General features: G+C 42.4%; 1 protein-coding gene and 2 non-coding genes across 4 annotated transcripts; 2 read left to right on the top strand and 1 right to left on the bottom strand.

Annotated features, from left to right (window-relative positions):
• Positions 1 to 38,909: 38,909 nt before the first annotated feature.
• On the top strand, positions 38,910 to 120,002 carry LOC126469812 (lysosomal-associated transmembrane protein 4B-like). Of its 2 annotated transcripts, XM_050097090.1 has the most exons (7): positions 38,910 to 39,037; positions 60,536 to 60,623; positions 69,416 to 69,455; positions 80,681 to 80,719; positions 111,751 to 111,836; positions 113,922 to 114,075; positions 118,962 to 120,002. In XM_050097090.1, exons 2-7 carry the CDS (start codon positions 60,546 to 60,548, stop codon positions 119,045 to 119,047), a joined length of 483 nt encoding a protein of 160 aa, XP_049953047.1. In that variant the 5' UTR covers positions 38,910 to 39,037; positions 60,536 to 60,545; the 3' UTR covers positions 119,048 to 120,002. The 2 variants fall into 2 exon arrangements, with proteins under 2 accessions (XP_049953047.1, XP_049953056.1); XM_050097099.1 differs by lacking the exon at positions 80,681 to 80,719.
• Trnat-ugu (transfer RNA threonine (anticodon UGU)) lies at positions 114,231 to 114,304 on the bottom strand. The gene has a single exon. It is a non-coding gene; the product is annotated as a tRNA-Thr (tRNA).
• Trnat-ugu (transfer RNA threonine (anticodon UGU)) lies at positions 114,893 to 114,966 on the top strand. Its single transcript has one exon. It is a non-coding gene; the product is annotated as a tRNA-Thr (tRNA).
• Positions 120,003 to 144,179: the final 24,177 nt, after the last annotated feature.

Genomic DNA, 144,179 nt, shown 5'->3' with positions numbered 1-144,179 from the left:
ACCTTGTGTTACAAATGTGAGACGAAATGACAGCCTGCAGGTGAGTGGGATACGCTGTCCCTTCCTGTTCCCTGTAGGCCTAATTCTCTTACGCAACGATTTCGCACTCTTATTATGTTTTCCTGAATGTTCGTGTGGAATGTTTGTGCTTGTTTTACTCGGCAACACCAAAATTGGTGATTATGGAGACAATAGCACTCATCAAATAAACGGTGGTATGACTACCACACACTGCTGATAAAAAGTTACTTGACACAGCCTACAAGCAAACAGAACTATAGTTTTTGCCCAAACGCTTCCAATTCACAAGTGTTCTAATTAGTCAATGACGCCTATGTGTCTCCTCGTGTACTTTATCGTCAGTCTGCAAATGCAGGTCAAATTAACTCACATAACGGAGCCTATTTCATGCTATCGACGGCTTCACTCGTTTCAAAGTACTTCTCGAAGGAAAAAAAGTAGACTAAGGGCCAGTTTCAGCGTACTTAGACGTAGGTTTACATGCGAATTTAAGATTTTTCCTAAGATATAAACGGAAGAATTTAACTTGTTTTCCTTATAGATATATTTGGTAGCGCCTTTTATACTTCGGGAATTAAAGGTTATAAGTCCTATCTTTTATTTATTTTCAAAACGAGTGAAGTCTATGTCGCACATACGCGATCCCAGGCCTAATTTTTCGGGTACCGGTATACAAGTAACTTGAGTGACTTGTGATCTGTTGTTATTACATAAATTTTGTAAAAATATTGTAAATAACCATGAGCGAGAATTGTTTAAGTTACTCCAGGAAAGTTAATTGTGGAATCCTGTGCAGCGGTTGTGGCATATGGTTGCTTTACGGGGAATGTTGTGGCGGGACACTGTGAAAGTGAGTTTTCCATAGTATTGCGGAGTACGTTCAGAGGATAGGAAAATAGCTGAACAAAAAAGGAAAATTAGAGCCCTTAAGGCTGTACTGGATAGTTGTAGGAAGGAACTGATGCAGTTGACGGGGGAGAAGCGTGGAGACGGGGGAAGTGCTAGCAAGGAACAAGGCCCACAGAACAGTACCTTCCAGTTTAATCACTGGCACAAACAACAGATTTACCTTGCTACATCAGTCAATCAAACAAGTCTTAGTAATAAACGTACAGACTTTTACCAGGAATCCAACTGTTACAAAAAAATTAGAAAGTAGGAAAGGTATGTTGGTAAAGGTAATGGCCAGATGTTGCAGGAAAAATTAGGCACCACATACCAAGTATTTTTTAAGCCCAGTGCCTGTCCTAGCCAAGTGAAAGAGGATGTAGGATCATTGTGCATGGGTTTTACAAAGCAGGATCACGTAGTAATGGGTGGAGCGGCTAACAGTATTGATTGCGATCAGGGCTACAATACTGAATGTGACCCGATAAAATATCATCTGGAACGAACCATATAAATGTTGCCTTGGTTCCTTCTTTCATAAAGGATGATCGGCCCCAACTGAACAGCTCTGTCGGGAGGGTCAATATGGAGATAGATCAGCTGTTTCGGACAGCTACTTCGTCAGGCGTACGTTTGTTTCTATTGGAGCTATTGGTAGGTGGGACTCCACAAGGTATGGCCTGTGTGCCAGTAGGAAAAGGGTAAATTGGCTGTGATGATAGCAAATTTAGTATAAGATCAGTGTCCAGCGATTTAATATTGCATAAAATTAAGCTTAATGAGAAGCTCAGAAATGCAGATACTAGAGATGTTAAACATCGCAAGGTTCTCAAAAAAAGTTAGTGAAAAATAATGTTAATAGATTGTATCGGAATATCAGGGGATTAAAAAACAAAGTAGATGAGCTTTTTTTGTTTATAAGATTTAGAAACTCCGGGTGGGGTGGATGTACTGTGCGTGTCTGAACAACAGTCAGAGATATTGAAATGAAATGTAGGTGCATTTAAGCTTTCAGCACATGTAGGTAGACACACTATGAGGAGAGGAGGAGTTGCTATGTATGTTTATATTTGTAGAAACATTTAGAAACGAAAAAAATTGTGTACATCAACATATAGAAGCATCTGTGTGTGAGCTTGAACTAAATAATGGTACGTTTATAATTGTAACTTTGTATAGGTCCAAACTGGGAAATTTTCAGCTATTTTTCAAAAACATGGTTTCTTTGTGCTATCAGAGGGAAGCAAATTGACTGTGGGGATTGCAATATAGATTTTCTGAAAGAGTCTAATACAGAGCTTGACCTTGAAATATTACTTGGCTCTTTCAGTTTCACACCAGTTTCCTACTCAGATGGTGCAGGGAAATAGCACACTGATAGGTAATGTTTTTACAGGCCAAGATAAACTTAATCAAATAAGAACTTTCAAACAATGGAAAATCCAGGATGGAAGGTGACAGTATTATGAGAAGTAAAGTTACTACTCACCATGTAGCAGAGGTGCTGAGTCGCGGATACGCACAACATAAAGACTCTCAGAATTAAAGCTTTCGGCCATGAACGATGTCAACGACACACACACACACACACACACACACACACACACATACACACACACACGTAAACGCAACTCACGTGTGTAAGTTTAAATCCAGTCTTACGTTCCTCATTGTTTTGTTGTCTAAGAAGTACGTGAGATTAAATCTTTTTATGACATCGTGAAATACAACGGAATTATAATGATTTCGTATCTTAATAAAAATATGATTTTCTTACGACTGACACGAATTAGCACTTTCCACAGACGTGCTATCTTTAAGATGTTAGTGACAAATTTCGTTCTCTAATTCATCAAGACATGAACCAGTTAATGGAACGACGTCAGAATATGAGCCCAACAGCCAAAAAAATCGGGAAACTAACAAAAGAAACATGATATCGCTTTCCGGACAAAGTTTTGGGAATTGTATAAAGTGAGCCGCTTCCGTACATTGATGACTCGTGGGACAGGAAAGAAGATCCCTCCTCATACGGTAGGCGGTTTATCGATGAAATTGGAAAACCGATGTGTTCATTAAAAGTCATTCCGCCGAAGAACACGCCGTTATGTAAACCCTGCGACGTATACTGTTACTGACAGATGAATAATTACATACAGCGATTACAGAACTTCCGTACTCTCATAGCGCAGATAAAAAAGGAAGTAAGTAGTAGCGATGCAGTAGATTACAGACCTTGGTTCATAATCATTTACAGGCTCCAGCGTTTCAGAAAACTCTTCGATATTCGTGGTTTACCGCGAAATTATGTCCAGATCGTAGGTGTGAAGTGGTATATATGCCTTCGCACATCACTCGTGGCGCCCCTAATTTTTATCCTTTGAATGTTTTGTGAATAGTCTAGTTCTTCTGAAGGTTGAAAGCCAAAGCAAAAATTGTTATATGAGTAGTAGAATTATATTTCTCAATTCCAGTTACTCTTAATTATGTGAGATTTGTCATGACACACAGTACTCCTAATAAGACTTGAAATGTTTATTTCTTTTGTCAATAATTCCATTGTACTTTACGGTATCACAAATACTGATGTGACGTATTTCCGCGGCAACAAAAGGAAAACAACACTTAAGATTGGATTTGAACAGTGAGCGCGTAATTTCGATATTGTGCTCTTAGCCGCTGCGCGAGTGTGCTGATGTAGCTTCAAAAGTTTGACCATCACTCTCTCAAAAATTGAGTGTTGGTATGTACGCTGAAACAGGTATCCCTTTATTTTCGCCCTTCTTTCACCATACCAACCTTCGACAGCACCAGAGAGCGATTCTGCGCCATCTCCGCGATCTATTTCTTCAGCCATAGTCTAGTTTCTCGCTATAGCATATCAATTTATACAATTTTCATAAACCTCATGAGCCATAACATTCGCGTCCTTCGCTGTTTCGTCAGTCGAAAACATTGACTCTCATCTTTATTAGTAATTCAGTCATCAGATCTGCCGGTCGTAGTTCCTGATTACCCGTTTCTTCGGATTCCGGCGTAGCATCACTATCACGTTCACGATCCGTGGTTCACTCTCTGGCAGTCTTCACCGTAACCTGCATTTATTCAAAAACGTAACATCACGATATTTAATGTAGCTCTTTATTGCCCAATTTTTACTGCTATAACAGCACTACATACGATTCAATCAGTTAAGAAGAAAGATCAATCTAGCTGCTCTTCTTCCTTTTGTGTTAGCGCCTGATTTCACTTGCAAGTAACTAAGTTCTTAATCGCCCCACGATAATTACTATGTTGCGAACGTGACAACTGCTGACTGCACTTTGATCTTTTCTAAGTTGTCAAAAGCTGGCACAAGAAGGGTGCCGAAATTACATGACATTTTTAACTTTTCTTTTTGTTGCTCCAGGAACGATCATTTCTCCACCTCTCTGTGTATCCATGGCAACTTGCTCCCTTTCGGACTACAGCAGCCTCTTACGCGAATTAGACCCAGATTTACACATCTTACAAAGCTCACGCTCATTAACCAAACGGCGACCATTCTTATACAATGTTGGCCATGTGAGATGCTGTCGAATTTTAGTCAAGGTCTTGTAGATACCAAGTGTCCACCCACTAAGGAATAGTGAAAATAGTGGAAGTTGGAGGGAACGAGTTCAACGGGTAAACAAATTTTAGGTCCATCAGTTCTACCGACTTTGTATCAATATACCCTTTCGTAATACATATCGAGGAATCAGTTCGCCTCCTAACTATCGCTTCCTAACATGGCCGAAATGGTGATCTTGATCCTGCTTAAGCCTGAGACTTGTTGATCTGGAGTATCTCAGTCGAAACACCACATATAGACAGACTGTCCAGTAAATCATTGACCACCAATTCCCGATTCCCCTCATCAAAAAAGGGACTAAGCGCATCGGCCACCTTACTGTCGGTGCCTCTAATTTAAACTGGAACAGCTCACTTGACTATCCTGCCGTTATCCTGTGGGATCCCAAGACCCAGTTCAGTGCCTGATTGTCGCTTTCATACTCGAGCTCTCTGTGCTCGAAATAAAATCTGAATTTATCGGCATCGAAGAAGACAGCCAAGGCCTCACACAAACGGGATACTTAAGCTCAAGAACAGCCAATCTCCTGAAGGCAAAAGCTAAAGGGCGCCTCTAATCAGAATGTTCCTGGAGAAGAACAGCTGCAATTCCAGCATTGGACGCATCGGTTTGTTTTGGAAATCCGGAATGGCAAGTAAAGGAGGAAAAGGAAGATCAACGAGAGCAGTCTTTATGGCTTCAAAAGCGGCTAGCCGACTGTGGCCCCAGCCAGACAAAACTTCCCTTTTCTCTCGGAGGTTGAGGGAAGCAGCAAGGTCAGCGAAGTGAGGAACGAATTTTCTAAAATAAGGGGGTCATGCCAACAATCCCGGCAGCGCGTAGTGTGAAGCAGTCGCCCTCCGTTTCTGCCGGTGGCGCCGCTGTGGAAATCGCAGCTTTGGTGTCTCCCTCTGGTGGGAAAGGGGAAAGATGGCCTGTTCACGTGCATTTAAGGGGCGCTATCAGCTCGGAAGGTGGTCAGTCGGAGTGAGGCTGGGTCAGTCTCGCGTCTCCAGTTGCTGGTCTGTCTCTCGTTCGCATTTGTGCGACAGTTAGTGTCTGTCGTCCGGAGTGCTAGTATGTCTGTCGTTTGGATCAAACTTTAAAGCCAGAAACTTACTTGCTACCCGCCAGTAGCAGGACTCAGCTAGTGGTCGCCCGGTCGGGGCTGTGTTCAAGCATCTCAGTCTGCGCGTTAGGCCGCCAGTCTGCTCGAGTTGCTTGGGCAACGGTTATTGGCGGTGGGATCGGTCGGTTGGTCGGTCGCACACTGAGTCACAAGAAGACTGGTCCGTCTTGAGCGTCGGCGCATGTGAGGTGCCCACTTGAGTCCAGTGGGCCGCGCCGTATAGCGAGGGGTAGTGGCTTCGCGGTCGACACGAGGGCAACACAAGTCAAACCACGACATCGGGCTGGCCGGGGCGAGCTGCGACGCCGTGAGACGGGAAATCGGCGCGCCTTCCTGCGTCCGATGAAGCGGCTGGCGGCGGACGGTTCGGGAGAGCGTTGGGGGTGCTGCGCCAGGTCTTCGCCAGAAATCGCAGTTTATTAGAAGTTATGTGATTGGCGATATGTTGTTTCATTTACCTGTTAAATTCTACTTGTTTTCTTGGTGAGGTCACCAGCCGCTTTGTTTTGGGGTCATCCCACCATTCTTCCCCTTTTGCCCACCCGCGGGAAGGTAGTTACTTATGAATTGGGTGGTCCGTTTTCCCTTGTGGAGTTGGGGCGGGTTAGAACAATCTGCGGTTCGGGTTGTTCAGTAATCCCCCTGTCAATCTGCCGTACGTTAATAGCTGCCTCAGTCATGTTTGTCGGATTCGGTGTTAACGAATTTATTGCTTAAGGAGTAAAGGCCGAATTCCTGAAATATGTTTTTATCTTGCCTATCATCTTGCGAGGTGGTATATGTGTAATGTAGAGCATGTTGGTACATTTTATGTAAAACTGCATTTCATGGATTTTATTTAAATGGTTATTTTAGTATATAAAGTTGCCACCCTTCCAACGTAAGATTTCTTTTAAAAACAAGTTGCACTTTCGGTGGCAAATAATTTTTAATGTGAGTGTGTTGTACCATTTTCATCCCTCTTACGGGGTGCATAGTTTATGTGTTTGTGTGAGTTGTTAAAAATTTTAGTTTAAAGTAATCTGGTGTGTTGTAGATTTGCACCAGTGTAGTCTTTCAGAGGTTGTTGTGAGCGATCGTGACTACAGCCGTGTTAAAAGGGAACGGCAAGGTTCTCAGCCCGAAAGCAAATACTGTCAAAAAAAAAAATGTTATTTCTGCCTCTGAATAAATTGTAACTTGATATTTACAGGATGCTTTATGATTATAATTTTAAACCTGTTTTTTTAATGGCTTTTAGGAATAAAATTTCTATTTATTAATTTTTCTTAAAATTTGTTTCATCAGTTACCATTGGCAACTACTTCCACGCTCACATAGTGTGATTAAATGTGTTAACGTTCTTGATGAATCGCGAGTAAGTAAAGTAAATTCTTAAGAAAAGATTTTGAAAGTAAATCCACGGTTCACTCCTTGTTTATTCCAAAGGACACAAATGTTTTCAAGCCAGAAGTGCGCTCTTGATCTATCAAAATAGCGTCCCTGGGAACAAGATGGAGATCAGGCAAGGGCACTGACACCATAACTACCTTTTCATTAAGAGCTCTATAATCAACAACGGGTCTGTCGTCACCTCCTGCCGTTTGTGCACTAAAAATATAAGTGGAGCGTCGGGGGAAGTGGATGGTCTGACAGCCTTGTTGCGCAACGTATCATCGATCTTCTTCCTCAGTATCTTCATTTTGGAAGACCAAAGACGGTAAGGGGCAGGACGCAACGGAATGATGTCTGAGACGAAACTTATTGGATTTTATCAGTCACCTCCAGACGCTCCGTAAGCACATCAAGAAATTAATCCAAGACACTTCTTAATTGGGTAGCTCGCTTATGATCAAAATGACTTATCTGAAAATATGATATTTCTGTACTTGAGGAATAGACGTTACTCTGAAATTTGCATGCAAGAACTGAGTGCTGGGTGACAAGACGGACGGAATTTAAAATGAAAGTTATTGCTGGCAAAATTTAAAACTAAATCGGTCAGTTGAATAAATTTACATTCCGATAGTAAGGTGACTGACATTCCTTACAACAAATAATCGAAACTGCCAAGAAAAATCACAACTTGACGAACTCCCCTGCAACTCTCCAACCGTAGGCATCGCTTGGCCGTTTGCCACATTGCATCTCTGGGGTGAATTTACACCAATTTTGGAACAAGATACCACTCGTAATCAAGCAATGAGACCGAACCACCCGAACCCAACAGTGCGCAAACGGGTTCGCTATTAAAACGCACAGAGACATAAGGGAGGTGGGAACTACGGACACCAAAAGTACGAGCACAGCGGGCAGGATGTTTACCAAGAGAAACTCCGGCCCATATCCGACGGCGTTAACTGTTAGGCCTGGGCCTCTGCCTAACAGGACACGCACTAGCGATTTTGGGCACCAAAGTGAAAATAACTCCTTTCAGTTGGTAACCCACGAGACAAACGACAACCACCACTTCGAGCAACCACGGAGGGACTGAGAACCCTTATTTTGCTCGCGATGGTCGTCAGCAAGCCTGAAGCCCTCACTAGAGGCCAGTACCTGATTTAACTCCGAAAATGTTTCTGGCTGGCCAGTGTGGCCGTGCGGTTTTAGGCGCTTCAGTCTGGAACCTCGTGACCGCTACGGTCGCAGGTTCGAATCCTACCTCGGGCATGGGTGTGTGTGATGTCCTTAGGTTAGTTAGGTTTAAGTAGTTCTAAGTTCTAGGGGACTGACGACCTCAGAGGTTAAGTCCCATAGTGCTCAGAGCCATTTGAACTAAAGGTTGCTGGTTTCTTATCGAATAGGAAATGCAACCTATCCTCCAGCCTCATGCCTTCCAAAATATTAGAGACGCTATCCTGTTCTCTAACATTCAGACCTAAGGCGGCAGCAGCCTGCGAACACACACACACCGTACTGAATCGCCGTCTTATTAGGACCATGACCTTGCCAATGATAAAGGCGCTGAAGTTCTTTGCGAATACTCGTCGGTAGCTCTGTTATTCAAGCCCTAAGTAGACACAAGGAGTTCCGATTTACAAGGACAGGAAGTTACTCAACAAAGCTCTAGAAAAAGGATACAGCAAGGAAAGAATAACAGTGTACGAAACTTGTAATGGGTTAGCATGACGCTCAAAACGCAGAAGTAACCACAGCGTGTTGCGAACCTGACTGATTTCATCGATCATCAACTAAGAAATACCACCAAGTAAACACATAACGGGATTCGGCAACTTAGAAAAGGAATCAGACAACGAACACACACAGCCTGAGCTTGGCTACACCTCACCCCCCTTACTTGACTAACACTTTGATTACCGTCTTTCATATTAACACTTTCACTGTGTAAAAGGTAAGAACTGGCACTTAATCCTAGCAATCAAGTGATCAACACTTTTCTCTTGTTGGACGGATAGCTCGCGGCAGTTTAAGTCCAAAAGACGATACGTCATTGAAATAAATGTGCTTGAACTCTAAGAATTTGCTTCTGAGTCTGTTGACTGCCACGGAAGAACTGAACACTGCCATACAACTCATCTACGGTTACAGAAGCGGCTGCAATGGCCAGACTACCTCGTCAGCAGTATTAAGCATTACGTGGAGAGGGCTGTCCAACACCACGCATAGCCTGGCTGCCAAATCCGGAACGACGCCTTCAGCAGGCATGTTTGTATCTCTCAACTCAAATTGGAGATCTGTCCTGAGGTAGGGTAATCCTAAACACAATCATGAATCCGTCGCTATATGGGTCGTAAACAATTTGAACAACCTTTTAGGACAATTTGCCTCGAAAATTTTTTGAACACTAACAGAAAAAGCTATGGCTTCTACAAGAGGGAAGACAATCACCATCCCCCACCCCCGCCCCCTTCACTAGAGAAAAAAGCAAACGTGCGCTCTGCTGCCATTGAATATAAAGACATAGGATGGACAGAGGATAGGAGACATGGAAGGGTGAACCCAGGCTGAGCACGTTTTCTTAAGAAATTATAAATATATTTCAAAATGTTCCAGTAATCAGAATGATAATTAAAAGCATGAGCTTCTCTTGCACCTAATTTATAATAAAGAACAGCAAGTTTCCCTTACATAAGCAGACAAGATAATCATCAATTTTAACAACAAACTTCACTTACACAAGCAAATTTAAAACTGAGAAACAATAACTGGAATAACTACTGCTTATCACAGCAAGTAGGCTGAAGCCACCCTTATCCCGCATGGGCCGCTCTTAATACTCATTAGTGAAGATAAAGTCACACAAAATTTTAAATGGCCATAAAGCCCGTAAATACAGCCCACTCAAGTTTGACAGTGCCAACGGTCTTGCCACTGTGGTCACACCGGTTCCCGCCAGATCACCGAAGTTAAGCGCTGTCTGGCTGGGCTAGCACTTGGATGGGTAACCATCCGGTCTGCCGAGCGCCGTTGGTAAGCGGGGTGCACTCAGCCCTTGTGAGGCAAACTGAGGAGCTACTTGATTGGGAAGTAGCGGCTCCGATCTCGGAAACTGACATACGGCCGGGAGAGCGGTGTGCTGACCACTTGCCCGTCCATATCCGCATCCAGTGACGCCTGTGGGCTGAGGATGACACGGCGGCCGTCGGTACCGTTGGGCATTCATGTCGTTTTCTGGAGGAGTTCAAGTTTAACAGTGGAATTAAGCAGAGGTTCCTAAATTAAACTGGACAACAACCAAGAACAAGAATAAATCCTCCGAGAAAGAATGAATTTTAAACTTCAAGTCTGGTAAACTTCCAATGAGCTACAAGAAGTGTGCACGCAACTCAGGTCAAGCTAACTATCAAGAGCAGTGAATTATAATGGAACTTTAACGTTCAAAAACTTATGTATAGTAAAATTTCGTAACCTCAAGTACAGAAAATAAATTCTTAGGTTCGATATGCTGGACCACGAGTGAGGGAAACCTCGAAAAGGCAGTTACTTACACCCACGCCTCAAACAGACTACCTGGAAAACTTAACTTGTTTAACAGCTGCAGCTGGAATCAAAACTCCAGCGAGAGGTAACGGCCACCGGAGATGCCGTCTGGGTACATGTCAAAGGTCGAAATACAGGAGTGCAACACGCGGGCAGGCGGCGCGTCAATTGCGTCAGGGCTCGGAAGCCAAGGCTGTCAACAAATAGCACATACGTTACGACACAAGTCCAGAGCTCCGGCATTAATGTGTCCAGGTATTTCAAGACTTAATGAAACCCTCAAGGTAACGTGACGGTCGCGAAACAGTTACTTAACTCTAAGTTAACCGAAATAGGCTTAAAACTTATAAGCAGAAAACTGATGATATAAAATGATAAGACACTTGTAATAACCGATAGCAGATTTACCTACAGACGTCGAATGCTCTTTCGAAACTACAGAATAACAAATATATGTTTGCCCGCCAGGCACGGAGTGTAGGCTTAACATTCGCAGATAACATTAAGGTTACAAACGCTCAAGATTTAAATTCATCTACAATAAATTTAAAATAACATTAGCTTAAAACACCAAAAGCTGATAAAAGATAGTTCAAAACTTACAACAGATAAGGAACGACTTACAGCTAAGGAACAATAAATGGCAACATCAGTGCATGTTATGTACTGCCGGCAGAATCGTGGCAGAACTGTTCACAGAAAAATTTACCCATTCAGCCAGTTGCTCACCTAAGTAAACATTCACGTAACTCTATTCTATCTTTGAAGTGCTAACAGTCCAACTGCTCGTCCGGCTGATCGTATAACACTTCTTACACACACATAATCGGAAATCACTAAGCAAATTAGCAAAGTTACACTCTCGGCTTCAAATAGGCTACAGTAATTGCAAGAAAACCTCACCTTTCCAAGTCCATAGGCGATGATCACTGAGGGAATAAACGCAATACGCCTCATAACTTCTTTAATACTTCATACACCATCATTCGAAGCACTATTCCGGTTGCCAGCGAGAACATTCCAGAAGAGAAATTGCCGGAGCACTCTCCCTCCAAAACCCAGAAATCAGCGACGATGGATGCTATCGTGCATACGACTCCGAATACAGCAAGAGACCCCAACTTCCTGTCGCCTCGAACCAACACCAACTCGCCAACCGCGGCACGGGCTCAGCCTATTCGTCACTCGGAAGCATCGATAAACTGAGCGGAATGAGTGCGGCACTAGCGCCTCCTACCGGGACGACAGACAGTCAAAGGATCCAAAGATAACCAACGCCGCCAAGGCCCAGCCCCCCCCCCCCCCCCCCACCCTTTCCTTCCACACCTCAGAACCTTGTGCTGACGTTTTCCTTCCACCCTGCTAAAACCCATTTCGATGATTGCCGAGTGTGGTTGTGTTCTACGTGGGTGGGACAGTGTTGGCATCATTCACAATTGTCTTGTAGTGCTAGTGTTAAATGTTTTTGTTTGTATGTTAAGTGCTTTGATTGAGTCTAGTCACTATGTTGCAAAGGTGCAGACACTGGAATTGGTCTCATGCAAGTGCGTAGATGCCGCAGGCTGAATTATTGAAAAAAAGAGCAGTTAACTTGTGAGCTGCAAGTAGGAGCACAGACGCCTGATGGCACGGTGGCAGAGCTCACCGGGTGGTTAGGATATGGTTTGGACAGACAGTTGCAGTTAGCTTTGGAGCGACCTGACTCAGTTGGTGCGCCGGTGGCGCCAGTCTCCATCGATCGTCGATTTTCGATGCCTGCTTGGCTTCGTATCTTTGGCGGATGGCTGTTTAACTGCGGTGCGTGCGCTCTCTGGGTCTTCAGTTCGGGTATCAGTTGTGTCAGCGACAGTCATGTATGGCGTTGTGCCTGTATGCTGCGTGCCGCGTAGCCGAGTCGGTTCGACGAAGGAGCGTGGGCCGCTGCTGCGGCGTGTTTAACCGCTGTAATGCAGATCCGCTGCCGACGGTGATTGGAGTTTCTTGGATATGTGAAGGAGTGATTTACTTCGTGTATCTTGCATGTCATTCAAAGTCAATGAAATGAAATCGTCCTAGTGTTAATTTGTGGGTTCTGTTCATGATAATTGAATACCCCTGTGCACTGAAAACTATCTTGGGTGTTTCAGTTACCTTTGATCTTGCTGCCTGATACGTTGACAGCATGTAAGGGAGTGCTAGTGACGCACAACCAATAGACATGAAACTGTGTTTAATGCATACCAAGTAGTGCGTAAGATTGTACCTGGCGTTCAGAAGTGGGCCGAAATATTTTCCCTAATTATTTTTCTATTTTATTATTTTATTTTTTGTTTTAGAGGTTGTCTAATCATTTCTTAAGAGCCACTGTCACGTATGTTTAAGTCTGCTTAAGGTTCATTTGTGTCACATAGAATTAAAGGTTTATTGATAACTGGTTGGGTTAATATCCTTGTGTTTCTGATGCGTCAGAATGTTGTCTGCCGCTGATGTGTTTATGTTTCAGATAACTGATAATTGGCGGTGGTCGACGCGAGCAAGTTCCGATCGGGATATCACGGTAGAAGAGAGAAAATTAAGGACCTGCATCGATGTCTATGGTTACGTTGTCAACGTGTGGCAATTCCGTCTTGCCGGTGGAGCGTTGTGATTTTCTGCAAGCTTACTTGTAGATCAAAGTTGAGTATATTTTTATTTCACCTACTGGTCTGTGCATTTCCTGTATCTGTGAGAACCTTTCGGTTTGCTAACGTCCATCACAAATTTATCGTAAACTTGAGGCTGTCCCGTGTTAAGGCGATTTCATATGTTTTTATTATATTGAATGTATTATAATCCTGTTAATTTGTCAGAAATTTTAAGACCAATTTTGGAAAGATCTGAGTTTATTTGACTTAAGTGTATTAATGTTCTTAAATGGGTCCTTACATGAAGACCAGTTTCTATGTTAGCTGAAGCATGTTTGAGATTTGATTAATTGTGGTTTTATGAATATTGTTTCAATTACTGAAAGTTGACTAAGCAAATTTTGAAAGATCTACATTTGTTGGACTTAATGCCCCACCTTATTTGCGGAAGTAGTTTTAGAGTTTTGGTGTGAATTATATGAAACACAGTTTCAATGTAAGTTATGAAACTTGTGAGGTTTAGTTATGGCAGTTATATTTTATTAATAATGGTTTTATGAATATTGTTTTATTTAATGAAAGTTGGTTAAGCAAATTTTGAAACTTTCTATAATCATTGCTACTGTTAGTTTGGTAAGAGTAATATGTTTGTAACATAAAGGTGTGGCAACTACAAACTGGCTATGTGTTTAATTTCGATGTGTCGAAAAATTCCCACATATCACTGACGAAGCAAATCCTGCCTGTCTTATTGTTTTGTGCTGCGTAATACGACTGAAATTTCACGAAATAGTCACCTGTTTTTAACTCAGATGAACAGGATCAAAAAGCTGATTAATCATTTGATAAATACTTTCCAGGATTTGAAACAGTTAGGAGGATGGTGTTCTTTTACAAAAACTCGTGAATCAGGCCATGGAGTTACAATTAGATCTTCATGCTGTGGCAGGAGGAAGGCATTGAGGTTGAACAATGTGAGCCCAGTCCACTATTAGGTTCTGCTAGTCCTTCCTTTAGACACGGTGGAGGGGACCTTGTATCTGAACCTTTTGTTAAATTTCCTAATCCCGTTATGTGCCTGTTACAGGGTTTTTAGATGCTACATGTTGAAGATTTAACGCGAACAGTAGAGGTGCTGTGACTGCTATTTCTGTTGAAAAACAGTGGAAGTGCTGTGGTTGCTACTTCGGTAAGAAAAACAGGTTGAAGCATTGGGAATGACCCACCTTGTGATTTTGCGATCACATATCCTCTGCCCATGGAGCAGTTAGCATCTGATATTGTGGAAATCTTGCGTAGACACGGAAACCTGCAAGATTTAAGAAAACGCATCATTAGGAATAAAGTTTATCCTCAAACTAAAAAAGAGTTGGTTAATAGATATTTTCTTCGTGTTCATGACCAAAATGAAATTCTCCACGAACATATTGATGCAACACTGACTGCTATTAGTGCCTTAGAGATAGGTGTGAGAACATCTTGGAAGGCATTAAACCAGACGATAAGTGTGGAAAGTGAGGAAAGACGCGACTACTTCAGTCACACGTAAGACCATAGAGCTTTTCTACAGCTCGGGACTAGACACTACCATCCCCATGGCACCGGCGCCTCCACGACTATATGGTCACCCGGAGATCCATACGACGAACGTTCCACTACGTCCGATACTGAACACCATAAACTCACCAACATACGGGATAGCCAAACATCTAGCACAACTACTAAAACCACTTGTGGATCACTGCACACACCACATCAGTAACTCGATATAATTTGTCAAGGTATTCAAAGAGCTGTGCTAGATGAGAAGGGCTTACAAGTCAGCTTTGATGTTGTGTCCGTTTTGACCCAAGTGCCGCTGGACGATTCCTTAGCGCTTCTCGAGGGACACTTCAATGAAGACACAATCAGACTCTTTCGTCATGTGCTACTTGTCTATTTCAAATGCGGTGGGAAATTCTATGAATAACTAGACAGGGTTGCCATGGGCTCCCCCTAAGACCCAGGTATTGCCAGGCTTTACATGGAGCACTTTGAAGCCCTGCATACCACACGCCTAAAACAAAAGGGGTTCTACGCTGACGACACTTTTGTGGAGTGACCACATGGCAAGGAAAACCTACAGGAGTATTCACATCATCTCAATGGCATACAGGAAAACATCAATTTCACCATGGAAGTAGAAGAAAACTGATGCCTACCCTTCCTAGATGTTCTAATAAAAGAAGTCGAGACGGTACGTTGGGACACTCAGTCTACAGGGAAAAAAGACGCACACGGACCTTTATCTTAGTGCTCAGAGTTGCCACCATCCAGCACAACGTAACTCGGTACTAATCACCTTGGTATATAGAGCCAGGTCCATCTGCGACGGGAGGAGTTTGCCACGGAAGTTGCAACATCTGTGGGAAACTTTCCGAAAAAACGGTTACAGCGAGACGCAGATAAGACACACGTGACGGACAGACAAGACGCGTGAGGACTAACCGGAAGTAGATGAAGCAATTCGTGTGAAATTCCTACCCTACGCTGGCCTGCAAGCCGCCAAAATCGCAAGAATACTGAAAGAGCACGATATAAAAGCCATCTTCCACACAAAGCGAAAAGTAAAGGACATACTTGGCTCTACCATAGACCCTTAAAGATTACAGACGCCCAGCATTTTCAGTATCGAGTGCGAATGTGGAACGCAGTACATCGGACAAATACCACGCTCTACATCACAGTGCTACATGGAGCACATCTAAAACGTGCGCTTAGGACAAGTAAGCAAGTCCGCGGTAGCAGAGCGTAGCGTTAACGAGCATCAAACCTTCAGCTTTTATGTAACGAAGAAGATCTGCAGTGCCAAGTGATTCTGGGACCGCGCATTCAAGGTTCAAAAATGGTTCAAATGGCTCTGAGCACTATGGGACTTAACTTCTGAGGTCATTAGTCCCCTAGAACTTAGAACTAGTTAAACCTAACTAACCTAAGGACATCACAAACATCCATGCCCGAGGCAGGATTCGAACCTGCGACCGTAGCGGTCTTGCGGTTCCAGACTGCAGCGCCTTTAACCGCACGGCCACTTCGGCCGGCTGCGTTTTCAAGGAAAAAGTGGAAATATATCTCCGCAATAATCTGATCAATCGGGATAGCGAATTTCAGCTTAGCACAGTGTGGGCTTCCGCAGTTGAGAAGATACTTCAGGAACGATCCGTTCTGAAGGTGGTGGCGTCCGCGGTCAAATGGACAGCAACCAGGACTCGACGCCCGCACCAGAGCCGCGCCATGATCCCCCACCACCGGCCATGCCGCTCGGCACCCGTTTCCGGCGGCGCGTCATTGGCCCGTCTGCAGAAAAGGATAGCGGTCAAGTAACTATATAGATATGTGCAGCACAGCATATCGATACTCGCTGAGTGGCAGTCAAGAGTGGAGCATCTATTCCACTTACTCGCTTACGCTCAGCCATAGGCCCCCGCTTGTATGGGCGACAAAACAGGAGTCTCTCCCAGCTTTGCTTTTATTAAAGTATTGGCGGGTACTCACATTGAGGTCTCGCAGCATAGCAAACCGGCACTTGGGGAAATTTCTGCATTGCGTCATCCGACAGCAGAATTGTCGTGTCTTCTCGTCGAGTTGGGATGTCGAGCTTGGATGGTGCATTGGGTCGCGGCGGTCTCATTCAGCCGACGACACGAGGCGCGTTCTCTTGTTGCCGTGGGCCGCGCCGGCTGCCTTTTCAAGCATCTCGGCTGCCGCAGAGCCAGGCTCTGCCCCCCCCCCCCTTCCCCAATAATAGGGAAAAAGTAGGCCAGGACCTGGAACAAGGCCGCAGAACCAAAGATAGGTTTTCTGCCACCATCGTGCTATTAGGGCGAGCAAAGCAACTGGGAAACCCATCGGTGCCATACAACTTAAGGTTGTAACTGACAGTCCCTTGGCAGCAACCCCCCTATCCGCCCGGGACATTGCGACGTCTACACAAAATGTAAATACACACAAAACATAGATAAATAAATACATTGTCAGTATTTGCGATCCTCTCCCTCCCTCTGCTCTCCTGAGTCCGCTCCAGCTTGCCAGTGCTCAAAACCGATTCGCCCAATACATCCTCGACCTAAATGATGGAAAGCAGAAGTCCCATCAACCAACTAAAATCCTCCCCAAACCCACAACTGCTACCCAACTCCCCACCCGATCCCAATTACTCAAATCCTCCCCATTGAAGTGCACGTCAACGAAGCAGCAGCGTGCAAAGAAGGACAGAAAGGACAGATATAAGAAGAACAGGAATCCCACCTCTCAAACCAAGTCGGCCCCCCTACCCCTGAAGAGCTGACGGTTTCTGAGCCACTGACAGCACCTGTCGTCGCCCTGGAAGGGAACCAGGAAACCGTTGCCCTGCAAGGGAACCATGAAACAGAGAGGATTTGGAGGGCTTTGTGCTGGCGAGGAAAACCTTTCGCCAGCCGAGAGTTCCACCTGCTCGGGGAGTGGAACCCACCCAAAACAGCTTTGAGGCTGTGGCCGATGCGTCAGACGAACAACATGAAACAACAGCACAGAATCACACATCACACCACCACCCACCAATCGTCGCAGAATTTCCCTGCAACTACAAGGAACTCCACGACATGATCAAAACACAACACAAGGGGGACAATTTCAAAGCAGAACCAACAGGAGGGGCAAAATAAAGATCACACTACACAACACAGAAGACTACAACACCGTAAAAAAGGCCTCACAGACAAAAGTATACCACACTACACATTCCCCACCACCAAGACAAGAAACAAAAACATCGTCATTAGGGACCTCCCCAGATGGCTCTCTGCTGAGGCAGTCAAGACAGACCTGACTGCTCAGGGATTTGTTGTGAAAACTGTCGAGTAGATGGGCAACAATGGGGCAAGGAGTAAGTGGCCATTATTTCACGTCACTCTACCAGACATACCCCAGAACAGGAGCGAGATGAAAGTTGTTCTATCAGTCCCTGTCACCATGGAGCTGTTCCACCACAGGAACAAGGTGGTGCAATGCTTCAGGTGTCAGGGACTGGATCTCACAGACAACCACTGCCAGATGCCCGTCCACTGCAGAAAATGCACGGAACCCAACGACACCAGGAGCTGCACAGTAAAACACATGGACCCACAGATAAGATGTGCACTGTGTGGGAAAAACCACACGGAAGGGTACCAAGACTGTGAGACCACAAAAAACACACACAAAAGGCAAAGGGTGCGAAGGCCGCCCCCCCCCCCCTGCCACACATACACGAAAACAAACACCACCACCCCATCAAACCACACAGAGGGACAAAACAGGACAACACACACAGACAAAACTTAAGTAAAACCAAGGCCTGACCCACCAAGGGAATCACGCAGAAGTGGCCTCTCCACCAAAGAGCCATGAAACGTCGAGAAATCGACGCAAGCCCAGTCACCACAACCCCAGACACACACACAAGAACAACAACAGGAGAAACACAAAAGCGACCAGATCCACCAAGACAGAGGAAGCTCTAGGGAACCCCACACTTAGTCCACCCTCTCAGATCAATTGTTAGGTATTATGGTCCAAACCATGAATCTTGCCAGGGAAATGATGAAGGAATTCAGGGAGGAGCAGAATCAGAACACTCAGATACTCTTTGCCTTTCAGGCAGCAGTCCTGCAGTCGCTCTCCTCTGTAACTTCCTCAGTTGTTTCAAAACCCCATCATGGATCGACGACCAAATATCCAAGGCCTGACAACGTGCATCTTTAAAGCAGACAGCGTTGTTAATCAAGAGGTCGAGTTCAGAGAACTCATGAAGGAGTTACCCATCGACATATATATGATGGGGAAACCCACCTAAAACCGGGAATAAAAGCGACAGTTCCCAACTACGTTAGCTACTGTAAAGACAGGCAACGCAAGGTGGAGGAGTGGCCATATACACAAAAAGAGGGATCCCCCACCACCAGGTATTCTTACCAACCACCATTAATATCGAAGCAGTGGCGGTGCAAGTAACCACTGCTACCGGACCCCTAACAATTGTTGCCATCTACCGACCCACATAAGACGAGATAGACGATGGAGACACACCTCCTCTAGGGCAAACTGAGACACACTCATAATAGGGGGTGACTTCAATGCCAAACACCCTGATTGGAACTCTAGAGTAACCTCCAGAGCAGGCGCCAAACTGCAACAACTATCGCGCATCCACCACTTCGAAATATGGGGTCCGGTTGAGCCCACACATTTTCCAAAAAATGGATGTAGGTCGGACGTGTTAGACATAGCCCTCACTAGAAGGATCGCGGGGTTTGTGGGCGCAAGGACAATCAACAGAATGTCCTCCGACCACAACCCAGTGATTCTAGAGGTCGATGTGGAAGAATGAGTAGCATTCCCGTGGTACCAGACGTCTTACAAACGTACAGACTGGGAGCGATACCGAGAAACTGCCGCCTCTGATATCGCTCGCGCTCCGCCACCTACTGCCGAAACAGTAGAACAAGCGCTACAAGACCTAACAGATACCATCTTGCAGGCAACGGAAGATGCCACTCCTCCACAAATGGACGGCCAGCCCCCCTCAAGTACAGCTCCAGGAACATTTTCTATCTCAAATTCGACAAAAGAACAGAGTGGCAAAAGAGTGGAAGGTCACTAGAAATGAGGCCACCAGGAGGCTGCTCAATGGTCTACAGAGAGAGCTGAAGGTAGCGCTCAGTAAGCCCAGAACCCAGCAATGGCAAAACCGCCTCATGGCCCTCAAAGCAGACGATCACACACTACGGCAAGCAAAAAGCAATCAGCAAAGCATGCGTTAGGATGCCGCCACTGCACAGTGAACGGGGTCTAGCCTACAGCCATGCTGGAAAGGCCAGCTCCCTCATCGACACCTTTGAGAAGCAGTTTCAAGCGGCAGAACCCCAGGACAACGAACACGAAGAGGTAGTCCATCGTCAACTGGCTGTCTTCCATTGAGGAGGAACCAGAGGACGAACCCACACTTTTCGCCCCCGAAGACGTGGAAAAAGTGATTAGGTCCCTCCCAACAAAAAAGGCCTCCCGCCCTCAGCTGTCCAACACCTCGCGTACGTCTTCAATTAGATTACTCGTACCCGCCAGTTCCCAGCTTTGCGGAAACACGCGGAAGTGGTCGTGATACAGAAACCAGAGTAAGAGCCTTTATTCCCGCTGCACTACAGGCCGATTAGCCTCTGTCCAGATCTCAGCAAGATCTATGAGTGCCTTCTGCTTATTCTCATACGAGACCACATCACCAGCGAGCGACTTTTGCCGGATTTCCAATTCGGATTCCGACAGAAGCACTCCGTCCCACAACGGATCATGAGAGTGGTGGAAGCAGTGACAGAGGGCTTCGACCACAGAGGCGACTGCGGGACAGTGCTACTTGATGTAGCGAAACCCTTCGACTCAGTTTGGCATAAAGGGCTATTATACAAGTTATACACACAGGGTTTCCCCGGGAGCATAGTCAGGTTAATCCAAAGCTATCTCACAAATAGTTCTCTGTCAAGGTAGAAACAGCCACCTCCACCAAAAGCCGTGTTCGTGCTGCGGTATCACAGGGATCCGTCCTTGGTTCTGTTTTTTACAGACTGTACACTGCAGACACTCCCACAGCCCTCCTGGTGCACACCCCACTGTATGCTGACGACACAGCCCTTTACACTCGTAATGTGAATAAGGACCTGGTAATTAGAAGGCCACAAAGGGTTTTAGATAACACAGAAACCTAGGTCTGTCGCTGGCACATCACCATCAACCCTGAAAAGACACAGGCTATGCTGATCACCCAGAGACTAGGGAGACATGGACCCCCTCAACGCCCCCTCCTTCACCTGCACCTAAATGGATTCCGACTCCACTGGCGCAGATCTGCCAAGTATTTCGGCGTAACCTTGGACTCGAGACTAACGTGGAAACCCCACATAGACGAAGTCCACAGGAAGGTCTGTGCCAGAATGTCCATCCTATACCCAGTCCTCAACACAATCAGCTCCCTTACCTGCTCTGTAGGAGTACATGTCTATTAGCCCCTTATATGGCCAGTAATTGATTATGCATGTCCTGTCTGGGGATATGTGGCGAAGCAGCATCTGGACAAACACCAGAGGCAGCAGAACCGCGTCCTTAGGAGGGCACTGCATCTACCCATGCGATTCCCCACCGACGATCTGCATGTCGCTGCCGAAATTCCCCTTGTCAAAGATTCGAAGATCTGGCAAGGGCCGTCTATGAGAGTTCCTCCAGATCTGAAAATAACCTCATCCACTCCTTAGATTGATATGAGATGTCCCGTAATAAGCACAAACGCCCTATAACGATCTTCGACGACTAAGTCGAAGAGAAAAATCCCAAACTCCCCAAGTCCTAATACCAGTTCTTAATCTTTAAAATGCCCAACATCTCGCCAACTTCAGGCAAGTACAAGACACCACCAGAACACCACCAAATTCACAGACAGCCAAAAAAATCAAAGATAATCACACATACACACAACACACATTGTAGAGTAAACGCCAACAGGCTATAAACTCCTCCTTACAGTTCCCCCAGGAGGAGAAAGTAAAAGGTGTGTATGTGTGGGTGCGTGCGGTGCGTGTGTGTGTGTGTGTGTGTGTGTGTGTGTGTGTGTGTGTGTGAGAGAGAGAGAGAGAGAGAGAGAGAGAGAGAGAGAGAAAGAGAGGGAGAGCTTGAGGATGATATGTACGGGACTCATAGAAACGTCCTGACAAGACGACGACACCACTCTTCTCTTCACCTGAGAAGAGGTCATCACAGGTCACGTCTAATGTCCTGTGACAAGCCAACCACCTTTTCCGAATTGGACAGACATTGGACTGGACATCGATTATGTGGATTTTGCTAAAGAACTACGGGAAGGCGTAATCGGTATTGAGGCCGCCGGCATACCCACCTCCAGAAGAAATAGGAGTGTTAAAATGAAAAGCTGTTTCCGTTGCGGAGGTCCAGATCATTTGGTGAAGCGATGCTAGTGGCACGTAAGTCAAGACCCAACACCTGACACCAGAGGGAGGTAGGTGTTTCGAGGATTAACCTGTCTATTATAGTTTTTAAGCCCATCAGGGCATCCGTTAAGTCGTCTGTGCCTTTTTCTTGTGCCGAACTCAACCATGACCAGGTGTGCACCATGATCGATTCCGGGAGCAGTCTTTCATTGATGGTTATAACTGGTACCTTCAGAATCGCAGTATTTGAAAACTTCCCGCCTTGCAACCAGTCCGGCAGGGATATCATACTGCCAATGGGCAACTTTTGCCTCTTGTTGGTGTTTGCAAGGCGAGCATTTCTATACAGTTTTTTTTTTTTTTTTTTTTTTTTTGACCTTTCAGCTTTGTGGTCACTAGGCAATAACGCACGACGCCTAATTCTGAATTATTTGAAGAGAGAGTTTTCATTTATGTTTTTCCAACAGCAGCAATTTCAATTGTGTCAATGCATGTCGCTAACGGAGGTTTACGCGGTCATGAGCCGAGATTTTTTAAATTTCAAGTGGACCATCTTGAGGATGCTCTGGCTTAGGTCTTGCAACGGAATCTTGGTAAATTCCCCTATGCCTCGCCCGACCTTTTTGGTACCAAAGATTATCGGATATGAAATGGAAAGGTTGTTCTTGAGTCAGTCCCTATACCTGACTTGCAACACTGGTATACATGGTTTTGTGGTACTCGCTTCTTTTTTGTGTTGGACCTTAATCACGTCTACTATCACATCCATTGACCCAGGAATCCAAACAGATTACGAAATTTTGTATGGACTGGAATTTAACCGCGTTTTTTCGGCCTATAAACTGGTCCAGTGGTCCTATGTACACTGCTGGATAATGTCTTTGGAGATTTAGAGTTGAAATCTGTCTATCATGGTCGTCTACAACGCCACTTTCGAACAACACTTACATCATCTTGGGGAGGTTTGCCACTTTGGCGATGCCAGGCTTACCGTTAAAACGTCAAAGATTAATTGAGCTAAAGAGCAACTTCCCTTCCTTGGACATCTCGCCTTGGCTGGGGGAATCCTTATAGATCTGGACAATACCACGGTTCTACAGAACTTTCCTCCACATAAGGTCAGGTAGGGAGTAGCCTGATTCATATGGATGGCGAATTTTTTTTAGGAAATTCGTTCTCAAATTTAACCAGTTTGCGGCTCCTTTGGATCAGCCACGTAGGAAGGGTCAGGCATTTGAATGTAGAGAATCGCAGCAATCGGCATTTGAGGCCGTTTGGGTAGCTTTGGCAAACTCTACGGTCCTTGGGTTACGTGACTTCGATCGACCTTTAGTTACCCAGGTCAATGCCTCAAATTCCGTAATTGCTGCTATTCTTCTTCAGGAAGACAAAGGAATTGCGCCGAACCACTGCTTATGCTTCGACATCTCTTTCAGCCGCAGAGCAGAAATACACTGTATATGAGCGCGAGGCCCTGTCGGTAATGTCTGCGCATGAAAAATTTAAATTTTATCTCGAGCACCGTGAGTTTTGTCCTGAAACACACAATGAGGCCTCGAACTGTGTGTTGGCAAGGACCAGGAAAACTGACCGAATTGCCTGATGGGCAGTCCACATTTCAGCACTCCAGTTTGCGATGAGGTATATCATGGAATCGGAAAACACAGTAGCAGACGCACTGAGTCGAATGTTTGAACAAGAAGGTACCAGTTATGACAAGCAACAGAGAGTTTATGAACCAGGTCTGGTCGCCGGAATTTAACAGACGTCGCCGATTTGTTTGGAGACTTGAAGCAGAGGGAAAATCAGGACTGTATTCTGAGTGAGATTAAGCAGGACATTTTCAGTGGGAGGGCTCCTCCCAGATCTATCTTACAAGAACGCGTATTGTGTTATCTGGGAATGAGCGATAGTGAAGCCAAAATTTGTGTTCCCGGAGACTTAGTGATGGATATTTATCATTACTTTCACAACAGGTGGAATCGAGTACACCCTAAGTAAAGTTAGAGAATTTCTCGGTTCGCCTACATTTTTTTTTCCTTTTTTTTGTCATCAGTCTTCAGACTGGTTTGACGCGACGCGCCACGAAATCCTCTCCTGTGCCAGCCTCTTCATATCAGATTACCACTTGAGGCCCACGTTCTCAGTTATATGCTGACTGTGTTCCAGTCTCTGTCTTCCTCTACAGTTTTTGCATTCTGCAGCTCCCTCTAGTAGCGTGGAAGTCATTCCCTGACGTCTAAGCAGATGTTTTATCATTCTGTACCTTCTCTTGTAATAGTTTCCCACATATTCCCTTACTCTCCAATTATACGCAGAACATCTTCACTCCTTAATTTATCGGCCCACCTAATTTTCAACATTCGTATGTAGCACACATCTCAAACGCTTCGATTCTCTTCTGTCCAGGTTTTCAGCCGGCCGCGGTGGTCTAGCGGTTCTAGGCGCTCAGTCCGGAACCGCGCGACTGCTTCGGTCGTAGGTTCGAATCCTGCCTCGGGCATGGATGTGTGTGATGTCCTTAGGTTATTTAGGTTTAAGTAGTTCTAAGTTCTAGGGGACTGATGACCACAGATGTTAAGTCCCATAGTGCTCAGAACCTGTCCAGGTTTTCCTACAGTCCATGTTTCACTAACATCCAATTCTGTGCTCCAAACGTACACTACTGGCCATTAAAATTGCTACTCCACGAAGATGACGTGCCACAGATGCGAAATTTAAGCGACAGGAAGAAGATGCTGTGATATGCAAATGATTAGCTTTTCAGAGCATTCACACGAGGTTGGCGCCGGTGGTGGCATGAGGAAAGTTTCCGACCGATTTCTCATACACAAACAGCAGTTGACCGGCATTGCCTGGTGAAACGTTGTTGTGATGCCTCGTCTAAGGAGGAGAAATGTGTACCATCACGTTTCAGACTTTGATAAAGGCCAGATTATAGCCTATCGCGATTGCGGTTTACCGTATGGCGACATTGCTGCTTGCGTTGGTCGAGATCCAATGACTGTTAACAGAATATGGAATCGGTGGGTTCAGGAGGGTAATACGGAAAGCCGTGCTCGATCCCAACGGCCTCGTATCACTAGCAGTCGAGATGACAGGCATCTTATCCGCATGGCTGTAACGGATCGTGCAGCCACGTCTCGATCCCTGAGTCAACAGATGGGGACGTTTGCAAGTCAACAACCATCTGCACGAACAGTTCGACGACGTTTGCAGCAGCATGGACTATCAGCTTGGAGACCATGGCTGCAATTACCCTTGGCGCTGCATCACAGATAGGAGCGCCTGCGATGGTGTACTCAACGACGAACCTGGTTGCACGAATGGCAAAACGTCATTTTTTTTTTCGGATGAATCCAGGTTCTGTTTACAGCATCATGATAATCGCATCCGTGTTTGGCGACATCGCAGTGAACGCACATTGGAAGCGTATTCGTCATCGCCATACTGGTGTATCACCCGGCGTGATGGTATGGGGTGCCATTGGTTGCACGTCTCGGTCACCTCTTGTTCGCATTGACGGCACTTTGAACAGTGGACGTTACATTTCAGATGTATTACGACCCGTGGCTGTACCCTTCATTCGATCCCTGCGAAACCCTACATTTCAGCAGGATAACGCACGACTGCATGTTGCAGGTCCTGTATGGACTTTTCTGGATACAGAAAATGTTCGACTGCTGCCCTGGCCAGCACATTCTCCATATCTGTCACCAATTGAAAACGTCTGGTCAATGGTGGCCGAGCAACTGGCTCGTCACAATACGCCAGTCACTATTGTTGATGAACTGTGGTATGGTGTTGAAGTTGCATGGGCAGCTGTACCTGTACACGCCATCCAAGCTCTGTTCGACTCAATACCCATGCGTGTGAAGGCCGTTAATACGGCCAGAGGTGGTTGTTCTGGATACTGATTTCTCAGGATCTATGCACCCAAATTGCGTGAAAATGTAATAACGTGTCAGTTCTAGTATAACATATTTGTCGAATGAATACACGTTTATCATCTACATTTCTTCTTGGTATAGCAAATTTAATGGCCAGTAGTGTACATTATCAGAAATTTCTTTCTCAAATTAAGACCTATGTTTGACACTAGTAGACTTCTCTTGGCCAGAACTGCCCTTTTTGGCTGTGTTAGCCTGCTTTTGATGTTCTCATTTCTCCGTCGTTCATGGGTTATTTTGCTGCCTAGGTAGTAGAACTCCTTAACTTCATCTACTTCGTGACCATCAATCCGGATGTTAAGTTTCTGTCCTCATTTATGCTACTACTCAATATTTTCGTCTTGTTCGAATTACTCTCAATTCATATTCCGTACTCATTACATTGTTCCTTTTACGCAGTAAATCACGTAATACTTCTTCATTTCCACTCAGGATAGCAATGACATCACCAAATCGTGTCACTGATATCCTTTCACATTGAATTTAAATTCAAAACCTGAACCTTTCTTTTATGTCCATCATTGCTTCTTCGATTTACAGATTGAACATTTGGGGCGAAGGAATACATTCTTGTCTCACACCTTTTTTTAATCCGAGCACATCTTGTCGTAGGCTCTTGTACATATTTCATATTACCCGTCTCTCTCTGTAGTTCACCCCTATTTTTCAGGAATTTCAGCATCTTGCACCATTTTACATTGTCAAATGCTTTTGCCAGGTTAAGTCATGCTATGGATGTGTCTTGATTTTTCTTCCATTATTAAGCGCAGCGTCACACTTGCCTCTCTCCTGCTTCTATCTTTTCTAAAGCCAAACTGATCGTCGTCTAACACGTCTTCAATTTGCTTCTCTATTCTTCCGTATATTATCCTTGTCAGCAACTTGGATGCATGAGCTATTAAGCTGATTGTGCAATAATTCTTGCACTTGTCAGCCCTTGCAGTCTCAGGAATCGTGTGGATGATATTTTTCCGAAAGTTATATGTTATGTTGCGCACTCACACATTCTACATGCCAATGTGAATAGTCATTTTGTTGCGACTTCCCACAATGATTTTAGAAATTCCGATGGAATGTTATCTGCCATTTTTGCGTTACTTGATCTTAAGTCCTTTTTTAAATTCCGATTCTAATACTGGATCCCTGATCTCTTCTAAGTCGACTCCTGTTACTTATACTGTCACATCAGACCAATCTTCCCCCTCATAGCAGCCTTCAGTGTACTCTTTTCAATATCCGCTCTCTCCTCTGCATTCAATAGTGGAATTCCCGCTGCAGTATTAATGTTACCGCCCTTCCTTTTAATTTTAGAGAAGGTTGTTTTGACTTTCCTATTGCCAAGTAAGTCCTTACGATAATCACTTATTTTTCAATTTCTTCCCATTTCTCTTGCAGCCATTTCCTCTTAGCTTCCCTGCATTTTCAATTTATTTAGCTCCTCAACGACTTATATTTCTGTTACCCGAATTTCTCTCAACATTTTTGTACTTCCTTCTTTCATCGATCAACTGAAGTATTTCTCCTGCCACCTATGGTTTCTTCGCAGTTACCTTCTTTTCTACCTATGTTTATCTTTCCCTACGTCTGTGATTGCCCTGTTTAGAGATGTCCATTGGTCTTCAACTGTACCGCCTACTGAGCTATATATTCTGTATTTATAGCCTTAGAGAACTTCACGCGTGTCTCGTCCTCCCTTAGTACTTCTTTATCCTACTTCTTTACGTATTAACACTTCCTGACTGATCTCGTGAATTTCAGTCCACTCTTCGTCACTTCTCCGTCATGATCTGTCCAGTATCTTAGTTCTGAATCTTTGTCTGACCATGATGCAACCTGATTTAAGACTTCCCGTATCACCTGGCCGTTTCCAAGTATACCTTATCCTCTTGTGAATCTTGAGCAGAGTATTCGCTATTACTAGCTCAGATTTATTACAGGGCTCAGTCTTACTCGCTCTCTTTCTTTGCCCTAAGTCCAATTCTCCTGTAACCTTTTCTTCTATAATCTTTTCTTCTACTGCCTCCCATACAACTGCTTTCCAGTCCCCCGTGACTATTAACTTTCGTCTCCCTTTACATGCTGTATTATCCTTTCAATATCCCCATATACTTCCTCTATCGCTTCATCTTCAGCTTGCAGCGTGGCCCTGTATATCTGAACTATCGTTGCCGGTATTGGTCTGCTGTTGATTCAGATAAGAACAAATCTATCACTGAACTGTCACAGTAACACATTCTCTGCCCTACCTTGCTATAGATACGTATTCTACTCCCGTTATACTATTTTCTGCTGCTGCTGATATTGCCCTATATTCATCGTACCAGATATCCTTGTCTTTTTTTTTTTTTTTTCTTTTCACTTCACTGACCACTACTATATCTAGATTGAGTCTTTGAAATTGCTTTTTTCAGACTGTCTAACTTCAGACATTCCAAACTTCAGACATCCATTCGTTGGTTATTGAGTCTTTTTCTCATGGTCACATCCCCCTCGGAACTCTCCCAGAGATCCTAATTGGTGTCTACTCCTGAATCTTTTGCCAATATAGAAATCATTATGACACTTTTTAAATTAGAGGCCACGTGTCCTGTGAATACAGGTTATGTGTCTTTAATGCAGTGGTTCCCCTTGGCTTCTGCATCCTCATGCTGATGAGCATTGCTGATTCATACGCCTTTAGGAGCATTTTGCCATCCAAGGATAAGAGAGTGCCCTGAACCCCTGTAGGATATTTTGACTGCTAATCAAAGACGCTACCCCATTTTTTGTCCCATTTGGTTCATTATTGTTTGTTGCATTTGTTTGGGGAGGGCGACCTAGGAAACGAATTGAAATTCAACGCTGATTCATTCACTCAGTTGTTGTTTTATTAGAGTGCAGCTAACCCTTTGACTGGATACCGCTAAGCTACCATGCTGGCGCACCCCTGGACCAAGGGTCTAACTTATACAAGGGTAGACACTTGTTGGGTGTGGGGGGGGGGGTGAGGGGGGAAGGATGTGTCATGGATAAAAAGTGGCTACACCCAATTTCAATACTCGGAGTGGGTTTTTGCAATCACCTAGGGCTGATTTCACAATAGGCATTTCATTGACTATGTTCGCCCCTTGACATCCACTCGTTTCGGGTACTGCTACACTTTGGTTGCCATTGATAGATTCCTCCAGTTCATCTGATTGATGCTGTGAGATAACGGACGAGTTGTGGCGCCCTGAAAATATTCTAAGTTCGTAGTTGGCGGCCAGCAGTGGGTCCGCTCGGCAAGCCACGGCTCGTGCCGCACGACAGCTGGACCACGTGGCCCATTGCCCACGTGGCTGAGAATTCCATGGTGACGCTGTGTCGATGAAGGAGACATGCAGGGAGTGCCAAAGATGGCGGACTTTATGAAACCTTAATGGCAGACATTTCACAGTTCGTACAGAAATTAATAGTAGCCAGATAGATCATGATACCTTAAAAGGAAACATGTACACACCATTATCTGCGTGACGATTCTAATGGTGTAATCAGATTTTCAATATATTTATTAGTTTAAAGTTAAGTATCTGACAATAAATTATACAAGTAACACCCAGCAACGAATTTCTAAAATCTAAACAGTTGATCAGATTTTGTAGATCGATGTATCTATAGAAATTTATTGGCGTAAACCTAAATTGGTATAAATTACAGGCATGTAACTTGAATAGTACATGAGTTGTTGGAGGTCAAAGTGGCCGATTACGATCGATCGCGTCAGGCCATAAGTACTCCACAGTTACATGAAAAAACGGTAGCAGCATGCTTATAATTTTGTTTATTCCTCTATGTCTTTGTTTATATCCGATATGTACTATTCATGAAGAAATTGGTCGATTATTTACTGTGTTTTAGAAAGCACAGAAACATTAGTCTACTGGCTTACTGCTGTACTATTCCTTTGACATATGTTTATTTAATTTGTTTACGTATTTAATAATGTGTGTTAGAGCGTGTTTATGGTCAAGCAGTAGGAATATTTATTTAATTTCAAGTTCTTTAAATGTAAATCCAGTCTTTAGAATGTGTTTCAAAATATTTGTGAGTGTGCGTTGGCGTGAAGACATGACAGGAGCGCTATCGCCAATCACAGCGTTCGTTACTAAGTGTGGCGACTACCAAAGTGAATGGAGGAGGAGTTCTGAACAGGACGGGTACGGGAGAGGATACAGGAGAGTGCTGGACAGTAAGGCACGAAGGACGCAGAATGGTGGGAAAGACTTAGATAGTGGAACAGTTTGCTTGTGGTCATGGGAGACAGAAATATTTCGTAGCGCCGACTTGTGCACTTGTGAGACTTCCGTGGGTTCTGCAGTGAAGACGTAGTATGTGTTTAGAAGTGAATATCTCGCGAGCTATGTTGTTCATAACTGATTACGTGAAGTAGGGATCTATTGTTTCCCTGTTATTTGACTTATATTTTATTTAATTGATGGACCATCGACACCAACAAGTGTTTTACAGTAATAAAGGGCATTCTTAAAGATACTTGTGCTATCGTACCCATCATTTGAAGTTCTTAATATAGTACCTGCAGATTGTATTTAATTGCAATCTTTCATTTGTAAATTACTATGTTGCATTAAAAATTCGCAATTGCCGAGTAATTGGAACCTTCGACCATTCGATTCATGTGTCTATTCGTATTGTATACTTTAGACCTAGCAGTATTTGGCTTGTAATGCAGCAACTACGTATCCCCGCCCCTAGACAACGAAACCAGCCAAAACTTATAATATTTCAACTTTGATTCTGAGGGTATGTAGTTGAGGGCCATACATCGCACCTCATCATTCATTTATCATTTTTAAAGCCCGTAAGTGGGGGCTCGTCAGGGATTTGGGTCCTGCAAAGTGGTAATGCCTTTGCTCTCTGTTATTCAGCATACTATGCGAAGTGTAAAAACCTTTGAAAAACCAACAGAGATATCTGTAGAGTGAACCTCTCACAAAAGACAGCGTGAGATCTTTTTTTTTCTTTTTTTTTTGCGCAAGTAGGTTTCTGGGAACAGTGAAATTACGGAGTAATTTTCACAACTAACACATGCTATTGATAGAGGTCCTAATCTATCACGTTAAAAGCAATTTGGGTGGGGTCTCACAGTTTAATTACGTAGAGTGCAGGGAACACTAGCGGTTTGCGCGTTTAACGGACAGCGGCATCGGAGACGGTTGGAACACGCGGTAACCGGCAGCAGCTACAACTACATCAGGCAACTTCTCCAGTGGCGAACGCAGATCAGCGGCTGTACGATGGCAGGGTCTTCGAGTGCTCCTGGGCAGTCTTCGCTGTCGACTTCCACTACAACCGACGGCATCACCATGGCAGAAGGAACCATCTCAGATCAGATAAGTGCCTGCGCAAATAGTGAGATACTGTTTGACTCTGAAGTTCAATCTCCAATTATAGATCTCGCGAATATAAAACAGTCACCTAGTATGTATAATTCTAAAACGGAAGTGAGCCAGTTAGTCCGAAATCAGAGCGCGAAAGCGTAACTAGTAGGAATTCAGGCAATGGGAATGAATGTGTGTGTGGGGGGGGGGGGGGGGGATATGATGTATCAGCTAATGCAAATGATCCAGGGATTGGGAAATAATATGAATGCAGTGGTAAATAATATCAGTACAGTTCGAACACATATGGGTACAATGCGAACTGAAATAGGTTCCGCTGTGAAAGAGGAAGTTGAAACAATTATGGGTAACCTTGAAAAAGCAATTGATTATAAATTAAAATGTGTCTGAGTGGATATGGGGAAAATTACACACGAAGTTGTAATAGTGAAATCTAAAATCGAATCAGTGGAAAAACATCTTTGGGAAAAATGGATAAGATGCAGGCGGAATTTGGGGGGCAAGGTAAGCGACTGTATAAAAGCGCAAGATGCTCATAAAAGCGAAATACATTTAGCAGTCTGTGACATTGCCAATCGCGTAGGTGAGGGGGAGAGAGAAATGGGCAAAATTAAAGATAAAATGGAGTGTGTGTGTGTGTGTGTGTGTGTGTGTGTGTGTGTGTGTGTAAATATGATAATTTATATTATATTGGTTTTTTTAAATAATTTTTGTTGGATTGAATTGAGATGGATGGAAATATTTAAAAGAAATCAGTGAATATATTTACTATCATGAGAAGGTGGCATCGGACATATACTTTGAGAATTTCGTCGTCGTAAGAAGAAGGATCGTGGGTCACGTTATTTCTGAGCTAAAATGAGATAAATACTGAAAATACAGTTTACATATAATGTTGAAATTTTAGGATCATGGATTAAAATAATGACATTTAATAACAAATAGCATTAATCACAACTATAATTACTGAAGTGCACTATGCTAGTTACATTGGGAATACAAATTAATCACTAGTGATATGTTGATTATCCGCACGTCGGTATCTCTTCCGTGCGCAGTGGAAATTTCCTTATATAATTACTAGTATGCGCGAGTAGGTGCCCTGCCGTACGCAGCGACTCTTTATAAAATTAAAGAGTTTAAATTAGAGCGGTCAGTGTAACGCGCGAGGCTCTCCCTCGACCCATTCCAGAACAGATAACAGAAGAAGTAATTAACAAAAGCCTAGACATCCTTTCTGTGTCTCACCAGCGATCACACGCGACCGCGCACAAGATAACTTACATTGTCTTTCATGCTTTATTAAACAGGGTTCTCTGATTAAAAAAATAGATTTACATGCTATGGCTAAAAATGTGCCTTTAAAAAATGCAACAGATAAAAAGTCATTTAAATTCGTTAGCCTTCCAACTGGCCTCGCCGGTTATAAATATCCCTTGGGAAAATACCGAATCTGTGAAATGTTATACAGATGACGGAAGATATCACCCAGTAAATTTCTTGGCTGCGTGCAGGGACGCTTTTGTTCACGGCATGTCGGACGAGGCGGAAATAAAATATGTTGAACGGCATTTGGAAGGAGACCCACAGTCTTGAGCAAATGTTAAATGCAGTTCGTGCGAATTGTACGAAGAGTTCGAGAAGTGTTTATTGAATAGATTTTGGAGCGAGGAAAAACAGACGCGGATCCAAAATGAATTCTTAAACGGGCCGAGTTACAGGTGCGGTAATGGGACGATCAGAGGTTTTTGCAAGCGCGAACTTAGCAAGCTCATGCATGTGAAACATCCGTTGGGGGTTTTAACGGAAATCACCACGCAAGGGGGCGATTACCAGAAAATTTACACTGGGATGTGATTCCGTGGTCGAATTTCTAGAATTTGTAAAAAAATTACAGAGGGCTTTGAAGTTCAAGCCTCAGAGAAAACCGGGTTGTACTTATCAAAATGGGTATCCAAATAATCATCACCAGAATAATAATCGTGAGAGAAATCAAACGAATTCTCAGGGAGATAGTAGCTGGAATGAGCAGAATGGTCGGAGAACGAACAGGAGTGATAACTTCCGTGAACGGGATCCAAGTTTCCTTTAATGTTTGGTCACCGTCTTAAATCAACTTTAGCCAACTTTTAGTCTGTTAATGACATCCTTCCTAAAAAGGTGACACCTGACCTGATTCGGGAGAACTGGAGGAGATCAGGCGCGTCTTTGAAACGACAGATACCGAGAGTTTATGGCTAAGCTGGGGATGAAGTCTTCGTCCGTGTGCTGGGCAGGCTCGGCAAGGCTCTTCTACTTCTTATAAATTAGTTCCTCGTTTTGTTGGGCCTGACAAGTCGAAACCGGAAAGGTGACCATAGTACATGTTTCCCAAGTGAAGCCTATGGCTAAGTCTCTCCTTCCCGGCGCTCAGTGCGAGGGGATACTTCCCTTCAGCAAGGATATCTTTGAGAGAATTTCGAGAGGTCGAGTAGAGAAACTAGCCACGAGAGGTCGGCGTTGCAGTGCCAGTGTGAAGATGTGTGTGGACGGCGGTTGCGAGAGGAGATTTTGGAGGTGCTGGGGGCCAGTAGTCAGACAGCTGTTGCTGTCTTGGTCGGCTACAGCTGCCTTTCACTGAGGTGATCCGTGGAGCTCTGAAGTGGTGGCCTCAAGTTTATTGATACCACAGTGTACGCAGTCTGATGGGACCGATTCCGGCGATTGAAAATGGTGAGCCTTGCTGCGCTTCAGACAAATCTGAATGTAACGAATGTTTGTAAAGTGGCGCGTTGGATTGCAAGACACAACGTTTCTCATGAATCGGGCTTAATGCTTGGAACTGTGTACGCTGGCTAAAAGTGTCACAAGTGTAGTAGCCTCAAGTAGACATTTGCATGTGACTTTGTGATACAGCTCGTTCAGCTCAATTACGTGGCCTAGTCTGTTAGTATTCACAACTGTAAACGCTCCTTTGCCCAGTCATGGTTGCTATAATTACATACATTTAACCTTATTAGCCTGACTGGCTGTTACTTGGTACATTCAGGTTTCATTCTTGTCAGATGACGGAGTTTAGCGTCGTGTCAGTGCTGATACGCCAAATGTCCCTTTAAACAACATAATCCTTCGGTGTGGCCGACTATTACTCCATAGTAATGTTTAAACTTAGTCTGTTTTAATGCACTACACCCTGAGTACTGTAAATGGTTGCCTTTCCCTCCATGTTGATGGGCTAGCAATTCAAATTGTTTACGGCGGTCAAAATGGTCTGAGCCTATCAGTTGATGGAGGAAGGGAACAGCCCAATGCAGTAATCGTATTTGTATATTGCTGTGACAAATGACAATGGGTTGGCGCCTTGGCCTTGGATTTTTATGGATTAAGTTATGTACATAAGAGATGCGTTGAAGTTATTCTGGTTAAAAGTTTCTGTTAAATTGTCTCGATTAATTTGCTTACCACTTGGTAACTGACTGCATTTGAGTGTGTGGCTAGCAGTATTTTCTTACATTCTGTGCGAGTGCACGAAATTCATTTAATCAAGTCTTAATCTCTGTGAATTATTACTAGGCAGTTATTGAATGTTGGTTTTTACGCTTTTAGCCAGTCGTGTATCTTGAGAAGTGATTGTTTCTGAAATGAAGTGACAACGGTCTTGTTTGTGTTGGTATTCTTGATGTTATAAATTTAATCTGTCACTTTCTACACGTCAGTATTTGTTAGTCTTTATTTTTGGTACGAATTCAGGACGTTGTTAGTAGTTCAAAATGCTGATTGCCTTAGTAACTGCTAGATATGTAAAGCAAACGTCTTACTTAAATACAATTATTCTGAATATTTTCTTCGGATTTTTTAAAGCTATTCATGATACAGGATGTTTAAGAAAATTTTATCTTCTTTAAGGGTATCTTTACTTTTACCTTGTTCTATTTTAAGAGATTGTTATTTTACATATATTCGAGATTGTTGAAACTGAGCGAGATCTGAATTTTTTTTCTCCTTCTTAACATTTCAGCAGCATAATTACATGCAATTACTTAAGGTTGCTATCTCAAATTAAGCTTGCAAACTATTAAATAAATTTCTCATTAAAAGATTTTAACTGTAAAAGGTGTTACTGTTACGTTACCCCTGGGTTTCCCTTCCACACCAGAGCTCTTGTGCCTGCCTTTACCTTCCCTTCTGGTAAAACCCATTGCAGTTTCTACAAAGTGTATTCAGTAAACTTCATTTCCGACAAAGCGTCAAATGGCTCTGAGCACTATGGGGCTTAACATCTGACGTCATCAGTCCCCTAGAACTTAGAACTACTTAAACCTAACTAACCTAAGGATATCACACACATCCATGCCCGAGGCAGGATTCGAACCTGCGACCGCAGTGGTTGCGCGGTTCCAGACTGAAGCGCCTAGAACCGCTCGGCCACCCCGGTCGGCCGTAAATTCTATCATCACCACAACGTAATACCCCCAGCTGTCCTTCACTAAGAGGGTTAACCATAACCGAAAGGCTATGTTGGTTACCTGTCTTGCTAATCCCAGACTAAGTGGGACCGCTCTTTGCCCTGGCTGTTCTTAGCTTTCAAAACAGCTAATCACGAAGTTCATATTATAACTAAAAATTATTTTCTTATTCCTTAAGTTCACCACTCTCCAATCTCTGGTCTGTCAATGATTTGTTAGCACAAAAGGTTACACCTGAGGCTATTCAGGACAACTGAGGAAGGGCCAAGTTAAACATAGAACATGCCCATCGGAGAAAAGCATTGCAGTGCAATCGATGCTGGTATCCCATAAATTGGGGATTCTGTGTTCTTTACTAATTTTGGGGGTCGTTCCCTGTCTGATAAAAAGTTGTTTAAGAAATTATGACTCCATTTTGCAGGAATCTGCAGATGTTCACATTGTCACTCTCCTGGTCGAGATTCCTTCTACTGGGCAGAGTTACCATACATTTGAAGCAGGTTAGGGTGGTGGACCTAATTAAAAATAGTCGCTATTGTACTGCCTCGGCCATGGACGTACTTGAGCTTACGGGGCAGGCTGAGCCATGCTGCGAGAATCAGCAGTTCCTGGTATGCTCTTTGCTTCCACAGTCGCTGTTTCAGCCAACTTACACTGCCAGGAAGTAGGTGGGCTCTAGAGGGGCTAGAAGAACTCTAATAGTTGGCAAACACACAGTGGAGCGAAGCAGTTGGTGACAGCACCCACTTGGATGAAAGGAAGAGTCTACCACCACCCAGGGCCATTCTGCCGAACAGAGTCCAAGATTCGCTGTTGAATAGGGGTGGGCATACTACCCAGGTGCAACGTGTGGGCAGGGCCAGGACAAACAGCATGGGGCCGAGCAGATAGAATGAGCTGTTAGTCTTGAGCAACCAATGCAGGAAGCACAGGTGTCCTCAGCCTGGTCTGTAGCATGGCTGGAAGACTAGCATTTGGAAGACATTACGCCAACTGCTTTCGATCTGGCCAGACATCTACAGGAGGCTGTGCGAGGAATTTCTCAAATTATGATTGTACTGTTACAGTGTAACCCTTTAACTGGGTTAGATGCGTGCATTATTAACAGTTATTGATGTTGTCTTTTATATATTGTTGCCACAGGCAATCATATGGTATAATCGCAAGTGGCCTTTGGCAAGACTGAAAATTTGAATGCTTCAAGAGAAACACATAGCACCATGATACTGTTCAATCTCCTGTTCTGGGTGTTTACCAGAGTATTTGTTACTGTTCCTTTACTTAGTAATAAAATTTTGGGAGTCATTTAACTTGTGCCATTATTTGGAAATTTTTTGATGATCAAGATTACATTGTACGAGATTAATAATATGCTCTTCTGCTAATGCTCAGCTTGTTAGTGAGCATAATTCCTTATATTAAAAGTTTATCCTATATTTGTAATTGTTGCTGATTTTCTAGTCAGTCATTCTCAAATTTTGGAGGTGTTAATAAAATGAGTGCACTATAGTACGGTATCTTAAAGGGAGAGTTTCTAAACCTTATTGTTTTAAAGGAAGTTTGTTTTTCGTAAACTGTTCGCAGGGCGGATCGATCCGTGATTTTTACATGTTTTGTGATCTACTATTAAAATACTGGTATATTTGTTTCTGTACTGGGGGCACATTCAGACTAGTGGACAGTGTCAGCACTGGGTAGAATTGTGGTGAAATTTGGTGCATAGATGACATCACTGACCGACCGAACAGCTCACATGAGCTTCTGAAGTGTGTCCTGTTTTTCGTATGTGTCTGAAGCGCCGACGAGCCAGAGGGTGGAACCGTAGAGAGCCACACTTTTGTAGCATTACAAGGGAAGATTTAAGCATCTTTTAGCCAAACATCAGTTTTATGCTGCACAATGGAAGATTATTACAGAATTCCGAAAAAGAAGTCCTTTAATTTTATCGCGCAGAGTATTTATATCATTTGCATGTGCCAACGAGACTATGTCTGTTAACGACCTGTTATGTTATGTTACGTTAACTGGGGACCTAGAAACGACGGAGAGGCTTCGGCTCCACCGCAGCCGCAGTGGTCCACAACCCCACGACGACTGCCGCAGTCCACTTCTCCCCTCCGCCGCCCCACACCGAACCCAGGGTTATTGTGTGGTTCGGCTCCCTGGTGGACCCCCCAGGGAACGTCTCACACCACACGAATGTAACCCCTATGTTTGCGTGGTAGAATAATGGAGGCGTACGCGTACGTGGATAACTTGTTTGCGCAGCAATCGCCGACATAGTGTAGCTGAGGCAGAATAAGGGGAACCAGCCCGCATTTGCCAAGGCAGACGGAAAACCGCCAAAAAACCATCCACAGACTGGCCGGCTCACCAGACCTCGACACAAATCTGCCAGGCGGATTCGTGCCGGAGTCCGTCGCTCCTTCCCGCCCGGAAAGCCGTGCGTTAGACCGCACGGCCAACCGGGCGGGCTAACAACCTGTTGGTAGTTTGCAGTCTCCTCCTTTTCTCGTCAGTAATCAATTTATCCGAATTGGCAGTCGAAAGGTCGTGCGGTAGCGTTGTCGCTTCCCGCGCCCGGGTTCCCGGGTTCGATTCCCGGCGGGGTAAGAGATTTTCTCTCCTCTTGATGACTGGGTGTTGTGTGATGTCCTTAGGTTAGTTAGGTTTAAGCAGTTCTAAGTTCTAGGGGACTGATGACCATAGATGTTAAGTCCCATAGTGCTCAGAGCCATTTGAACCTTTTTGGCAGTCGAAATCTGTGCAGTAAGAGAAGAAGAACCAGACGCCATCACGGCCCAGAGAGCAATAGACTATTAGGTGGGATCCTAATCTAGTGGAAGGGAGGACGGTGACCGGCAGAACTCGCTTACTTCTTTCATTTCAACCCCTTTGAAGCGAAGGACAATCGAGGTGCAAAGCGACGCACGCAGCGGTTCGCGTCGTGTTCACGGTGCCCCGGCTGATCTGCTTCTGCGCCTATGTGAACGCCGGGTGCTGCCCCAGTCGGTTGACCCCCCTGAGTTGGGAGCTGCTGGCAGCGGCCCGCAGTCCAGCACGAGCCGCCGAGCCGAGCCGACCACGCAGCGTCTCGCAGCTCCGCGCCACTTGTTGACAAGTGAGTAAGCGGCCGCTTTTCCGGTGCTGCTGTTACGCTACCACGCAGCGGTCGCCTCATCAAGGCCGTGTCCAGCGTTGGTGGGGCTCAAGCGAGTGGTAGCAGGCTTAGCGAGGCTCTCCGAGGAAGGCTACTGGACGAAGGCGTCGTCTCGAACAGGGGCACACCTCACTACGTGGCATGGGGAAAACATGACATCTGCGATTTTTTTTCTTCCCTTAGAAATGTCTCTGACAGTGTCTTTTGAACCCCAGTCCTTATAATTTAACACACTTTTTTCTTTTATTCCTCTCTGATCGAAAAGAACAGAACCAGTTTCGGTATCGCTTCGGAAACCATCACTATATTTTACGACATAACCCTGGGTTCGGTGTGTGGCGGGGAGGGGTGAAGTGGACTGCGGTAGTCGTCGTGGGGTTGTGGACCACTGCGGCTGCGGAGGGGACGGAGCCTCTCCGTCGTCTCTACATCCCCGGTTAAAATACAATACAATATTTTATGACCCATGTACGTGCACTAAAATGGCCTATGATGCACGTAGACTTTTCATTCGTATGCCGCACGATCTGTCTTGGTTTTACGTGTGCTGTACTCCAGTGTACAGGTTGGTTCTAATTAAACTTTCGTTACAGCAGACAGTGTAAACGCGAAACTATGTACTATGTCGATACTCAACTGTATTGGTATTATGTTCAGACGGTGCACTAGAATTTGCGTTGTTAGCAGTGTTAGTGTCCTGATTTGCCGCCAGGCGCCGCTACTGGTATGACGATGTTAGAGAGCCTGTATAGGGAGAGAGTGGCCATAGGTGAAGTTGCCCGTGATTGGTTGATTAGCTTTGATAGAAAAATGGCGTCAAACGTCTCTCGCGCTTCCTATGTTCACCGTGCTTATGAGTTGAAGTTCAGAGGACTTTTGGAAACGATTAAAAGTTATTTGAATTATTGAGAGACTTGTTATGCGTTGTGCAGGCATGTTCGATTTAGTTGTATATCGTTTTTAGAACGTAATTAGCGTTTGCGATCTTAAATACGAGTTGAAATAATGAAGCGTTTTGTGATGAAGTCGGTAGGCCTACATGTTTCAAGTAAACACGTTATTAATTGTACAGTATTGTTTTTGACATCTGTAATTCGTTCTGCAGACGTTCCTAAACGATGCCAGGTTATGCTGCATTTGGTTGTTCCAATAGAGGCGAAGGTGCATTTCGCATGTTAGCATTTCCACGCAATGAAGAAAGACGTAAGCAGTGGGCAGGCGCAGTCAATAGGGCTGACATAAATGAAACAGGGGCCTTGTGGAAACCAACCAAGTACTCTTATCTATGCGAAGTAAGTCGTTTTTGCTTTTTGCTACATATAAAACAACTTGCAATACACATAGTTAAATTTGAAAACAGACCTGTAAATTGGCTGTGTGAAAATTATTATAACACATTATTCTTATAAACAAAGGCATTTAACGAATGATTTCGCCGTATTGTCTTGTGCTTTTGATTCGGTGAGTGTGTACTCCACTACTCCACTACTGGACATACAGAAGTCCCGGCCGCAGTTTGGCAGAAAAATGGCCGCCGTATCGTCCAGTTGGCCACTCTCTCCCTATACAGGCTCTCTAGACCATGTAAGGCTGTGAAACACAAGCGTCAGTGTGCATTGCATTTTCAGGCACCCAGCGTGGGACTGGACAGGGTGACCTTTGAAAGGTGTTTCCTTTTCCAAACAACAGTTGCAATATACGCGATTTCAGTCTTTCTCGTCGTATTCCACTAATGAATTCTTCTCGGGTTATCAGCCGAGTGATGGCGTCGTCTTGCCGAAACGTTTCAACGAATTTCGTATCCATCATCTTCGCCGAAGTTGTAGTGGTGCCGCTCTTCGCGAGTATCGATGCATTAAACCAGCACGGAGAGATTCTCTTCCCGCCCTGGGGTTGGACAGTATGATTCGGAAGGTCGAAGTAACTGGCGATTTGGGAATTGCTTCTTGGAGAGGCTGACGGTCAGTTGCCCCCAAAAATTGTTGAGGAAGATATTGTTGCCATGGCTGAGAATGCTGGACGCAACGTGCGATCTTCACGCAGTGTACAAGCTGCGTAGCGTCAGCTGAACATTCCACGGTTCGACGTTCGAAAAGTGTTGCGAACGGTAATATTGTGAAATGGTATCTCTAGTACTATTCCAGACTGTCTTGGATGCAGATAGTCGTCACATCGAGCAACGACTGCAACTTCGAAGGCAAACATTGTACGCTATTAACAAATGTTACCCTCCGATGTGAATATTAAAATCTGTTTCTTTGAATGGTTTATTGCTCACTTCTCTTCCCCATGTGCCTACAAATGATTCTATGAAGTTACGTTGTCCTACAATTACTCGTTTTTCGTGGGGACCCTCTCAAGTACCCAAATTTTAGTTATAACCTCCCTATAGATGCGTGTGATTTCGCAAGTACATTTGACTATGAAATGTGTATGCCGAAATCGACATAGTTCATTTCACGAATAACGTACAGTCTGAGGTAACCGCATAATGCAATATGTGGCGGCTGCTTGTTTCTAAGGTGTCAATAACACGAAAGTAAAGAAAACCTTCGTGAGCCAGATGTTGATAAACTGTTATAAAAATTTGGTTTTGTTATGTTGTGTCCTACATACCGTAGAGTAATGTAAGTCATGTGTCAGTTTAGTCGGCAGAATAATTTTGCCGACTCATTAATTTAACTAAGTCACGTTATAGGGAGCACATTGTGCTCATGTGAGAGCGATCTATATGGTTGTAAAACAAAAAACTGGTAGCCAAGATCGCAGGAATTCTTTCTATTCCATGATTACCGGATCTTAGCACACATACATGTTACGTCAATGAAAACAATAGTGATATCACCATAGTTTGCCTCGATGTTGTAACCATAGTTTGCCTTGATGTTGTAACCCGTATATGTCATAAGATCTGATGATGGCGGCTTTAGTTTCGCCGAAACCGGTTATCATGGAATAAAAAGAATTCCTGCGATCTTGGCTACCAGTTTATTGTTTTATAAGTCACGTTGTGTGTGTGTGTGTGTGTGTGTGTGTGTGTGTGTGTGTGTGTGCATGTGTGTCTGAGTGGATCTAGAGACGAAAGGGAAAGGCAGATTTGGGTTTAATGTCTTGACGATGACGAAGTCATTAGAGACAGAAAACAAGCAGAATGGCAGTCTTGTGAGGGTTTACCACTGCGCCACGTTGCTCTGTTCTCAAGCTTGAGTGAATGACGTAAATTCATCGCCAATAAAAACTTGCTAACCGGCCCTGAAGAAAACTCTACATGGACTATCGAAACGTTGGTAGTATAGTTGCTTTTAGGCGCGTCGTAATAAATAAATTAATTTTATTCAGATAAAATTCAATGTTTACACGATTTATCGCCAACTGAAATGCATCATAAGTTTCTAAGCATTTTTATGTGTTAGTGAGGATCAACAGCCGAAATAATTCAGAAACATAATGAATGATGTTAACACAGTCACTGTCGGAACATTTTGACGCATTTATTAATATGGCCGGTTTCCAGATTTTCTATCTCGATGTTTTCTTTACTACAATAAATGAAATATCCAGTAAGTACATATAGTACTCAACCTGCAAATTACCAGTTACAATATGTAGACGCCCACGTGCTTCGTTATGTTGAATACCGAAAAAGTGAGCATAGTGACACAGTGGAGCTTGAGTGCCGTTTTTGTGTATTTTGTATATTTTGTGCTGTTGTTTATGTGTATTTGTGTACTACATCACACCGAATTACGATGTAGTATACAGTGTATGTGTGAAACCCTGGTCGGATATAAGGGAGGGCCTGATTAGCCCTAATCAGATCAAGTTAAGTAAATAATAGAAAGGATGAGAAATTTCCAGCGACATCGAAAACAGACGCTAGTGCTGTATACTTGAATCTAGAACAAATCGGGGATAAGTAAGGATGATCAACTAAATAAGTATGGTCTGCTCAATACTAGCCCAGTGCCTTCGTCAGTGCTTCGATTCAGTTGAAACCACGTTCGGTAAGCATACAATGCCCCTTATCCAAGGTACTACACCGTCGTGAAAAGTGCATACCGGTGTGTAATATCCCGTCACGGACTTGAATAGGAGTATTACATGTGCCGGTACTGAATGGGCGTTCTCCGTTCATACAAAACAGAACTAAATAATTTAGAAATGATTATTTTGTAGCATATGTGATTTCAAAACGCAGTTTAAGTTATCTGAGATTTACCCGTCGATAATGTTTCGGAATGGTCAAGTAGTCACAAGGTAACATTCAAAGTTAATGAATCATCTTGCGTTATCTGTCACTTTTTTCGGTTTAGTTTCGTTGTTGTAGTAATGTTCTTAAAATAAAGATCAGTTTCAGAGTAATAAACGTGATGCTTGTCTTCAAGGTCAAGCTTCCGATCACGCCACATAATATAATTCAGATAAACAAAACTTTGCTTAGTTTTTCGATTGCAGTTTTAGCTGAGACCTTAATGACGAAACCCTCACTCCCTCAACCACTCATAATCACCTTGCCGTAGTGCACTTCCATTCTGTTTCAAGTTTTGTTTCTATCTTGCTTCTTTCACGTCAGTATATCGGGTGATCAAAAAGTCAGTATAAATTTGAAAACAAAATAAATCACGGAATAATGTAGATGTAGAGGTACAAATTGACACACATGCTTAGCATGACATGGGTTTTTATTAGAACCAAACAATGTCCGATAGATGGCGCTTCATCTGATCAGAATAGCAATAATTAGCGTAACAAAGTAAGACAAAGCAAAGATGATGTTCTTTGCAGGAAATTCTCAATATGTCCACCATCATTCCTCAACAAGAACTGTAGTCGAGGAATAATGTTGTGAACAGCACTGTAAAACATGTCCGGAGTAATGGTGAGGCATTGGCGTCAGATGTTGTCTTTCAGTATCCCTAGAGATGTCGGTCGATCACGATACAATCGCGACTTCAGGTAACCCCAAAGCCAATAATTGCACGGACTGAGGTCTGGGGACCTGGGAGGCCAAGCATGACGAAAGTAGCGGCTGAGCACACGATCATCACCAAACGACGCGCGCAAGAGATCTCTCACGCGTCTAGCAATACCTTTTTTTGTTCTAATAAAACCCCATGTCATTCTAAGCACGTGTGTCAATTTTTACCTCTCTGTCTACATTATTCCGTGGTTTATTAAGTTTTCAAATTTATACTGACTTTTTGATCACCCGGTATATTGCACTAAACCTGTCAGATTTAACAAACATTGAGCGTATACTATAATGAAGATCTGTTTCGAGCTGAATTTAACTTTCGAGAAAGAGTTAATATATACATAAACGTTTTTAATTTACAGTGTTAATAATTGAAATGAACAACACGACGTCTATCAGAAGCAGAGGAATAAGGGAGATGGATGATTTCAGAAACTGAACGTATATTAATCCGAAAGTTCTTCGCTTATCACAGCATAAATTTAATACTTTACATTTTTGATAATAACAGGTTTTCAATATCCGACCAATATTAAATCTCTATTCATTCATTACTTTTTTAATGTAACCTTTTATGGATTGTTACTAACAGATTTATGTTAGAAACGATTGGCTACTTAATGTACAGTTTCGTACATGCGCGCCGGGAAGGCGGCAGTAATGGTAGTCAACAGGAGGGAAGCGGAGTGATGCGTTAAGTGGCTCTACGTCAAGTACCAGAATAACGTAAATAAAGCCATCTGGACAGTGAAGCTCCAGCACTAGGCAGTCAATCCAGCAACAGAGAAGAGCTCACCACACACTGCCTCGAAATAAAAGAGAATGGCGTGGGAAATCTTATATTTAGCTTATACTTCTCTCCTCTTCCGCAACACTCATTTTCGCGCACTCCTTCGCAAAAGTGGCTTAATAAATTTTACATGATATGCCACTCTCCTAAAAGAGAGAAACACGTGGAGCTCTTTCACTGTACATTTATGAATCGTCCGTGCTTTGTCATGTTTGTCGTGAAACGCATCTACGAAGCACGATTTGAAAATCAGCATTCGCCAACCTTGTGAAAACCATGAAAAGATACAAGCTAAGGGCAGTCCATCTCAATTTTTTGTGAACAGTCGTAATTCGCAAGGTAATGGTGGCGTAACATTTCATCTTCTGTATCCTATCCCTTTACATTTATGCTCGTCCACACAGACAGAGAGAAACACCATTTCTGCGCCCTTTTGACTGTTCGCAGAGGGCACCTGCACATTTCTCTTTTACAGACACTCACTCCTCAATGATACTATGCACCAAGCGAAATTTTTGTTAACTTAATGTTGGCGGAAATGTATGGCTCGCTAGTTTCTCTCTATGTTGCCTTTGACAGTGCCTCTTTATTTCCGATCCTTCGCATTAAATTGAGCTACCAACTATTTACGCGCAAGCTAATCTCAGCTTCCCACATAGAGGATATTATTGGGAAGAGCAGGCGATAACGTAAGCTTTGGTTGGATGTGCGGAAAGAGGACAAAGGGAAGAAGCCTTCGGAAGGAGCGGAGGGGGCCACAGTAGCCTGTGCTGGCAGTGGTAGCACCCACTGTACGTGTGTGTGTCCGCATGTTTTGTGTTAGGAGCCAGATCGTAACCTTGCCCTTTAGAACAAGTGACCCGTCTGTGTTGGCGATAACATTTTAGTAACGCCTGTGCTCTCAGACTTCATTTCTAGAGGCTATTTACTGCCTCTCCTCATAACAAGTTAATACAAATCCTTCCTTCATTCTAGTGTTCTTCATATATTTTACCAATGCTATTGCTTTCCCTATTTAAAAAAGCTAAAGATCTGTTTCCTTCTCGATCAAGGTGAAACAACTATTTTGCCAATAAGGTCATCACATATGAGCTATTGCCAGGGCGAAAGGAAGCGCATGCAAACAACCTGTTTCGCACTACCTGTACCTTCTTCTGGTTCTTCATGTAATAAACAACTCATTTCAGATAAGGAGATTCAGTGGATATTTTTTTGTGGTAAAAACGCAGCAAAAATTATGGTTTAACATTCCGTCGACCATGAGGTCATCACAGACGGAGAATATGTTCATACTAGAGAAGAGTGAAAAAGGAAATGAGTCATTTTTTCTATTGAATTTTTCTAGCTATCGCGTAATGTTATGAATTTGTAGTATTTTCCCTCTACTCCGTATATATTTCTGTTCTATATAAAATTTTCGAAAACGATAAGTAAAAGGAAAAATACTTAAAGATACGAGTGTGTAATGTGAAGTGAATATAAATGAATCGTTGCATATCAATTCTGATTGATAGTACAAGTTATTGATGAAATATGAAACCAAATCACCATGGGCCGTGTAATCATCACAGAGTATTTCCATTTGCTGTTATATTATTTAAGTAGCTGTTACCCGCTACGTCGCTTGCGTACTAGTAGTTTTGTTACGATGAGCGGTTGTGTGTAAGCAAGCTAGTAATTCTATGAGATGTCTGCGTATATAGATAAGTACGTATAAAAATGTACACAGTACCGGGATGTAGGTACATAGTGAATGTTTCTTACTTTGCTGCATGTCGCATCTGAAAGCATGCATTATATTTCATAATTATATTTTAAAAAGTCTCGATTCTTTACATTCGCTCTGAAGTAGAGTTTTTAGGGGTTCTGGCTCACCTTGTACTGGATCTGAGATAATGCCACCGCAGCGATAGATACCATCCGCTACTTCCTTCTATTTTAATACCTTATGGTGACTCTATGACGATTAATTAATGATTATCATAGTGTGTTCATAGATCATAATCAAATGCAGCCTCACCGAAAGCCACCCACGTTCTACACGTAAAGATACGACTCTCTGTGTGTCGTACTGCCTTTAAATGTCGCCGCCGTTGTGGGTCTCCGAGCGTGTTGCAAGCAGTGGGAGGCGCGTGAGCTCAGCGTCTGAAATGAGGCTCGCTCGTGACTGTATCTCTTAAGGCTACCCGACGTTCTGCATCCAATTTCCGGCGGACACGAGATTGCTCTGACGTTTGTTGGATTCAAGTAACTCGGGCGACCTTAGCTGTCTTAGATCTATGTGCTAAACCAGGCTTACGTTTGCGAGGCGTATAGTAATAGTTTTCAGTGTGGTTCTCCGCTTACAGTCTGATTTTATTGTTTAATCTGCACCAAAGCTCTCTAGCTATGCCAGCTGGTGTAGAAACTTAATATCAGAAACCAAGCCCACAATAACATTGGATATACACTGTCGGGGAATAATCTACAGATACTAAGAGTCGCCGACCATCGTAACAGCGTCAACTGTCTGCCACTCTCCTATGTCGTATGTAAAGTGTTAACAATACTCATAAAGGTATAACTTCCTAAAATAGCCTATGGCCTTCCTCAGGGTTCAAGCTGTTCAAATTCAAATGGCTCTGAGCACTATGGGACTTAACTTCTGAGGCCATCAGTCCCCCAAAACTTAGAACTACTTAAACCTAACTAAGGACATCACACACATCCATGCCCGAGGCAGGATTAGAACCTGTGACCGTTGTGGTCGCGCGGTTCTAGACTGTAGCGTCTAGAACCGCTCGGCCACTCCGGCCGGCAAAGCTGTCTCCATACCAAATACCATCGGAATCGGTTAAGCGATAGACTCATGACATATAATAGAGTGAGCTATTTTCGCAAATTAGTAAAACTGGAATTAGTATGGAAATACTGATTAAACACGTTGAGAATTCAATAAGCATTGTATTAATTACGTTGAGTCACATCAGTCAATAAAAGCATTTTCTCAATATGATAAATTCAAAAGTGAAAGAATAAATACCTTTTTATAAGGGTAAATATTTTTTCCTTAATTTACTTAATATTCTTCAAATCAATAAACATCTTGTATTATACAATTTACAAAGTAACCTATCTTCTTCATCAGAGATCAACCTTTCTCATGCCATACTTCATTGATATCGGTTGTGTGGTTCAGTGGCAAAAACATAACCGACAGTTACTTTCGCATTTATATTGTTAGTAGGGAAGTATGGATTGGTATCAACTAAACACGTTGAAGATTGTGTAAACATTCTATTCTAGCTTACCCACGGCGTAGTTTGCTTATCAGTAAAATGAAACTAAATGCGTATATCACTGTATTGCCCGGGAGGCCTTGATTCAGAAGTTCCAGAGTTCATTACAAGTCTTCTTATTTGACAGCACTCCGGTGACTTACACGTCAATTAAGACGAAATGATGATGAAGACAAAGCACATATCCAAAGCGAGAGAAACAAAAAACCAAATCCCGACCTCGGTGGGAACTGAATCCGGGAATACGTGGTGACGGCTGCTGTGACCGAGTGGTTCTAAGCGCTTCAGTTGAGACCCGCACTGCTGCTACGATCGCAGGTTCGAATCCTGCCTTGGGCATGGATGTGTGTGACGTCCTCAGGTTAGTTAGGTTTAATCAGTTCTACGTCTAGGGGACTGATGACCTCAGATGTTAAGTCCCATTGTGCTTAGAGCCATTTGAACCATTTTTGAATCCATGGTCGTGAAACAGCAACGCTAACTACGTGATCACGTGCTTTTCACGCACATTCGACGCAAGACAGAAATTTTAAGGGAATATGGCGCTCAGCGCCTAAAAAGTGAATGTCTGTGAATAACAGTAAAAGGGAAGTATGGATTAAACCCGTAGAATATTATGTAAACATTGTATTCACTACGCTGAGTCGTGTTGAAACAGTAAAAGCATTTTCACAAGTATGATAAAGTTCAGAACGCAAAGAGCAAATAACTTTTTCAAAGAGTAATTATTGTTCCAAGTTTCACATTATATTCTTTAAATCAAAAAATATGTCAGACTGCACACTTTCTAAAGTATTCTGTGTTCTTCCTCGGCAGCCAAGATATCTCCATGCCAAATTTTATCAAAATCGATTCAGCGGTTTAGTCGTGAAACCATAACAGAATTACTTTCGCATTTGTCGTATTAGTAGTAGTAGTAGTTGGTTTGTTCTCTTACTAACGCCGGTGTTCACGGCATCGTCTAGATAGACACTTTAGAAGCAGATCAGGTGATTATGTAGGATCCAGTACTTTGAAGAGAATCTAGAAGCAAGTAAAATGTATGTTACAAATAGTGGTCGATACACGATAAAATGAATAGGCATTAAAAAGTGGGAGAGAGGAACAAAGTGTTCGGAAAACAGCTACCAGAAGAATTTCTATGACCGTGGTGAGGTGTTGCCTATCACGAATCAGAAAAATGGGAACAACATGTCAGCTAACCGAAACAACATAAAAAATCTATACAGTTAATGCTAAATACGACATTACTGCACGTTAATACGATAACAAGTCCTACACGCTGCAGAATACCTTGCTATTAAAAGAAAAAGTCTGATCAAGAAATTATAAATATGAGAAAGACATGTTTCGACGAAAGAGTTCTAGGCATAATGAAAAAATAATAGACTAATGAATTCCTAAGAAAATAAAACCATGAACTCAATACACATGAAGAAAATATTACATAAACCATTCATAGGAATGTGATTTTTTTTTATGGCCACAATGCACATGTGAGTCCTATAAGGTTAAGCAATCGACTCTTCCGTTCGTTTGTCAACAAGACAAGCAGAGAGAGATAGAGCAGATTAATTGTAAAAAGGAGAGAGATCACTGGAGGATATCCATAAACACATTCCGCTCAAGAAGAAACTCCAAAGACATGTTGGTCTCCAGTAAATTCCAAAACTAAAAACTGACAAAGAAAAGCCAGGGCAATGTATGCGGGAATAATGAGGTAATTTTAATACCCAGGCGCAATAAAAGGGGCCGCGAGAGGTAGCCGGTTGATTGGGGCGTCTTGTCGCGGTCCGGGCGGCTTGCCCCGTGGGAGGTTCGAGTCCTCCCTCGGGCATGGGTGTGTCTGTTTGTTCTTAACGTAAGTTAGTTTAAGTTGGTTTAAGTAGTGTGTAAGTCTAGGGACCGATGACTTCAGCAATTTGGTCTCTTAGGAACACACACACACACACACACACACACACACACACACGCGCGCGCGCGCGCGCGCGCGCGCGCGCGCGCTACCCTTTCTCCTCCGTAGCTTTAAGCTTCTGCTTAAAATTCTGATTAAATAATTCTGACATATTATTCCTTAATAGTAAAATACTGACAGAATTAACAGCACTCTATGTAGAGAGTGATAAATGTTCTGCCGATCATCTTACATTTCATGAGGAGGAGCAGAGGAGAGCTGTGCTTACATTTTTAATGTACCCTCCTGAAAGTGCTGGTTTGGTCCTTTCGGCTTCCTGCAACTTCTGACGAAATCAGTGGAAACGAAAATCGCGCTGGTCGATATTCTCTCGGCTTGCTGTCTCTGTGTCACAAAGAACTACTCAATGGCTTCCGGATGGATTCGGGACCGCTATGGGACGCCGATGCTCGGATCCTATTGCTAGCGTATTGTTTCTCTAAATAACAGCGAATTTGTACTTGTTACAGTCGAGGTATTATTACAGGCACCGGCTACTCTGTAGAAATACTGTCGGCAGGACGTCGTGACGTCCACATCCGGATGATGCTTATTTCTGCTGGTGTATGTGCCTCACTATATGGTACATGTTCAGCGCCAGCTCAAAACCAAAATCATACTGTGAAACGCTAATGTGCAGGCTGCGTAATATCTTGTTGCTAAAATATTTGACATAATTATGTCGGCAAGAAACCTGTGTGTAAGGCTACTGTTTTGGATGATTATACTCTAAAAGCCGGGCGGTCGATAGAAAGTAATCTCAAATCAAATTTTATCTCAAAATGGCATCAAGTAGAAGTTCCCTTCGCCATAATCATGCAAACAAATGCTCGGTAGTAATTTTAGGCTTGATTTTCGTCATCGAGATATGTGGTGATATTTCTGATAAGTAAAACATTAAGAGAAATGATGCTGTCGATCATACCATACCGCCCTTGGGTAACGCTTCTCGTTCATCGTTTTTCATTTATCGTTCTCTGTGGCCATCCATCTGGTATGATGATCTGCAGCAGGGCGTCTTAATGAGACCATCTCCCCGTCACTTCATTTAGCTGCATCTTGAACGGAGAAACGAATAAGTGACATTTTACAAGTTTTTGCACATAAGATGCTTTTTTCGTGACAAGTCCATCATGTCTGTACTTATATGCGGGGTGTAACGAGTATAAGTGCTGATACTTTTATATATAGTCCGCAGCTTGTTGTCTCGCGGTAGCGTTCTCGCTTCCCGAACACGGGGTCCCAGGTTCGATTCCTGGCGGGTCAGTGATTTTCACCTGGCTCGAGATGACTGGGTGTTATTGTGTCATCTTCATCATCATCATTCATCCCCATTACGGCCGGAGGAAGGCAATGGCAAACCACCTCCACTAGGACCTTGCCTAGTAGGGCGGTGCGGATATCCCTGGTCGTCTCCTACCCTCTGTCACGAGTATGGAACATCATCATCACCACTTTAATATGTTTAATTTTTCTTCCAACAAAGACCTTACGTAATTTACTACCTGATGTTTTCTCCACTGCATTACTAACTGGGCTACACCTGTTAGTTCAGGATAGTTGTTTTGCGTCCAGGTAAGCATTAATGGCTTGCTCTTGCCACATGTACTTGGGGATACTAATCATAAAAAAAATCTTGCCCCTAATAGCTACACTTCTGAGTCTTCAAAAGAAGTAAATACTGATGACACGTTGTTCAGTACACTGTCCTGTGTTACCGATAAAATATCTGCACATATACCCACTGCCCCTGTATTTCAACCAGTTCTAAACACCACCTGATCCACTATTCTCCAGTGCCTGTGTCTTACATGGAACTAAAGATATTCGAAAGAACAGACGCAACATATATGTTTAAGGTAAGGACGACCAAACGACCACTTCAGTGCAGATGCAAACTACACTTGAGCTCTTAAGGGAATCAGCGTTATCCCACGTGTAATGAAGATACCGGGCAAGGGCACTACATCGGTGGTGTGTGGATAAGAGACTGAGAAGAGGCGTGCTAGTGTGGTTGATGCAGTTTCGATGACCACTGGGTCCGGATGGCGCAGTGATCAGCACATCTGTCCCGTTAGCGGGAGACCTACGTTCTCAAATCCGGCTTCGGCACCAGTTTCAATTCGAAATAGCTCACGGGTGAACTTCAGACGCCAGTCTCTGACGGGCACAATATTTCGGCAAACGACCACGTTGACTTCATCAGGTGTACTGATTAACTGACAGATGGGGAGCTGGGGCCGGGTTTTTGTCTCCTCCCCCTCTCCTTCTGATTGGCCGCCCTATCGGCCATCAGCGCCCAGCATCCCTACCCACAAATCTCCCACCGACGCAGTGTTCCTTCAAAAAACAAAACGTTCAAACGTTTGTGAAATCTTATGGGACTTAACTGCTAAGGTCATCAGTTCCTAAGCTTACACACTACTTAACCTAAAGTATCCTAAGGACAAACACACGCACCCATGTCCGAGGGAGGATTCGAACCTCCGCCGGGACCAGCCGCACAGTTTATGACTGCAGCGCCTGAGACCGAGTGTTACTTCCTAGGTTCTCGAAAGAAAGCTTGCTGGCGGCTCTTCTCCCGTTCCCCCACGTGTCCCCAACGTCAGTTGGACACTGACATCCGGCTGTTCGCCCGATAAATATTTCCACATGAAGTACGCTGGAATAAGCTAAGGATATCCCCACTGATTTAAATCAATGCCTAGTAGCAGCTAATGCCAGTCATTTCGTTGTGTCTTACCTAACGATTTTTCTGTCTCGTTCCTGTAAGAAACAAGGACATTATGAAAGTCTTCTTTCCATGTAGTTCCCGCCTCACAGCTGTACATCACTCAACGTATGGAAGCCAGACAGACTGGCTGATTTAAGAAGATTACGATTGTACTAAAAGAAGTTCTTGGATTCTCTTGTTGATCTGTGTCCAGTCTCACTGGCAAATGCCCCCAGGTATATCACTACTGTGATACGATCGAAGGATTGTCTCCTTATTGTACAAGTAGGTGCGCGATCTCTGTTAAGGCTCATAAAGTCTGTTTTGTCTCCTATACGAAAGTGGCAGTCCAGTGCGCTACAACCCCCATGTCTCGCTTAATCCTATCAGTTCTTCCCTGAATCTAGATGATGAGGCCAGTGAATAATGCACGTTAATTACATTGGTTTTTAGGAGTTGAAGTCCGTTCGACTTCGTAAATATTTTCTCTGATGTGACTAGGAAAAACACTAGCCACAAATCATCTCCTTGCTCAAACGCGTTCTTATGCCGAGGGTACCAGCAATTTTGTTCTCGCTTCCGGCGAAACTATATTATTTTGCAGCTCTCTATCAAGTTTATAATATATTTCAAATGGTCCATAGTATTTAGTGCTGACCATTTTGTCACCTTTCTTATCAATCGAGCAGATGATCCCCGGTCCCAATAAGAAGTATTTCGTCAAATTGTGCTTTTCCCCTGAAAAATACGTTCGTCGCAGTCAGTTCTCTTCTTTTCTTGTTTTTTTTGTTGACGTTTCAACGTAATCTTCTCTAAATATCTTATGACCGTATTACACCTCTTAATGACGGTGTTCTCTACACCCGTTATTGAGTCGTTTTCTTCCATTTATGTTTTGAGTTCTCTCCGTATCATGTTCCCGTAGTATGTTAAAGTCCTTCACATGTTACACAAAGTGTGATACTACTTTTCTATATTGCTTCTAACTCAGTCGTTTATTACACCTTTGAGTAGGAAATCTCCTTTTCCATACTCTCTAGTATGTACTGTGTTCACATCTTGTTTTTATTTCGATTTCGACTTCATCTGTCTAGCTAATCGTCTTACCATCTAGTGTTTAGTTATTCTACGTCCGTATTGGTGTTGCGTTCAATATTAGTGTTACTAACGGTCATTCCTTTCTCTGTACATTACCTGATAAATCTGTGGCCACTGCCATTTTTTCGTCCCGGGAAAACCGTTTCTTCCATCGGTTTAATGCCATATAGTCACTCTTTCAACCTTGATGCTCACTTTAATTTTGAGGGTTTTACCATCGCCTTTAGTTCCACATAGAAGTCATACTTTTCTTCTGGAAGAGTTCCTTCCATAATCACATGACCATTCAAGACAGTCACTATGCTTTCCATCGTACATATGATTAATACCGATTATTGTGAGGTATTAAAGCCGTACTGCACCACACAGCGAAACCAATGACTGGAATGACAACTTCCATAAAGTACTGCCGAGTTTTAAATTATAATGTAGCCTGTTTCATCCCAGCAAAGTTACTGCAAAACGACAAGATACAATGTATACCTTTCGAATTCATAAACAAAATTGACTGCATCCCCAGGTTTGTAAACAAAATTGACTGCATCCCCAGGTTTGTAATAACTGCTAATTTCCATGGTCCAAAACGCACACGTACCTCTGGCACACCGTCAAGCTGTGCTGCACGAAGTCTGCCGTACAGGTCAGCGCCGATCACTGGCTGTATGCGGGTAGTCCCTTCAAACTCGACCACTAACAGTTATTTGCTGAAAGGACTGATAACGAAGTAGCATGTTTTATTCTCGCGATTTCCAGTCACTTACTGCTAGAGAGAGACATATTAGCTCATTACCAATTCTGTCAATAAAATTGCTAGTGGCTGGATTTAAACTGGGAACCCGCAGCACGCGAGACAGCCACGCCAGCTACTGCGCTCCTCTGCCTCTGCACAGCTCCTGCCACTACACCGTAATGCAGAACGTTACAAGCAGTTTTTTACTGCTACTGAATATTTCTGCTTCAAGATGAATTGCTTTAACACTGTCAAGTATTTTAGCCTCCGTCTTTCTACTTGTTGGTCATCGGCGATGACTCGTTTGACTCTTACCACCATGGCTGGCATTCCACTGCGGATATTTGCGCGTACATTGTCGTTAATTACCAGGATCCTCCCGAGAAGAAATGATGTAGTTGCTGCTTCTGCTAAAAATCGAACGTGTTTCCAGGAATTCCCAGTCCTAAGAATTCTTAAAATACTTTAATTTCATGTTCCCAGCTTACAGTTTTATGTAAGTAATCAACATACCTGCCCTCTCTCACTGATTTACTGAACTAGTGATATGTTTACGTGTCCGACACGTTTTTGTGATTGTATCTCTAAAGGGCGAAAATAGGCTAAGGAGAAAGAAAAAAAAACAAATTCACACCTCCATTGTGTCCAATGTTTTTCGTACTCGGAGAAAACTTTAGCAATGCTGTTTAGCTTCCATTTTGTGTATCGAAACTTCCCAATTGCTAGTCTGAAAAATTGAGTGAGCATATCTCCACATTGAGCAAGATGTCGTGCTCAGGAATATGGTAACATGTTAGTACTACAGGCTCTGAGCGCTATGGGACTTAACTGCTGAGGTCATCAGTCCCCTCGAACTTAGAACTACTTAAACCTAACTAACCTAAGGACATCACACACATCCATGCCCGAGGCAGGATTCGAACCTGCGACCGTAGCGGTCTCGCAGTTCCAGACTGCAGCGCCTAGAACCGCACGGCCATTACGGCCGGCTTAATATCACAGGTTGCATAGGTTTGGGAGGAAGTCTTTCCAAAAAAAAAAAAAAAAAAAAAAAAAAAAGAATGTGTAAAGCGTTACGTGAAATTATACATATTTTACAGTTGTTATAATTAATATTTACTTGTGTTTCATTTTTTACCGAACCGCTTACAATGTGTTTTCTAAGCAATCCTTCACTGTACAAAATGCATTGCTTAACCAGTACTTTCTAACTTTCTTTTCAAATAAGTTCCTGTTAGTAATCTTTATAATCTTCTAGGGCAGTTTATTGTACACTTTTATTCCGTGGCAGAAACTATTGTTTAGAATTCTATGTTTATTATTTTCTAATAAATATAAGTTCAGTCTAGCTCTCATTCCATGGTCATGGATAAAGCTCTTTGCGCGTATCAGCCTTATTTGTTATGAGCGCAACTTATTGATGAATATACCTTCATTGTACAGTTACAGTTGCAGTGTTTTGAACAGATGTTTACAGTCAGTTCATGGTTATTCTTATGACCCTTTTCTATTGTATGAGAACAGTGTTCAACCTGGGGTACATTTGGCTTGGTTATGTCTACGCATTTCATTATCGTGCTTACATTATTACAGTGTAGTTTTTGAATAATTCTTTAATTATTTGAGAGCATTTACATAGATTAAGAACACCACTGGACTCACTACCACACATTGTAGCATCCTTTTCTTTGAATTCTCCGAACGCAATTTATTTCTACTCTGTGACACACCTCAAGGTAGCCCAATCTATAAAGATATTGTTCATGCAGTCGGAAATACTGGCAACGTTTCAGAAAACAGAAAGCCAAACAGAGAATCAGTTAAGAAATATTACTCAGAATAATGGATCTGTGTCGTATTGTATGGCAGTTTATAAACGAAACTCGTTCGTAAGAGGGGTTGCAAGTTTATACACTTAACAATCAAAATAGGTTTAGCTATTCAAGAAATTATGTGGCATTTGACTGCAAGAAAATTATTGTTGACACTAACATGCTCAATTTCTCTCTGTGTCACTACTACGGCGAATATAAACGACGGATTCAATAATCTGACCAAAAGTGTCTGGAGATCTATTGCCATGCGGTGTCTCCACCGTTCGCCTTTATGGCGGATTGAATTTTCTGGGAATCCTTTCATTGAGGGGTTCGAATGTCCGTGTAGGAATGGTAGCTCATCCTTCTCAAGAGCCTAAATCGGAGAAGGCAGTGATGTAAGACGCTCTGTCTGGAATGAATGTGTTCCACTGAGTTCGGGTTGGGACTCAGGGAAGCCCAGTCTATTTTACAAATGTAATTTTGCACAAATCATTGTCTCACATATGCTGCTTAATGACAGGCTACATTGTAATGCTGGCATAATCGTCGTCTCCGAGCGTTTCCTCTACCGTCCACTGTACACTACGCTACAGAATGTGTTCATATCCTTGGGCATTTAACGTTTTCTGAAACGAAATAATGGGAGCAAGCGGTACACCACGAAAAATGGACACATACTGTAACATCACGTTCTCCATACTTCACTGCTGGCACTACAGGGATAGCTTTCGTTATGAATAGTACTGTAGACAGAGATTTAATTACAGTGAACAATATCAGAATCGATAGCAAAGCAACACTGACAACAAAAGTTCAGGTATACATGCCGACGACTCAGGAAGGAGAAGATGAAGAGATAGAGAAACTATATGAGGATACTGAAACCGTAATCCAGATTGTAGAGGGAGATGAAAATCTAAGAGTTATGGGGGCTGAAAAGCAGTATAGGGGAGGCAGCAGAAGAAAAGGTTACAGGAGAATATGGAATTGGGGCAAGGAATGAGAGAGGAGAATAATTGAGCTCTGTGATAAATTTCGGCTAGTAATAGGGAATACTCTGTACAAAAATCACAAGAGGAGGTGGTATACTTGGGAAAGGCTGGGTGATACGGGAAGATATCAATTAGATTACATAATGGTCAGCCAGAGACTCAGAAATATGATACTGGATTTTAAGGTGTACAGGGGAGCAGAAATAGATTGAGATCATAATGTAGTAGTGATAAAGAGTAGCCAAAGAAGTGGGATGCGGAAATGCTAAGGAATGACTAGTTACCCTTGAAGTTCTCTACGGCTGTAGATACAGCAATAAGGAATGGTTCAGTAATCAGTACAGCTGAAGAGGAATGGACATCTCTAAAAAGGGATATTACAGAATTTGGGAAAGAAAACGTAGTAACAAACTGCAAAGAAACCATCAGAAATAGAATAAATATTTCGACTGATCGATGAAAGAAGGAAGAACAAAAATTCAGAAATATAGAAATACACGTCACTTAGGACATGAATAATGTGAAGAAATCGAAAAAGAAACGATTGTCAGAAGGACTGACTCAGCATACAGAAAAGTAAAATAAATAAATAAAATAAAAGCAAGGAAGTTATCATTTAGAGTGCAGTCTGAATTACAGTATTAAACTGCAGAGGAGAGAGCGAATAGGTCGAAAGGGTACAATGAAGGCCTCTGAGAGGAGGGAAGACTCGTCTGATGATGTAACGCTCCACTGGAATTAACGGTCAGTATCAGTGAAATTCTCCGACAGCCATGTAATTAAGATGTTATTTTGACGACAACCAATCATCTAATGAAGCACTTGTGAAAACGCTCTGAATTCACGAAATCCGGGGATATATGACACTGTATGGCATTATCATTTATTTTGAGAGATGCATGTGGTGCCTGACGATGGCATAGTGGAATGCCTAAACTGGTTGTCGTAAAAATAAAATAGTATAGTATCTTAGTTACACGGCGGTTGGAAAATTTCATTGATACTGACAATTACTTAACCAGTTGATTTCCCTCGTCCAATAAGGACCAACAGGGACTCCATCGGAATCTCTAAAATCATTGAGGCAAATTGCAACAAAACGATTATTCACGCTGCTGTGTAGAATGTATGAGATTGGGAATATGACACTGGGCTTTCGGAAAAACATCATCCACAAAATTTCGAAGATGTAAAGAGCCGACAAGCGCGAGAATAGAATAACCGCACATTCAGGTTAACAGCTGATGCATCCAAGTTGCTGACTAGAATGATATACAGGAGAATGGAAAGCAAAACTGAAGATCTGTTAAATGGCGGTCCGATTGGGTTTAAGAAAGGTAAAAGAACAAGAGAGGCCGTTCTGACGTTGCGGTTGAAAATGAAAGCAAGATCGAAGAAAAATTAAGACACTTCTATAGGAATTGTCCACCTGGAAAAAGCGTTAGACAATGCAAAATAGTGCAAGATGTTCGATATCCTGAGAAAAATAGGGGTAAGCTATAGGGAATGACAGGAAATACAGCCGGCCGGGGTGGCCGAGCCGTTATAGGTGCTACAGTCTGGAACCGCGCGACCGCTACGGTCGCAGGTTCGAATCCTGCCTCGGGCATGGATGTGTGTGGTGTCCTTAGGTTAGTTAGGTTTAAATAGTTCTGTTCTAGGGGACTGATGACCTAAGAAAATAAGTCCCATAGTGCTCAGAGCCATTTGAACCAGGAAATACACATTACGTACAAAAACCGAGAGGGAACAGTAAGAATGGAAGACCAAGAAGGATATGGACGGATTACAAAGGATGTAAGACAGGGATGTAGTGCTTCACCCCTGCTGTTTAATCTATAGGTCGAAGAAGCAGTGAGGGAAGTAAAAGAAAGTTTCAAGAGGGGCATTAAAATTCTACGTAAAAGTGTATCAGTTTTAAGATTCGTTGGTGCTATTGCTATCCTTAGTGAAAATGAAGAACAATTGTACTACCTGCTGAATGGAACGAAAAGTTTGATGCGTACAGAATATGGATTGAGAGTAAATCGAAGAAAAGCGAAAGTAATTAGAAGTAGCAGAAATGAGATCAGCGAGAAACTAAACATCATGATTGGTGCTCATGAATTAGATAAAGTTTAAGAATCCCGCTACCTGGGCAGCAAAATAACCCAAGATGGGCAGATAAAGGAGGATATAAAAATCTCACTAGCAGTGGCATAAAGGACTTTCTGGGCCAAGAGAGGTCTATTACTTTCAAACATAGGTCTTAATTTGAGGAAGAAATATAGGAGAATGTACCTTTGGATCACAGCTTTGTAAGGCAATTAGACATGGACTATGAGAAAACCGAACAGAAGAAAACAGAACCATATGAGGTGTGGTGCTATGGCAGGTAACGTTCTCCAACATTCACAAAACACGAACCCTTTCACGGGATGGTCGGAGGGTGTTGTGTGATTCATCACATTAAATCAGTTGTTTCCAGTCATCCAGCGTCCAGTGGTGTATCTCTCTATACACCATCTCAAACATTGCTTGGCACTGACTACAGAAGTGTGTGCTTGCGAGGAGCTGCTCCACCATTATATCCCATGCTAATTATAACTCTCTATGCACTGCAATTCTGCTATGTGGACTGCTAGAACACTTTGGAATCCACGAGTGAATCTTTCCAACGATGTCACGCGATTTTTTACAAGCACCCACCGCAATGCTCGACTGTTTCTGTCCGTCTAATAAGGTCTCTCTCGTCTTGCTTCAGTTGTACCTGTTACTTCATGTTTCTATTTCACACTCAGCTTTAGGAATTTGAAATGTTCCTAATGGATTTCTTACTCAGGCGATATTCAATGACTAGCTCACTACTGAAGCCACTGAATTCTCCTGATAGATCCAGTTCTCTGTTACTCCTACTGAAAACACAGTAGTTGCCACCTCCTTTTATACTGTCGGGTCTACTTTCTGGGACGACCAGTGGTCAAATCCGAATTAAATGGGAAACAGTGCCAAGAAATATTGTTTCACATTCTAATCAAACGAATAAATTATTACTGAGTATATGTTCTTCATTCTATTGCAAGAGATGATAAGAGAAAGCAGAGTTGATCAGCTGGGGCGTTTTATGTTTCAGACGGGACACGATGCTGCCTCAGCTGAACCACTGCTGCTGCGGCTGCTCCCTGCAGACGGGATCCATCCTGATCGGCGCCTACCAGCTGGTGAGCGGCGGACCACCCCGTGGCCGTGCACAGCCCCAGAGGCTGACCATACAACAAAGCTATGGAGGGTCACTGCTACAGTGCTGGTGTCGTTGGGTTGCAGTTCACTCACAGAAAAGTGTCTGAGGCTCTGTGTGGTACAACGAGATATTAATTTTTGATTTCCCTATAACATGAATAGATTTTGATGCAAGGAATCTTAGTACTTTCCAGAAACAACCCTTATTTGAGTAACGTTTTTCCTGACGACTAGTTTTTAAAAAAAGTTTTCAGTTTTCACCTCCATAACAAGTATAAACGTTTTGAGAACTGGTTAGTTTCTAGAACTACAATGAAACAAGATCTCTTACTATGGACATGAAGCTTTTACAGAGGCTTTCATAGGTTGAATTTCAATAAATTTGCCTGAAAGTCAGTGTACATTCGATAAATACCATCAAGGCCGTACTCGCCTATTAATAGTAATGCAGAAATGAACCTGCAAGCTCCTGCCCAAAAACTAAGACGAAATACTACCAGCATGCTTTCCTGTTAAAGATATACAGTATATTGTGATTATTCCTTCCTTCTCAAGAAAGAATTCGTGTGATTTCAGATCTTATCTTTTTAGACATTTACTGCGAACTTCCGATAAGAAGAAATATTCAGTTAGAAGTTACAGATGAGCAAGTCGTGCAGTAAGATGCTGGTGTGACTGTGGCTAAAGAAAGAGGGTTGTTAACGCCAGGGAAAAAGCCAAGGAATGTTACGAAAGGTTGAGGGTAGGATACGACATCATTCATCCAGTTGAGCGAAAGTAGAGAAAAGTATACTTATTCTTTGATGTGGTACCACATCACCTTAACGTTCATTTACGTAAAAATAATGTTTTTGACAAAGAGCATCTCTTCTTCACCAAATTCATCCTAACTTTCGAGCTGCAGGGGTCCTGCACTCATCAGAAAAGTGAAGTACTTTAGCATCCTCTATTCCCTTAAGCTTTTGAAATTTAAATCAGCATTACATCGTGAAACTTCCCCTTTGAACATTTCTACATGACTGTGCTTAACCTGACACACAATATTTTGTTAGCGCAACGCAATCTGACTTTCAATAATTCGTACAAAAGAATGGGCCCTGACTAACATTAACCTATACCTTTCACAAATCACTTACCTCACAAAAATCTTCGCTGCTCAAGCTACTGCAATACAGCGAGCGCCACTACTGCCAGCTAAATAAAAGATTCAAACTACTGAAGGCACTAACTACTGATAGGGATAGTTAGCAAATGAAAGATATTAATAGAGAACAAACAATGTATTTACCTTAATATCATCACAAGTCATAATATATATATCAGTTCATGACAAATTACAAATCTCCGCCATCTCTCTCCCCACATCCACCACTGCTGGCGGCTCACCTCCAACTGCGCAACGCTACGCGCTGTTCACATCCAGCTGCCGCTGCCCAACACTACAATGGCAGACAACAATGCAAACTAGCCACAGACTGCACACAGCACAGCCAGTGATTTTCATATTGAGCGCTACGTAACGTTGCCAATAAGAAAACATAAACAGCCTACTTACATAGAGAAAACATAAACAGCCTGAGAAAACATAAACAGCCTACTTACATAGCCCCCATGCTCCCCACAAAAAATTTTTACAAATGGTGTCGGGCACTGGCCAATACAGATTTGACAAAAATTTTTCTTTTCATAATTACAATAACAAAGAAATCAAATGCACACACTTATTGATAAAACGTTGGTCAAAAGCTCAAATTTTCTCACAGTCCCTAAAGACAGTCCTAATCGTACATAACAGGAGAATAGCAGTGTTTGTCTCAAAGTCTGAGCAGTAAAAGAAAATGCACACGGAAGTAGTGGATTTCCATGCAGTCTTGAAGAAGTAGTGTTGTCCTTCCAATGGAAAGACAGTGCTGACTCTCGACATGCTGACAGGTAATGGGCCACAACAGAGCAAACCCACAGCAGAGTCATTCGAAGTTTGGAAGAATATTGGTAGGTAGGTCATCACAGAGCAGACCCACTGTAGTCCTGGTAGAGATTGTGGTATTGGTGGGCCACCAGAGGTGCAGACCCACTGCAGTCCTTGTAGAAATGGCCAGCAGCCATCTGTTGCGATTGTGCAGGTGCACATTCACCATCGAAGAGTCTTGCGGAGAATATAGCAAGTCCATAAACCACCACTTGTGCACTCACAAAGTTTCTGGAATTGTCCTTAGATCCAGCAATGCTGTTATCCAGTCCCTTGCTGAGTTATTAACACACGTGCAAACACTCACAGTCCCAACTTCTCACATATTGTCCATATACTATGACCAACAGAAACGTGTGCAGTGAAATGTAACTTACAAGTTAATAATATCATGAACTGGTGACAATTACAATTTTATAACATAAGAATACAATAACAAAGGTACAAAATACATCATTAAAAACATAATAATACAGATAACATTTGTAGTACAGGCTTTACAAAAGAATAGAAATAAACATATACATCAATCTGACTTTCAATAATTCGTACAAAAGAATGGGCCCTGACTAACATTAACCTATACCTTTCACAAATCACTTACCTCACAAAAATCTTCGCTGCTCAAGCTACTGCAATACAGCGAGCGCCACTACTGCCAGCTAAATAAAAGATTCAAACTACTGAAGGCACTAACTACTGATAGGGATAGTTAGCAAATGAAAGATATTAATAGAGAACAAACAATGTATTTACCTTAATATCATCACAAGTCATAATATATATATCAGTTCATGACAAATTACAAATCTCCGCCATCTCTCTCCCCACATCCACCACTGCTGGCGGCTCACCTCCAACTGCGCAACGCTACGCGCTGTTCACATCCAGCTGCCGCTGCCCAACACTACAATGGCAGACAACAATGCAAACTAGCCACAGACTGCACACAGCACAGCCAGTGATTTTCATATTGAGCGCTACGTAACGTTGCCAATAAGAAAACATAAACAGCCTACTTACATAGAGAAAACATAAACAGCCTGAGAAAACATAAACAGCCTACTTACAATCGTATACTATATTATAACGCACTCAAAATATCCACTTGTGTCTGCATTGTCTTAAGGTCTTATACTTTTGCCTAACCATGACTGTGGGTAGCTTCTGTGTCCCCACGTCGGTCTTTTATAACTAAATTCCTTCCCAGTTCACAGAAAGTATCTACTAACCACCATGGAGATTGTAAAGGTAAAAGTATAGCAATAACAGACTGCACAAAAGACACAAGCATCAGTGAGAAGAAACGTGGAAACGCACATCTCTTAGATATTTCTGCGGTATTGTATGTCTGGTTATTCAGATATTGATGCTTGATTCTTCTTTCTCTATACATCCAACGAATTCTCATTTTGTATCCAATGCCACAGATTTTCTTGTATCCATCACGCTTCACATTTCGTTAGTTCTTAATTCATTCTTCATATATCATTCCTGCTTTTCCTTCATCAGTTTAAGACGTAGTCGTGTATTCCGTCAGAATGGCAATTGCTGTCGGTTTGGTTACAATTCAGAGAAGAACAGCTCCACAACATACAGACAAGGAAGAAGATTTGAAACTGAGCACAAGCTCCGATTGAGCAAGATTAGAGACGCAAGTCCATCGCGTTCATTTCGAGGAATCCATCATAGCATATCGATTCAGAGGAACTACGTATAACCCGAATGTTGACTCTCGGTCATGTATTTGAACCATGCTCCGTAGAAATGTAAGCTCGGTGATTTAACACTGTGCCATTCCACTCAGTTGTTGATACTATTCCAGTACTCACTCGTGTAATTAAGGACAAATGATAGTTAAGAACGATTCACATTGACAGATCGAAACTCTGAGGCTGAATTCCCACACGCAGATCGAAACTCTGAGACTGAGAAGATTTCAGTTAAGACACAGTCTAACAGATCAGGAGTTTATTTGTTGTAAATGGTCGTGGAAGCTAACATATAAGGTGTTTCTAAATTACCATTACACCGTTTTATGTCATCTATTTATAACCAACTGTCTCATGTCCGGAAACGAACCGTTCACTGTTGTGAGTGAACACTCGGGTTAACTTGTGGAAAATTTGTTGACGGTCACAGGAAACCAATTGGATTTCCTAAACATTCCTAGTATTTCCTTCCGCTGCATTGTTTCTTCTGAGACCTCATTCAGTGTCTCATTTGCGAAACCCCAGTGGAGTTAGAAGAAACTTTGGTGCCGCATATAGCGACAGTGGCAGATTTTGAAGCAAAACCTCTATGCAGATAGTTTCTTCGTATCAAAATAGCTGTCTTCGCATCGAGACGTCGACGCAATGTGGCAAGAGTTGTCCTTAGCATCATATGCTAGAGGTGTGGTGTTGTCGTTCTTGTTATTATAATGAAACGGTCGTTTGAATTCTTACCAAAAATGTTAGAAATTCACACCTAACCGAAGTCCTCTAAGTGTACGATGGAAAATCGGGTACATATTGCGTACTACGTTGTATGTTCCTTCACTACGATGCCATTGCCTGCCATTACACCATTCGTTGTTAAAAACTTGATATTATAAGTAAAAGCAAAATGAAGCTAGAAGAAATAACCCGTAGAAAGACTGGAAATTCCATTCGACAAAAATTGTTATTCATCAGTTTATTGGAGCAAAATTCACGGTCCTGTCTTTCATAATGAATGATAAACACTCTGACTGTAAATATTGTAACTTTGTAATCCACAAAACATATTACAGGTTTAGCGTCACCTGTTGCAAGCCCCTGTTGTATGCACTCCTAGGCGTATACTGCAGCCAAAAGTCTTTATTACGAGTCCAAATCTATAGCTGAATATATACGTGCACTTCAGCAGAGTGCCTTTCATGACCCAATGCCATGGGAGTTGCGAAGTTATATAGTTACGTTAGTGTAGTTTTACATACCTTATTCGTACTGTTATCGGGCCATGTTCTGACCTTCCACTGACGTCACATAGTCGCCTCTGCATTGAAACATGTTCCGCATATGTTATACTCCATCGTGCAATACGCTGACGCTATAGCCTTTCCTTGACTTGTACATCATCATTTGCAATCATTATATAAAATAATGTGACGAACTATAATACTTTGGACTAACCGTTGGCAGTAAACCAACAAGGAAATTGCATCTGTTAAAGATGGAATAAAAATTCCGCAATAGACAAAACTACTAACTTGTCCAACAGTAGTGAATGATCCCCATACCTTTTCTAGTAAGACATCTTACCCAGTGGTCAGAGTGAAAGCTAGACTAATGCTCGTTCGTACAGAGTAAGTCTCAATCAATGAAGTCTTTAGGTTGATGAATTATGAAATGAATTAAGCTGAAGCCCTGGAAAGTTATCTCTCTGACTGTCATTTGATTAAATTCAAAATAAAAATGCTCATATTAACACAACATATAAAATATTAAAATTAAAAGAGTCACTGATAATCATATGGTTGTAACGGAACCAGACTGAAAAATTGGATCGGTTGCACTAAGTACGTTAGAGACACAATTAAGAAACCATTGAACATTTATTTAAGGCTTAAATAACTGAAAAGTATATATTAAAAATCGTAATCGCAAGGCAAAGCTTGATGTACGTTGTATAACAATAACCACTTCATAAGCCGTAATTCAACACATGGAAACAGTATAGCACAAGTAAAATGGGAAGGATTCGTCAGATTACGTGCACACGTGCATTCGTATCAACAGTTCACACGCAGTAAAAAGAGAAACCATGCGGATCGTTCCGTACACCATACTTACGCACGGTGGGCCAGAGTGTGACAAGCTTTACAGCTCAACCGCGTGGTTAGTAGCTCGCATAGAAATTCTGAAGTACAGGAAATACGTAAACATTTAGAACAAATACAAAGTGGCACAGGGTTTGAAATTCAGGTCGAACAACGATCTTCAATATATGATTATGTTGAACTGAAGGCTAACCACGTGATGTGAACATACGTGGTCTAATTCAAATACAAACACAATGTGAAACACCTAATCCACGAAAGATATTCGAATAAAATAAAATTACAGCTACACAGAAGGTTATTATAAGAAGGCAAAATAAGAGAAGATGAAGGTTCAGTATACCACACGAGAAGCACTTGGTTGCTATCGCCGTCTCACGCGGCACAGAAAATGTGAAACTCACGAAATGAAACAAAACTCAAACACGTAAACAGATTTCTATCATGAACATACGGACAACACACAACAGGTTCACACATAAGACTCTCACACTAACTGAAATGAGAGATAAGCTGGTCAAAGCAATCTCCCATCGCTAAGCTGCGATAAGACGAAGAATCGAGTTAAAGAAATTAAATATTAATAAGCATGATAGCACTCCCTAACTGAACTAAATTCTAAGGTGTGATTCACCGTGGCTACGTCTGACGAAAACGTGTTAGCTTCTCAAACTTAACCAAGTCTTACAAATTTGTAACTTACCGTACTAGAAATGACCTGAGGAGGCACCCTCACTTACCGAAGTCCCAAAGTACAGTGCTGCATACACATTTCAGGACCGAGGTGCACAGGTGGCAAAGAAAGTACGTCCTAGCTAACTACAACAACCTGTAAAATGGCTGCTGACTATTTTCCACTAATGTCTCTTTGACGCAGCAGAGCTCTACTTAAACTCTAACAAAAGTTGTCCAAACTGCCACTGCCACTCAGGGAACCCCTACCTATGAACCAAAGTATATGGCAGTATCACGAACTGATACCTATACTCTTTCTCTAGCTGTTGAGATAAGGAGCACAAAACTGAAACACACGAATATAGCATGGATACATAATAAACATGTTTGTAGGAGTTCATGTATAAAAAAAAAGTTCAAATGTGTGTGTGAAATCTTATGGGACTTAACTGCTAAGGTCTACAGTAGTGGTAAGCTTAGAGGCTGCTCTAAGCTTACCACTACTGAACCTAAACTATCCGAAGGACAAACACACACACCCATGCCCGAGGGAGGACTCGAACCTCCGCCGGGATCAGCCGCACAGTCCATGACTGCAGCGCCCTCGACCGCTCGGCTAATCCCGCGCGGCAGTTCATGTATACCTAATATACGTATAGATGTGTGAGACGTAAAATATAAGTAGAGAAATAGCAAAGTATGAATATTAAAGTGCCACTGTACCTGTTTAATGAAACACTTTGCTGTTCATCCTTGTCCCCAGATTCAAAAGCACAAGTGCATAGACAAAGAGATTGCTAAGGCATACAAAAAATCCCAAATAAGGTCAACGAAGCCATATAGAGGCGTTTCAGAAGGACTGCATCCCTCCACAATAATCCACACATATAAAGTCTTAATCTGACCAATACTCCCTTTGGTAATAAAACGTACTTCGCATATTTCCACTCAATAATGTCTTATGGAAGAGTTTTCTTGGGTAACTCACCACTTAGACATAAAGTATTGATTGCACAGAAGAGAGCAGTGAGAATAATTAGTGGTGTTCACTATAGGACATCATGTAGGCACCTTTTCAAGCAGTTAGGTATTGTTACTGTACCATCAGAGTACATACATTCTCTAATGAAATTCGTTACAAATAATCCATCTCAATTCGCGAAGAACAGTGATGTTCATACGTACAACGCTAGAGGGAAAAATGACCTTTCCTATCCGTTATTGATGCTGTAAGTTGCTCAAAAAGGAGTACACTATTCAGCAACAAAAATATTTGATCATTTGCCCAACAACATAAAGTGTCTGGCAGGTAGCAGATAAAGTTTCAAATCTAGCTTAAAATCATTTCTTTTGGACAACTCCTTCTACTCCATTGTACCGCTTAATGTAGTTGCATGTGTAGAACTAAACATTTCAGTAATATTAATGTTAACACTATTCATGTGTCTATATATAAAATGTAATCTGACTTTTTCCACATCATATAGATAAAATAATCGGGAAAATGATCTACGGAACATGACAAAACTAAAACTAAACTAAACTGCGTCAATGTCACATGGACTACCGTTCCACTAAACTTTTGACATACGTAGCAACAAAAACATCACTTGCAGTGTGTATCAGATTTATTTATTGCAGCCAGATTTGGTGATAAAGGCTACCTTTTTCAACCCTCTCTACGGCACAGTGTGATCAGGCTTCAATGGACAACATCACTGTATTTCTAGTAAAAGGGGTGTCGTGCAAGTTTTTGCAGCATGTCATCTTAGCTATTAATAGAAAATAGCGCTTACCTGAAGATGGTGTGTGTTGTATCACCGAAGTGCAATTAAACAAAAATAAAAATCTAATAAGACAACAATATTTGACATGAAATTTACAATGTAAACCCTACTGTGTCAATAATTTTGAGAAAATGTAGACATCTTACATTTTAAATTGTTTCAGAATATTTTGCTTGTTGCAATTTCTATTAACGCTGCTCGTGGCCGGCGAGGGAATGAAGTGACAACAAAAAGTAGCTTTAAGGTTCGCGTCAGCTAGACTGCAGTTTATAAGGATTACGACGCGCTCACTCACCAAAATCAAACAATCGAACTGTTCCCGTTTAAAGCCTCAAGATATGAGAGTGTAGTTATCATATCTTCTCCTCTTCCAAAAGTTGTAATGTGTCTAGAACGAAAAAATTTAATTTTTATTGACATGCAAAAACATTTTGTTACTCCCAGTGTTCTCCGCTCAGTCCAGAGTGCAGTTTTATTTTCTTTCTCTTTTTTGTGGTCTCAGTATGAACGAAATGGCAAACATCTTTTATTTATTTTCAGGTACGAGGTTTATTCGAGATGATAAGTGAAATCCTTTTAGGTAAGCATATTTATTTACTTTTACGTGCAAGCAGGTTCTCGAATCTATATTTGTACAAACAATAAATCTGTAAAATTGTCTGTCTGTTTATCTGTTTGAACACGCTTCACCAAAACTAGTCGACGGATTTTCATGGGATTTTGAACGTTAACTTGAGCATACCTTGAGAAAACATATGGGCCTTACTTCATCAAAAACAGATTTCAGAAAAAGAACACAGTGATTTAAGTTTCACCTAAAACAGTTGTATTTGTTTCTCTGCCTGAAAACGCTAATCTACGAAACCACTTGAAAATTTTCATGGGGTTTTCATAGATAATTTGAGCATAGTTTAGGGGCACGAAACAGGATTTACTTCATAGCCACCCCTCTTTCAGGGGGTTTTCAGACGTAACTTGAGCCTTTCTTTGCGCACCGTATAGCATTCGTTTCTTCAAAATCGGATCACAGGAAGAAACAGACTTCGTAATTGAAAATTTTATCCACAATAATATCATATATGCCAGTCTTTAAAAATCTGTCAAAATGCTTCTATTGATTGATATGAGCTACATGACAGGAGTCAACGTTATGATTACAATGCATATACAACGTTCTATGTGTTTAATCAATGCTTCCACGTTATTTTTTGCATAATGTTCACATTGTATAATGTATGACTATCTCAATACCATGCTACGTAGATGCGCACTCCTGCCCACACTTGTCTGTATGCACTACTCGGCAGCAATGCTGCACAAGCCAACGCATTGTGCGTTGAGACAGCTAGGCAGGGGGAGATCGGGATGCACATGATGAGCTATGCTTACCCAAACAGGCAGACACGCGAGGGCAGCTGACGTTGCTGCACGTAAAGTAGTTTACTTACTCACCATCACCCATCATAGCAACATTACTGATATGTAAAAACTGCCATGAAAAACAGATGAGTTTAAATAATTCTATACGTTACAGTGATTCTTTCTAGCTTCGTAAGAGACGTTTTACTTCGTAACGAAACAGACTCTAAGAGAAAAAAATATGCACCATCAAGGATTTATCCGAATGGGATGGATATCAGTAGATGTGGTGCACATGTACAAAAAAATAATTATAACTGCTGAAAAGCTGGATGAGCTATTCATATTCAAAAGAGAGAACTTCACAAAGTCAACAACTCATTGATTCCACCTCTGACCATTATGCCAGCAGTTATTCGGAGTGTCATTGATTGATAGAGTTGTTGCTTGTCCTCCTGGTGTATATCGTGCAAAATTATGGCCAGTTGATGCAGTAAGTAGTCAAAATCAAGAGTTAGTGGGAGGACCCTTTCCCTGTCTCTGTAAACTTTCTGAACTGGGAAGACACCTTGAGACCAAAATGACGAAGATAGGGTTTGGCAAGCACGAAGACAAGCAATTGAAACTGTCGTCGTATATGGGCAGGCACTATCGTGCTGAAATGTAAGCCCAGGATGATGTAATGTAATAAAATAAAAATTATTTGTGACTCTTTTTCTTTGCTATCAGTGTAATGTAATAGAATGAATGTGAGCCGTGACTTATATAAGAAAGAAACACACATTAATGCAATGGCTCAGCACAAAAGAGAAATAACTAATGTAGGAATATTATTAACAGTGTAATATGTCGTTTAATTTAGCCCGACGTGTATAAGCACTCAGTAAACTAGGTCCGTTCTCAGGGTAGTTACGTAATCGTCGATAATTAATTGTCCTTTTCTTATTTACCCAACACTACAGATATTATTTCAGGCTCGTGAGAAGTCGTGTGATTGTTGCTCCAGAGAATATTTCCCAAGTCTGTTCAATGTACACTACTGCAATATGTAACTTAACATCACGGTTTCGTCTCGATTCCACAATATAAGATAACAAGAGTAGCATCTACAAATGAAATCCTATAATGGAACTGGATTCCTGTGACAAGACCTTTTCAGCCTGGGATGTTATCTCGTTATATAAAGAAAATCTGTAAGTAAAATTGTTAAATTATTGGTAGCTGCCTCCGGTCTCGTGGGATCTGAAATAAAGTTAATTGTCCGAACCGACGGTAAGTCTCGTAGATGAGCTAAAAGAAAAATGTTAGAGAGTTTTCTAAGATGGCGCCTAACAATGAAAATTCTTTGTTAAGGCCCATACCTACTTAAGACAATCCAGGTATCAGACTACCAATTGATTGTCCACAAACACAAATTCTTTTGACAAAATAACCATCACATTTTTCGGGTTTTAAGTACAACTTACATTATCAGCTGGTACAGCAAGATGAGCTTTGCGCAAGAACGTCCTCTTAGATCCGAAACCAAGCAGATATGTGAAAGAGAAAGGAAAGATAGTTCATGGATATAAGCGCAAGGGTCCATAGAATAACATGCCCATTGTAGTTCTACACTCCTCGAAATTGAAATAAGAACACCGTGAATTCATTGTCCCAGGAAGCTGAAACTTTATTGACACATTCCTGGGGTCAGATACATCACATGATCACAGTGACAGAACCACAGGCACACAGACACAGGCAACAGAGCATGCACAATGTCGGCACTAGTACAGTGTATATCCACCTTTCGCAGCAATGCAGGCTGCTATTCTCCCATGGAGACGATCGTAGAGATGCTGGATGTAGTCCTGTGGAACGGCTTGCCATGCCATTTCCACCTGGCGCCTCAGTTGGACCAGCGTTCGTGCTGGGCGTGCAGACCGCGTGAGACGACGCTTCATCCAGTCCCAAACATGCTCAATGGGGGACAGATCCGGAGATCTTGCTGGCCAGGGTAGTTGACTTACACCTTCTAGAGCACGTTGGGTGGCATGGGATACTTGCGGACGTGTATTGTCCTGTTGGAACAGCAAGTTCCCTTGCCGGTCTAGGAATGGTAGAACGATGGGTTCGATGACGGTTTGGATGTACCGTGCACTATTCAGTGTCCCCTCGACGATCACCAGTGGTGTACGGCCAGTGTAGGAGATCGCTCCCCACACCATGATGCCGGGTGTTGGCCCTGTGTGCCTCGGTCGTATGCAGTCCTGATTGTGGCGCTCACCTGCACGGCGCCAAACACGCATACGACCATCATTGGCACCAAGGCAGAAACGACTCTCATCGCTGAAGACGACACGTCTCCATTCGTCCCTCCATTCACGCCTGTCGCGACACCACTGGAGGCGGGCTGCACGATGTTGGGGCGTGAGCGGAAGACGGCCTAACGGTGTGCGGGACCGTAGCCCAGCTTCATGGAGACGGTTGCGAATGGTCCTCGCCGATACCCCAGGAGCAACAGTGTCCCTAATTTGCTGGGAAGTGGCGGTGCGGTCCCCTACGGCACTAAGTAGGATCCTACGGTCTTGGCGTGCATCCGTGCGTCGCTGCGGTCCGGTCCCAGGTCGACGGGCACGTGCACCTTCCGCCGACCACTGGCGACAACATCGATGTACTGTGGAGACCTCACGCCCCACGTGTTGAGCAATTCGGCGGTACGTCCACCCGGCCTCCCGCATGCCCACTATACGCCCTCGCTCAAAGTCCGTCAACTGCACGTACGGTTCACGTCCACGCTGTCGCGGCATGCTACCAGTGTTAAAGACTGCGATGGAGCTCCGTATGCCACGGCAAACTGGCTGACACTGACGGCGGCGGTGCACAAATGCTGCGCAGCTAGCGCCATTCGACGGCCAACACCGCGGTTCCTGGTGTGTCCGCTGTGCCGTGCGTGTGATCATTGCTTGTACAGCCCTCTCGCAGTGTCCGGAGCAAGTATGGTGGGTCTGACACACCGGTGTCAATGTGTTCTTTTTTCCATTTCCAGGAGTGTATTTCTTCTTCTTTGGCGCACTTGTCGATTATTTATAAAATTTATGGTAATATTTCGTTTACATTTTTTTAAACCCGAGTCCACCCAGGAGAAACAGTACAATGAATTAGCTTGAATGGCAACAAAACAGGGCGTAGAATGTCGTCGACGTACCTCTGTGAACGATCGTTGAAAAGGAATGGCACTCCAGACCAACACTCCTGGTTTTTGGGCCGTTTGGCAGGCAACGCTGAGACTCGTATGCCACCACTGTCCTGGGCAACTCCAGACACGTCTTCTCTCCGGATTCTTGTCTTCAGTGATGAGTCCCAGATCGAACTGAGCCCTGATGATCAGCGAAGACGTATGTGGAAGCGCCCAAAATGGCGGTGTGATACCAACCCGATTATCGCCCACCATACTGACCAACAGTGACGATAGATGTGTGTGTGTGTGTGTGTGTGTGTGTGTGTGTGTGTGTGTGTGTGTGTGTGTGTGTGTATGTATGTGTGTGTGTGATACTTCACAGCGGTACGTCGACGATATTCGACGTCCAGTTTTGTTGCCCTTCAAGGCAAGCCATCTTGGGCCACCATTTCAACAAGACAATGCCTGCTCACGCTTGGCGAGAGGTTATGCAGCTTGTCTTTGTGCTTCCCAAACGCTGTTTTGCCTTTCCAGCTTTAGGGGCAGGGCTCTCCAACCAGCTCAGGAGTTGGATGATCTAATGTCCCAACTGGATAGAATGCATTTTTTAAAAAGTATACTACTGGGTGGTAGAGCTATGATAGTAGGTCTATCCCTGCATACCATTTTGTCACTGTTTTCTAGGACCGTTGTGTTAAGCATTACACATACAAACTTTGTCTTTTGCCTTAATCACAGACTGCTTTAATCAGACTGAACTAATTATCCAGTTATTGTTACTATGAATAGGTCAGTTCGTGTTTCAAGAGTTACAGTACATCTACAGGTATAAAGCTCTTTCTTAGAAAGCTACGTGGGAGCTTAACAGAACTTCATATTTCATGCACCAAAACTGCGTCAAGTATAAGCGGATGACATCAGCGTACTGAGGAACGACGAGGACAGTTCCTGGAAGTATAACTGGTGCGTTGATGTAGAGGGTAGACAAAAATATGGAAACACCAAAAACACAACATTAGGGATATTTTAGAACCGTGAGTGTATATTGAATGTAAGTAAATTATACAGAACTGCAACCAGTCACTTTTTTGAATAGTTATGTTTTATTCCATGAACCGGTTTTCGAACCTTTTCAGGTTCATCTTCAGATGGTTTCAGGAAGTTACATTATTACTGGTAGCATAATCCTGGGTGCTGGCTCTAAGGCAGAAAGATGGGTCACACTTTAATGTATCACCATGACTATAGCTTATCTGTCGATATGGATGTAAATTTAGTTTTTACATACTGCGACGGTATAGGCGGCTTTTTTCGGTTAGTGTCCATCTGTCTGCCTCCAATTTGATGTCTAGTAGTTATATCAGTACACACACTTCCACACGAACTATATTAATTTACAGTTTGACGGCAAGACTTTTCCAGCATCCAGCATGCGCTTTACAACTGTTGGTTGTGACAAAGATCCTGACAGAAAGATATGGCATAGGCCTACTTTGTACAGAGATGTAAGTTGTTGCTCTTCACATGTATTAAAGTCGATATAAGGGCAAGTATTTTAATTAGAATGCCAATAACATGAGAGCATAAGATAAATTAAATAAATAAATTACTACAAGAAAAAACTTCAGATGGTCTGATATCTTATTTCTAATTGTATATTACATGCCGTTTATAGCATTTTTTTTCTTTTTTTTTTCATGTTTGGCATTAACATGAATAGAGAGTTATTGTATCTGCAGTGAGATGCAGCTGTCTGTATGACTAGGACCTTTGTATTTAAATTAATAACAAATCTTCAGATGAACTGTTGACTTATTTCTGTTCCTAAGTTAACATGATCTGGGATATTATCAAGAGTAGATTCTGTTTATTTTAGTTAAATGTATATGTATAAAAGTTATAGTGATTGTAATGGACTAAAGCTGTTTGTTTGGCTGTACACTTTATATTTAAAAAATCGTGAACAAAAGTTCTTTAACTGTTGACTTTTTTTATGCTTACATTAGAATGATCTGCAATATTGGTAAAGGCAGCTTTAATTTTTTCCAGCTAGAATTAATATGTATAAAAGTACTGATTTATGTTAGCAGTAGAGGGCTGACACTCAAAATGGTTTTCAGTCGTCTCAGAATGGACACAAACGGGTCCTGTAAGGTTTTCAAGGGAATCATTCTTCCAGAAAAACAGAACCAGTTCAGGTAACGATGACGGAGTTGGATAGCGATCACGCATTCTTCTCTCCAACGCAAACCACAAAGGCTGAGTAGTACTGAGATGTTCTTACTTTGGTAGCCCAGAAGAATGCGACAGTTCATTCTCTTGTTGGACGATGCGAGATGTGTTTTAAGACACAGCTGCACCTTTGGGTAATAAACGTGGTACCATGAAATGGACGTGATTAGAAAACATCTTCACATAGTCCTCGATAGTAATGCGACCTTACAGCGTAGTCATGTTTCCATGGAATACCTAATCAGCACCATGAATCCATAATTCATTCATTGGGTATAAACTCTACCTGAAGTTGGTAACACTGTGCAGTAAGACTCAATCGACTCAATGATGTGTTTCCACTGCTCGATAGTCTAGCTACGGTATACTTCTGTAGGAATATTTTGCGGCATATGTGAATACTGCCTGCGCAATTTGTTCAGAATACAGTCAGAAACACACAACCTCATACACGATGCTGCAGTTTTCACGTATCTCGTTGTTTATGGCGTCTTATCTCCTGAACTGTAATGGGTAGGTGGTTCTTACCCCCAACAGCGATTGTTGTCTGACAGTGAGGTATAAGTGTACCAAATTTGGTTGCAATCGGTCCAGTAGTTGAGGTGTTAAAAGTCGTGTGATACACCCTAATGTCATGTCGGACCTCCTTTTGCCCGGTGTAGCGCAGTGATTAACGTGGCTTGGACTTAATAATTTGCTGGAAGTCCCCTGCATAAATACTGAACCATGCTGCCTCTACAGCCTTCCATAATTGGGGAAGTATTGCTAAAGTAGGACCTCGTGCGTGAATTGACCTCTCGATTATGTCCCGTAAATGTTGTATGGGACTCATGTCGAGCAATCTCGGTGACCAAATCATTCGGTCGAACCGTCCAGAATGTTCTTCAATCCAATCGCGAACAATTGTGGCCGAGCGGTTCTAGGCACTTCAGTCTGGAACCGAGCGACCGCTACGGTCTCTGGTTCGAATCCTGCCTCGGGCATGGATGTGTGTAATGTCCTTAGGTTGGTTAGGTTTAAGTAGTTCTAAGTTCTAGGGGACTGATGACCTCAGAAGTGAAGTCCCATAGTGCTCAGAGCCATTTAAACCAAGCCAATTGTGGCCCAGCGACATGGCACATTGTCATCCACAAAAATTCCATCGTAGTTTGAGAACATGAAGTCCATGAGTGGCTACAGATGGTCTCGAAGTAGCTGAACATAACCATTTCCAACGAATGTTCGATTCAGTTGGTCCGCAGCTCGTGGGCGTGCGGTAGCGTTCTCGCTTCCCGCGCCCGGGTTCCCAGGTTCGATTCCCGGCGGGGTCAGGGATTTTCTCTGCCTCGTGATGACTGGGTCTTGTGTGATGTCCTTAGGTTAGTTAGGTTTAAGTAGTTCTAAGTTCTACGGGACTGATGACCATAGATGTTAAGTCCCATAGTGCTCACAGCCATTTGAACCATTTTTGATTCAGTTGAACTGGAGGACCCAGTCCATTCCATAAACGCAGGGCACACCATTATGTAATCACCACCGGCTTGCACAGTACCGTGTTGACTATCATCAGCTCTTACCAACTGAAATCAGGACTCCCTTGATCAGGCCACGGCTTTCCAGTCGTCTATGGTGCAACCAGTATGGCCAAATCAGGGATGTCGCTGCAGGCGATGCCGCGCTACTAGCAAAGGCCCTCGCGTCGGTCGTCTGATGTCATTTTGCAATCACGCCAGATTTTGCCGCACTGTCCTAACTTATGCTTTCGTCATACATCGCACTTTGATTTCTGCGGTTATTGTATGCAGTGTTGCTTTCCTGTTATCATTCCCAACTCTGTGGAAACCCCGCTGCTCTCAGCCGTTAAGAACATTGTCAGCGGTGAGAGGTAATGTCTGAAATTTGGTGATCTCGGCACACTCTGGACAATGTGTATACCGGAAGATGGAATTCCCTAATGATTTTCGAAATGGTACGTCCCGTGCGTCCATCTCCAACTACCATTCCGCGGTCAAAGTCCTTTGATTCCCGTCGTGCTGCGTGAATCACGTCGGAATCCTTTTCGTCTGGATCACAGACCTGCAGATGCACTGCCCCTTTATACCTTGTGTACGCGATGCTACCGCCAAATGCACATGCGCATATCGCTATCTCACGACTTCTGTCACCTGAGTGTACATCCAATTTTATGATGGTTCAAATGGCTCTGAACACTATGGGACTTAACTTCTGAGGTCATCAGTCCCCTAGAACTTAGAACTACTTAAACCTAACTAACCTAAGGACATCACACACATCCATGCCCGAGGCAGGATTCGAACCTGCGACCGCAGCGGTCGTGCGGTTCCAGACTGTAGCGCCTTTAACCGCTCGGCCACTCCGGCGCTGATGTAGCCCAGGAGAATGGCGTATTGTATCGCAGCCGTCCACAATAGGAGCACAAAGAGTCTCTACATTTGGTACCGGGGTTGCGTAGACAAGAGCTTTCAAATGCCCCCATAAATGAAAGTCAAGAGGGTTGAGGTCAGGAGAGCGTGGAGGCCATGGAACTGGTCCGCCTCTACCAATCCATCGGTCACCGAATCTGTTGTTGAGAAGCGTACGAACACGTCGACCGAAATGTGCAGGAGCTCCATCGTGCATGAACCACATGTTGTGTCGTACTTGTACAGGCACATGTTCTAGCAGCACAGGTAGAGTATACCGTATGAAATCATGATAACGTGCTCCATTGAGCGTAGGTGGAAGAACTGAAATGAGCTCTAACATGGAAATTATGCGTTTCCGGACACATGTCCACATAACATCTTTTCTTTATTTGTGTGTGAGGAACGTTTCCTGAAAGTTTGGCCGTACCTTTTTGTAACACCCTGTATTATTAAAACGCTTGTGCAGTGGAGTTCTTAAAACATATATTTAGGTCAGGAAAAAACTTTCTATAAATTGCATACAAAATGGATCAAATGGCCCTGAACACTATGGGACTTAACATCTGAGGTCATCAGTCCCCTAGTACTTAGAACTACTTAAATCTAACTAACCTAAGGACATCACACACTTCCATGTCTGAGGCAGGATTCGAACCTGCGACCGCAGCGGTCGCTCGGTTCCAGACTGTAGCGCCTAGATGAGTGGTTCAAAGTAAAAATTATTACTGTGATGGAAATGGGTCGTAAGTATAGCAATGTCGGTACACACTCAGTTGTATGTGAACTTACGATCAGGATAGAGGCGCGCATGTTCTAAGTACTTCTTCACTTAACTGCCGAGAGCAGCGGCGTTTGTATCGACTTTTCAGTGCAAAGAGACAAGCAAAATGGTTCAAATGGCTCTGAGCACTATGGGACTTAACATCTGAGGTCATCAGTCCTCTAGAACTTAGAACTACTTAAACCTAACTAACCTAAGCACATCACACACATCCATGCCCGAGGCAGAATTCGAACCTGCGACCGTAGCGGTCGCGCAATTCCAGACTGTAGCGCCTAGAACCGCTCGGCCACCCCGGCCGGCGAATTTTATGATGTATATGGATTTCAGATATCTGAATAAAAATCTCAAAATTCGGAATTTAATCCGCAAACTGTTTCCGGTTATTTTTCGGCCGCTTTTCTCTTCTCTAACCTCTTGCAAATTAGTTACGTTCGTGAAAATTCACATCGTAGTCGAGACTCCACGTCAAACACTAAGCCCCCAGGAACTTCCTAGGTACGTCAGTTCAAAGCTAGACAGAGGATAAGGGTATACCACCTCGAATACGATCATATCCAGTTGAGAACTGTGGCCTGCATGCCAAACTTCGGGTTGGAGACAGGTTCACTTAAGGTCAAGTTCGATTCTGAACGCTGTATCAGGTGTGCTGTTATCTAAAATGTTTCCACAAGAGGTCTTCATTTACTTTGCCAATGAAAACGCCGATTTCCTAGCTCCAAACGGAAAACAAATCACAGCCATTGGCCTGGCATACACCAAGTCTACACAGGACCAGAAGAGAACCAAAACGTGTACTGCGACACTGTGAAGATTCATCTTACTAACCCGAAAAGTAATGACGCGATTGCATCACACTTAGCGGCGTCACGCATCCTTTGAAATCGATGGCTTCTGAGAAACTTAAGGATCCAGAAAACTATGTGCTTTCGAAAGACCATTCCGTCACCGAACACCACACCTTTGCAGCAGAGCGCAGAAAACGTCTATCATAACAGATTTGACGTTTAGAACACTTCAGAGTTACGCACTTCCTGTAAATTAACATCGTACACTTCATGACATTTCCATTTCACAAAAATGTTTTTAACAGTGAACCTGAGCACATTTAACTCCTGATTATTCTTTGTGACGTAATGCCCGATGTTTTGCATCCCTGCAGTCGCGTGCAGTGTCATAAAGACAGCCTTTTTATCACACAGCTACAACTGATAATAATGTAAATCTATTAATAATTATAGTCCTGGTGAACATATGCGATGGCAGGCTCTAGTAGCCATCTTCAGAATTGAAGATGGCTCCTGGAGTCCCAAACCTGTTCACTTGCTTCTGTGGTAGCAATAAATAGTTTCACTTACCTCTGTCTGTTGATTCGTTCTGACAGAAAATGAAGTTTTAACCCTGACACAATCCACCGTCTCTCTTGTTAGCCTTTGAGGCGCACAGCCAGCCCTCAGGCAGTTAGCATCCAGTGGATTCGCAGACCACCCTAGTTCAATGCCCTCCCCAACACCAACATTAATTCGCACCTCACCCAAGCGTGATTTTCCCCTTCTTAATTCGTCAGCTTTGTACGTAATGGGGAGAGCTTGCTTATGCGTGAGTTGAAGTTTGTGTTAGGGAGACACTGGACTAGGGTAGTCCAGGCAGAAGTATTAGTCACAATGCCACCGTGAAATTGTGGGTAGCACATCCAGTGGCTTGTCCAAGCACTTCTTGCTGCTTAGCGTATAGTTGAACTGCGAATGTTCATTCAAGCATAATGATACAAGAAAAGTATCCCCCCACAGACACTTTAATTTGAAACAGCTGCGTGCGATGTCTCACATTTTAGAGTGACAGTTAACTAACGACCTTTTTTTTTTCAGGTATCGCAGGAGGTCGTCACGGGTACGGGTGGGAATACCGTAAGTAGTCCATATTTTAGAGATTAAATGCTTCCGTATTGATTCACTTGGGCACTTGTAATATTTTGTATTAAATTTGTCCCCTGTTTGTACGGAATTTGACTGCATTTGAGTTGTAATCTGTAAGTACTATGACAAAGTGCATTGGATTCGGGAAATTCTGAAGACTGATGTGGGTGAATTTCTCTTTCCTGTGCAATTAAGTATTGCTGGATAATTTGGAGACGTTTTTCTGTACACAAATCGTGACAAATCGCGTTACCCATTACTGAGGGTGATACATTCACACACGACATACAGATTTTAGTCTGAAACACTGAGGGAAAGCTATCTCTCTTCATCGGCAAACACCTTTGATACTCATCCACAATACCGTTTAATGCCTAAATTACATAAACACATCCTTATTGAATATACACAAGAACGTTATTATCAACACATTTACTCGACCCTACCGCATGTGACAGATTCTGGTCTCAACATACGGCGAGAATCTCCACCCCGAAAATTCGAAGGTTGTTCGGGCATATGTTCTGACAATTTCGGCTTAACGAACTCTTGTCTCCAGCGACTCGTCAAAGAGTATTAATGTAATTAGATACGAAGTGTTGAGAGTTTTCGACATAAGCAAAACGGGCCGTATCTCAACACGCACTTGTTTGTGGACAAATACACTGAAGAGGCAAAGAAACTGGTACACCTGCCTAATATCGTGTAGGGCCCCGCCAGCACGGAGGTGCCGCAACACGACGTGGCATGTACTCGACTAATGTCTGGCGTAGTACTTGTGGGAATATGTGCCAGAAGCCTGCACAGCTGTCCATTAACCTGTAAGGATTCGAGGGGATGGAGATTTCTCCTGAACAGCACGTTGCAAGGCATCTCAGATATGCTCAATAATGTTCTTGTCTGCAGAGTTTGGTGTGAAAGTGTTTAAACTCAGAAGAGTATTCCTGAAGCCACTCTGCAGCAGTTCTGGACGTGTGGGGTGTCGTATTGCCCTGCTGGATTTGCACAATGGACATGAATAGATGCAGGTGATCAGGCAGGATGCTTACGTACGTGTCACTTGTCAGAGCCGTATCTAGATGTATGAGGCGTCCCGTATCACTCCAACTGCACACGCCCCACACTATTACAGCGCCTCCACCAGCTTTAACAGTCACCTGCTGACGTGCAGGGTCCATGGATTCATGAGGTTGTCTCCATACTCGTACACGTCCATTCGCTCGATACAATCTGACCAGACAATATGTTTCCAGTCATAAACAGTCCAATGTCGGTGTTGACGAGCCCATGCGCGGTGCAAATATTTGTGTCTTGCAGTCATAAAGGGTACACGAGTGGGCCTTCGACTCCGAAAGCCCATATTGATGATGTTTCATTGAATGGTTCCCACGCCGACACTTGTTGATGGCGCAGCATTGAAATCTGCAGCAGTTTGTGGAAGGGTTGCACCTCTGTCACGTTGAACGATTCTCTGCAGTCGTCGTTGGATCTTTTTCCAGCCGCAGACATGTCGGAGATTTGATGTTTTGGTGGATTCCTAATATTCACGGTACACTCGTGAAATGATCGTACGAGAAAATCCCCACTTCATCGCTACCTCGGAGATGCTGTGTCCCACCCTAGTGCTCCGACTGCAACAACACGTTTAGAGTCACTTAAATCTTGGCAACCTGCTACTGTAGCGGCAAGTAACCGGTCTAACAACTGCACCAGACACTTGTTACATGGGCGTTGCCGACCGCAGCGTCGTATTCTTCCTGTTTATATGTCTGTATTTGAATAAGCATCCTTACACGTTTCTTATAGGCCTTTTTTATAGTTCTGAGTAGCAATTACTACTATATGGGACAGTAATTCTTAAACAATCAATACTCCCAGTCCACTTTACGGTGTTTGGCGGAGAGTACTTCTGGTACCATTACCTCATTCCTCCTTCGCTATCGCATTCGCAAATGGCGCATAGGATGGATGGTTGTTGGTAAACAGTTGTATTATCCTTAATTTTTAGGATAGTCTCGTTGAGGTTATTTCACGAGATGTTTGTGGGAAGCAGTAATATGTTACGCAATTCTTCCTGGAACATACTTTCTCTCCTGTTCAAATGGTTCCGATGGCTCTGAGCACTATGGGGCTTAACATCTGAGGTCATCTGTCCCCTAGACGTATAACTACTTAAACCTAACTAACCTAAGGACAGCACACACATCCATGCCCGAGGCATGATTTGAACCTGCGACCGTAGCAGCAACGCGGTTCCGGACAGAAGCGCCTAGAACCGCTCTGCCACAACGGCCGGCTTCTCGCCTGTAGTGCCTGCCAGTGGAGTTTGTTGTCCATCTTCGTAATGCGTTCTCTCTTAATAAACTATCCTGTGGCAAAACCAGCTTTTCTTAGTTGGGTCTTCTCCAACCCTTTCATGAAACTAACATCGAAAGTGTCCCAGACAGAGATGCAAGACTCCACATCCGACCGAATAAATGTTTTTTAAACCACTTCTATCGTGTATGACTTGCATTTTCTTAAGATTCTTCCTGTGACTCTGAGCTGGGCATCTGTTTTTCGTACATTTTGTTTTACGGTACTTGCTGTTTCCAGTGGGGTGTCACAAATAGTGAAATCGAATAGTTTTGGATGTCCTCTTCTATTTATGCGCAATACGTTACGTTCATTAAACATTATTTTCGACTGCTAGTGACCACGTTCCGGGTGGACTACCATTTCGATTTACGGCTTGGGCCCCTTACCTAGCTTGCATTTACCGCGAATTGCACGGCCAGCGCAAAGTCCCAAGGGACTGGAGAAATGTGCAGGTGACTCCTGTGTATAAGAAGGCCAAAAGAACAGACTCGAAGAATTACAGACCAAAATCCGTGATGTCTGTTTGCTACAGAATCCTTGAACACATTCTCAGTTCTAATATAATAAATTTTCGTGAGACCAAGAATCTTATTTCCACGAATGAGCGTGGTTTAAGAAGTTATAGCTCATGCGAAACTAAACTTTCCCTTTTCTCACATGATATAATGCGAACTGTGGATGAAGGGCAACAGGCTGATTCCATATCTCTGTATTTTCGGAAAACTTTTTACATGTGCCCCATTGCAGCCTGTTAAGGAAGGTACTAGTGTAAGGAACATGTTCACAGAAATGTCAGCGGATCCAAGACTTCTTAAGTTACAGAATCCAGTATGTTGTCCACGACGTCGAGTGTTCTTCAAAGTTTTCGTCAGGAGCGCCCCAGGCCAGTGAGATAGGAACGCTATTGTGCTCTTTATAGTTAAATAATTTGGCAGACAGGATGGGCAGGGTGTTTGCCGAGGTGTGGTGTCTGAGTTGAGTGACTGCAAGAAGATACAAGATGACTTACACAAAATTTCTAGTTGATGCATGAATGGCAGCTAGCTCAAAATGCAATAAATGAATGTTAATGCGGGTGAAGAGGAGAATAAACCCACAATGTACGGACACAACATTAATAGTGTCCTGCTCGGCACAGTCAAGTCGTTTAAATATCTGGGCGTAAGTTTGCACTGCGATATGGGATGCAACGAGCATGTGATGGTTGTGGTAGGGAAGGCGAACGCCGCGCGGGATTAGCCGAGCGGTCTAGGGTGCTGCAGTCATGGACTGTGCCGCTGATGCCGGCGGAGGTTCGAGTCCTCCTTCGGGAATGGGTGTGTGTTTGTCCTTGGGATAATTTAGGTTAAGTAGTGTGTAAGCTTAGGGACTGATGACCTTAGCAGTTAAGTCCCATAGATTTCACACACATTTGAACATTTTGAAGGCGAACGGTCGATTTCGGTTTACCGGAAGAATCTTTAGGAAAGTTTAGTTCATCTTTAAAGGAGCCCGCATATAGCACGCTAGTGCGGCTTATTCTTGAGTACTGCACGAGTGTTTGAGAACCGTGCCATGTCGGATTAAACATCGAAGCAATTCAGAGGCGGGCTGCTAGATTTGTTAATGGTAGGTTCGAACAGCATGCAAGTGTTACGGGCAGACTTCGGGAACTGGAGAGAAGGCGACATTCTTTTCGAGGAAAACTGTGCAGAAAATTCAGAGAACCTGCGTTTGAAGCATATAGACTGTCTTTTTCCCTCGCTCTATTTGCGAGTGAATCAGGAAAGGAAATGACTAGCAGTGGTACAAGTGGTGTTCAATAACTATTGCAAAACACCTGTTTTGACTCAGCCAATTTCAGTTCAAAATACGCGGAATTTGTTGTAGGGCGAAGTGGAATATTCCCGCTTCAGCCACTATAGTTTCAAGAAATTCCTATAGGTTGCGGTGCTATACGTAGCCTTCAAAATGGAGCCTGTAATCGAAGCTGGCTCCAAGCAGACAGCTGTCACAGAGTTTAAATGGGTTCAAATGGTTCTGAGCACTATGGGACTTAACTTCTAAGGTCATCAGTCCCCTAGAACTTAGAACTACTTAAACCTAACTAACCTAAGGACATCACACACATCCATGCCAGAGGCAGGATTCAAACCTGCGACCGTAGCGGTCGCGCGGTTCCAGACTGTAGCGCCTAGAACCGCTCGGCCACCTCGGCCAGCGTCACAGAGTTACTTTTGATGGAAAACCAGAGCGTCACAAATATTCATAGATGCTTGTAGAATGTCTACGGAAATCTGGCAGTGAACAAAAGCGAGGTGTGTCTTTGCGTAAGGCGAATGTCATCTTCGCAGTCTTCGCAACAAGGTTACGAGAACCAGTCCGATCTTTCGCGTGCCGTGCGGCCTCATACAGCTGTGACTTCTCATTGTTCGTAATGTGGACACTCTCTTTCCAGGTCATCGACGGATCACAGTCAATCAATCAATTCCCTCGCTGCTCACCTAGACGTCTCTGTGGTAGCCCTGTCACACTCGCCCATTAATTGGGATAGTCAAAGGAGTGTGCCAGCGACGATACCCAGCGGGCCGCCTAACAGAACACCGTAAAGAGCAACGAAGGACCGTCTGTGCGTAATTGCTTGCGCTTAACGAAGCTGATCGCGACAGTTTTTTATCGAACAGCGTCACAGGCGATGAAACATGCGTTCATGACTTCGAACTGAAAAAACCGGTATTCGATGGAGCGGCACCACACCGTCTCTCGTGCTAAGAAGAAGTTCAAACCACACTCTGCAGGAAGTAGCGGTGTGTGGTGGAGAGTTTATTAATGCAGCAAGACGTTGGCTCCGGCGTGCGTGTAGAATGGTACGATGCAGGTCCTCCCAGTAATGAGGCGTAAGGCCGTCGCACTGGGAGTATGATGAAAAATATGGTTTTGTAGCTATTAGAGTGGGGAATAATATGGTACATTTGAATCCTTAATAAAATGAACTTCCTTTCAGAAAAAAATGTGTTGCATTACTTACTGAACGCATTCGTAGAAGCCAAGAGGGGGCAAACGTGGGTCTCGCTTCTCGCGCTTCCCTACTGGCTAGCCAGTGGCAAGGGTACGTTAGTGCATTCAGCAGAGAGCTGAAAGCATACCCTGTCAGCAGATTTTACTGGAATGGACTACTTCTGTACTGAAGGACAGGCTGGCTTGGCACATAGGTCTTGCAAGAACTCTCTGGGAAGCTGCGTCTGTAGCTTACTTGCAGCTACACATATGAAAGTAAATTTTAAATTCTCAATTCAAAGTATCGATGAATTATCAAGACTTACTAGGCACCCCGTTGGTTAGCCTCCAAGATAAATCACAAGGTCACTTATTTAGGATGTAAAAAGACTAGGTATACAAACATATCTGAGATGAATTTCTTTTATGGGGGGGCGTGATTAAGTCTTTAGTATACAAGACAGTACCAGATACTCCAGAAGAGCTAGTTGCCAATTGGCTGAAACTGCAGCGATGGAGCATGTTACACAATTATTAGCACGCAGATGCCAGTTGCGCATTAATGCAAACGGAAGACATTTTCAGCAACATTTCTAAAACAATATTCATCCCACCGGACTCTGAGGACCATCTCTGGAAACAGCTAGCACCAAAATCTTCATGATCGCCTAGCCAGGAAAAAGTGCCTCTGTGACAGTTTTGCGATATTAAAAAGTGTTCTTTTCATCTCGTCTAAAATTTTGTATCCATCGTTCTTTCACACAGGTATAAGTGCAGACGTTTCTACTGGTGACTCAGGACGATGTACTGAACAAAATTGCATGAGTATTTGTGTCATTTGCAGACTAGTAATTATAGGTATTACGAGTACACTACTGGCCATTAAAATTGCTACACCGCGAAGATGACGTGCTACAGACGCGAAATTTAACCGACAGGAAGAAGATGCTGTCATATGCAAATGATTAGCTTTCCAGAGCATTCACACAAGGTTGGCGCCGGTAGCGACACCTACAACGTGCTGACATGAGGAAAGTTTCCACCCGATTTCTCATACACAAACAGCAGTTGACCGGCGTTGCCTGGTATAACGTTGTAGTGATGCCTCGTGTAAGGAGGAGAAATGCGTACCATCTCGTTTCCGATATCGATAAAGGTCGGATTGTATCCTATCGCGATTGCGGTTTATCGTATCGTGACATTGCTGCTCGAGTTGGTCGAGATCCAATGAATGTTAGCAGAATATGGAATCGGTGGATTCAGGAGGGTAATACTGAACGCCCTGCTGGATCCCAACGGCCTCGTATCACTAGCAGTCGAGATGACCTCATGGCTGTAACAGATCGTCCAGCCACGACACGACCCCTGAGTCAACAGATGGGGACGTTTGCAAGACAACAACCCTCTGCACGAACAGTTCGACGACGTTTGCAGCAGCATGGACTATCAGCTCGGAGACAATGGCTGCGGTTACCATTCATGCTGCGTCACAGACAGCAGCGCCTGCGATGGTGCACTCAACGACGAATCTGGGTGCGCGATTGGCAAAACGTCATTCTTTCGGATGAATCCAGGTTCTGTTTACAGCATCATGATGGTCGCATCCGTATTTGGCGTCATCGCGATGATCGTACATTGGAAGCGTATTCGTCAACGCCATACTGGCGTATCACCCGGCGTGATGGTATGGGGTGCCATTGGTTACACGTCTCGGTCACCTCTTGTTCGCACTGACGGCACTTTGAACAGTGGACGTTACATTTCACATGTGTTACGACCCGTTTCTCTACCCTTCATTCGATCTCTGCGAAACCATACATTTCAGCAGGATAATGCACGACCGCATGTTGCAGGTCCTCTACGGGCCTTTCTGGATACAGAAAATGTTCGACTGCTACCCTGGCCAGCACATTCTCCAGATCTCTCGTCAATTGGAAACGTCTGGTCAATGGTGGCACAGCAACTGGCTCTTCACAATACGCCAGTCTGTACTCTTGATGAACTGTGGTACCATGTTGAAACTGCATGGGCAGCTGTACCTGTACACGCCATCCAAGCTCTGATTGACTCAATGCCCAGGCGTATCAAGGCCATTATTACGGCCAGAGTTGGTTGTTCTGGCTACTGATTTCTCAGGATCTATGCACCCAAATTGCGTGAAAATGTAATCACATGTCAGTTATAGTATAATATATTGGTTCAATGAATACACGTTTATCATTTGCATTTCTTCTTGGTGTAGCAATTTTAATGGCCAGCAGTGTAGTATGCTTTTAGTTTGGGTAGTTCCTCCATGTACATGTGGCAAGGGCAAGCCATTATTGCATATTTTCCCCCGGATGGCTGCTCACTTTGTGAAGTCGGGACATATGGACGCAAAATGGTTAGCGTATACTGGCACGCGTAGCCCACCTAGTGGTGTAATTATGACCAAGCAGAAAACATGTGGTAGAAAATTATGTGGCATATTTGCGGGAAGACTTTGACTCAAAGAAAAAACAAACAATACCATAATGTGTGCGTATGTCTTAACGTAACACATATAAAAATATCTGCACTTATACCCATTACATGTTATACACTATATAGTAAGGAATGTATCACACATTCCTGGAATAGACTGAAATTACTTTTACATTTATTCCGTTAACAACGACGTGTTGAGTTCTGTCTGCAAGGAAGTCTTGAAACCAGTCGCAGATCTGGTCCGACGGAAAGCTCGTATTTACTTTCATTAAACGGTTGCATGGGACAGTGTCAGATCCCTTCCTGAGGTAGAGGAACACGGCATCAACCTGAGCGCCGATGTCTACCGCGCTGTGAATCTCACGGACGGACTGCGCGGCTTTCGCAAGATCTCTTGTTTGGCGAATTCATGTCCATTTCCAGTTGAAGATATTTTCGTTCTCCAAAAATATCACAATACGCTGGCGTAATACGTGTTCCAAAAATCTGTAACAAATTGACGTCAGCTATACGGGCCTACAATTATTTGCATCTACGACTGTTCTGGAAAACGTGAATAACCTGCACCTTTCTGTAGTCACTGGTAACTCCTAATTATTCCCACGATACATTACAGCTAGAAGTGGAGCAAGTTCTCTCACATAATCTCTGTATAATCTCACAGGTTTCTGATCCAGTCCATACGTCCTTCAATTATCAAGCGACTGTTGTTGCTTTTCTATTCCGCGATCGGTTTTCTAAATATTTGCCACATCGGCGTTCATGCGGTAATTGAAAGGAGGAACCTGTTACATCTTACGGTGTGAAACAGTTTCGGAAGAAGGGTTTCATTACCTCGGCCTTATCGTTCTCATACTTTTTTTTCGTTTCGGTACTGATATGGTCACTGAGCGACTTAACACCTGATTTAGATACGCTTATTGACTTATTCGTAATTTCTTACAATTATAATCAGATCTGCTGGGAAAATTTTAATTAAAAATTCATTGTGTTCTTCTCTCATAACTCTCCTTACGTTCATTTTCGCTTCGTTCAACTTTTGTTTGAAGCTAAGCTGTGACTTCACTTAAATCTGTGATGAAACTCTCTTTGCTTTCGTAGCAACTTTCTAACATCGTTCATTAAGGCACGGTGGATCTTTCTAGTTCCTTAAAACCTTGTTTAGGACATATTGAACTATGCTCCATGTCTTCGTTCACATCATTGAATGTTTGATGATACTCCGAAATTTGAATACATCAACCTTGCTAATCAAAATATTTGCCTACCTTTCTTAACGTTCCTTGGAACACCTTATACGCGGATGTGTTTTCACTCAGGGCTGTACATTAGATAGTACATTAGTTTAGCACGCTATTTTAACAAGGACGCCAGTCGTGGTGTTGTGAGAGGTATCCAGCTGATTGTTACTGTACATACGTATATACGAGAGAGTGGTATCGCCTTCTATATTCACAACACCGAACGTTATGTGGCTGCCGATGGAACGGACGAACCGTATGTGGATGATTTCTTGTGTTTAAGTGAAACGCTTAGGAAATGAAGAGATTGCATACATTTTTTTCCAAATTTGGTGTCCACACAGAAACGTTTATGTCGCTTATCGAGAACAGTAAACTTGTCTTCGTAGACTAGACTTAAAAAAGTAGCAAATTTATCTACCTTGTTTTTTTTTCCTCTATAGCATCACATTGCATCATGCGCTCCTCGCAATAAAACACTACTAGCCCAACTATCTATGCATTTTCTTTCATAAATATAACCCAGTCTGCGAGGCAACTCTGCTACAGCAGTAATTGGGTTTCCATATTTCTTCAGAAACTCTTGTAGACCGTCTATTGATTTTATCTAAGTCCTTCATTTCCAAAGAAGTGTAGCTAACTGCCCCGTATCGCTTACAGCAATTTCCAGGACACTCAGAAACAATTAGATAACTGGTTTCAGTTGTTGAACAACCATGTTCAGACATAGCCAAATAAAGAGCAATGGTTATCAATAACGAAAGATGTAATATAATTATTATTTTTAAACATTTAGCGGTTAGGACAGTGTTTCACAGTTCCTAACACGACCGTATCACAAAGCACATAGTGAGGTACAGCCAATAGGGATGCATTGGAAACGGGAAATTATCAGGGTGCTCAAAATGTGCCCAATGTACTTTGTCACTAACAAGAGTTTCCAAATTCAGAAAATGGAGATACGCATTTACAATATAAGTACAGTAACAGAAAGTGTATTTAACATTCAGATTAAATGATACGGAATAATGAAAGATATCAGTTTTTTTAAAATTGAATAACAACAACCTAATGCAAAATTTCATGAAGAATTGCTTATAACAACGTTTATTAAGGGATGTAATGGTTAACAGTATCAAGAAGAATGTAGGAAGGAAAATCACGCATGAGAACCTAGGACATGGAAACAGAAATACTCTTTAGATGTGGGAGTGATAAAATGTGACTATAGCCCCTGTTAAGAACCCAGAAGTGGAACTGGCTAAGGACGTATGTGTTCGGAAATTACACAACGTAATCACAAATTTGCTATAATGTGTATAATAAAGAAAGGAACACAGAAGAAAGAAAGGTAAATTTGTAGTGATTAGAGACTGCGTGTGTCCTTAGCTAACTTAACAAGAGTTACAGACAAAGTTAATGAAATGAAACACTTGAGAAGACTGATTGTCAATTAATACAGTTTTAATCTATGTCGGATATTTTTCCTGTTGACTGAATCCCTCACTTCATAGAAGAAAATGTTTTAAACTACGTAAGTAAAACATTGTACATGCTTCAAATTGCCTCCAAAAACTTCATTTAACTGTGCAGGAAAGTCAGAAAAAGTCTGAAAAGCTCGTAATCGCGTTGCACGGTAGGTTTTACTAAGAAATAATTGTTAAGAAAAACAAAACGGTATGTTGCGCCGTTCGGAGTTAATTAGCACTGAAATTAGCCAATCAAGTCTTTGCGCGCACAGATTCAAGCGGCCAGCCAGACACAATTAATGTCAGTTGTTCACATAGCACTGATTGTAGCGAAGGAGACAGTTCAGCCTCTGGCCAGGGTTCGTTCCTTACTATCGTCTCATGTCCAGTTTTTGAATCAGTCTCTTGTTCGGTTTTAGGAAACCAAATGAAGAACATGTTTGGCGGCACCCCTTCTGGCGAGCTGCGTGAACTTGAACGCGTAACGCCCTGACTGGCTAACTTCAACTTTAATTAACTCGGAAACGGCGCATAGAATCAATTGTTTTCGTAGCAATTATTTCCCAGCGCAGCCTACCCTGCAGGCTTTCCAGACTGTTTCTGACCACCCTGTATAAGTAACGTAAATTTTCACTGTGCCCACCTGCGACTCGATGCGTCACTTGCAGAGTAGAGTCATAACGAGCCTTCGTCAGATTCAGCATGATGTACAATGTTTCCCTCCCAGACACTCACGGACGGAAAAATAATTATGAAGTGTTACATCAAAACTAGACATCATTGTCTGAATGGGAATTCCGCGATCGTTCATTATTAAAATATGACGTTTCAGTCTTCGATCGCTATACTTTATTTTCAATTACCGGTTTCGGGCTAGCTGCCCATCTTCAGATCATATATGGTAGTTACAGAGTAACCTGTCCATACAGAACACTCGGTTCACTGTCGCTTATGACAGCGAACCGAGTGTTCTGTACTGACAAGTTACTCCGTAACTACAATATATGATCTGAAGATGGGCAGCTAGCACGAAACCGGTAACTGAAAATAAAGTATAGCGATCGAAGACTGAAACGTCACATTTTATGAAGTGTTACATGTCATGTACAACACCGAATGTCCTTCGCTGCGTAAAAGGTGTGTATTTGATGTAGGCAAGTGATTCTCTGAAGGGGGAAAGCAGTAGGTACAGAATGTGAAGGCAGCAACTGGCGACAGATAAATTATCGACTTCTAAGTTGGACAGTTGTAGATACGAGGGCTGGAAGAGGCGGGCGGTTGTAGCTATTGGTGAACCCAGGCCAGGCCGACGATAGAGTTTTGCCCGTTAGTAGGAATCGGCTGCGGCCTTGCTAGTGGCGCATCGTTCTGTGTTGGTGCGGCTTCATCACGCGAGGGGACGAATCGGCTTGCGACAACGGTGGTAGTCGGCAGTGGCCCAGGGACCCTCAGCTGGAAGGAGGTGGCTGGCGCAATCGTTCCCCAGTATCTCGAAGCTGGGAGGACTCCAGATCGAACCCCGGCCCTTCCAAGATGGCAGAAGAACGTAAGCGGCCTCGTGGTGGCAGCCGACCCACAGCGGACACCAATTCGAAGGCCAGCTGTCGCAACATGCACAGCATGGACGGACAACAAGCGTTTGTATACGACGAGGCACGTCTTATTGCGGCTGAGGTGACGTTCGCGTCCTGCCATGTAATGTCAAACCGTCTCGAGACGCTGTTCATGGCACCACTGCTCAGTAGTTGCAGAACCAGTGCATTGTTGCAAATGCTGAGCTGGCGGGTTTTGGGAAGCGCCTGGATTTCGGCACTTGGCCCGGGCTTCACCCCATGCCACTCCAACTCTCCCCTCCCGGAATAGCTTGGCTCACCAAAAAAAGATATTAAACGTAACACCACTTCTGTTTCAGCCAGACTATCTAATTGATAGTCTGGCTGAAACAGAATTGGTGTTACATTTAAAATCTACTCTTTTTTCCCTCTTTATATTTACTCTATCTACACCATTCCGCGCTCATGGGACGGTGTCACAGAGTCCTTGATTCTTGACTTCTACACACTTCAATTCTCCAAGATTCGGTCGTTTCCTCACATGTGCCAACACCGTCGACGAACGGGTCAAACGATGGAAATGGTTCGATTTGGGCCAGCCTACGCTCTTCTTGGTAGGAACAGATAATGTCTGCTATCACCAAAATGGAGAATGCAGCTAACATGGTAATTCTTACTGCGATCAGCCAGTGCTGACGTTCAGAATGGTATTTCTTCGTGTGACCAAGCAGATGTTCCAACGATACGTGGCCATTCTGAACGGTCTGAATCTCGTCCAGGGAGACTATAAGAGTCAGGTATATGGTGACATTCACCTATGCTAGGTATCGTTTAGGCAGAATTTCGAAGGGAGGATGTGGTAAGTAAAGAATAGAGCAGGTAGTGTTCGCCGTTGTGGAGATGATGACAGGTAACTGGACACTAAGAAAGGACTTCAAGTACAAGCAGTAGGACACAACATTCGAGGGATGGAGGGAACCTTTGGGAAACTACAGCATATGATGCAGAATAAATCGGTGTAGAACGACACTCGAGGGGAACATCAGCTGTTACGGTCCTCCTTTGCATGGTTGTCGGAGCAGCAATCCCAAACAACAGACTGATTCCCCCGAGTCCGACTGAACAGAAACTGGACAGAAGCAGGAATTAGACTCGTAAAGACAGTCTGGCACCACTGATGGGGAAGACTTAGAAAAAGTAAACATGATACAGCATCAGGTGCAGCCAGACGTGGAGGGTAAAAAAGGCATCATAGAGCTGCATACTAATCATCTGATAAGTGTCGAGGAAGGCGTAGTAAATAATATCTGACACTCCTGTTCCGTGGCCGTCACACATGTGACTCTCATTCAGGAGTCAACCCACGATAAAACGCAACATAGGCGTTATCAGGGTTCGCCTGCTTAAAGCTGACGTCCAATTAATCATTATTATTCTCTTGATGGTTTACCAGCACAACGCCTAGTTGCTGGATGATTACTAAGCCAGCGACACTGTTATAGGTTACATGATAGAAGTGAACACTTTGACACAACAAGAGCCAGCCAAGCCCCTATAAACACACCTCATCTTTATATGGGAGTATATAGTCTGGCAGCCACCATCTACTAAGAGAAAGTATCCCCAACTTACGAACCGGACATTAGTCTGCAAGTTGCAACTGTCAAACTCTACTTCTAGCTGCGGGCCTACCAGCTCTGCTGAGTTGAGTGCTGGTGTCTCAGTGCCTTCCAATCAGTGGTCCTACTGCAGGCCAAAAATCAGATGGTGCCTGTCTCCTAACTCGGCAGCCTACAGTTCGGATCCTGGGCAGTGCAGTTACTCACTCGTCTTGCCTGGGTGTCATATGACAACGCTGCTTGCGGCTGCCATTATGTGTCAGCGCTGTAGCTGAAAATCATCTCGAGTGCGCTGGGACATTGGCTGGATTCCGATCACCAAATAATGCTGCATCCTGGGCAGTCAGTTTAGTTGTCTCCCATCTGCAGCGCGGGCGACCGCTGCTGCTGAGGTCAGCTTCTAGGTGGGCCTCTGCCAATACTGCTCTCCCAGCCATGTGGCTTGCGGCTGTGGAGGAACCTGCTAATGAGGCACCTCTTGTTGCGTCATAAATGGGTGCACCTTGGAAGGAGTGAACGCACCCACGCACCGTCACATTTCTATAATTCAAGGGGTAATAAAATATTTTATTATTAATGACGTTCCCATGAACAAAAATTGGTCAGAATGCTGTAAACGACCCACCCTTTCATCACAACCATGCCACTGTAGAGTTTATCTACCCTGAGCCTCTGCCACCCTACAATTTCACAGTGGGCCCTAGACTGTCACAACGCCAAAGTCTATCGAATTCACAATTCCCTCTGAGTGAATTTCGTTGTCAAGACGTTGTGCACCCACCTGTCATCTTCTATGAATTTTTCCGTGTTAGGTCCAGACTGTGCCCAAGGGAAAGCGGAAACCTCCCAGTTTGATCGTATGCACCTTCTCAACCTGGCACCTCATACCCTTTATTTCGTTAAGGAAAGTTCTTAAGAAGATTACATCTTGGTTTACACATATCAAAACGGGATAGCTTCTTTTGCATCAGCGACCTCATTTAGAGATAAGTCTGCACTTTCGTGTGACTTTGAATTATGAGCTGCTACTATGTACGGTAGTAAAGCATCCCAGTCACAATGGTGACTATTTACATAATAATTTTCCTTATTGTTCTGTGCATCTGTCCTGTCTTCCCATTGGCTTGCGGATGTAGCGTACTAGTCCACAACTTCTTACTTCAGAAAGTCAACACAATTAATTAATCAGTTCCAACTTAATATCAGTGCCCTGATCTATTATTATAACCTATGACAACCAAAACCTTAATTGGTAGATGTTAACCATTGCCCGAGCAATTGTGCTTTTTAATTTAACTCTTGGACGCATACAAATAAACAATGAACAGTGGCGTACGAAAAAATGTGCTGTGTAAAACGTAAAATTTGCATCGTTCGGCAAGGCAGCGAAAAATTAGACCACAATTATCAGTGTCTATTGAAGAAGAAAACCAAAGACTTGCTAGCGGACAGCGTTTACTGATCTAGGCAAAAACCCAAGCGGAAATTACCGTAAGTAAAAATCAACAAATTACCATCGAACTGTTTTTCGGTCTTAAAAACAAATCAATTTGCAAGTATCTTAATTACAGACCGCTGATGATGCTTAACTCAAATAAAGCGAAATGCTTCTGGTGAGAAAAAGAAGCATGTTCTTGTAACGATTGAACAAAAATACCCTCAGGAATTGTTAGGTAGCTACGGATAATATGGCTACACAAGTGAAGTAATTGCTTAAGCGTTAGGCACCAATAATTTTCTGCAATCGATCATTCTGCAGCTAATCAGCCTCCATGCCCTGCCAACATAGAATCACGAGCCTGCCTCAACACTGTATCATGTAAATTTGCCAGCATGAGCATTAGCGACCACACCTTGTTTGTCTGTATAATATTCCATCGTCACCACTTAGCTGAGCTTCCAACGTGAATTATTAACGATCTTGGTCTTCAGCGTCAACCTTTCACCACTTGTCTGCAGATATACCAACACATTCCACAACGTGTGTTGAGACGTTTGTGTTAACGTCTTTCCCTGTACAAAGTATGACTTCAAAATCGTCCTAAACGTTAAAGCCTATAGAATCAATGTGCTAGATGGCTCCTTATGGCCTAGAAGCCACTTCATTGCTCCAAGATCAACTTTAATATGCCGATCTTACAAGCATCAAAGGAAATAAGTGATTCTACAGATCAAACTGAGCATCTCTTTTTCGGTAGTTAGTAAATTTTCTCTGCCTTTTTTAACAGTCTAGGAGCATAACCTATTGGGTGCTCTGCATCATCAAATCTGCTGACACAAAAAACCCTCCACAACATCACTGCTCATACCACAAGATAATATAAACTGTTACGATAATCTGAGCAAGCAGGGATGAGACCAATGGTCAATAAATCCTTTAACTGCACAAAAACCTCTTCGAATTCTGGCGTCTATTGCAACTTCACCTGTTTCTTCAATAAATATATCAGAGCTTCCTATTTCTGTAAATTTTGGGACAAATTTCCATAATAATTAGCTATCCCAAAATAGAACTGCTGCTATTTCTCTGTTTTCCCTGTCATGAATCCTTGCACAGATTATACTAGCTGCGGGTTGCTTCGCATTCCGTCTTGGTCAATAATATGGCAAAATAGCGAGTTTCATTTTCTACTAAATTACTCTTTGTCAAATTCAATATCAGTCGTGCCATTTGTAACCGACTAAAGTTGTCATGTTATCCTACCATGTGCTTCTAGAAGTCCTTAGAGAAGGCAATAGTATTGTCCAGATACATCATGATTTGTCAACTCCATCCAGTAGATACTGAAATGTCACCAGCGAATTGTTAAATTCTAATGGCATTCACCGGTACTGAAAACGACCATATGGATCCATAAACGCAGTCTTGTATCTATTTTCTGCAGCTATCTCTAACTAATGTAGATCAGAGCCCACACAGAGGCTTACCGACAGTCCTTTCCATGAACAATACGAGACTGGAATAGAAGGGAGAACCGATAGAGGCACTCAGGGTACCCTCCGCCACACACCGTCAGGTGGCTCGCGAAGTATGGATGTAGATGCACTTCACACATCCATTGTCATAAAGTAGAGGAACTGCATCCGTAACTGTCCTTTTATAAATCTTTAGACCTAACTTTCGTCTGAGCTCACCGGCACAATTCCTACCGCTGCTGCCCAAGGACTAATGTCGTGGAGCTGCTGGTTGTAGATGATGATAAATTTGATAAGGTTTTCTATACACTAGTGATTCATTTCCATTGGGAACCCTATACTATATCAGCGGCGTAGCTGTCAATGGCCCGAGAGGATTAAACAGCGCTGCGAAATCCTGTAGTAATCCTTCCGTTTCCTCACTATCATGTCCTTCTAAACACATAAACACATTCACCCACAATGTAGCTAAATCGATAGATTGTTCTGATTTCGAATATTCGTCCCCGAAATCTCTGTCTAATTCTTCCTTCTCCAAACTTCCACGTTAGCTATCAGTGCACCCCTTGATAGCTACATTTCTTATTTATTTATAATTGAGTCATCAGTCGCCCGACTGGTTTGATTTGGCTGCCACGAATTTCTCTCTTGTGCTAACCTCTTCATCTCAGAGTAGCAATTCCACCCCAAGGTCCTCAATTGTTTCTTGGCTGTATTTCAGTCAACGTCTTCTGCTACAGTTTTTACCCTCAACACCTCCATCTAGTACCACGGAGGTTATTTCCTGATAAATCGCATAATCCTGTCCCAACTCATCGATGGTATTTTCCGTATCTTTCTTTCTTCATCAATCCTGCAGAGTACCACCTCATTCCTTTTCTTACCAGCGCTCTGTAGCAACACATCTCAGATACTTCGATTCCCTTCTGTTCCAGTTTTTCAAATGTCTGCAGTTCACTACCATACACTTCTGTGCTCCGAACATACATTTGAAGATTTTCTTTCTGTAATGAAGTTGCATTTTTGTGTTTTGTCTGCTTTTTATGTCCGTTACCTTCACCAGTCATTGGTTATTTTGCTTCCAAGTTATCAGAATTTCTTTGTTGACTTTGTGATGTGTGCGATGTCCTTAGGGTTAGTTAGGTTAGTAGTTCTAAGTCTAGGGAGCTAATGACCCCAAATGTTAAGTCCTATAATGCTTAGAGCCATTGGAACCATTTAGTTGTTCAATACTTTAACTGAAACTGACGGAATCCAGCAGAAGCTGCTGAAAGTGTTGCAGGGTTTTTTCTAGACACTTTAAGATAACTGCAAATTCCATTAGATTCATTAATACCAACTTCAGAGGGCGTCATCAACGCGGCCAGCAGTCGACCTATATGTTTCACCAAATTAAAGAACATCTAGGGAAAAATTTAGAAGGAATTGGATGTCCTGCCCATATTCCACAATACTATGTCAACCGCTGCTGGACTCCTAACTATCGACAGTGAAATGATCATCAGGAAAAAATTTCATTATTTTTCCAATACGCACGGTAAGGAGAAAGAAGCTGACAGAGTTCTGCTTATCCGTTGCGGCAATAGTCAGTCTCTTCTATCTCACAGAAAAACAAGATGGCTGTCGTTAATGCCCGCAGTTGAGAGAAATCTTAAGCTGTGGATTTCAATAAAACAAGACAGGCCACCTAAAATAATTTCACATTTTCTTCAGTAGTCCGATCACTGAAATCTATTTCACGTTTCTGCAGTCAAACTTGACACTGTTTGAAAGAAAAGTGTGGAGGAAAATAAACTCTCGATATCTGGAATAAGAAATATATTAATCGACACTCGAAGATGCCCGAATGAGAGAAAAACTGCCAATTTTATTGCTATTCAGACCAATATGAATAAAAAACAAATTAAAGAATAAGATCTGTAACCAAGAAATATTTTTTTGAGTTCGAAATTTGAGGTAGAAACAATGGCTTTTCATACCATAGCATGTGCTTACTTATGGAAGTGAGGTATTTCTTCTAATAAACATCAAGTTCAAATGGTTCAAATGGCTCTGAGCACTATGGGATTTAACTTCTGAGGTCATCAGTCCCCTAGAATTTAGAACTACTTAAACCTAACTAACCTAAGGACAGCACATACATCCATGCCCGAGGCAGGATTCGAACCTGCGACCGTAGCGGTCGCGCGGTTTCAGACTGTAGCGCCTAAAACCTCTTGGCCACTCCGGCCGTCAAATATCAAGTATTTCATTGGATGGTGCTGTCTGAAGCCCCAGATTGGATGGTGATTGGAAACACTATTACATGCCTGACTAAACATGGTGTGAAAATTTCTGGCGACAATTGTTTTCAGGAGTATAGGTATGTGAAGAGCGTTTTAGTAGCTAAGAGTGACTCGAAAGAATGGAAGTCCAAACACACCGTGGAAGAAAGGTGGATTTATTTTCGTAAGGAAACCGAAAATCACGAAAGCAAATGACGACTGTTAAAATTGTGCGAGTATTTGTTTTCTATTCCCGGACACAATGTCACTGTGGAAGGAATGTTTTTACTAATGAAAGAAATCTGCTGATGGCAGGGACTGTTGAATCAATCTTACAGTGCCAGTTTAACTCCAAGCTGACTTGCTATGAGTTTTATAAATACCTAAAAGGGAAAAAAGACTTGCTGAAAAAGGTTAAATCGTCCTAAAAGTGTCGTGTGCAGCTTCTTCGGTCGCAACAAGTTCTTTGTAATTGTGTTCCAGATAAAACACCCCTATCTCATGGAGTCCCGACGATGTCCCAACTAGGTACGGCAACTATGAGTAGGGCTGAAATATTGCATCCTTCTCTTAGATCCTTTTTAATTCGAGCACTTCGATCTTGGTCTCCCAGTCTCATCGCTCTCTCTTTGTTCTTCTACATATTGCAAATCTTTTCCCACAGTTCAGAATGTCAAATGTCTTGCACCATTCTACATTGTCGAACAATTTTTCTAGGTCGACAAATCCTATGAGTGTGACTTCATTTTTCTCCTATCTTGTTTCCATTGTCAAGCGCTACTGCTTCGCTGGTGTCTTTACCTTTCCAACAGCCAAACTGAGTTTCGTCTAATAGATCCTCAATTTTCTTTTAAATTCTTAGGCTCACTTCTAGTGAATTTAAATTTTCCTCGCTGGTGGCACTATCCAATTTCTGTCAAACTCTCGTACATACAGTAAACTACGGCAAATAAAAGACTGTGAGTTATCCAGTTCTTCGTTTTCCATCAAAGACTTATCCATATACAAGTTGTTAAGAATAAAAATGCAGATATTTCTACTGATAACTGAGGACAGTGTACTAAATAATATTACATCAGTATTAACTTTATTTTAAGACTAATAATAATAATATCTAATGCAGGTTGAAAAAATGGTTTCGACAGCATAAAAATGGAAAATTCTTGCCAGATCAGAATATCTCATGATGTATGCAATATTGAAAGCAAAAATTTACCTAATTTACAAAGTACAGTTGTTTGTGAACAAAAAATTGATTAAAATCATTAACGTAAAGCACAAAGAAAAGATGCATTAACAACGAAACGCGATAAATGGAATGCCTTCGTTGCTAGCAAACGGGAGTATCCAACGAAAACTTTACAGTTTTTTGAGGAAAACAACACTTTCGTGCTACATGAGGACGCCACTCTAGTTTTGCAAAGAAAAATTGAATACGCTGTTAATGGCGCCAATTTCCTACTCAGGCAGTTTCATAAAATTCGGTTGATTGGCATGAACCCAAAACCTCCAAAGTTATGTTTTCACCTTAAAGTCCACACAGTTCACCCAGTTTCAGACAATATGAAGAGTGATTACCATGGCGTTGCAAAGTTTCTTAATGACAATTAAAAAATATTATGTATTTCGAATTAATTATTAACTTTCCGTCAAAATTTCGTTAGTAAAGTTAAAGACATTGTGATCAAAACACCAAACTGATGTCATTCGATATTAAAATTTTTACACCAAAGTATCTGTGCAAGCAACTTTAGATATTACAGAAAAAATTACATCTTTATAAAAAAAAAATCCTGATAAGCAGATTTCTGACTACATGAATTTCATTCAAAATGTAGTCAAATGTAACTGTTTCGACTTCAGTGAGTAGTTGCATCAGAATACAACCGTCTTGCAATGAGTGTGGTACTCTTGCAGACATATTCATAAATTACTTACAAGAAAAATATTTAAAAAATTTCACTCGCTAGTTTAGGTGTTGTTTCATGTTCCAGATATGTAGGCGAAATTTTGAGTATTCACAGAGTGGCTAGTAACGGCACCGACCACCTCCTCAAAATCTTTTTCGGACTTTAAAAGCAAATCGCTTTCACATGTGAGCTCAAAAATTAATTTAGTTAGTTAAATTACTTGGATCTAAAATTAAGAATAGTTGATTACAATATTTGTTTCAATATTTTTGGCAAAAGAACCTACAGTGATCGTGTGGTACCGTCCTGTTCACCAAAGTTTCATGTTCACAAAAAAATCTTTTTTCTATTTTTCCATCCATAGAGCTGTTTCTACTCCTTTATCTGATGAAAACCTTGAAGCTCAGATTAATTTTGTTAATATTTTTGCAGTCAGTTATGGATATGAACCAACCATAGTGGCTAACATTTTCAAAAATAAAGACGATGATAGAATCACCATTCTTGGCACTTTTCCCAGTAACGAAGGCAATGAAAGGGAAAAAAATTCTGTACAATCTTTAGGACCTGTATCTTCTGGGAGTCAGCGTCTCCTTCAAAACAAAAATGACTTTAACGTAACATTTTTTGCTAACAGTACTTTGAAACATAATCTTATCCGTAATTCATAAAACCAGTGCAGTCTCCCTGGCAAAACTCAGGTGTCTATAAAATCAGCTGTGATACGTGCCCAGCCTATTAGATAGGGCCAACACGACGAGCAATTCCTGTGAGATATAAAAAAACATCTCTTAGAAGAAAAGGTAAAAATATGTGTAGCTCATTTTTTGCTGATCATTTATTAACTACAGGCTACAAGTCTAAACAAGTCCATGACGTCAGTATCCTGTGCACGTGCTTGAGACTTGATATCCTTGAAGAATTATAAATTTTCAAATACCTTCCTCTTAATGACGGTTTCATTCTGAATGAATATTGCGTAATAAAAATTTCTTCAGTGGTATAAAGCCCTTACTTAGAAACGCATAAAACTAACTCCTCTTTTCCTCAGATTAGATTCTAAAATATCGTCTTCGTCTCTCCTTTTTGTTTTTACGTTGGGTACGTTTTCATACAAAATGAATAGACCAATTACTATTGCGTTGTAGTGTATAAATTTCAGTTTGAATAATCCTGGCTCTTGACTTGTGAGATGATCGCTTATAGTTTTTTTTTTTTTTTTTTAATATTGATGTAAGTACCTGATTTCCTCTATTCTTAATAGATGGTGCGACTTGTTTCTTGTCCAGGTTGCGGCAGCTTCGGCCTGTGAGTCTCTTAGTCTGATGACACCTACAGCGCCTTTCTTCTCTTACAGCTCTTAGCGGCGAGTAGTGCGCTACGCTGTGTAGCGATAATATTGGCCACCTAGAAAACAGGTCTCTTATGTCTCCTGTACTTCATGAGTCAATTTCTACCAATTTTGGGTCGATAAAAACGAATATGACAATGAAACATTTTCCTTAGCTTTAGTTTATATGATACTCACTAGATGGAATTATTTAATATTAACGGATTAAAAGAAAAAGAGGCGTGTCAATTCAGTCGGTGAGTTCAGAAACCAGTTCAGTCACAAATTGCAAATTTTTCAGGAGAGAGAAGAAACGTCATAACCTCTCCAAATTATCAAATATTTTAACTTTTTTCCCTCTGTCATAACGTTCATTTATGTTGCTCTCATGCAAAACTTTCCTAATTTCGACTTAGATTAGGCTCAGGAAAATTTAAAATTTGAACCGGACTTACGCTGTTTCTGCACTCAGCTGTTTTTACTGACAGCTGAAAATTGGAAAAAGGTAATCATTCGCTTAAAGTTTATATTTTTTCATATTATATCAAAAATGAAATAACGGTATTGTAAAGTTATGAGAAAACAGGAATATAACAAAGTAAAACGCTCTTAAAGTAGATAATTCTCGACCACTGTGTCATTGTCATGTGCAGTGGTTGGCCTGGTAAATAGTTCATCATAAAAAACTTTGGAGTTTTCAGGAATATGAATTATCATCTTCTTGATGTCTTGATGTTGATTGGACCTTTCCCTGAAGGGTAGGCTGCAATACTTGAAGGAAAATCTATATCTACGTTCCGGGAAGCAGGTTTCAGCAGCTGAGAGCTGTGCTATTGTAATCCATCTATGGAACTCTGTATATCGAGTGAGAGCAAACTTTTGGCGCACTCTTCCCTCGACACTCTCTGCTAGTGGGTTTTTTGTGCAATATTCCTTCCACCATCTATCAAAATATTTTATGTCAGTGGTGAGTAGCTTGGCGATGTGAAGGTTGTTACTGGACTGAGTACACAAATCTTCATATTCATCAGGTGTATATATCCGATCATTTTTAAATATCATCCTCTTAATAGTACCAAAATCTCGATCGTTTGGAAGATATGAATGCCCTCGACCAGAAAGTAATGAAAAATTTGTTCAAAACGTCCTGTATCTGCAGGAGCAAGGCAGAACCTCATCATGATGTGATTCCGATTCTGTCCGCAGGTGCCATCGGAAAAGAAATACAGATTCTAATATTTTATGGAATATTAATGTCAATGTATTTCAATAGCATGCTGTATATCTCATTGGCTCCTTTGTTGGCTACTCCTTCGTGGTACAGGAATATTTCAGATTTCGTAGAAAAAGACACCCTGTATCTACTGATCTACTCAACAGACTAATGTGGTTCTTTCACTCAACACGCATCTTGCCTTTCTAAGCATCTTTACATCGAAAACGAATTTCTGCATTTTTGTGACTAAGGTGGTTTCTGCACTCACCCATTTAATTTCACATGCTAACAACATAGAAAGTATATTTGAATTTTTTGAATGGTAGTTACATTTTAAGAGTTCTAAATTGCTGGAAGAATACCTCGCAAACGGTTGGGTCTGAAGAGTGTCATGTGGTGGCTGCAAGAGATTGTCGTCTTTTAGCTTGGCTCTTGTAACTGAGTTCCGAAACATACCTACAAGAAGACCAACAGTAATCCGCAAGTTTTGCTTCATTCCAATAGCCCTAACATCAGTGTTCCATAACAGAAATGTCCTGATGGGATATTTCTCCATGTTCATGGCTGACAGCTCTATAATTAGGAGGGGGAAAGTCTAGGTTGGGATGGAGAAAATGGATTTTAAGGGACTTGTTGCATCCAAGGTTGTGGTACTTTTTCAGGAGCACTGTCAGCAGCTGAGTGTAGTTAGTATCTCTTTTGTTGCCTAAGAATCCACTCCCTTGAAGGCTTCCCAAGCTTTCTTTCCTTTCCGCTTCAAAACTTGGTCAAATGCAGGATCTTTTACAAGTTCTCGAATTTGTGGCCCGATAAATATACTTTCCTTAACTTTTGCATTACCTAATTTCGGAAATTTCTCTCTTACATACTTAAAGGCCTGTCCTTCTTGGTTCCTACCTTTGACAAAATTTTTCATTAAACGCAGCTTGGTATGCAGGGATAGAAGAAGAACACCTTTTGGGTCCACGAGAGGCTGGGCAACGACATTTTTCTCCCTAACGTTAAGATTTCTTGCAGGTCAGTCTGCTATAATATAATGCGTTTCCCTGTCCGTACTGTCTCACGCACATAAGAAGCTGCAATACTTTGTGTACCACAGTTGCATTTCTAAGAGTATGGCAATGACTTCTAAATCACTAGAAATTTTCCATTTGTGTTCATGATATTTGACTAAGTCCAAGAGGGCTGTCATATTTGCATATGTCTTCTTCATGTGAACTGCATGACCAACAGGAATAGAAGGAAGACGGTTGCGATTGTGAAGTAACACAGCTTTCAAACTCAGATTGAGTCTACGAATAGTCTCCATTGAGTTGGATCATGGCTCAAAATCGAAGATTTCATCAAGCCATTAATGACACAGCAAGCAACAAGATTGTTTCTCTTCTCAAAAAAGGGAAGCAGTTTTCTGTGTACTGTGAGACTGTGACATCAGTTTCGATAAGATTCCATTGCTATAGTCGAGACACAAGAATTCTTGCCTCTCCTTTGACAGGTCAAGGTCTCTAACGAGATCACACAATTCCGCGCTACTCAGTATGTGCGGTTTATCATCTTTTCCGTCAAAATCAGGGTAACGGAATGTGGAAAGTTCGTTTGGTTCTTCTTCTTGTTCCATACAGTCTTCATTTTCTACTGCAAACACACAATTTTCGGGTGGATCAGGAACTGGTAAACTATCTGAATGCGGAATGGATCTATTGGCAGATTGACGATTCGGGTACTGGCCTGTTATTCATTTCTTCAGAGAAAATCCTGCCTTTATCGTGGAGTCAAGCAGAAATAGCTGTCGTCGCTATGATTTTTAGGCTCCCGCCACATCACAGGCACAGCAAAAGCCGTAGATCGTTTCTTCTTTTTCAGCCATTCTCGCAGTGTAACTGAACGTGCGATACTACATATATATGGCGGCCGAGACTTATCTTGTTCCTCTACTTTCATACCGGCATAATGCTAATAGGCAGTCTTCACAAGAGGCGTCACACTGCGCTTCTGTGAGAAAAATATTATTTCATCAGAAATGTAACAATAATTATTTGCCCATTTTTGTGGCATTTTTGCGACTTTTACACTACAAAACAACTCTCAAACCAAAAAATACTGCTTTAATCACAGCAGAAACTATATGAAACTCTCAGCCACAGCAACAATATCTATGTTTATGACTTACAAACAGCTTAAGAGCATTTGCGTTTTGTTATTCGGCATGCGTGCCAACTCCTAAAACAAAATTTCCTTCAATCTGAAAATGTTGGCTATAAAAATGAAAAGTCACTTTATCTCCATAGCAAGAGCTAATCTATTACTTTCATGGTGATATTTTTTATCCAGCCGATGGAAATACACGCGAATTAACTATTTTTGAGCCCGAAACATTTTCATTGTTGGCCAGTGTAACTTTACTACCAATGAACAGTTTTACGTCATTTAAAATGTCTATAATTTTTATATGGTTTAAATATCACATTTTTGTAAAATATTTTATACAAAGAAGGCATTTTCCTCGTAAATCTCTTCGACTGTTACAACATGAGATTATAGTATTCTCACTAATCTCTTAGGTATAATAACCATCTATTGCAAGTTTTCTCTTTGTTAATGTTTTGTAATCTTTTTATGTATTTGTCTGGATTTTCTGATGAAGACACCCATAATCGGTGTTGAAAACAGGTTAACATAAAATCTTGTTGCAACTGGTTGGTTGTATTATACGAGGGTTGCCCAAAAGCTAATGCATTGCCTTTTTTTTCAACAGTTCTTTATTGAACGTAATGAAAACTATACACGCGAAAGAATGGTATTCTATCTACACACCCTGTTTTACCTCGTAATCTCCTTCCCGTTCTATGGCCGTCCTCCAGCACGAAACAAGGGCGTCGGTACCAATCCCTGTCCTGGTGGCTAAGCCAGCGCTTCACTGTGTAAACTTCCTTTGTTGATTGGCAGATGCGGCGCCAACTGCGGAGTCGTAATGCGTCTGTCCTCGCGAATGACATCAGCTCGCTGCAACATGTCAGGTGTCACAGCCGTGGATGGTCTCCCCGACAGCTGCAAATCGTGGACCTCCGCCGAAGCGTCTTCTGATTACCTCACCCTCCGTGCCCAGCGATTGGCTGAACTTCTGTCCACAGCAGATGCTCCATAGACTCCGCAAAAGCTTTTGTGAATGTTGCCCACAATTTATTTCTGTGCAGTGAGAAATTCAATGATGGCACGTTGCTTGTAACGTACATCTCCTACAGACACCGTTTTTAAACTATCCTGCAGCTATACTATCTGTCGGAAGTAACGGAAACTTGGTGCGCTCACTCAGAAGACTTCAAATAATACATACGTAGCGTTTCACATTCGTAGCATTGTTTTCGGCTGAGAAAAAAACCTGAGAAAAAAATTTGGTGCATTACTTTCCGGGCAATCCTCGTACAAATCTAATTATAGCTATTACGAGTAGCATGTTTTTGGGTTGATTCGTACTCCAAGTACGCTTGGCACAAGCAAGCTATTAATTTCAATTTTCCCCTGGACAGCAGCTATGGTGTGGACACAATTGACGGGAAAGGAAGACTTTATACTGAAAGGTGTAGATCACTTTACGGCACAGTTACTACTGTTCCGAAAACAGCAGGAAGTAAATTACGTGATTTGTTTGCGGGAAGATTGCTAGACGCAGAGAGAAACCAACTCACACACTGAAGTTGGTACACATTAAAGTACAAATAATCATAATAGCTCTACCCTAGCATCCTGTTTAATTTAATAACTGGTGTGTCTCATGAATTGAGTCTAAGATACCTTGTCTTCAGCGTAGTTGACTTCCCCAATGGCCGGCCGTTGTGGCCGAGTGGTTCTAGGCGCTTCAGTCTCGAACCGTGCTGCTGCTAGGTTCGAACCCTATCTCGGGAGTGGATGTGTGTGATGTCGTTAGGTTAGTTAGGTTTAAGTAGTTCTAAGTCTAGGGAACTGATGACCTCAGATGTTAAGTCCCATAGTGTCCAGAGTCATTTTAACCATTTTGGTGAACTTGCTCAATGTCTGACGTGTGCCTTGCTACCGGTCGGTCCTCTTGGCAGTAAAATCGAGACGGAGCGATGCTTCATGCAGCTTCACAACGCGGTGTTGTAGATCTACTTTGGTTTCAGTAAATCTAGCACAAGTGCTAAACATAGACTACCACCGATTTTGCGTGGGATTGCTTCGTGCTGTTCGCTGAGAACGCTATACAATGGCTGCACCGTTCCATCTTTTACTTAACGCTGTGGTGCGAGATACCCCTTCTCAACCCACCCTCATGTTAGCGTATACCTGTGCTGGAAGCTCGTTCAGGGTGTCCAGCCTTTATATTTCTTACATTGCGACTTACTACATTTTCGTTGTATGTGGACTGGCTGGCCACATCAACAGTAGTCTCAGTGTTAAAAACTACTTTCCTCTCTCTAGGCTTGATGAGTGCATAAATCTCGGCCGTAGCTCCCGCAGCTGTTTCAGCCCCGTTTACAATTTATGCAAACTCTAAGCGCACTTTACGTGACATCACAGCAGGAAAAGGCAAAAAAAATACATCCAGAACCCTCTGTTTTGCCTCCTGTAAAGTAGCCCTATTGACGTCATCTGCTTGTAATGTCTACCTTCCTTATTCGATCCACAAGGCTATTCACCGACTCTCCTGTTTCTGACTCACCTCACTGACTGGTGACTTGTTACCAGTAGTGTCTAGTTGCGCTGTTTTTTCTACAATGCTCCACTACTTTTTCCGGCAACTACTGGAAGGGCTGAACATCTTGCAACTTCTCTACATCTACATTTACATAGATACTCTGCAAATCACATTTAAGTGCCTGGCAGAGGGTTCATCGAACACATCACATAGATTCTGGTGCTACCTGCTAATTTCAGTCGACCCATACTTAATAACTGCTGGTCATTTCTCTTCCGTAATTTTGCAGATGCATGTAAATTATCAAACAGAATATCCTCTTCAGATTTCCTCCAGAATGGACTCAATCATGAGGCAGTTCTTGCATCTAGGACAGATGAGAAAATGTAACGAACTGACTGTTCCCTTCTTGCCTCCTATGCCTGTGTACCACCTTACGTAAACCCATATCAGTCCACACTTGAGCTAACTCATCTAGCAAGAGATAAAATGTTTACTGAGTTGACGGTTTTGCAGTCACTGTCATTTTCCTCAAATATCGTTATCAAAATCCTACAGTATACCTTAGAAATGAAAGAGAAATGACCATACTGGACTACACAAAAAAAAACTCAAAGTCGGTACTTGGTTGTACATTTTTGTCGACCGAAACAGCTGTACTGCCATTGCCGCCATCGTCATACCAACCTCCAACCATCCTCTGACACGACTTGTAAACTGTGTGTCTATTGGGTGTGGGTGATTAGTTCTCTGGTGTAGGAAGAGAGTAGGTACAGAAGAAGAGGGCACCAGTGGTGACAAATAATTTATTGACTTCTACGGCGCCCACAGGGGGCAACCAGGAGGCAACGTCGGATGCAGAAGTGAACAGAGGCTGCATCGTGCTGGCAACATTACATCGGTGTCAGCGCTTTGGCCAATACAGCTCGGCTATCACCTTCATAACGACGCATCGTTCTGCCTTGGAGTTGCGTCGGTTAATGGTGCTTCACCTCTCGTAGCTGCGATCGGAGCGAGAAGGCGTACAGCCCCAACGGGGCTGGGGTCTAACACGGTACAGTTGGCTAGAGGGCGATGGCTGCTGATGTCGGCCCCAGTGGGTCAGAGCTACGAGGACGTTATCTGGACCCCTGGCCACCCAGGCTGCGGCTGGATACCTGGCAGACGGTCGTATGTGGATGGCGGAAGAGCTCTGGTGGCCTCGCCCCGTGGCAGCCAGCAAACAGCAGACGCCGATTCGAAATCCAGTTGTTGCAACATGCCTAGCCTGGATGATGATCAGCTCTTAAACAGAACAAGACTGGTCTTGTTACGGCTGAGCTCACCTGCATGGCCCGCCAAGAACCACGGTAGCATCTCGAAATGCCAGTTTCGCCCCAGTGCCCTGTTCACAGATGCAGAGGCGCTGACAAGGAGTAAGTGTTGAGCAAACGTACGTTGCCAACCGCCTGGATTTCAGCATCGGGGCCCTGCTTGAGTATACTCTGCTCCACTGGAAATGAGTTTATTTGATTATCACTTTTTGTGTCTCTGGAGATTGGTTGTAGTTTTAAAATACACTACTGGCCATTAAACTTGCTTCACCAAGAAGAAATGCAGATGATAAACGGGTATTTATTGGACAAATATATTGTACTAGAACTGACATGTGGTTACATTTTCACGCAATTTGGGTGCATAGATTCTGAGATATCAGTACCCAGAACAACCACCTCTGGCCGTAATAACCGCCTTGATGCGCCTGGCATTGAGTCAAACAGAACTTGGATGGCGTGTACAGGTACAGCTGCCCTTGCAGCTTCAACATGATACCACAGTTCATCAAGAGTAGTGACTGGCGTATTGTGACGAGCCAGTTGCTCCGCCACCATTGACCAGACGTTTTCAATTGGTGAGAGATCTGGATAACATGCTGGCCAGGGCAGCAGTCGAACATTTTCTGCATCCAGAAAGGCTCATACAGGACCTGCAACACGCGGTCATGCAATATCTTGCTGAAATGTAGGGTTTCACAGGGATCGAATGAAGGGTAGAGCCACGGCTCGTAACACATCTGAAATGTAACGTCCACTGTTTAAAGTGCCGTCAATGCGAACAAGAGGTGACCGAGACTTGTAACTAATGGCACCCCATACCACCACGCCGGGTGATACGCCAGTATGGCGATGACGAATAAATGCTTCTAATGTGCGTTCACCGCGATGTCGCCATACACGGATGCGACCATCATGATGCTGTAAACAGAACCTGGATTCATCCGAAAAAATGACGTTTTGCCATTCTTGCACCCAGGTTCGTCGTTGAGTACACCATCGCAGGCGCTCCTGTCTGTGATGCAGCGTCAAGGGTAACCGCAGCCTTGGTCTCCGAGCTGATAGTCCATGCTGCTGCAAATGTCGTCGAACTGTTCGTGCAGATGGTTGTTGTCTTGCAAACGTCCCCATCTGTTGACTCAGGGATCGAAACGTGGCTGCACGATCCGTTACAGCCATGCGGATAAGATGCCTGTCATCTCCACTGCAAGTGATACGAGGCCGTCGGGATCCAGCACGGCATTCCGTTTTACCCTCCTGAACCCACCGATTCCATATTCTGCCAACAGTCATTGGATCTGGACCAATGCGAGCAGCAATGTTGCGATACGATAAACCGCAATCGCGATAGGCTACAATCCGACCTTTATGAAAGTCGGAAACGTGATGGTACGCATTTCTCATCCTTACACGAGACATCGCAACAACGTTTCACGAGGCAACGCCGGTCAACTGTTGTTTGTGTATGAGAAATCGGTTGGAAACTTTCCTCCTGTCAGCACGTTGTAGGTGTCGCCACCGGCGCCAAACTTGTGTGAATGCTCTGAAAAGCTAATCATTGGTATATCACAGCATCTTTTTCCTGTTGGTTAAATTTCGCGTTTGTAGCACGTCATCTTCGTGGTGTAGCAATTTTAATGACCAGTAGGGTAACAGAGTCATTTTTTTGTAATCCGTTACTGCAGCGTTCAGTGGGTATCGTAGGGTTTGTCTCACACTAAACGCTATGTGTTTCAGTCTGGGACGGTTTCCCCTACATTGAGGCCATTCTTGGAATTCTCAAGATCATCGCCGCTCTAGTGCTCATCTTCGGAGCCAACAAGGTAAGCGTGATTAATGCTTTAAAAATAGTTTTATAAATTAGTTTTACAAATTTCTGTGAGTAATAATGATGCTAATAACAACAATAACAGTATTATTTATTCATTCTTCGAAGGTTTTGTACAATGATAAGGGCTACTCACATAGAAAGACGTGCAGGGTGTTTCGAATGCATAAATGTATTAAGCTGTAAAACAGACAACTAAGAAGCTTGGGGCACGTTATTACAGAACTCTCGAGTTTAAATTTCAGGTGGTCAATAAGTCCTCCACCAGTGAAACGAACAATATCACATCAACACTCGAATTCTTCCCCAACTCGGGTAAACATGTCCATCGTCACTGATGTTATGGCAGTAGGGACCGAATTCTTCAACTCTTCCAGGTTCTCTGGAACTGTTGGTGCAGAAACGTTGTCCTTAATGAAACCCCACAGAAAGAAGCCACAGGGCGTCAAACGGAGTGACCATGGAGGCCGGCTGAGAAATGCTAAGTCGCCGGCTGCTTGACGACCAATCCAACGGCTAGGTACAGTTTCACTCAGATATTAACGCATTTAGCGACTCCAGTGAGTAGATGCCCCGTTCAGCCTCGGACAAAATAAGCAACATAGCAAGATACTGCTGAACGTTAACCTTGTAGCCACAATAGAAAAATGGTCTGTAAACTGGGATGTCGGACACAACAGATTGACTAAGGGTGCGTCTCGTACATGTACAGTGTCTGCATGTGGGTCCTGCAGGCGCCAAATTCGAAATTCAGAATTTTTTTCTTGAACTTTCTCTCGCTATGGTGCAAAGTAGCTTCATCACCGAACACGATGCATTGTGCGAAAATGTTATCATCGTCAATAGCATTCCGACGCTCGTCAGAAAGTGCCACACGTTTCCGTTTGTCTTCATGGCATAGAGCCTGTGACTCCTGTAACTTGTACTGACCAACCGACGACTCAAAACACGCCAGACTGTTGTTGTCACTCCGATTGGTAAGACGAGATGATTTTGTAGGACTACGTTGGAGAGCGGTATGGATTCATGCGACACTTTCGAGGGCGGCCAGGACTCTTTCCTTTACAAACTGCAAATATGAATAAGTTAGAATTCAATATCCTTGGTGTAGCGACGGAGTATAAAACACTTCAGAAAGGCAAATCTTCCGATAACAGATTACGTAACAGTCGGGTTCCTTTCAGATTATGCTGATACAGTAGCTCCATACTTAACAATCATAGACAATTGCTCGCTCCGTAGAATGATCCGTACCCAGAGAATGGAAAATGCGCAGTTCACACCAATACCCATGAAAGGAAATGGAAGTAATTCAAAAATGGTTCAAATGGCTCTGAGCACTATGGGATTTAACTTCTCAGGTCATCAGTCCCCTTGAACTAAGAACTACTTAAACCTAACCAACTTAAGGACATCACACACATCCATGCCCGAGGCAGGATTCGAACCTGCGACCGTAGCGGTGGCGCGGTTCCGGACTGAAGCGCCTAGAACCGCTCAGACACTCCGGCCGGGTCTTTCCTTTACAAACACATCCTATGTGTACATACTCTCGATAACATCTGAGAATGTTCCATCCAGTCGGAGGATCAATTTGGTACGTGAGCCTGAAACGCCTTTGCACTGTACTCTCGGAAATACACTTCGCAAACTCGAGAACATAAAATGAGTTCTGCTGGGGAGTGGCCCTTTTGCAACATGTGCGGTAACGCGGAAACAGAAAACAGCCAGCGGCAATAAATATAAACTAGAAAAAGTATTGACATTTGATGACGTACAAGGTATGGTGGATGACTGATGACGGTGAATCCAAGGCGTTGGATTGTGCAGTAGTCACAGCCCTTACGTGTGGTATGGAATTGTCGTGTTGGAGAGGAGTGCGCCTCTCGAATCCGTGCTATCAGTTTTGTGAGCTGTTTGTGTGCACAAGAAATGCAGGTGAACATAGCATTTTGTCAGTACACAGTTGGACAACAGAGGAAGACATTGCCTGCGTATGTTATTCAGTACCCAAGAGTTGACAATTACTGCCATCGACACCAAGACACAGCGCCTTGCTGAGAGCTTTGGGGGTTTCCAGGAACGCCATCGGCTGATCTTCTGGTGTCTCATCATCAACGTGGCTCTCCTCATCATAGACGCCGCTCTGTTCCCGTTGACCATCGTCATATTCTTTGTGTATGCGAATACCGTTGATGCGGTCGTCACTCTACTGCTTGGTCTCGGAGACTTCGGTAAGTAAAGCTCTTCTCCAGAAACATTATCTATTACCCGATTTAAGAAAACGTATCTGTTTCCGTCTAATTTACTCATAAATGATGACTAACTGAAACCCTCAGCTGCCGACAGGTGTTGTTGGTATACCTCGATGTGGACAGCTGAAAATGTGCGCCCCGACCGGGACTCGAACCCGGGATCTCCTGCTTACATGGCAGACGCTCTATCCATCTGAGCCACCGAGGACACAGATGAATAGCGCGACTGCAGGCAGTTATCCCTTGCACGCTTCCCGTGAGACTCACATTCCCAACTGTCCACAATTATACTTATGTAATGTACCTTATAGACATTTGCCCATCCACTCATTACTCGCGCGCGGTTTGGCGATTCCCGTAAGAGTTTGGGCAACCTGTGCGCATTCGCACAGACGAAGGTCAATGGCTGGGTAGCCTTTTAACTATATATATATGAAGACAGTACCTGTTCTCGAATGAACAGATACTGTAGATGACCGTGCAGCTTTTCCCTGGAATAAATGATGACTAACTGAAACCCTCAGCTGCCGACAGGGGTATACCTCGATGTGGACAGTAGAAAATGTGTGCCCCGACCGGGACTCGAACCGGGGATCTCCTGCTTACATGGAAGATGCTCTATCCATCTGAGCCACCTAGGACACGGATGAATAGCCAAGCCAAAGCGTGCGCGAGTAATGAGTGGATGGGGAAATGTCTATAAGGTACATTACATATGTAGAATTGTGGACAGTTGGGAATGTATCACGGGAAGCGTGCAAGGGGTAAGTGCCTGCAGTCGCGCTATTCATTTCTGTCCTCGGTGGCTCAGATGGATAGAGCGTCTGCCATGTAAGCAGGAGATCCTGGGTTCGAGTCCCGGTCGGGGCACACATTTTCAGCTGTCCACATTGAGGAATACCAACAACACCTGTCGTTAGCTGAGGGTTTTAGTAAGTCATCATTTATTCCAGGGAAAAGCTGCACGGTCATCTACAGTATCTGTTCATTCGAGAACAGGCACTGTCTTCATATATATAATTTACCCATATTCCAATATCTGACAGTTTCTCACTTTGATTCATGCTCAAGTATTCTCTAACAAGTCGCCGTTGTCTGTGAGCTTAAAGCGTTCAGTAACACGATTACTGGTGGCCTAATACTTCATTCACTGTAACGGACTGGATTACCTGAGCAATGTTTTCCGTTTGTGCTCTTATTTACATGTGACTCAAATTCGATATTCGATGCATCTCCCTTTCCCCCCCCCCTCCCCTCCCCTCTCTCAATATGTTTGTCTGTACGTACACATATGGGGATTCGTCACTGATTGCGTACTACACAATATAGTATGTGATTTAAGTCCGGTACGCCAGCAATTAATGGAATGGACCTCCCTAAACATTTTATGAAATTTTTAGTTAATTTATGAATTCCTTCCAATGAACTGAATAAAACCTTAATACGTTGGCTTATATGTCCTTCCATCACAGATTACGTTGAGTACAATACGTGAGTTAAGTCTGGTACAATAGCAAATGACGTAATGTAGACTACCTCTTCCACGTTGCTATCGACTGTTCTGCAATGTTAGCCGTAGGAGTATCTTCAGAATTACGTAACAGCTGTTTATAGTTTTCAGTCTCGAGTACTCTTAGTTACAGTTGTTATTATGTGACATTTGATGGTGTAGCGTTTGGACAGGATTCTGTCCACACGTATTGCTTAATTATGGCGTGTGACCATATTTGTGTAAGACAAATCCATTATATACATATTGTAACACGCAATGCACTTACTTTATGCCATGCATGCAAGTAGAACTGTTATACTTTAATGTTGTTATGTGTATGTAATCTGTTAATGTTTTAATCTATATCATTATGTACGCAGACAATGCTATTCTCTTCCATGTTGGCATATCACGACTTCACGTGCTTGAAAATGACGCAAAGTCGAAATTAGCTAACCGCACAAACTATGTACATAAAGAATGTTAATATACAAGATACAGCGATCCATATTTCCATTTGATAAATTTATATGATTTGTGAATTTGACCATGCTACAATACTGCTGTCACCATCTTATCTCCTAGGGAAGGTTAGGGGTTACGCTAAGAGAGAAAGGGCCCAGTGAATCGTAACGTGCCGTCTCCTCTACCAACAACAGAGCCTATGCAATAATTAAACTTCATATCTTTACACCTTGCAAGACGTCAGTTTCTCTCTTTGTCACAGATAAAATGGATTGTCAAAGGATACTATGGTTTTACGTTTCTCGAAGAGTGCAGCTAAGCGTTATTCTGCACTAGCAGTAAGTTGCCAATATTTCAGTAGGCTGGTGTTTTTCCACTAATTGGTTACTGCTGTAAGTTTTAACTGACACAGTTCCCTCATTCATAACTCCATCATCTGCGAAAAGCTCAAGATTCCAGCTGACGCTATCTGCTAATTTTTTAATTTTGAACATGAGCAGCAGCGGCCCTAATACTCTGTTCTGGGGCATACCGGATGTTTTATTTATTGATTTTATTTCAGATGGCTTTAAGGTCTCATTTTACAAAGTGTAATGAACTTAAGAAACCCTTTATAAGATTGACAGTTCCTAGTACTTATATAATTATTGATAACTTCATGTCCAATCCGGTTAAGAAAAGGGCATATGTTCATGGGAAATTTTCTTTTTGAAAATCACGAATACTATCACTCCTCAAACCATATAGCTCACGATCTATATCGATTTTGGGTAATTTGCAAGAATGATTGCCTATCGAACGCGTGGGCTCCTAACGATATGTATCGAACGTGCGACTCGATATAGACCATACGATTTTGGTGGCGCGAATTATGGTAAACGCGTAGTGTGTTGCCAGGGGGACATACTTTATCGTTTGCAGTTTCGAGTGCCGAGAGCCGCACATGACGAAATCTAGCTCCTCGTTCATATAGCGTGGAAAGTTGTATCTCTTCAGATATCTATATTTATACAACTTGAGGTTGCCTGGAAAAATTGACCCTACTGATACTCTCCTGCTATCTCTCGACTGACATAGCAAGAGCGTACCCGGGTTATGGGAAAAAGAATTGCTGCTGGCAGCTTACACAACACTAGCAGTAGTGCACGAATAAGATGTGGCTGACGAGTGAAGTAAGTAAAGTTACTACTCGTACTTTCATTTGTTATTAACTGTAACTTAATAAACGTTCGTCTTTTGTCGTTGCTCTAGTCAGTATCCAAACTCACGCCACCAGAGTCGTGTGGTCGACATCGCGTCGCACGTTAGATATACATCGTTAGGAGCTCACGCGTTCGATAGGCAATCATTCTTGGAAATTACCCTATTTTGGAACGGCTGGTAACAAGTGTTTACAAAAGGCTAGAAAATACCGGCCAGAGCTGCATTCTTCGATAAGGTAGATGAGCAAGGTCGATTCTCCATGAAGCTGTTTGAAAATCACGGACGTCATTCGTGCTGAAGATACGTAAGATGTCGTGTTGACAAAGGAATATCCTCACAGTCCTCTGGTAGCACATTTTGCAGGAAATCAAAAAACCGTATTCCATCAAGAGCGTTATCTAATACAACTGGAGAGAAGAGTTGGCCATCAATAATACCGCACTACACTTTCACTGAGAAACGACTTTGAAAATCTATTTCCACAGTAGAGTGCAATCTTCGTCTGCCCAAAAGTGAAAGCTGCGCGCTATCACCTTTCGAAGTAAATACCTTTCCTCCTGACTCACCCTGTGAAACGTCCCCTTAGAAAAATTATAAATGAATTATTGTGCTGATAAATCTCTTACATTATCTGATTTTCAAACAGCTGAGCAAAACTGAACGTACTCAGACAGTACTCACTTTACTTATTCTGATCAACACTAAACTGACACACAATATTTTTAGAGCAACGCAATCTGACTTTCAATAATACCTACAAAAGAATGGCCCTGACTAACATTAACCTATACGTTTCACAAATCACTTACCTCATAAAAATCTTCGTTACTCGAACTACTGCAACACAGCAAGCGCCACTACTGCCAGCTTAATAGTGTTCAAAATTCATAATATATATATCAGTTCTCGACATACAGTCTTACAAATATACTGTATCTGATGGACACAAGTCCACTTCATCCGCTCTCAAAACTCCGCCATTTCTCTCCCCACATCCTCCACTGCTGGAGGCTCACCTCCAACTGCGCAACGCTACGCGCTGTTCACATCCAACTGCCCACTACAATTGAGAATTTTTCAACAATGCAAACGAGACACAGACTGCACACAGCACAGCCAGTGATTTTCATACAGAGCGCTACTTGGCGTTACCAATATAAAAACCTAAACAGCCTACTTACACCTGTAATTTCGACGAGGTTGAGCTTCGTAAGTCATCCACGGATCCCGTTGGTTTACTAATTTGACAATCACGCAATTAATGTGGAACAGGACTTTGAATATCAGTTGACTGGTACCACGTTTCCCCGATAAACACGAAATTGTCACTGTTGTGACAGATGTCCTACGACCTTATCCTGTTAATAACTACGGTTTGTTTTTATTCTTGCAGAATGTTTCTTTCCTTACAAGACAGAATAATCTAGGCAACGTCTATTCAGATGAATGATCTGATGATGATCTTGCTCTCGACATGAACCTTGAAGTTCGGTGTTTGCGATTCGGGCTGAGTAGGGTGGGGGGGGGCACCCGGTTTTGCTTGTATAGTTGAAATCGTCGCTGTTAGACCACCTAAGACGTCTGTGTCTGTAGATGGCTTCTCATCCAGGTCCTGTGCTGTGTTCTGGCTGTCGGCAAATTTTTGTGTTCACCACAGCCTCTGGTCTGAAACAAAGGTTGCAGTGCGTTTGTGTCGATGTTGCAGGTCTGGAACTGTACTTTCTGTGGGTGGTATTCAGCTACTACCGCATCATAGAGGAGCGAGCGCCGGGCGTCGTGGCCTCCGTGTAACACGGGACAGCTGCCAGCCGTGCTACGGTGGTACGGCGGGCACGTCTACATCGGGACGATGGAGCACCAGAAGCGCCAAATCGCCAGCCGGAGTCCTGCGTCCTGGAGGGAGAAGTTGCTGTCGGCGTAACGCAACAGTGATACCCACGTCACACACATGACAAAGTCAACCGTTATCCTACTCGTATTAGTTTGCTAGGCAAAATCATGTGCAGCACGAATTTCATGTTAGTCAAATGACTACTAATATTATGTTCCTGATCCATCCACTATCACCCACTGATCCAAACACTAACATTATTCGTACTTGTATGACTCACTTTCAAACACTATATTACAATAACGCGAAGCATTATGGTCAGGTAGAAAGTTTGTTAAACTTACTATATAATTGAAACATTCTTTGCAAAATTTACTTCCAGTCATAGGCGTCCGCATGACGGGGAGGAGCAGAGGTAATCCGGAGTACAGAGTCTTTGCTCATTACATACACTGTAGATAAGCATCGATTCTATGAGATGTAACAAGACTTCGGTATCAACTGTAAAATTTAGTTCTTGTGGCAGGAAAAGTATCGAAACTGACCACCCCATTTATAGCAAATACGAAAATTTATAACATCCTTCCTCCTCCCTTCCACAAATAAATTTAGGCGAACACCCATGGGCCCAATTATAATACGTACTATATTTTATATTTATGTGACATTATTCCCAGCGATAAAAGTAGCTTGTTTCCAAATATTTTCCTGCTCAATTAAGTGTTCCGTATTGTAGATAATATTATTATGTAAATAAATTCCAATTAACTGAATCAATGACACCATTATGCCAAATGTCACTTTGGGGTGTCTAACTTACCTCTCTAATACCTGGTCTCCTGCAATGTGAACAAACATCTTCATTGTACAGATCATTCTTTAATGACAGCAGAATAAAACATTGTTGATCCCTTACTTTCTCCAACACTTGATTATTTTCTGAATTATTACTGAATATGATTCGATAGGAAAGTTGAGGTACACAAATGTTAACTTTTGTATGCCTCCTGTCAAAAACCCAAAGGTTTGTTCGACCACTGGAGTTCGTTATAGAAACAGTTATGCTGTAGGTGGTACGTCAGTGCCTTCCTAATGGGAAAATTCGAGAAATTAGTGTTAAAACAGACGCTTACCGACAGTTATTCTTCCAGTGCGTGTAGAACAGGGAAGGAGGGATCAGTTAGTCGCATCAGAACTACGCTCCGCCACACACTGTCAGGCGGCTTGCGGAATATTGATGCTCACGTAGATGTAATCAGAGAAGCGACAGCTCTAGCGAGTTTTTAACGTACAATCCCTATTACGGTGCAATCGTGTCGTGTCTTACACTGCTAGAGACGAGAGGCTATTTAACGTTTCTTTGTTGCGACTTGAAAAAATCTGTTTTGCTTAGCATCCTCACTGCCTCACTGATAAACTAAAACCTCTGTTTTCCATATGAAGGTTAGCGAAGGTTTGTAGGCCACGTGTCGTACTTAGGATTTTTTTTTTTCGATAGTAAAACATACGAGAGGACTGCTATAAACGAGGTCAGGTGGATGTTTACGCTATATCTCATTACTTCTTTCTGCATGTTGCTCAAACACATAGTGGAATAAAACATTTTACTTACAAGTCATTTATAAAAATAAACAGTTTCTGTCTCCAATATTTCTAAAAGTACCCGATAGTTACATGTAGATATCTCAGCTCCGACAGACCTATCTGCTAGAGAAATATAAGTTTTATGCAGCTGTGCAGGCAGTATGTAATAATACTGGGCAGAGCTACCGAGAAATGCATAAGCAAAAAACGCATAATTGGGCAATATACAGCCTTCTCCTTTCACAGGATGGCGTTTTAAACCACTTGTTGTTGTTGCGGTCTTCACTTTTATACTGGTTTGATGCTTCTCCGTGCTATTCTATCCTGCGTTATTCTCTTCATCTCCGAGTAACAACTGAAACCTACATCGTTCTGAATCTGCTTAGTGTATCACCTCTTGGTCTCCCTCTGCGATTTTTACCCTCCACGCTGCCCTCCAGTACTAAATTGGTGATCCCTTGATGCCTCAGAACAAGTCCTACCAATCGATCCCTTCTTCTAGTCAAGTTGTGCCAGAAATTCCTATTCTCCCCAATTCTGTTCAGTACCTCCTCATTAGATACGTGATCTACTCATCTAATCTTCAGCATTCTTCTGTAGCACCACATTTCGAAAGCTTCTATTCTCTTCTTGTCTAAACTAGTTATCCTCCATGTTTCACTTCCATACATGGCTACATTCCATACAAATACTTTCAGAAAATACTTACTGACGCTTAAATCTATACTCGATGTTAACAAAACTATCTTCTTTGGGAACGCTTTTTTGCCATATCCAGTCTACATTTTATATTCTCCCTACTTCGATCATCATCAGTTGTTTTGCTTCCCAAATAGCAAAACTCATTTACTATTTTAAGCGCCTAATTTAATCTTCTGATTCCCTCAGCATCACCTGAATTAATTCGATTACATTCCATTATCCTCGGTTTGCTTTTGTTGATGTTCATCTTATATCCTCCTTTCAAGACATTGCCCATTCTGTTCAAATGCTCTTCCAAGTCCCTTGCTGTCTCTGACAGAATTACGATGCCTTCGGAAAACCTCAAAGTTTTTATTTCTTCTCCCTGGACATAAATTCCTACATTTTTTTCTTTTGTTTCCTTTACTGCTTGCTCAATATACAGGATGAGTAACATCGGGGATAGACTGCGATCCTGTCTCATTCCCATCTCAACCATTGCTTCCCATTCGTGCCCCTAGGCTCTTATAACTGCCATCTCGTTTCTGTAAAAATGGTAAATAACATTTCGCTACCTGTAACTTACCCGTAGAATTTCAAACAGAGCATTCCAGTCAACATTGTCAAAATCTTTCTCTAAGTCTACAGATGCTGTAAACATAGGTTTGTCTTTCCTTCACCTGTCTCCTATGAGAAATCGTAGGGTCAGTTTGCCTCGCGTGTTCCTACATTTCTCCGGAACCCAAAATGATCTTCTCCTAGTTCGGCCTCTACCAGTTTCTCTATTCTTTTGTAAAGTATTCGTGTTAGTATTTTGGAACCGTCACTTATTAAGCTGATAGTACAGTAGTTTTCACACCTGTCAGCACCTGCTTTCTTTGAAATTGGGAATATTATGTTCTTCTTGAAGTCTGAAGGTATTTCCCCTGTCTCATACATTCCCCCTGTATCGTATATTCAGCCTATGCTCCTGCCCGTCCACGTGCGGACACACAGCAGTGGCCAGTATTGCGCCGCGTCGTTGCTGCTCGCTGAGCCGAGACCTATGGAGCTGACATCCACCATGTTGTTCCTGCCCGGCCAACTAATGGTGCGGGCCAACAGTACAGCGCCAGCGAACCACGCGTGGTTACACTATAGAATCACGTGACTGTTGACAGAACACTGGTGGGAGATCAAGGCAGCATTATAACTCCCCACCAACACCGGATGGAAGAGTTCTGTCATCCGCTGGTCCTCCAAGGCTGACGAAATGTTATCTACTCCTCAAGCATTGTTACCACTGAAGTCTTTTAATGCTTTGTCAGATTCTTCATGCAGTATCATATCTCCCCTCTCATCTTGCTCTGTGTCCTCTTCCCTTTCCATAATATTGACCTCAAGTACCTCTCCCTTGTACAGACCATCTATCTACTCCTCCCACCTTTCTGCTTTCTCTTCTTTACTTAGGACTGATTTTCCATCTGAGTTCTTAATATTCAAACTGGTGGTTGTCTTTTCTCCGAAGGTCTCATTAATTTTCCTGTAGGTGGTATCTATGTTACCGCTTGTGATATATGCTTCTACATCCTTACATTAATCCTCTAACTGTTCCTGCTTATCCATTTTGCACTTCCTGTCAATGTCCTTTTTTAAATGTGTATTCCCTTTCGCCTGCTTCATTAATTGTTTAATCCCATGTTGTGGCTGTTTCCTTATGCAGAATAATTAACCATCTTAGAGGGAGTACAGCCGACTAATCTGTGGACAGTAAAATTACCTGAACGGAATCTACGATCCAGAGTTACCCACAAACTAAATTTTTCCACGTGACGCATCATATACGAAGCACTTATCTTCAACTGAAATTAACTGTAGTATGTGCTCGAAAACAATGATGGTTCTGATACATTACGGTCATGCATTTGTTTGTTTCAACTTTTGAGCAAATCAAATGCAAAAGCCAAGAAAATGGAAAGTAAGCATGAGTAATAATCTTGTAATCATAGTATTTAGTGATTTTTTAATTTTTCACATCATGAAAGGGCAAAGAAGTAGCTTAAAGTTTTAGATTTACATGATGTAGAAATAACACTCTCTTTGTAATAATGTAGCATCAGAACAGTCAAATATAAATAATATTTAGTGCGAAACACATGATGGAAATAGCAGTAGAAGTACTGACAAACTTTTACGCGTGACAGTTCTAATATTTTAAAAAGCATGAGTGAAGTCGACTTTGGAATAAATGGTTCAAATGACTCTGAGCACTATGCGACTTAACTTCTGAGGTCATCAGTCACCTAGAACTTAGAACTAATTAAACCTAACCTAAGGACATCACACATACCCATGCCCGAGGCAGGATTCGAACCTGCGACCGTAGGGGTCGCTCGGCTCCAGACTGTAGCGTCTAGAACCGCACGGCCACTCCGGCCGGCCGACTTTGGAATAATTTATAGGTTTACACCCGTGTGTACTAAATGGTCCATTGCATTTCCTAAATGATAAAAGTGAATAAAACAGAAATAATAGTAAGTACGATAAATTCACATTTAGTGACAAAGAAACATAACTCATACTTTTTTATTATTGTCATTCACAAATCAACAATACAAATATAAATTCCGGGGCCAACCTGACTGAATCATAGGCTAAGTGATTATGCACATATTGCTGGTGGTGGTGCTGGTGGTGCATGGGAGAGGAATTAACCACCTTATCTTGCTACCTGATAGAGTCGGTGTGTGCGGATGGCTCTTTTGATGTCAGCATGAAAAGTCAACGCCCACTGAACCTTTATTTGTCACGTGGTATCTTGCTGACGGGTGCCAGCTGTCATCTTCGTGTTTTGCGTGTTTTCTGGGTAGCTTAACTCTTTCCTTATTCCGATCTGCCCGGCGATCGACATAGTGTTATTGTATACGTGCGTGGCGTCTACTGTCTGTAGTGATGAATTGCAGGGAAGTGTGAATTTTATATTTAGGATCTGAGATCACACGAAAATAGTGCAGGCATTACGATTAAAAGATTCAAGCATCGAACCACATGAAAGACTATCAGCCGCACAGTGAAAAATGGGGATGTAGCAAAACGCAAATCGACGTTGCAACAAATGTAAGGATTCAACTCAGAATCTAAAAACTTTGTCGACAATATGCTGATATGCTTGGTATAGCACAGGCTAATGGATGAGAGGACTGGTAAGACTCTGGCCCATAAACGGCAACAACACTGCATAAACCATCCTTATTCAACAATAAAAAATTTCTTTATCAAGGCATTACTTATTACTTGTATTAAATTACAACAGGTCCACACCATTGCAATTTAAGTCCATCAGAGATTAGCATAGGCAGACACTCGTTAAGACGCGACGTGTGTCACCTTAAATAAAACAAGCATTCACTCCAACAGAATTAAAATGTACAATTTTGCAAATCGTGACCTATCTCATCTTGGAGAAACACAAGACGGCCTAGACCGAATCAAGAATATAATATAGCTAATCGTGACGTATGTCGCCTTTAAGAAACCAGGAATTATTCATCCAGAACTAAAACATATTATATAAATAAATGTGACCTATGGCAACTTCAAGAAAACAAGAATTTAGTTAAACGGGATACAAAGATAAAATATAGCTTACCGTGACGTGTACGTTTTACTTTAACACAATCAAAAGATGTAATACAACTTGTACGTGACATAGATCATTTTTATTTTTTTAAAAAAATAAAAGTTTACTTCAGAGAATCCGAAGATATGATATAGCTTACAAGTGACGTACGCAATCCCAGGATTTAGCAAAAACAACACCTTTAATTAAAACCACCTCAAATTGTACACTAGCTGGATGTGAGGTGCAGTACCCTTAAACAGAAGCGGATATCCCTTTGTGTAAACAATCTAGACCCATGTCAGTGTGCAAAACCATATGCCCACCGGTCAAGCTTGAATAGGATGTAATAAGAAACTTGTAACTGCCAAGGCTCGCTATGAAACACGCTTTCCAGGCCAGGGACGTCTCGCCTGTACTCCTGCCCGTCCACATGCGGACACACAGCAGTGGCCAGTATTGCGCCGCGTTGTTGCTGCTTGCTCAGCCGAGACCTATGGAGCCGACATCCACCATGTTGTTCCTGCCCGGCCAACTAATGGTGCGGGCCAATAGTGCAGCGCCAGCAAACCACGCGTGGTTACACTATAGAATCACGTGACTGTTGACAGAACACTGGCGAGAGATCAAGGCGGCATTATAACTCCCCATTTCTGTTCTGTATTTGTCAATGGATTTCCTGCTAACATCATTATGTTAAATGTGGCTTGTTAAAATACAAGTATTGGTGATGAGTTATTGTTTCAACAGCGTGCCTATTCGGTTTTACAGTAGTTACTCCTTGATTAACTTTGCGAACTGCTGAAGCACATACGGTGTTCCATTACGCACATGTGCTATGTACAGTGTATAATGTAAATACTGCTTATGAGTAGAGACTTGGTCTGAAAAAACGTTTCTTATAATTGTTCAAATAATACTTTGACTTAATGACAACATAATCGACGTAAACAAAGAAACCTGTAATGTAAATACACTCGTCGTCATCTCATTTAACCTATCAATTGTTCCCTCCACACGCTAAATACTCGTATAACACATTGTTAATGGAAAGTTCTTTTCTGGTTTGAATAGTTTGCTACTAGAGAATATCAGCTGCCATAGAAATTCTAAGTCACTGCTTCACATTTTGAAAGCTGTAAATACGACTCGAGAAACTACTACAAAATTCCAACTATCACTCTTGCTCAACTCTTACTGGAGCAGACCAGAGAGGAAGCAGAATGCTAAACACTGAAGTGATCATTTGTCAGTTGTTGAAGGCAATCATTAAGCAGACTAGTAATACCACGTCGTGAATGACAAAGGGACGAGAATAACAATTATATTGTCACGTAGAGGAAGGTGTAATTAGATGAATGACGAACACTAACTTCACTTAACGAAGGTTTATTCAGCACTTCCACATACAAGAGCATGGAGCAAACTGCCTCCGGCCAGATCACATACACTATATATACATCTACAGAACATTCCTGTACAATGATTCTTGACATCTGTGGATACTTCTAGAATCTACTCGAACAGAAAACAGAAAATAAAATTGTACAGTCCAGGTGAGTTCTGAACTCACGACCCTCCATGCAACATTCTACTATCATAACCAGCACACCATCGTGCTACTCGGGTTCTGCTGCGATTATATAACAATTTTTATTTTCAACAAAATTTAGTATAACAATGAACTCAGCACTGATCAAATATTTCGTAAGGAGACAACAAAAACTGACCACAAATTAATTAATGTCAATTAAATAATATTGTTTTTGTAAGTTAGCTCCGTACACATAATTTCTGGAAAGCTTTTGTCACCCGTTTTCCCAAATGGTGATTTTGTATCTTGAAATATTCAAATAAAATTGATTTTGTAGTACGATGGCTTCCTGTTGATTCAATGTTCATTATTGCTTCATCGATAGATGTACATATACTGCTGCGAAATTCTAACATAGCTCATGACAAGCGCACTAGCATTACATTTCTTTGCCAGCTTACCCTTGCCTTACTGCAAGCGGTACGGTGTCACCAGTCTTGACCCGTTAATCGGGTCGCCACAAAATTCCAGTGTGCCAACCTCTACGGCTCTGAGTAGTTCGTGCAACCTAAGTTCTCAATTATTTGCTGAATGTCTTCCAATCTGTCTTCATCTTCAGTTTTTGCCATTTGTCACCGTTTTCCACACATTCCTTCGATTCTGCGCACAACATCCTCATTTCCTACCTTATCAATCCACCTAATTTTCAACATTCGCCTGTAGCACCACACTTTAAATGTCCGATTCTCTTGTGTTCAGGTTTACCACAGTTAATTTCACTACCATACAGTGCTGTGCTCCAGACATAAACTCTCAGAAATTTTTCCTCAAATTAAGGTCTATGTTTGATACTAGGAGACTTCTCTTGGCCAGGAATGCCCTTTTTTGCAAGTGACAGTCTGTTTCTAATGTCCTCCTTGCTACGTCCATCATTGGTTATATTGCTGCCTAGGTAGCATAATTCCGTAACTTCATCTACTTAGTGACCATCAATCCTGATAAGTTTCTCGCTGCTCTCATTTCTGCTACTTCTCATTACTTTAGTTTTTCTTAGATTTACTCTGTCCATATTCTGTACTCAATAGCTTGTTCATTCCACTCAGCATACTATGTAATTCTTTTTCTATTTCGCTCAAAGAAAAAAGATAGCAATGTCATCAGTGAATCCTATCATTAATATCCTTTATTTCCATAACTACTTATTCGATGTATTGATCAAACAGAAGAGCAGAAAAGACTACATCCCTGTCTTACACCCTTTTTAATCCGAACGCTTCGTTCTTGGTCGTCACTCATATTCCCTCTTGGCTCTTGACCAATCTCTCCGTATAGCTTACTACTATTTTCTCAGAATTCCGAACATCTTCTATTTTACATTATCGATAGGTTTTTCCAGGTCGACAAATCCTATGAATGTGTCTTGATTTTTCTTTAGTCTTGCTTCCATTATCAGCCGAAACGTCGTAGTTCCCCTCTGTGGCACCTTTACCTTTCCTAAAGCCAAAATGGTCGTCATGTAACACATTCCAATTTAATTTTCTTTTCTACTCTTCTGTATATTATTGTTGTCAGTATCTTGGGTGCGTGAGCTGTTTATTGTGCAATAATTCTCGCACCTGTCAACTGTTGCACTATTCTGAATTGTGTGGATGATATATTCCTGAAAGTCAGATGATATGTCACCAGACTCATACATTCCACGCCCTAACATTCATAGTCGTTTTGTTGCCACTTCCCCCCAATGTTTGTGGAAATTCTGATGGAATGTTGTCTAACTCTTCTGCCTTATTTGATCCTAAGTCCTCCAAAGATCTCTTAAATTCTGATTCTAGTACTGGATACCCCGTCTCTACTAAATTCACTCCTGTTTCTTCTTCTATCACATCAAATCTTCCCCTTCTTCACAGACGCCTTCAGTGTACTCTTCCCACCTATCCGCCGTCTCCTCTGCATTTAACAGTGGAATTCCAGTTGCACTCTTAATGTTACGACCGTTGCTTTTAATTTCATCGAAAGTTATTTTGACATTCCTGTATGCTGAGCCTCGCGACGATCATTTCTTTTTCGATTTCTTCACATTTGTAATTCAGCCACTTTCTCTTAGCTTCCCTACACTTCCTAGTTAATTCATTCATCAGCGATTTGTTTTTCTGTATTTCTGAATTTCCCTGAACGTTTTTGTAATTACTTCTTTCATCCATCAAGTGTAGTATTTCTACCATTGCTGATGGTTTCTTCGCAGTTACCTTCTTCGTAGCTGTGTTTCTCTGTCCAACTCCTGTGACTGCCTTTTTCAGAGATGTCCATTGGTCTACAACTGTACTACCTACTGAGTTATTCCTTAATGTTTCATTTACAGCGTTAGAGAACTTCAAGCGTATCTCGTCATTCCTTAGTTCTTCCTTATCCCACTTCTTTGCGTCGTAGCGCATTAATTCTTCCTGACTAATGTCTTAAACTTCACCCTACTCTTCATCACTACTACGTTGTGATCTGAGTCTATATCTGCTGCTGGGTACGCCTAACAATCCAGTTTCGGAATTTCTGTCTGACCATGATGTAATCTAACTGAAATCTTCCCGTATCACCCGGACTTATAGGTACTCAGTCCGGAACCGCGCGACTGCTACGGTCGCAGGTTCGAATCCTGCCTCGGGCATGGATGTGTGTGATGTCCTTAAGTTAGTTAGGTTTAAGTAGTTCTAAGTTCTAGGGGACTGATGACCACAGATGTTAAGTCCCATACTGCTCAGAGCCATTTGAACCATTTTCACCCGGACTTTTCCATTTATACCTCCTCCACTTGCGATTGTTGCACCAAGTATTCGCTATTGCTAGCTGAAATTTATTACGATCTCAATTAATCTTTCTTCTCTCATTCCTTGTCCCAAGCCCATGTTCTCCTGTAACCTTAACTCCTTTCCATACAACTACATTCTAGTCCCCCCATCATTATTAGCTTTTCGTCTTCCTTTATGCACTGTATTGCACTTGCAGTATCAACATATACTTTCTCTCTCTCTGTCTCTCATCTTCAGTTTACGACGTCGGCATGTACACCTGAACTATCGTTGTCTTCGTTGTTTTGCTGTCGATTCTGATGAGAACAATCCTATCACAGACCTGTTGACTGTAACACCTTTTGTTCTACCTTTCTGTTCATAACGAATTCCATTTCCATTATACCAATTTCTGCTGCTGTTCATATTACGTGTACACTGATCCAATACCGCATCTAGATTGAGTCTTTGCATTTCCCTTTTTAGATTTTCTAGCCTCCCTATCACATTCAAGCTTCTGACATTCCACGCCGAGACTCGTAGAACTTTATCCTTCCGCTGATTATTCAATTTTTTTCTCAGTCACTTGCCCTTTGGCGCTCCCCTCCTGGAGATACAAATGGGGGACTATTCCGGGATCTTTTGCCAATGAAAAGATCATCGTGACACCTTTTCAGTTACAGGTCACATGTTCTGTGGATACATGGTATGTGTCTTTAATGCATTGGTTTCCACTGCCTTCTGCATCCTAATGCCATTTGTTCTTGCTGATTCTTCCGTCTTTAGGGGCAACTTTCCACCGCAAGGGGAAGGGAGTGCAATCGCTTATAGAAGTTATTTAAACCACCTTATGTAACTTGTGTTAACTTGCCTCGAACTTCCTGTTCTGTCAGGACTACCCAGTAAGTTCGCTCTTACTGGTTTATCGACATGAAATCAATCTCACACAGTTACTATCGATTTGTATGTTACTGATGTTTTAATTGTATCTTGTTTAATAAAGGAATACAAACTATTGTGAAGCAGCAAATGGCTTTCTGTAAAATCTGCCTGCACTTTCCTCCCACCTCTTATCTTATCCTAGGGCGTCCATTGAGATTTCAGCTATGTTCACAACAACATTTTTTATACATTTTGACAGTCTTTCAAAGCAGGTTAGAGGTATGCTGTAACAGCATGAGACACTGTCTCAACAACTGGAATTTCAGCATCAAAATTTATACATGAAACAAATGGATTTGTCTGCATTATACCCAATGCTAAAGATACATTCACTGAAGATGCTAAAGACACACTCTTCAGTGTCGACACAAGTTCCAAATTCTGAACCTCTTAGTGGCTGGTGAATGAGTAATGTTTCGTAAGTAGCTTTGAGCTTAGTAACAGTAGGATTACTGTTATCATCACACCTCCTGAATGAACTGAAGAACGGGTCAATGTGGTCTTGTAACCCTTGTATGTCAGTAAGAATTAAAGTTTTGGTGTTGGTCTGTTATAATCTCCTTAAACCCTGCCTCAACATAATCAAGGAAATCAGTCTTTCGGTTTGTATATAAAACGGAGGGTCCATTTGCGCCCATCCTTAATTCCTTTTTCAGCTTCGTCCTGTTATCATAACATATGGTTAGCTGTTTGCAATGACATAAGTGCTTCATCTCCTTTGGCAACAAGTTCCTTCTACTGAAACAATCAACAACACAATCCATAAAACGTGATATAACTATTGGCTCATAATCTCTGCAGTCTTCAAGCTGGAAAACTTTGTCAAGGAATTAGAGCATTCGCTACACTGCTACTCAATGTCTGTGCAGCAACTGACATTCATTTTATGACACTACCATGTTTCATCCTTACTTTTGTGGTAAGATGAAGTGTCCCCATTCTCTGTAAGGCAAGCAGTTTCAGTACATATTCTCATTTAATACGATGTATATTGCCATCAAAAATTGAGCTCTTACTAGCTAAGGTATTACACACTAACTTTAATATGTGAAGTATAGCAAGAAAAATGCTCACATTAGCATTACACAAGGGGTGTTTAAAAAAAAATTTCATGTTAGACACTGAAAAACAAGCACCTAGTTTCCCTACCATTACAGTATTCCATCAAAAGTTACTGATATCATCTCAATATCAGCATCTAAAGCAAATTTTAAAGCCTCGTTTTGTAGTGTAGACTTTTCAAGAGCACTTATTCCATTTACTACAAAGTAACCAACTGCATGTTTCCAAGAATTATTAACAGTATTTGCCACATAAATCAGTGTCTCGTTTGGGACAGGAAGGATGTCATAGCAGAGCTCTGCATCATAGTCAACAAACCAAACAACCTTATTTCCGCAAAATTCAGTGAGTTTCATTATAGTAATTTTATCATGAACTACTGACCTTTTATTCTGTGAGCAACTACTGCTTCTTTGAAGATCCTGGACTCCCATCGACAACACTTTACCATTTTCTCAGTGTCTTTGACAAGTAGAGGCTGATTGAAATTCCTCCTTAACGTATCTGTATGCCTTGTTGCTATAGAAATTGGGTCAAAGCAGACATCTGAAGAGCTGCTGGGTACTTTTCTCTTGTTTGACCTGAGCTGCCACGCCTCTGAGGAATCTGGTGGCACCATGTGAATGCAAAATGACGCCCTCAGAAGAGAACTGTAAGGGTAAGGCAACCTGTTCAGCAAACATTCTTGCAAACCCTTCATTCAAAAGCTGTCAATCCTTCCACTTCCCTGTATGTATGTACTAGAAACTTGTACACGTATGGTATAAGAAAGTTTTTGAGACAGCCGGCCGGAGTGGCCGAGCGGTTCTAGACGCTACAGTCTGAAGCCGCGCGACCGCTAAGGTCGCAGGTTCGAATCCTGCCGAGGGCATGGATGTGTGTGATGTCCTTAGGTTAGTCAGGTTTCAGTAGTTCTAAGTTCTAGGGGACTGATGACCTCAGAAGTTAAGTCCCATAGTGCTCAGAGCCATTTGAACCATTTTTGATTTTGAGACACAAATACAAACTTCAGTTTACAGGACCATGACACAAGACAAAAAGGAAAGTCTCATGTCGAGTCAGTAAGGACATCAGATTTTAGAACTTCTACTACAAATAGTACAAATTTCTAACAGTCTTCCAATCAATATTCGTTCAGTATTAGTACACTTTGGCATATGTGTCTAAACTCTTATTCACACATGCTCTGTACATCCCACCACGAAGGAGATCCTAAATTGATATGAGGAGAACACATTAAAACAGAATTAACAGAGACGATTTGTGCGCAGTGCTTATGACCATCTGTACTAGATTTAACAGAGTTAAGCTTTCAGGAGAACCTCCACTTTGACAAAAGTTGCTGCTTTCTCATTTGTATTAAACCGCTGTTGTTTATCTACAACAGTTAGCGTAATATTTACATGAACATACTGATACTTGTCAAAACAATGCCTGGATCTGTGGTAACAGAACTTTGCTCAAAATGTGTGCTACTTCTCGTGTAGCTAACAGCCTCAATATTATAATCTAGATTATCAGATAATTTATAAAATTAATAACAGTTTGGAATGTTTTCAATCTGTAAACACTCGGAGTACAGAGTATCGTACGTTAAATAAATCAATCATGAATTCACTTATAGAAATATTCTTCTGAAGATAGGTTATTAATAATTCAAAATTCAAAATTTTCTTCTCTTCCTGTGAGTTGATAGCTGCAAATTAATTTCCTGTTTTTTCCCTGAGTTGCTTTTTCACAACACTTGCCACTTTTCTGGTTATACAAGGAACAGCCAAATCATTTTCAATAAAACTGACTAGTTATCTAAAACGTTTGCTTCTTCCAGCATTCGCTTCAAAACTGGAATGGTGGCTGAAAACTATAAAGCACTTCTCTGCTGCACCGCTGAACTAAGCGAAAATTTAAACGCAAGAGAATTTTTCCTTTTAGTCTAAAGCATGTCACGCCACTGTAAGTTGTTATGACACTGGTGCTTGAAACATTACTTTACTGAAGCTATACTTTTACAGCTGCGAATTTTTCCTCTTAGTCTAAAGCATATCACGCCACTGTAAGTTGTTATGACACTGGTGCTTGACACATTACTTTGCTGAAGCTATACTTTTACAGCTACTGCTAATACCCTCACAACGACGCACTAACATATCGTAAATATCTAGACCTAAGGAGACGCTTTAGCACGTGAACTTTAAGTTAATCATCATTTGTAACTTAGAGGTTTATGAAGTTCGTGTTTATTTATCATAAGATGTTCAGGAAAACCAAATTTTATTGGCACGGCATCACTGTGTAGCCACTTCCGTCCAGTCTTCGCACTGTGGAAACAATTCTCCTGGATGTGTTTGGGACAAGGCAAATGTACGAAATAAGCTTGAAATTTTTTCGATTCAGCAGCTGTATCCAAAACAGCCTGCATCCTTCATCGTTAGGGAACTTATAGGGAAGAAAAACAGTATGATTGTGGAAGAATGCTCCAACGAATTTTTGACACTGTGATGTGCACCTGAAAACATATGCAACACTGTAAACCGATAATTTGTAACAGTGTCTTCCCGGGTACAAAAATATATCAGCTATATTGTAGCAGTTTCAGGAATTGCAACTATATTAAACTAATAATACTTACACTTGAAAATTAATGTTAGTGCCCTTCAAAAAAGCTGTCTGCACAATCATAAGCGCAACACAACATCATTGTCTTGCCAATAATCATATGGTATAGCTATAGAGACATCGGTGCCAACAAAATGACGTTATGCTCAGTCAGCTAATATCTATGTTCGAAGCCAGAAACACACTCCTCCCCTCGCCAGCGAATAAACGTCCACTCCTCAAGGAACAGGCAACATCCTCTGGCGAAGTCGTAAGGTACTAAGCAATTACGTGGCTTTTATGATATCACCAGAGCATGTAGAAATCGCTCATGGTGCTCCCCTTGACTTGTCGTGGTTATGACGAAAAAGGATTTCAAAATAAAATTTCCTATCAAATGTTTATTATTTACGAAATATACGTTATTTTAAAACCTTGGAAAGACAAATATTTTATCCAAGTTTAAGATATTTTTGGTCGTTTTCTTTTGTATTCGTGTTCTCCAGTGTCTAATTAAGGATCAATAATATTCTGCCAACATGTTGCAATTCCATAGCTCCAGAAACCGTTTTTCCATTATTTCTGGTATAATGTCCCGGTGAAAACGATCCTTGTGTTCATCATTTGGATGTTCGTTCAGAGGGAGAAAGTCAAGACGGTAATTAAGAAAATGTAATTCTCTTGACGTATAAAACTTCATACTTTTGAATCATTATTTTTTTATGCAGTCTCTTTGTAGTCATCATATTTACGATAGCCAAAAACGTGCATACAGACTGACTTGGAGGCGTTCCATACATCTTCAGTCTCACGTGACGACTTGGTGAAATCTATATTTTGCATTTGGGGGCCAATTACACTCCCTCTTCAGTCTTTGCGTCGCTGGTACCGTGAATCTTCGTTTTCAAGTGTGTAAATGCTTACCCTTACCTGCCAGCGCTTTTACAGACATCTTAGTTAACCCCATTTCAACATGCAGGGATGGGAAACACACATCTTCAGGAGTTACTGACTGCTCATATGACTTATTTTACGTGGAATGTAGGTGTTTCGCTCAGACGACGGTTTACGTACTTGACGTTCTTCCTTGTTGCTTCTATCCCACCCGCACAGAAGGCAGCAGTACTTCGTGTAACCTGGTTGTGTACCAGTCAATAACCCTATTAGTGCCAGAAATTCACACAGTTTACAGTTATACATATCAGACTGTAAGTAAGTGGGCAAATCTCGCATAGTTTCATCGGCTTTTCTTGTTAAGAGTTATCCAATTGAAACTGAGGGATGTTTATTACCATTATGGAGGACTGCCTTTACATTTGATTTAAGGGAACAATAAGGAATTAGGCTGAAACCTTTGATATCACTACAGGACACAAAACTCTTTGGAGGAAGAGTAAAAGATTTCAAACTCACTCTGGCGTCTCCTACATAAAGTCACTTCGATATTCTGACCGAGTAAATTTAATCCTCGCTATCGCAAATCCAGTAGCTCAGATGTTGCCTGTGACAGATTTAAGCCCATACAGAGGTCGTTAAGTTCTCCCTGCCTAATGCCATGCGGTGATGTTGACTCTGGTGGCAATTACTCCCGACCGACGTATGCTGTGCTGGTTGCTGCTGTTGTTTCGTTCACACTGCTGTTGGATACCATCATTTTATGTTGTTCATCAATGATTCAATTACTTGGTCGGTAAAGAAGTACAAAAGAACCTGAACTGGCCGCATGGCTGAGTGCAGGTCTGGATATTGAAGATAATTTTTTAATTTTGTAGAATACACTTTCACTTTGGTCAAGCAAAAAAAGCAATCAGTGGCATGGTCCTTCTGTTCCCGCCAAACCTTCGGCACCATAAATGACACTGATGCTCGAGAACCCTAGAGCAACTTACGTAAATTACTTGCACAAGTGACATAATAAAGATCCTCAACTCTGCAGCCAAAATACAACTCTTGTGCCTTCTAACAAAAGTACGAATATGCCTCTGCTTTTCACTGTAATATATATTCCCCACATAAGTAACAAAAAGTATTAGGGTTATTTACACACTCTCTGGGCAATTTGTACAGAAGTTTTTGACAGAATATATTTGTTTATCATAAACTGCACATAAGCACAACACAAAACACAGTAGTAGCTGCCATTTCAGCATAGCGCCAATAACCTTTCTTTGAAACTGCATGAAAACTCAACTGGTGGCAACAAAAGGCAAAATTGTCTTCTGTTTACGGGAACTAACACTCGGTGGGTCCGCCGCTCGTGGTCTCGCGGTAGCGTACTCGCTTTCCTAGCGCGGGCTCCCGGGTTCGATTCCCGAACGGGTCATTGATTTTCACCTCCTCCGAGATGGCTGGGTGTTGTTGTGTCGTCTTCATCATCATTATTCATCTCCATTACGTTCGGGGGAAAGCAACGGCAAACCACCTCCGTTAGGACTCTGCCTAGTACGGCCGTGCGGGTCTCCCGCATCGTTTCCCTACGCTCTGTAAAGCAGCATAGGACTTAATTTCCATTTCCCAACACTCGATGGATAAACAAAGCGATCAAAATACAGAGGAGAAAGTTTCCCTACGACATGTGAATTCAAACTTAATTAAATTAAAGGCTTATTAGAGAAAAAACTGATATCCAAAAGGAACTGTAGTTATGGAGAAAAAGTAACATCTAATCTGGATTCAGCAGTCAGAAATTAGTCATAACCACCTTCTTTCATGCAGAGGGCAAAATGTTGTGCAGTGTGATCAGCTGCCTGTGACGGTGGATCTGAAAATGGGAGTGTCATGAAAATTGCCTCTGTGTGTCTCACAACAAAGAACTGCTCCACGTCACACGTAACATTACTGATTGGCTGAAAGATCTATCGTGTTGCTTTTAAATCCTAGTTTTAGTTCAATACTGTTCTGCTTCTTTTGTATCCTCTTTTTACACTAGTTTCGTGTGGCAAACTATAAATAATTATGCGAATTAATATTGCAACGAACATGTTGTGTACGTTCAGAGGGCAAATTTTCGTGGAGAACTGATGAAGTCTAGTAATAGAAACTCATCTCGCGTAATGTATTTTTTTTTTCACATTTGACGACATTGTCCAATTTCCGCTTTCTGTTCTTAAACTGTTGCTACTTTATGGAATGTATCTTACTTTAAAGGCCCTGAGCGAACCGTGTCTCTAGGACAATTAGATCAAACTTGACAGAACTGGTCCATATCGTTGGAAACAAATTTTAACATCGCCAAACCTCTTGGAACACGTACACATAGGTCATAACAATGACGGTGTTATTAAAAATTGTTTTAAGAGGGGCGAATAGGGTATGTATGTCGCCGACGATTGCGTCATTAGAGATGTAGCATATGCTAGGATTTAACAAAGATAGGGATGGAAATTGGTGGCGTCCTTGACTTCAATCAGTTAAGGAAAACTCACAGGAAATCTTACTACAGGTGGCTGGACGGGGATTTGAAATCGCTCCACTCCGGTGGGACATAAGTTCCTTAATCACCGCGACATCTCGCTAGATAGCCCCGATACACTTACTATGCACCAATTATCTCTGGTAACTAGTAGATATGATCCACATTAACACACTGACGCGTGGCGATACCGCTATGCTCTCATTTCTATTAATAGAAACATTCCACGTAAATTAACACCTGCCGCTCCAGCAACAACGCTTCTCGTCGGTTTAGTTGTTAAACTACTTCCTAAACTTTCTTTGATCTTTTAAATAGCGTTTCAGACCGCATTTCTTTTGGTCCAAGCTTAGTCAGCCCCGCTACATTATTTGAAGTTCTTCTTGGCCGTATAAACAGAAAAAATAGCAGCCAAATATACCAATTTGAATGTGTGAGTAAAATGTAGAGATTTTACAACGACCTACTCATCGTTATCTCAGCCACGAATACGAAAATGTCTTTCTGTAAAACGGAAAATAATTTTTTTGCATAAATTTCACTTCTAAATCACGTAGCAAAGGTCTGTTTCATATGACGTGCTCTACTAACGTCAGCGGAGATACAGATTGCCCACGTAATTTTCCACGAAATAGTATAACGTCAGCGGAGATACAGACTGCCCACGTAATTTTCCGCGAAATAGTATGCGCTCTGTCTTTGTTTTTGTTTGCAGTATCATCTGGAGCTTTCATTCTTTGTTTCCAAAGATAATATGTAGTCAATTCCGCTAATGTTCTATACGGCTGACAAAACATGTCAACTTGGATAAGGTTTTAGCAAATAAAATTAGTATTTCGTACCGTCTCTTATGGTTTTAAGGCTTTTAGCCTCCTACGTATCGGAACCATATTTGCAGCTTCGTCTTTTTTGCTTTCTTAGTGTATTCGAACTGCATTTTCTCTTGTACCAACAATGTACTCTACTCATATATTGCTTATTCAGTAAAGCAGACAGTTTTATATCTGACAGTCTATTGGACGGGGATTGACGATGTTTGATGCGTTTCACTGAAGTATCTTCATTCCAATGCTGCAACACGCTTTGCGCTTCTAGACATATTCTCTTTGGAATATGAAACTTCACACATGTTTTAATGCAGGATTTCTCAACAAACACGCCGAACAAATTTTATCGGGTTCACAGGCAAGTCACAAAACCATTGTCCATAATCTTTTCCTCAAGTTCTTTATCCCTGGCCCGAAGACTAAAAAGGGTTCTTAAAGACGGTTCTGTTAGTCGGATGATAACCCTGTAATATATCTCTAGATTTTTCCATTCTTTACGAATTACTCTAAATGAATATGCCACAATAAATATCGTTTGAGAAGGGCTACACCTCACTCCAGTTACTGCGCAATACCGTGGTCTGCCCCATGTGTTTTGCATTTAATAAAATTTCTGTACAGATCTTCATTCAGTATGGTTTGTACCGTGTTTCAAAACGAGGTGAGTGCGATTCTTCTGGCTTGCTCCCCCCACTGCTCAGCATCATCGCCTTAAGACTGTGAAAAAGTGCTCTGTCAAAGTTTTATCAAGTTGAAACGGTACCATTCGACCGAAAACCAGAGAACGATCGTATTGTATATTACATTGACAACACCTTAAACTGTTTTAAAAATATCTTTTTGGGTGTTGATATATTTGCCTTTCCTCACACAAGTAATAATATATTGCATTTACTTTCATCATCAACTACCACACGTACTTTCAGAATATTCATAAAGTTGCTACTGCAGTCTTGCAAAAAATTCGATCGAAACTCTGTTTCTCAGTGGCTTAAATGCAAATCCAGCACATTGCAACAAATTTCCGGTGTTACAGACGTTAAGGTAAGTTGTGATAAGTAAGAAAAGTACGCTGATGAGTAACAGGAATATTGTTTCAATCATAAGCAACTCAGACGGTGTTGTTCACGAAGTTCGTTGACGCCGAATCACATCTGAAGTTTCTTCTGATGCGTGATAAGACTGTTTACATAATTTCAGCTGATGTCCCACGTGCCTGCAGCGGTAAGTACGTGACTTCGTAATAAGCGTTACTTTTGACTTGCTGCTAGAAACCACTTTTTGAACTTAACGACCCGGTCTACGTTGTTACAGTACAATGGCAAAGAGAACTTTCATATAGGACATCCGTAAACCTGGCTTATGGTTACTTGAGACGTTAGAGTTTAGCCCGAAAAACACATTCTTTTTAATATTATCTCGTCTGAGGTTTTCAATTTAATATTTATATTCTCGAACTAAATACCGTTTGCACAACAATCTTTGGTTCTTTCAAACTTTCTAGGTTTCACCTCCTTAATTTCTTACCTCTCTCCAATTTTTTCAGTTTTGATCTGCAGTTCATAACCAATTGTTATGATCAGAGTTCACATCTGTTCCTGGAAATGATTTGATGTTTAAAATCTAATTTCGGACACAGTCTCACCATTATACAATCTATTTGAGACATTTGTGTCGCCAGGTGTCAGCACAGCTGAACCCTTTCGCGAAAAATAGCGGCTTTAGTTTCTCCTTACCTTCAGCCGTTCGCAGTAGTAACATAGTAAGGCGGTGTGGGCTAATGGACGCCATGTTTGTTTAAAAACTAAACTCCGCTCGATCAGACTACGAAGGCCGAACGGTACCGACCGGCCGCCGTGTCATCACACGCCCACAGGCGTCACTGGATGCGGATATAGAGGAGAATGTGGTCAGCACACGGCTCTCCCGGCCGTATGTCAGTTTACGAGACCGGAGCCGCTACTTCTCAATCAAGTAGCTCCTCAGTTTGCCTCAAAAAGACTGAGTGCACCTCTCTTGTTTAGCCTCTCCGTAAACGCCCCTTCGTTATGCCTACTACCTATTCGTTATGGTTGTATCTAAAGTACGGATACGGTACTGTTATCCATATCACTGAGGCACGAAATCTACCTCGTGTCGATAATGCTCATTCTTGGAGGATAGAGGTTTTCCATCATACGTTAGAAATATTTGTGAACCCTATTCTCTGTAACGGATTACAGTCAACTGGCTGCTGTCATAGGAAGTGAGGTTAATGCTTTCCAGGAGAAAAGTAAGTTACGACTTGCATGTTAGGAAGTAATTCACTATGACCATCTTTCTTTGTATTACCTGTCTGGTCTTTTGAATTATTAGGTTTATCTCATTGTTCATCTGCGGGTATTGTGTATTTCATTCTTTTTTGCGTCTCTTGTGGCCGTTTCCGGTGTATAGGGTATATCCGACGTATCGAGAGCACATTTTCCGTGAAAAGTTATGGAAGAAGTGATCGGAACGTGTGTTATTTTTCCTGAGCGTAGAATTCTAATACCCGACTATAGCAATCTCAGCAATCTGTTCCCGAGAAGTGTCCAGCTGGCTTTTTCTGTATGTCAAGAGTCATCAGCGATAAAAAATAATGTAATCAGGTAGTTTGCGGAAAACCGAAGTTACGTAAAAAAAAGTGAACCGACTATCAGAGGCAAGGAAAAATTCAGAAAACGGAAAATGGACACATTGGAAGACATCATGTTTACGCCAGTGACTTAAACTTTTTATTTCCTCTACTGCAATTTCGCCCTTAGGCCATTATCAAGTGCAGATGTTTTGCCTTTAAGCCATGTCAACTTTATACACATCTGCACTTGATAATGGCCTAAGGGAGAAATTGCAATAGTGGAAATAAAAGGTTTAACAGTCACTGGCGCAAACACGATGTCTTTCAAAGAATTTTAGATGACTGTGAATCCCAGTTATGAAAAGTTAATAGAACGCATTGGAATTCAAACAGCTCGTTGGAGCCGCCGACGGTAGCAGTACAACAATAGTGTGCTAATGACATGTGTACTAGTCGCAGCTTTAACGTTCAGAGGTAAAAGGTGTGAAAAGTCGGTTTTATACGACAGTAAAGAAGACACTTGCCATCACGACTGCAGAGTGGATAGAACAGCCTTTGCACTGTTAAACTTTAACGTTAAGTCACAATGGATATTTCACTACTGCACAGAGTGCGGTGAAATATGGGTTTGTGGTTCCTTTACAGTAAGTGTGTAATCGGGAGCCGGTTCAGTTATTACGACGTTTAAATAATGGTAAAACGGGGATTCCGAAACCAGAATTTAAATGGCAAAATATTTTCAGTAGCAGATGTGGATTCGGACCGTAATTTATTGGTTATGAACTGCCGAAGAAAACTGAAAAAATTGGAGAGAGGTGTGAAATGGGGGAGATGAAACAGAGATGAGTTAAAAGAACCAGAGGTTTTGAGGGTTTCAAAGAGATTATTAAGCAACAGTTAATGAAACAGGAGTAAGGAAGAAATAAGAGGAATGGATAGCCTTGTCAGATGAAATAGTGAAGCCAGTAGTGGAGCTGTTAAAAAGAAACAGAAATCACAGTAAAAATCCGTGGATAACGCACCAATGTTAGTGTTTCATTATGAACAATTAGTCTGATTTGAAGGAAGCGTGCAGCAGCAATTTCAGTATTTCCAGGGATGACTGACCTCGCCTTATGACATCAGCCCGCATCGCTTTGCTGTGTTGCTACTGCGAGTGGCAGAAGGCAGGGGAAACCTCCGCAGTCATTATTCGTGAGGGCACGCAGGTGTATTTTATAGTTACATCAGACGGCATCCTCTTAGGTAGGAAATTCGGAGGTGAAATAGTCTCTCATTCGACATTCGTATTTTTGTGCGAGGACTTCTAAGGAAGATGTATTCAGAAAACGAAAACTGGCATTTCACGAGTCGGAGCAGGAACTGTAGGATCCCTTAATAGGGCAGATAAGCACAAAAATTTAAAAAAGGGAAATGAGTAGGATGAAATTAGATACAGCGGGAATCGGTGATGTCTGTTAGAGAAAGAAAGGACTTCTGATCAGATCAGTACAGGATTATAAATGCAAAATCAAATAGGTGTTACACAGCAGTAGGTCTAATTGTGCATAAGAAAACAGAAATTCGATTAAGCATCGTGAACGCCTTAACGTACCCAAGATAGACACGAAGCTAGCACCCATCGCAATAGCGCGAGTTTTAATGGTACAGGGTGTTTCAAAAATGACCGGTATATTTGAAACGGCAATAAAAACTAAACGAGCAGCGATAGAATTACACCGTTTGTTGCAATATGATTGGGACAACAGTACATTTTCAGGCGGACAAACTTTCGAAATTGCAGTAGTTACAATTTTCAACAACAGATGGCGCTGCAAGTGATGTGAAAGATATAGAAGACAACGCAGTCTGTGGGTGCGCCATCCTGTACGTCGTCTTTCTGCTGTAAGCGTGTGCTGTTCACAATGTGCAAGTGTGCTCTAGACAACATGGTTTATTCCTTAGAACAGAGGATTTTTCTGGTGTTGGAATTCCACCGCCTAGAACACAGTGTTGTTGCAACAAGACACAGTTTTCAACGGAGGTTCAATGTAACCAAAGGACCGAAAAGCGATACAATAAAGGATCTGTTTGAAAAATTTCAACGGACTGGGAACGTGACGGATGAACGTGCTGGAAAGGTAGGGCGACCGCGTACGGCAACCACAGAGGGCAACGCGCAGCTAGTGCAGCAGGTGATCCAACAGCAGCCTCGGGTTTCCGTTCGCCGTGTTGCAGCTGCGGTCCAAATGACGCCAACGTCCACGTATCGTCTCATGCGCCAGAGTTTACACCTCTATCAATACAAAATTCAAACGCGGCAACCCCTCAGCGCCGCTACCATTGCTGCACGAGAGACATTCGCTAACGATATAGTGCACAGGATTGATGACGGCGATATGCATGTGGGCAGCATTTGGTTTACTGACGAAGCTTATTTTTACCTGGACGGCTTCGTCAATAAACAGAACTGGCGCATATGGGGAACCGAAAAGCCCCATGTTGCGGTCCCATCGTCCCTGCATCCTCAAAAAGTACTGGTCTGGGCCGCCATTTCTTCCAAAGAAATCATTGGCCCATTTTTCAGATCCGAAACGATTACTGCATCACGCTATCTGGACATTCTTCGTGAATTTGTGGCGGTACAAACTGCCTTAGACGACACTGCGAACACCTCGTGGTTTATGCAAGATGGTGCCCGGCCACATCGCACGGCCGACGTCTTTAATTTCCTGAATGATTATTTCGATGATCATGTGATTGCTTTGGGCTATCCGAAACATACAGGAGGCGGCGTGGATTGGCCTCCCTATTCGCCAGACATGAACCCCTGTGGTTTCTTTCTGTGGGGACACTTGAAAGACCAGGTGTACCGCCAGAATCCAGAAACAATTGAACAGCTGAAGCAGTACATCTCATCTGCATGTGAAGCCATTCCGCCAGACACGTTGTCAAGGGTTTCGGGTAATTTCATTCAGAGACTACGCCATATTATTGCTACGCATGGTGGATATGTGGAAAATATCGTACTATAGAGTTTCCCACACCGCAGCACCATCTGTTGTTGAAAACTGTAACTACTGTAATTTCGAAAGTTTGTCTGCCTGAAAATGTACTGTTGTCCCACGCATATTGCAACAAACGGTGTATTTCCATCGCTGCTCGTTTAGTTTTTATTGCCGTTTCAAATATACCGGTCATTTTTGAAACACCCTGTATGTAGATGTGCCTATATTGAAGAGATTGAAAGAAAGAAAAGAAACTAAGAGAGATGAAAATTTAAATACGATGGAAGACTGGAATTAGATAGTAGGAAAAGTAAGGCAAGAAAAGAGTGGGAAAACATGGACTGGGGAAAAAGGAATGAAAGAGGAAGCCACTTAGTTTCACAGAGCGTAATTTAATCATGGCTAATTATTGCTTCAAAATCGTTAAATAAGACAGCTTACGTGGAAGAGACCTGAAGGCACAGAAAGGTCTCAAACAGATTGTGTTATGGTAA

This window comes from Schistocerca serialis, chromosome 1 (assembly GCF_023864345.2).
Source record: "Schistocerca serialis cubense isolate TAMUIC-IGC-003099 chromosome 1, iqSchSeri2.2, whole genome shotgun sequence".
NCBI classification, from domain to species: Eukaryota; Metazoa; Arthropoda; class Insecta; order Orthoptera; family Acrididae; genus Schistocerca; species Schistocerca serialis.
Note: the sequence above shows the minus strand (reverse complement) of the source record. Positions and strands in the feature narration are given on the sequence as shown.

Coding starts and splice junctions, on each gene's coding strand:
- LOC126469812 (XM_050097090.1), top strand. CDS start 60,546: ATGCTGCCTCAGCTGAACCACTGCTGCTGCGGCTGCTCCCTGCAGACG. Junction 69,456..80,680: donor GATAAGTGAAATCCTTTTAG/GTAAGCATATTT, acceptor TTTTTTTTTCAG/GTATCGCAGGAGGTCGTCAC. Junction 80,720..111,750: donor CGGGTACGGGTGGGAATACC/GTAAGTAGTCCA, acceptor TATGTGTTTCAG/TCTGGGACGGTTTCCCCTAC.